The following is a 120,315-nucleotide window of genomic DNA, read 5'->3' as shown; positions in this document are numbered from 1 at the left end:
GAATGGTGATCTCTGAAGTTATAATAGAGAATGTACATGCTGATAGGAAAATTCCAGAACACTCACTTCATAGTAGCAGCAATCACATGTCCAAAAGGCCTCTTGGTACAGTTGAAGTAGGTACAGATAACATAGACTTTTTTTTTCTTGCCTAAGTATGAAGGAAATTTCATGCTGTGAAAAGGACTAAAGATAAAGTTTCCCTTACCTTCCTGTGAGGTTTCTTTCTCTCCTTGACTAAATTTAGGTACTTATACTGAACACTTGATTTTGTCCAGCCTCCATCTGCTCAGTCCTTGCAGAACTGTCCCAGCCACTGCTTACTACGTAAGCAAAAAATGAGCTCACTCTCAGTGAAAGCATGTTCAGTCAATACCCAGAGAAGTCAATATTTATGTAAGACATTCAGTCTTCAGCAAATTCAAATGGAATATAGTACAAGAAAATTAATTTTCTATTTTGGTTACATTTACTGAACATGGAATAATGAGCCCAATGCTTTTTGCCTGTTCAGAATTAGTTGTTTGAGTGCTTTTTCTCTGAGTGAACAAATAGAGTTTGTGTTTGTGCTCTTTAACTCTGTTATTTGTGTCCTGGCCAGGATGCTTCCCAGACCACTGCTTTATTTGAACAGCATTCAATGTCTAATGTATGAAGATTCTGTTCTGTGTCTTAAAGGGAGAGAAAGACATACCTCCAGAAGACAGAATGTGGTGTCTGGTTAGACCGGGTGGATATCGCAGCAGGACCTACTGGCACCAGTCACTGACTGTTTTCAAGTAGTACATGATAACCAGTACATGAACTGTGTGGTTCATAAACTGAATCGTTGCGTTACCTGACCTACAAGCAAATGCAGGATAACGCAAAAAAAAGTTAGAACATGCTTGCTGAAGTGATTTCTGTGAGTGACAAGGCCAGTATAACACAGGTGAATGTCTTAATTCTTTGCTCAATAAAGGTGTCAGTTAACAGCTGGAGTGGGGAATGTCCTTCCCCAAAAGCTCCCTCGCTGTTTCTGCGACTGCCCATCGGGGTTTGGCTCTGGGTTCTCTTCTGGAGCTGCACACGGTGAGAGTTCTCGGAAGAGCCCTGCCCACGTACGCCCCGACTTCAGCCAATGCTCAAAGCCTTCTGCCTTCGTGAGGAGTCGCGCTGCGAGGGCAGCTCCGCCCTACTGCGGCCGGGGGGAGCGCCCGGGCTCCGCGACGAGAGCGGGGCGGGTTCCCGAGCGGCCCGGGGGCACCGCCCGCTGCCGGGGCGTCGCCAGGAAGCGGAACGGCCGCCAGCGGAATCAGTTCCGGGTGCGAGTGGCTGTGGGAGCGGGCGGGAAGCGGCGCTGGGAGCGGGCCGGGCCGGGCGGGATCCGCCATGTGAGAGCCCCAGACAGCCCCAGGTGAGCGGCGCGCGAGGGGCGCTCGGCCCCGGGGCGGCGCGGCGCTCCCCATGGGACGGGCCGTGCTCAGGAGGGGTCCCGGCGCCTGACAGGCCCCGCGGGGGCGGCGACCGCGGCCCGGCGGGCCGTGGCTCGGTTCGGCTGCCTGGAGCGGCGGCAGCGGCTTCGTCGAGGCGGCCTTCGCCCGGCCGTGCCTCGGCAGGAGCTGTCGCGTAACCCGAGTCGGTGGTTCTGGTGCAGCTTTGGCGTGCGGGGAGGGAGGGCGGACGCGACTGTGTCGGGGTCCGCTGCTAACCCGAGCGGGGCGTAAAATCCCCGGCACGGCGGACTGGAGAGGAACGAACCTGGCCCCGTTCGGGGAGGTGTTCATTGCCAGGAGCTGGGGGACCTTTCAGCTGCTGCTATTCCATCAGAGAAGGTGGAAGTTCTAGTGAAACCCCAATCTCCGTAATGCAAAGGTCTTTCCAAATCCCGGCAGGCGTGCACAGCGCGTAGAGTTGGAATTGGCTTAGAGTAAATCAGAGTTGAGAGTTAGTTTGGAACAAGCCTGAACAGTCTCAGAAACGTTAACGTGAGTGAGCCTGGTTTCCAAGGGAAAACAAAGTGCGATAGGATTAGCTGCACTGCAGTTGTTACGTGTTGCAGAATACTCAACATCTGGATCAGAATGTGCTTGTGTTTCATTGCTGGTCCAGGGACAGCTCCAAACAGTTCCACCTGTCCCGAATAGCGTGCTAGGAAAATACCACGAAAATGTGTTCTTTGCAGCTTGTAAATCTACTGCAAAAAATGTTGCTGATAGCTAGAGAACATAGTCACTTCATTACTTAAAGAAACATCGGAGCCAAAAAGTCAACAATTTGATGAAGAATGGCTACTATTAAAAAACAAATAACAAAACCCCACCAAAAACAAAGAAGAAAGTGGACAGATTAAAATGCACAATAGTGATGAAGTATTATCTTGATAGTAAATAAAATTGTAATATCAGGAGGTTCAAGAGTTCTCTTCCCACTCTGTGAAAGTTCCAGCTGTGTATATATCCTCACTCTCAAAATACAGGCTGGAGTTCTTTTATAATGGAAGTGGCATCTCAAAGTTGTCAGGTATTTGGAAAATGTGGCTATTTAGCATTACATAATGGGGATATTGTGAAATTTGTGCACAAAATAAAAGCTTTTGATCATTTCTTGTAAGATCTTTTTGATTTGAAGTGTATGTATCATCAACATGCCCCTTTGTTTTATCTGGCAGAATATATTTGTTCATACTGGAATCATAGACACATAGAATAGTTTTATTTAGAAGGCGCCTTTTGATCCTGGCTTATCTCCAGTTTGCCTCCTGGTAACTTTTTTTTTGCCTTCAGAAATAGATGTGTGCCTGCGATTACTTTTGTGGCAATTTGATTTCTAGAGTCAATATTTAGAGATTATTTCTATTGAGGTTTCCAATTCTTAGGTGAAACTGTTTTTATGCATTGGTAGGTGTTTCATTTTTTCCTTTTCAATTACTTCCACACAGGCAAGCAGTTTGAGGGAGACAGTTAAGAGAATGAGGGATGAAAGTGTCACTTGGACTTCTTATCTGCTTTCTGTGGATACTGGCTCAAATAAAAGGGTCCTTTTTTCCTATAAAATCCTAACTATGCAGTTCCAACAATATCTCTGCTGCGCCATGCTGACCACTGAGAATGAGTTTGCAGTGTTGCTGGTACTGGCATATGTGTATGTATACATGTCCATGTATGTACATACATCTGAATAAATTGATTTTATTTTGATGCTAAAATCATCCACTCTTTGAAGTGATTTTCTGTACACATGTTGTGAATCTTGGTGAGGTAAAAAGAAATACTTTTAAATTTTTGTTACACAAATGTTTGAATTAATAAAGCTTTACTGAACTGAGTGTCAGGGGTTACTGCTTTGGTCCCCAGGCAGTTAGTGAGGTTGTGTCCCACAGCACTGCCAGAGACCTCACCTGCCAGGCAGGAGCTTTGCTTGTGGTTTCACTGCAGGTTTTCAGTACTTTGGTAGAACGTAGCCTGTCTGGCTGCAGAGAAGGCATAATGATTTTCACTGGATGTTCAGTTATCTATGGATACAAGAATGTAAGAGCTAAGTTTTCTAGTAACTGCAGTTCAGCCTGTATTAACTGGCTTGTGTTTCTGAGGAAGTGGGCATTTCCTGCATTTTTAGGAGGTAAAGTAATAAAGTTTTAAATTGTTGTGTAGTTGTCACCTAACAGATTTTGTATTGTAGTCCAAACCAGACATGAAGCAGACTGACTTTCAAGGCTGTTTTCCAATTAATAATATGCCTCATGCACCTTTTGTGTGTGCTTTCCTACAGATAATTTGGCCAAACTTCCTCTATCTTCGTTGGTTCCAATGGGCATTTTGGAGGAAGTGATGAATTAATGCAAAAACCAATTCTACATATTTGAGTAGTGCTGCTTGTATTATTAGAAATTTGTTGTACTTCACTTGTTGGGAGATTATGTAGGTTTCTTACCCTCCTTTAGTTGTGGAGTTTTTTACTGGCTGCAAAATTAAGCTGGTTTTTATCAGTGGGGTAGCTTACCCTACTTTGGGGATGGAGTTTCAGTACAGCAACAATGCTGTGTGGTATATTATTTAAAGGCCATCCAAGAGCACTGTATGTTGACTTTTAAGGGATAATTAGTATTTCACTGTTATTAGAAGTATAAACTGGTAGAATGTTCTATAATCAGTCACTCCCCTATTTTCAAAGATTATTTTAAGAGTGTCTTGGAGACCCCCCCTAGCCTGTGACATACTTGATGGCAGTTTTCCTTTGATACAGCTAGTATTAATTAGTGTGGCTGTTGTAAATCTGAAGAGTGATGCAAATGCATCACTGAAAAGGGTAAGAGTGATAAAGACTTTTGCCCAAAAACTTCCATGATCATAGCTGATAAGGTAACATTCCTAGGTTAAAAGTCTCTTGAATTATATTTGCAGCGATGTCCTGAGTTCTCACACAGATGGTGCAAATACTGTGTCCTACAAAATGCAAGGGAGGAGTGCACTGATTTATACAAATACCTGCTTATTTTCTTGCCCTTTCTCTGTATTCTGAGCATAATGTATGGAGGGAGTATCACAGAATTATTGAAGTTGAAAAGACCTCCAAGATCATCGAGTCCAATCTTTAACTGATCACCGCATTGTCAATCAAACCAGAGCAGTGAGTGCCACATCCAGTCATTTCTTTAACACCTCCAGGGATGGTGACTCCACCACCTCCCTGGGCAGCCTGTTCCAATGCTTAACAACCCTTTCAGTGAAGAAATTCTTCCCAGTTTCCAACCTGAATCTCCCTTGCTGCAGGTTGAGGCTGTTTCCTCTTGTCCTGCCACTTGTTGCTAGGTAGAGGCATTTTTGGTGTCATAGAGTACTTTGGTTTGGTTTTGTCTTCACTTTCATTATGACCCTCCTGGCTTTACTGTGCATTCCTGTTCTCAGATGTGCTACAACAGTAATGGTTTGTAATGTGGGTTTTTTTCTCAAGGATTCCTTGTTGCTGAGCTAATCTAAGAAAATGCCAGAGATCTTTTCTTACCTTAGTGTGAGTTGAAATGAGTATAATTTGTGTCATTCACCTGCCTGTGGGAACGGTGAATCATACTTCAGTGAGTGAAGGAAATGAAACAGGTGCAGACTTCGGAGCAGAAATTAATACTATGTTGGCAGACACACAGCTTCGTGTTATAGTTATATGATGCTTCTCCGCTGCTACTGTATGATGTCAGTAAAATTAAATACCTAATGTGGTTTGTCAACATCTATTCTTGTTTTTCAAATTAAATAAGCGTTTTCATAGAACATAATTTTTAAAGGAAATTTCTTTTGAAATGTAATAAGAAATGTTATCCTTCTGATGTTCAGAGGTACTTCAATGAACACTTTTCTTTGAAGACATAGGGCAGCAATCCACTACTACTAAAGCCATTTTATGGGCTATATTTGCTGTATAAAACCCTGATGAATAAATGCAGTGCAGATGCAAAGAGAATTTATGTGATTCTTTTGAGTGTGACTGCATCATCTGCTACAAAATAGACATGAGACTCAACACAGAGCCCTTCTAGGACTTAGTGAACCTGGTGTGCAGTTTTGACCTGTGCCTTCGGCCAGTTTCTTGGATACATAATAGCTATGAAAACCTTAAACACTTTGACCTACTTTTGAGGAGAGGTTAAGAGAGGACCTAATTGTAGACAGGTGCCAGACTCAAATTTTGCAGGGCTATGCCCTAACTTTACACTAACTCCCAGGCAGGGATGAAAGCTAGAGCAAGATAAAATGCATTACTTTTTAACAATGAGTGTACCTGACACTGCTGTGACTTTACAAAATCACAGAATATTCTCATTTGGAAGGGACCCAAAAGGATAATTGAATCCAGCTCAAGTTGTCTGAGTTGTCACTACCCCCCAAAATGCTCAAGTTTATATATTGCAAATAAAACTGGCATAATTCTGAGCTTTTGTTCTATATGACTGTACTGAGCCTAAATAACACAGGTTCCCTCTGCACGTGCTGAGATACTGTGGAAGGTACCGAATGGGACTTCTGACTGAGCATGATTTCTTTTTCTTCTTCACCTGTGCTAATTCTGTAAGGAATGTTATGTGTATAAGTTTCATTATGACTGTCTGGTTAACTGCAGACTTATTTTTTTTTCTTTAGAGTATACAGTGGATGTGTCCAAAGTTCTTTTGTATTTTAAAGTACCTTCTTGCTTCAGTTTAATCATATATGCCTGACCCTAAAAGAGAAGAGGTTAGGGAGATGTTTCAACATGAAGGAAGCTGTTAAAAAGCTTGGGGGGGGTTCTTATTAGCCTTTTCAAACTGTAGTGATCTTCCCAGATTCTTTCAGAAATGTTTCAGCCATAAATACTATTGTCTTGAAAGTGCTACTGCTCTGCCAGCACTGATGAATAATTGAGTATTGTTATGGTACAGTACCCTGCTGAACATTATTTTGGTTAATGTTACTAGAATTTTATCATGGAGCTGCTAAGTTGATCCTATATACAAATCAAATAAAACCTTCTTGTGTATGGGAATATAATCTATGGATTACTTTTGTTTTCTAGATAGTGACATTAGGGACTTTTGTGAATAAATAAGATCATTTTTCTTCTGGTTCTTATTCATCAATAAAACATGGCGAGTGATGCCTTCTTCTCTGATGTGTGTAATGCCTAGATTTCCCCCCCCCCCCCCCCCCAGGTCTTGCTTTCCCAAATTGATATGAGGAAGTTGGGATGCTCTGGTACTAACCCTGCCAAAATTACTACAGCCTCAATGCTGTCCCTGCTAGGGGGAGGGAGGCCTGCTCCAGAATGGGGTGTCCATTGGTAACTGGTCACTTCTCCTCTAGCTGGAGATTTAAGGTTGTGGCTGAAATTGGAAGAAGGGTTCCCTTCTGTCAACTGCTGCTGTATTTCAAAATTCTTGTCATTTAACCCCAGCTTTCCACAGATGATTTGAAGGTTACAGGAAGCATGTACCTGCAAAGGAAGGAACTAAGGTGGAAAAGTACTCAAAAGAGTATGCTGTAGCTTGCTCTGTTTTTTAAGAGCAGCTGGGTATAGAATCTTGTTGTGCACTGCCTTTTAGACAGTGTGTACTTGACCTGTTTGCTTGCTCTCAAAGCAACACTGTATGTTCCCTTAGTCCCTCTTGCCGGGCTTTTACTGCTTTTCTGCTACACTGATGAACAGACTTACAGACCTTTGGCTCCATCATCCTCCCCACTTGTGGCCAGAATGTGTTGTTTACTCCTAGAAACTTAAGGAAAATAAGCTTCTTTGTTTCCCAAAAGAAAGATGAAACAGCTCTGAGAACGAGGATTTAGAGTTACTTACAGATACATATATGCATATGGAGATAGTAGGGTGTTCTAACAGTCATGATAGGTTAGGATCACAGTGGATTCCTATCTCCTTGGTGTCTTTCTGGTTCTCATGCTTTCTCTGGTATGTGTTTGCAGTCCATTTTCAATGCATGGCTGCATCCCAGGGACCCTGAATTCATATAGAGATTCGATGATGAAAAGAAGATAATTTTTTTCCCTCTATCATAAGCCATAAAATGTCCATCTTCTTTTTTCTCAGGTGCCTATCCTTAATTCATTCCTTCTGTCTGAACCAGTGCCAGTGGTGACAATTTATATTTTAGTATTTTCTCCAGGAGTAAGTTATTCTCCATTTTGCTGGGTAAGAGCCCTTAGGGAAGTATAGGACAAGGAGGAACTCCACTGTCTATTTGTGACAGTGGAGTCACAAACTCCACTGTCACAAATACTTTCTGTACATGCTAGACTAGAATGCCAAATTATTGCTGCTGGAGGCTGGTCTTTTGGTTTTTACACAGTTCCTGACTCAGGTAACTTGTCTATTCATGTCACTTCTACTCAACACAAACTCTTCCTCAATTTAGCAGAGAAGCTTAATAAGGAATGGCTGATATTGCATCTGTGCATAGCTAATAAGCCCCACAAATTAAAGGTTCCCTATGTTGGGTTTCTAAGAAGCTTGCGCTGCCCTGTCAGGCACAAGTGAAGGTGACAGATTGTGATGGTGCATTTCCTCCTCCCTGGTGATTCCTTAAGTGACCTTAAAACACTTGTAACACAAACATGTATCCAACTGCTGAAACTCCTGTCTTCTGCGTGGGACTGGGATAGTTATTCTCTGTACAACAAGCAGGGATGCTCAGAAAAGCAAAGTTAATCTTGCCATGTAACTACCCCACAGCTGGGATAGGTTATGTGTTGTGCTGTTTGATTTTTTACTTATATCAGCTTATAACTCTAATTTGTTTTGTAGCTTTACTTGCTGAATAAAAGAACTGTCCTGCCAAAGCCATCTCTGAAGAGATTGCTACAGTCATATCACTTCTGGTAGCCATCTTGCAGTCCTATTTCCCACCTCAGATGTAAGAGCCTAGAAAATGTCTTTTTTCTCACTTATACATCTCAGCCAAAAAAACCTCAAAGTCCCATTTACCCATTTTAATGGGTAATGACACTGGTAAGTTAGAGAACATATTTAGCAAGTCTGATAACTTGATATTGAATGTTCTGTGAGAGTTTTTGCCAGTTTTCTAAGTCAAACATAATGTCAAGACAGGAAGCTGGCTTTCTTGTGTCTGCTGAAAAAAAGTTCTGTTTTTGAAGGTTGTGAATGTTAGTTTTAAGTGAGGGTCAGCTGCTAGAGCTCCAGTGCTTCCTTTTAGGCTTTTAATCTTATTTCTTCTTGTCAATTTTCTCTTTAGAAACCTGAATTTTCATAATTTGTTTTAAATTGTTCCTGTGTCCCATTACAGCATGTAACATAATAGAAAAAAAATCCACTAGTATATTGTGATACATTGGATATGCTTCCTGCATCTGAAGTCAATGGATGATGTTGAGATCTGTTTGTTCAATTGGAAAAGCAGGTATGGTGGCAATATTATGTCTTTAGACTTCTGCATTAATAAGAACTAGAATGGCAATAAAAGTCTGAGGGTTCTGGGGCGCTTGATTAGTGTCCAGTCTTGGAAATGTAGGGTAATGTTGCAGATCAACATTCTCAGGCTGATAGTGTGTGTGTATATGCTTTTTACAATAGTAATCTGTGAAAAGTCCTTTTCTTTAGCTTTTGTTTGGAGCTCTATACATCTCTTTAAGGCCTCTTTGAATGTCATTTTCCTGCTGTTTAAGTACCCATGGCTTTTAAGTTAGGTTAAAATTTGAATGTCAAATTATTCTAGCTTGGAAATCACTGCTGTGTTAGATGAGCTTCAAAGTTCACACCATGGTTTGTTAAAAAAAAAAAACAAAACTAAAAGAGAAATTGTTTTTTAAAAAATTTGAAATCCATGGGTGGCTCAAACATTTTTCTTTCAAATCTTTCAGATTAAGACTGTACTTTTTTATTATATGGAGTATTTATGCTAAATGTTTTGTTGTAATGCACCCTTAACAGATCAATGGGGTGATGTGACTTAAACATTTGCAGGCATTTATTTTTGAAATGGAGAACTCCGTATTCATTCTCTGTTTTAAATATTTTAATTTTTCTTTCAGATTACTCTTTACATCTGTAGAAATGGACAGCAGCAGTTTCATTCAGTTTGATGTGCCGGAGTACAGCAACACTGTTCTGAGCCAGTTAAACGAACTCCGCTTGCAAGGGAAACTCTGTGACATAATCGTGCACATCCAGGGTCAGCCGTTCCGTGCCCATAAAGCTGTCTTAGCTGCCAGTTCTCCGTATTTCCGCGACCATTCAGCATTAAGCACCATGAGTGGCCTATCCATATCAGTTATTAAAAACCCCAATGTTTTTGAACAGTTGCTTTCTTTTTGTTACACTGGAAGGATGTCCTTGCAACTGAAGGACGTTGTCAGTTTTCTGACTGCAGCTAGCTTCCTACAGATGCAGTGTGTCATTGACAAGTGCACACAGATACTGGAGAGTATTCATTCAAAGATCAATGTTGGTGATGTTGATTCTGTTACTGTTGGTGCCGAAGAAAATTCAGAGAATCGTAATGGCGTTAAAGACAGCAGCTACTTTGCCAACCCTATTGAGATATCTCCTCCCTATTGCTCTCAGGTGCGACAGTCAACAGCAGGCAGCGACCTTCGGATGGAAACTACTCCAGGCAAAACTCTTCGTAGTCGTCTGCAAGAAGAAGGGCATTCAGACCGAGGCAGCAGCGGGAGTATCTCTGAATATGAGATTCAGATTGAAGGTGATCATGACCAAGGAGACCTGATAGTAAGGGAAAGTCAGATTGCAGAGGTGAAAGTTAAAATGGAAAAGTCTGACAGACCAAGCTGCTCTGATAGCTCTTCCCTTGGTGATGATGGATATCACACTGAAATGGTGGATGGAGAGCAGGTGGTCGCAGTAAACGTTGGTTCCTATGGGTCTGTCTTACAACATGTTTATTCATTTACTCATGCCTCATCACAGGCGACAGGTGTGTCAGAAACCTTTGGAAGCATGAGCAATACAAGTCCTTCAAGGTCAATGCTGAGCTGTTTCAGAGGGGGTCGTGCACGCCAAAAACGAGTACCTACAGGTCACTTGCATAGTGATGTCCAGGGCTTGGTGCAAGGGGCTGACAGTGAATCAATGGTGAGTAATCCAGGATATGAAAATAGTCCACGGGAAAGAAATGCAAGAGGTCATTGGTATCCATACAATGAGAGGCTAATTTGTATTTACTGTGGCAAGTCTTTCAACCAGAAAGGGAGCCTTGATCGACACATGCGATTGCACATGGGAATAACTCCTTTTGTGTGCAAGTTTTGTGGAAAGAAATATACCCGTAAGGACCAACTTGAGTATCATATTCGTGGTCACACAGATGACAAACCCTTTCGCTGTGAGATTTGTGGAAAATGTTTTCCTTTCCAGGGTACACTAAACCAGCACTTGCGAAAAAATCACCCGGGGGTTACAGAAGTGAGAAACAGGGTTGAGTCTCCAGACAGAACAGAAGCGTTTGGGGAACAGAAAGTAGATAACGATGCTTCAGCTTCTGAAGCCATGGATTCTAGTATGGAAATTCATGCAATGTCTAACACATCTGATTAAAATCTTACATCTAAGTGAAACAGACAAGCACATTACTAATGTATTTTTAAAGTATTTTATTCTTTTAGTAATCTTCAGTACAAGTGTAACAGCCTTTTCATTTTCCCGACCTTCTGGAAATCAGTTAGAAATGGTTTCTGGAGAAGACTTCAGAAGTATTCTTTGTTTTTGAAAGAGGCTGAATTGTTTGGGGTTTGTTTTTTTTGTATTTGAAGACACTCAGAATATAAAGACAGTGTACTGGGGAAAGGCTAGGAAGAGTCTGGTCAAATGTCCCCGCTGATTGATCTGGTGAGACGCAAATGCCAGTGGAGAAAGATATTAGAATAAGATTGGCAGCTCTGCTGAATGTTCAAAGCAGCTGTAATTTCCTTTATTTCTTAAATCCTGTTGCTGGTAATGAGTTACACAGCAGTTGGGAGAGAGAATATTACAGCTTTGATTCCTCTCCTGTCACAGTGAAATCTGTTCACTCTTACTAACTGGCTTTGGTAGTGAGACTTTATATATATAAATTTGCTTTATATATATAAAATGCTTTCACTTTCCCTTTTCTGTGTCAAAGCTAATACCATATGCCACTTTATCAACCGTTAGGACTCCTCTCTGCTTAGGGTTTAGAACTTCGGACTTTGGTAGGATGGTTTTGATTTCAAACAAATGTTGTTTGGTTTTCATTTTATTAAACTATTACTTTGTGTGCAAAAGTGAGCAAAGTGAATTACTTTGTTTTAATAGCTTTGCTTTATAACATATGTAAACCAAATGCCATAAATCTATTAACTATGGTTAAATTGTTGAAAGGTTTTGTTAGTTGTCTAGAATGCAAGCTGGACAACCTGTGGTGCTGACCTTTTTATATATATAGAGATAGATATATCTATATATATATAGATATACACATATATATATATATCTATATATTAAAAAAAAATATTAGCAAACCTAAAAGTAGCATTGTGGTCTAAAATGTGTTTTTACTGGCCTCAGAATCTACCTTCATTTTGTACTGTAGAACCGTACCAGGTAATTAAACTTAACTTCATCACTCTTCATGGTTGGTTAAAACATGAGAGAGATGTAGTTTAAATCACAGTATTTCCGAGCAGTATTTTAATAGGTCTCTTCACAGAGAGCTGCTTTCAGGTGCACGTTGGCTTCCTACTTAAATTTCCGAGTGATATGCCAGCACTTGGAATTTGTACTTTTTTTGTATAGAAAAACAAATACTTTATGGGAATTTTGAGCAATATGTTATTTCATGTGTGAGTATTACGGAGTTGCTATGGCTTCTCTGTTTTTACAGTGGTTTTTTCTCTATAAAGAAGCTACCAACAACTTTAAAAATACTCTAAATCTTTTTTGTTTCACCAAATACGTGTTTTTAATATGGTGCTAACTTCATTATTTAGGTCAGTATAATATATAACATGTGAAACATAATGGTCAAGGGAAAAAAATCCCCAAAAACAGACAAACAAAAGCCCCCCTACACAAACCAACTTCCCAAGATCCCAACCAAACAGAAAAAAAAAAAAAGGAAAAAAAAGGAAAAAAAAAAGAAGAAAGAAAAAAAACCAATCACATACCACAAAAAACCAATGGCTTAAAAGACCTCAAAAGCATGGGCTGGCAAACACTACTGTTTAACATTCTACCTGATGAACAGAATTAATTATTAAACTAATCACATCATTCTTTAGAATACAGGTTTTATATTATTGGGTCCTATGTTTGTTTAGCTGATACTGAAAATCCGTTTGTGAATGTGCTGTTTAACTTACAAAAATTAGAGAATAAAAGTGCATTTCTAAATTATTGGAAAGAAAAAGGTAGGTTTGCTATCTTGTAAAACTTTTTGGCCTCTGTGAAGCTGGGACATATTTGTGCAGCGGCTTTATTAAATACACTAGTTCTTCATATTGTGACACTCTGCAATAAGAATTAATCTCTCAAACATGGATTTACAGTATAACCTCCAACTGCTGAATTGGAGCAGTTTCAGTCAAATTAAGTGCATCATTTGCCTCTTTGTCCTAAAGCTGCCTAAATAAAGAGGCTGGGGGTGGGGAGATGTTTCTCTCCTTGAAGCAACAACAGAAATTTTGTTTCCAGTGAGGGAAGGGATAGTCTGTGTCTAAAGGCAGGTAGTCTGTATGTTTACTCACCTGAAAACATGGTGTTTCTGATACAGTTTTTTCCTCGAGTGTTTGTTTTAAGTAATTAAATGCAAAAAGTGTGTTTTGGTAAATTAAGTTTGAGACATGCAAAATCCAAGAAATGTACAGTTATTCTTAACCCTTTATCTTGAACCTGTGCTGTGGTGCCTTTGGTGTGAATTTTTCCCTGGAAGGATGACTTGAGGATAGCAGGATATGGGTACAAATTTATATTTCTTGAATTTCTGTGTCACAATCTTAGCATTATTTAAATCTAGTTCTTTGTATTTGTAAATGTATGAAAATGGTTTGAGTTTACCAAAGAGTGACTTATCCAAAATTGTCTCAGACAAAAGCAAACAAGAATACAACATCATGTTGATTGTACAGGTTCAGGTTCAAAACATTGTAACAGACTGTTAAAGGGCAGGAAATGATCAATTTTTCTACAAGCCGTGGTTCAGCAGTGTGCAAGTCCCTCCCCGCGCGGGCAGCGTTCTTGCCTCCAAGCCATAGTCCAGCTCTGCGGTCCAGCAGCGCTCCGGGCTCTGCCGGACACCGCCGTCACCCCTGGCCGCAGCACTGCCACTGTGCCTTGTCACATAGCGGGGTGCCAGGATCAGCACTGGCACAGACACGAGGCGTGACCACCGGGCAAAGGGTGGAAGCACTGTACAGTGTCTCGTGTCTGTGCAGTTCTTAGCACAGGGCTGTTACACATTTCATTTACAATAAATGCAGAAGTCAATAGAATATGTGAAGAAAATAAGTAATGAAATTATACAGGCTGGTTCATAATTGAGTCTCTTCTTAATCTACCTTTTTAATTCTAGACAAATGTGAAAACAGTGACAGTGTCCTTTCCTCTAGATGCTTAACCTATTCTGACAAACTGTGAAAATAAAGGATTTTATACCTTTGCTAATGTTTCTGGTTTAAAACTATTATTTTAGTTTTCTTTATCAGTTATCTCCCATATTACTTCTTTTAAACTTGTAAATACGTTTAGAAAATAGCTTTGTAAATACTTACAAGTGTATTACAAGTTCAGTTTGGTCACTAAGGCGTCAAGATTGGCTCTGCTTTTTGAGTGTGAAATCTTTCTGTAGCATAAAGGATACTGTCAGTTCACTGTCAGCAGGGTAGACTGTAGGCCTAAATTTAGAGTTTTAATGCAGTCTTCTCCAGCATAAATACATGTTTTGTGCTGAAGTCTTTGGTTTACTTTAGACAAAACAATGAGGCCTCATAATGTTTAGGCTGAATTATGGGAAGAACGACAGGAATAAAATCAAGGGCTGGGAAAATATTGAATAAGCTTTACCTTTAAATATATATATATTATTTTAATTTTTGTATTAGTTTACTGTGATTCTTTTATTGTCATTTTTCTAAACAGGTTTTACATGAAACCATTGAAAGGGACTCAAATATGCAACACCTAGTCTATTTTCCAAGGGAACTTTACCCTTGAATGGTGCTTTTTGACTGGTCAGGGTTATTTATTAAATTTTATATTTGAAAGTATTTGGGGAATTATGTAAATTCTTTATATGAATCTCTTTATTTCATGAATTGTAAATTTCATAATACTCAGTGATCAAATTGGAAGTTTAGTAAAGTCATTCAAAATGTTCAAACTTTATAATCTGTGTGCATTTTACATATGTTTTATCAAGTGCCAGAATACTTGTATTTAATATTGTAGATTTAATACTACTTGCACATCCCTGTGGCAGCATTAACTTAAGTTATGCAAGTTTACATAAAAAAAAAAAAAAAACGAAACAAATAAGTAAGCCTGGGACATGTGTTCCTGTATTACTTCAGGGGATGTGAAGCCACGTATCACTGACTGAGCAGGTTTGCTTCCTGCTCCTGTAGCTCACTCCTGCTATGGCAGATACAGAACTGCTGAATCCCGTTCCCACAGGCCAGGGATTCAGCCTTTGAACTCAGCCTGAGAACCTCTGGTTGTAGATCTGGTTAGAGGTAGAGCTCTTGCACGATTTTAACAGTGTTTGTTTCTGACTGAAAATTTGTATTTTAAAATAAATTTTATTTGTATGGTTATTTTTCAAGATAAATAATTGAACAGTTTGAATGACTTGACTTGGTGTCATTATCTTGCAATATAAACCGGGAACCTCACACCTCCGCACTTCATCGCCACGTGAAGTAAATGAAGCTAGCTAAGCTGATGCTGTAAGAATTAGTAACTTGCCATTAAGGATTATTTTACAGCATGAACTTTAAAATATTTATTCAGATGATATTTTACTCTTGTATTCACTTTGTTTTTAGATTTGTGACATGAATATTTCTGTGCTGCTTTATTTTGTTCTGATGAATTTGTTTCTTGCTTGTAAATTGCCTTTTTTATGGTATAAAGTCAATTGGAATTGCTGTTTGTAAATTAAAATGCTTCTAGAGCAAATCTGTGGTGTCAGTGTCTAAATTTAGGTATTTAATTACTGAGGAGTTTGCATTTTGGATGCTATTACTGAACTGTTACAAGAAGCATTTTAATACTGATCTACCAACTAGAAATCAAGTCATTAGAAACAACTACTCTGTCTGTAGTTTCTCTGTTTTGCCAGCATCAATTGCTTCGTTCTGAACAGATGATCATTTGAGCTGTGTACTCCAAAACCTCATCCAGCTTTCAGAGCAAAACAAAAAATCCAGCCAGGTGGTGGCAGTCCATCCATGCCATTCCAAGGGCGGTCTGTTGAGGAGGACACCCTGCTTCGTTCCTTCAGCAGCATTTGCGTTTTATGTTCTGCTGCCAACATCAGTAGGGGTGATGCTGCTCCCAGCAAGTGTAGGTACGCTCCTTCTCACCCTCGACATTGAATTTAACAGGAGCATCCCCCCTACAGTGCAGCTGTAGGCCATGGTTATTTTGACTGGCAGTGGGATTTGGCGGGACTGGAGCTGCGTGGTCCCTGAGTCCCTGTTGGTATCAGAGTACCTATTCCAGCAAAACCTCCCTTCAAATCCGCTCCTTATAACGGTCTCAAATTTCAAGTAATGCAGAATGGGGTAAACAAGACCTGACTATTAGGAGTGGGATAAACATACTGTTGCACTGGTATCCTGGCCACTGAGATGATCAGGTGTCCGGAGCATCTCTGCTATGGAGCCAGGCTGGGAGAGCTGGGGGTGCTCATCTGGGGAAGAGAAGGGTCTGGGGAGACCTCAGAGCCCCTTCCAGCACCTAAAGGGGCTCCAGGAGAGCTGGAGAGGGACTTTTATCAAGGGCCTGGAGTGCTTCCTACTGCCAGAGGGCAGGGTTAGATGGGATATTGGGAAGGCATTGTTCCCTGGGAGGGTGGTGGGGCCCTGGCACAGGGTGCCCAGAGCAGCTGCGGCTGCCCCATCCCTCTAGTGACCAAGGCCAGGCTGGACTGGGCTTGGAGCAACCTGGTCCAGTGGAAGGTGTCTCTGCCCATGGCAGGGACGTGGAATGAGATGAGCTTTTAAATCCCTTCCCAAAATCATTCTGATTCTGTGAGTGTTCTGAAATACCTGAATTTCTCTCAACATAGCTGGCACATCTGAATTCAGCATCAAGGGAAAAACAGACCCAGAGATTGGATACTTGTTTAAAAAGTGCTACAAAATACCACTTTCAGCAAAGCAGAAAACAGAAGGCAAAGATTTTGTGAAAAAGTTTTGTTAAGATGGCTACATGAAAAACTTGGTTTAGGTTAAAAAGAACCAGTTCTGTTCACCTGATCTTTGTGTACATGCAGACGCAGGCCTCATTGCTTAACTTTTCATAATGCAGACTTCTTGAAAACAGGTTGAGGGAAAGGTAGAATAGCCAATGAATATGGCATATGGAATTTATACTCTTCCAGCAATAATCATGCAGAGAAAATTAATCCAAATCCCATGGATGTTACATTTCATGAGCTGTATGAAATAGCATAGTACATTTGTATTGTGCATGGGTTTAGGAAAAATTTAAATTTAATATTATGTCAAAAGTCAGTTGAATTATAAACAGAAACATTTCATTAAAATTTAGGGAAATTATATGGCTGATGCCATTGTCTAAAGTAGCATTCCTTGTCTATGCATTCTTTTCCACCAGAGGGTGCTGGCTTATTTTTAAAAATGTATTATGTAGGGGTCATTTAAGGCACTGTACATAGCAGAAGCCTAAAATAAGAACAAAAAAAGAAGTTTGCAGTCCTCATTATGACCCCTCAAAAGGAGCAGGTGCTGGGTGATTCCGTTGTTAGCAGAGCAGTGTTTATACCCAGGATTTCAGAGTCTGTCCTGCTGTGCTACATGAGACCTACCTGGGCAGCGGACACCACCATTTTACAGTACTTTAAGCGTCAGTTTGGTGACTGTCAGAATCTCATAATCATTTGGATAAGAACTTAACTGGTTTTCAGATAGTTTTTTTTCAAATTCCTGTAAAAATACTAGTAACTAATGTATATTTTCCAAAGTCTGTACCACATGGATTGCTGTTTTAATGTTCTGGCACAGTGATACAGGACAGAGAAGAAAATATTTTGCCAGACAGTTCTGTACTTTTGCTCTAGTGGGAACTGATTCTATACGTATTAAAGTGTGTTGCTTGGCAGTACACCAATAGGATAAACACAAATAAGAATTAAATGTTTGGAGATTCATATGAAATAATTTTCTTTAGCCTTTCTGAGAGGCAGGGAAGTGTAGAGAGAATACCTTCTGTGTAGTGCCTTTGGCTTTGATATAGTTATTGGTGTTGTGAGCATCAGGACTCATAACATCTCAAATCTATGTTTAAAGTTATTTTTACAATTTATTCTCGAATTTTTCTGCTTTGAAAAGCACACTCATAGACATTTAGTTGTGATATATGAAGATGTTTAAACTGCTCTGAGTTTGATAGGTAATGAAAACCTTTGGTAACCAGTAAAATTGGGAAGACACCTTATAAATGTATTCGGGGCATCATGCAGTATCTCAAAGCTTCCTCTGCATACCCTCACTAGGCTTTTGTTCTCTAACATGCAAACCTGCAGGCCAGTCCGATGGGCTGAGTGGAATCCTGCATGTACCTACCAGTCCACAGAGCCAATGTTTTCCTGTAGCTATGCCTACACACACTGAGCCTGAGCATTGCTTTTATAGAAGCTGTAAATCAGAGAAAGGTGCACCATCCTTTTGCCTCTTTGCTTCAAGTACCACTCTCAGTTACCAAGAAGCCCACAAAGCTCTATTTTATTGCCTTGGAAGAACACACAAGGTCACTGTGTGACCCGCAGCATCATCACCCGGACCTGAACCTGACCCCGGATTTAGTTTGGAGGTTCCGAGAGGTTCGTCGATGCACCGGGAAGGGAGAGGCACAGCCCATGCTGCGGCGAGGGGACGCGAACGACCGGCACTTCACTGACTCTTCTCCGGGAGCGGCCTGACCCGCTGCTCGGGGCCGGGCCGCGACCGGGAGGGACGCTCGGATTGTTCGGAAGCCCTGCCCGGACCCCCGGGTTCTCCCCGCGCCCGGACCCCCGGGTTCGCCCCTGCCCGGAGCCCCGGGTTCTCCCCGCGCCCGGACCCCCGGGTTCGCCCCTGCCCGGACCCCCGGGTTCGCCCCTGCCCGGAGCCCCGGGTTCTCCCCGCGCCCGGACCCCCGGGTTCGCCCCTGCCCGGAGCCCCGGGCTCGCCCCCTGTCCGCACCCCCGGGCTCCCGCTGCTCTCACGGAGCCGCCTGCGCAGCCGCTCTGAGACCGCCAGGGGGCGCGGGCGGGGCGGGCGCGGCCAAGGACGGCGCCGAAGCACCTGCGCTCGCGCGCTCCCGCCCCGCCCGGGCCCATTGGTGCGCGCTCCCGCGCGGGGAGCCGGTTGGCTGTCGCGCGCGTCAGTCCGCGCGCCCCCGCCCCGCCCCGCGGTCCCCAGCCGGGCCGGGCCTCGTCCCCGGCGGCGCTGAGGGTGCCTCCCTCTCACCGAGAGAGCTCGTGGGCGTTGCTGGGGGCATCAAGTCCCGAATAGGTGAGTTGCGGACAAGCTCCGTGTGCCCGGCAGAAAAGGTGGGACAGGCCGCGACAGCCCCTCGTCCCTCTGCTTTCTACCGGCCCCGCTCCGGGCGTGTGTTGCGGGCGGAGCTCTGCGGCGACAGGCCCAGACGGGCGCTCACCCTCCAGAGGCGCCGCTAGCGGGAGGCCGGCGGCTCCCGGCTCCCCGGGGGCGGCGCGGGGCGCTGCCGCATCGCGCCCACCGTGGCGGGTCCGGGCGCCTCCCGCGCGGGGCGCGGCAGGTGCGCGGGAGGCAGGGTGGGCGCTGGCGGCGCTTCCCCGCTCTGCGAGCGCCCGACCGGCCCCGCGGCCTCGCTCGGAAAGGGCCCCGGGCCCCTCCCCGCCCGGCGATGTCGCTCCGGCGCGGGGCTGGCGGTCCCCACGGCCCTGCCCGCCGGCGGGGCTCGGAGGCCGGCCCGGTGCGGTGAGGCGGGGCGGGCACGTGCAGTCGGTGCTGCGCGGCGCGAATCCGGGCGGACAGCGGGAGCAGCCTTGGTGCGGATGTGGGGTCTAGGGGGAACAGATGGAAACCACCTAGGGTTGGCTACGTCCTCTTGTGTCTTTAGGAATAAATTTGAAAACTATTGGCGTATCATGTGGATGAAACCGTGCGGATCTTGTTAAGAGCCTTTACTGCGATCTGTTTTCAATTCACTTCAGATAGTTTTTGGTCTAGCTTCTGCAGGCTTATGTCAGCCTGAGGCTTTGGCATGTAGTGGATGGAGCAATGGATGTTGAAATTTTTGGTTGTAGAAGTACATCATGCCTTTTGTCTGTGGTTTGTTGTTCTGAACCCAACTAAATGAAGCATATGTATTCTTGTCATACTAATTATTGAAAAAATTGAAATGCGTTGGTGTCTCTGAAATATAAAAGAATATTCCTTGCCTCAGAAACCTTATCTATGAATGTTGCAATTTGTCTTTTATGTATAGCTTTGATAGTCAGATATTTTTTCACTTGTTGAATATTCATGCCATGCCTGGTAGATATGCTTCATGTCTGAGAAGGACAGGAAGCTGTTGTAAAGGGCAGACCTACACACACTCATTTGTTCGTTTTCTGTATGTTGCCTATTCTGCATGATGGAGCACCAGTTTGAAGAAAAATGAGTACAAAACACTTTCAAACCAAGTTATTTTATTCGTTTTTCTGTTTATTTGCCTTATTTTGGTGAAGACACCTAGAAGTTCATGCCCATAGGAATTACAAGTTTTGCCCTTTATTAAAATGCCACGTGATGCAGGGCAGACAACAGGCGTCATGTCTGTAATTTCACTGAAATACTTAAATGGTTGCTAACCCATTTTTAACTTGTCATTTTGATTATTCTCTGAACTCGGATCATTTGCTCATGCAAGGAGTGCCTACTGGATGAGTTTTGGATGTGTCAAAAGAATACTGCTTTTCTAGCAAAAGATAGTTTGCTTTGATGCCAGTAGGAATTGTGTATAGTTATAGCAAGAAGAGAGACTTTAAGGGGGAGGTTCTCTTGTGATAGAACAAAAATAAAACCTGTAGTAGAGGCACAGTAGCACCAATTGACCTGCAGTTATTTTTGCCTTTATCAAAGCAACATGGGCTTTAATGAGATTTTCATGTCAGTCTATATAAAAGAAGCTGTCTTTGAGGTTATTTTCTTCTTATTTGATGTGTAATTTTATTAAACATTAGGTTTTAGAAAAGTTGGTATAAGGCAAAAGAGGAGAAAAGGGAAGGGCTATGCCTAAAGTAAATATCCCCAAAATGAGTTACCTAAGCAGTATTTTTCTCAGGTTTGTAGCTGATCATGTTTGTTGGAAGAGCTATGGCTTTATTTGCTGATACAGAGATAAAAGAATTACTGTATTTGGATTTGTGTCCGTTTTGCTTTGTTTAGTTAAGCCTTGAGGAAAATGATGTGAGGATGACTAGCATTTACAATTCATAAAGCACCTTGAAAGAAGTGAGTGAAACCAATAAATAATGTGTGTTGGCTTGGACCTTGTGTTGATTGACAGAGTGAGGGGGAGTTACAAGCACATATTTGGAGTATATTTAGCTATGAAACTTATAATACATTGCTCTTCTCTCTGTGATGTATATGTAGTTCTTTTAAGTTTGGGAATTGTCAAGTAGCAGTGAAACTAGAATGGGGAACCAACAATGGAAGTTGTGAGGGAGACGTAAGAATAAAAATACTAGAGCACATGTTTCAGGTGAGGAGTGCAGAGTTTGAGAATAATTGAGTTGTAAAATAAATCCTGTTTCCTGGCATTTACAGGAATGTTATGCTTTTAAACAAGAGATAAAACTGCTGAAAAACCAGAGCTAGACCCAGCAATGAACTAATGGAGATGTGCAGCAAAATGGGTTGAGAGCACGGCTGCCTTATTCCACTGTAAGTATGCAACTGTATTTAAAGTTACAGGTATTTCATATTTTCACCTATATTTGATAACCAGAGATTACAGAAGCATCTGTCAGTTCTCTTCTGTTTAGAGAACTTGAGTTTTAGTAGTATTTTACTATAATTTGCAGATATATGTTTCTTTTCCTGTAACTGAAGATTTTTTCCTTTCATGAAAATTCCCTTAAAGTAAAACTTCCCTAAACATATATCTTGGTCTTCTGAGATATTCAAGTTTGCAGACTTGCTTGAAGGGTAATGACTTTTGAAGGAGAACTTCTGCTGGAGAGAGCACTGCATTTCTGTCTTGATATAGAACCTTGATGTAAAGATTTCCAGACACAGTTAAATTCCAGTCTATGCAAAGTTCTCCAAATGGTTTCTAATAATTAGAAACCCATACTGTATTTCTTGTCTTAATTTGTTTAGGTAACCAGATGGAGATCTGTCTGCTATCTTTACTTAATAGAATTCACTTTATTGTACTTTTTTGGCTTATACAAGTAATTTTGATCATACTATTACTTTACTTCCTGATGCAGTAAGTAATGGTGCAGATAGAAGAATGGAGAGAAGAAAACACTTAAAAGTAAATTTGTAAATGTAATAAATGTTCTTTAGAATGAGCTCAGTAATCAGTGAATATAGTAAAGATGTGGGGCGTAATCACATCTTTATAGAATAGCATTGGACATTCAAGCCAGCATTGTCAGCTTCCTACTCTTTCATGGTTTTAGCAACTGAAGATTGTGTGAGATATTTCAAATAACTTTTGACAGCCTTTTGCTCTGAAATTTTGCGCACAGCTTTTAAACTAGAAAACTGAGACATAGCATTCGTTATAATTTTGAAAAATAAGACAACCTTATTTTTATTCCACTTGTAGAATGTTAGCTTACCTTTTTGGTGTAGTGACTGCCACATATGTCTTTGTATCCAGGTTGTCCTATGATAGTTAATTTGAAAAGCTGGAATTTTAATTGTTGGAGGGCAGCTTAGTGACAACAAAGGGACCAATGGCTGTCTAGTGTAACATGTGACAAATCAAATAAAGCATGTCATAAATGCATGACTTGCGCATTAGGTGTTGTTTTTAATGTACTGTTAGATATAATTCAGATCAGTTGTGTATTAAAAAAACTCAAGAGTTCAGGACTTGGATTCTCAAGTTGTTTCTTAAACTCATCACAGCAGCTGCTCCTCTGCTCACAGTCAAACTCGTTTGAGTACGTGCGCTGGAGGGGTGGAAGTAGGAGAGTTGATAGAATTTTAGAAAGGGCAATCAACTTTGAATATACTTTTTCCAGAATTAGACTTGATCCATTGGCAGCTATTGGGAAATGATGCAAAATTCAGGTTTTTTCAGCCTGTTTACTCAGGGACGATGCATGTTATTGAGGAATAGTTATTTACTTGAGTGATCTCAGTTTATGGTCAGCTGAATTAATCCACAGCCCCATTTTATTTCTGTTACATTTTCATTAGTCATCATTAAATACAGTCAGAAGTTTCTCAGAAAAGGATGTGCATGAAACTGCTAAATTGTTCATAGTGTATTTTATCTATAGGTGGTACTGTTGCCTAAAGCACAGTGAAATATATTAGGGTCTTCCTGGTGAAATGGATACTGAAAATACACAAGTGTTTGCTTTGGAAGATCTTTAAAAAGCTATCACATTTCTATGACTAATATTCTGTAGCCTAATTGCTTTGTTCTTAATAAACTGTTAGTAGGCAATTATTTAAATCCAGGCTTTCATATACTCTAGAATTTCTCATGTTGTCCAAATGTCCACCAAGATTTATTGTTTAATTACTTCAAAAGGACTTTTTGAAATTAAGATATTTTTCATATAAAGCATTATGGTTACTTCGTTGGTTCTAACTAAGTTTATCAGTGCCCAGGTAGGGCGCTAGTGCACTTTGATTGCTCTCACTGAACCAGTTGTCCAGCTAATTTAAGCTTAAGAAAGAATATTTAACTTTTGATAGAATGCTGAAGTATATTTTCTTAAAAGCATGTTGCAGCTCTCAGTTCTCGATTCAGTGTCATTAGGAAGACCATAATCAACTAATGAAAGTAGTAAGTAAACGGTTATTGAAATCAACTAAGCCAGTTGACTTGTGGAGTCTGAAATGGCTGAATTAGGGGTAGTAAAAGCATATGTAGCTCAGTATTTTTCCCTTCAGTTAAAAAAATCAATAAGAACAGTGGTCATCAGTGGTTGCTGACATGGTTACCTTTGTATTTGCTGAAAGCAATGTGAACAGTCAATGACTTCCTCAGATTGCTCTGCTAGCATTCAGAAATTAGAGCACTTTAGTGGACTTTGTTGTGAACAAAGTCCACAAATTAGTGGACTTTGTTGGCCAGAAGTGGTTTTCTGTGCTTAAGCGTCTCAGTGACTCTTGTGAGTTTGGTAATTAGTACTGCAACTGAACTTATGGGCACTTTGACTGCATTACGTGCATGTTACTAACAGCAATATAAAATTTGCATTTTGCTTTCAAAGAATGTTGCTTCTGTATCATAGATAACAAGATTTGACAAATGCTGGTAAAATAATGGCTCTAAGGTTTGCTTCTGTGCTTGGTTTTGATGGTGGTATTTTTGGGGTTTTTTCCAGTTGTTTTTGCAGTGTCTTCAGTTTTGCTTCTGAGAGTGCTCCGTATCTAAATGGGTTTGTCAAATTGGCAAAGAAGAGCAGACAAACTCCGGTGTCTGTTGCATCCTGATTTATCCACTTTGCTGCGGACAGCCTATGAAGGAGATCTACTGCAATGTGCCTGTGAACCTTCCGTGCAAACAGATAAGGTGTTTCCTTAGTTTTGATTTTTAGCACTGTTTGTGTAATGCATCATTTTAGTGATTAACCTGAGCAAGTTGAAAGAAATTGTATGAATCAAAAGCTGTGAAAAGAAGTTGTATGTCATTTAAGTGGCTTCTTACATTTTATTGCCAACATTTTGGGCCTCTGGTAATTTCTGGGATTTGAGAAATTTCTTTTTAATCTAGTTGGGGTGAAATATGGCAAGTACAGGGGAATATTATTTTTAACATCTTTATGTTGTTTGATAGCCTTTTCATACCATGGGCATAGTATTAGCTCCTCTGTTACTTTGTGTGCAAAGTTATGCATTCTGCAGGTGGGGAAACACTTCAAATGATCAAGTGGACTTGACTAAAAAGGATAATTGCTTCCTATGACTTTTGTAAAGGTAGCAAAACAAGTGTAGAGAGGCATTTTTTCATAGACGTGAATCTTGAAGAAGTCCTTGCACGTATGAAAAAACGGTGCATTTTAAATGCTTGTGTTATATTTGGAACATTTTGGGGGGAGGGGGTAAGGCGAGGGGAATCTGTTTTGATCATGTCTAGAATGAAAGTTTCTAGCCTTGCAAGATTTGTGTATGTGCTGAATGTTAAAAGGCAAAAGTATAGTGCTTTTGGGTTTAGGTATTAGAACATTTTTGTCTCACTTTGATATAATGAACATTGAAACTTGTGTAAAACTGAATTTGGGCATGATAAAAGTTCACATATGGGATTTTTCTTTCCCCTTTCACATTGTAATTGATTCCTCATGCCCTGGAGAACGTATTCAGAAAGGCAGGGATGGAGGCCACAGGAATATTTTTGTGGCCTTAATGTAAATGCCACATGTTAAAGAAATTACATCTACAGAATTACTTTCCACTTCAGGATTGTAAGGACTGTTAAGAAGAGCAACTCCAGACCTAGAAATACTTAGCAGCCTGTTAGTGCTCAAAATGAGTTAAACTTATCAGCAGAAAATATAAAGAAAATTGACTTTTGCCTTGTTTAGCAGAGAAGATGTTGGCATTATTTGAAGCAAAATTAGTGACTTGTTTCATGAAAGATCCTGGGGAGAATTGTTTGTCGTTGTAGGAATGAGAAGTGAAGACTTCATCTTTCGAAAGAGAGTAAAATAAGAGGATATTTTTATTCTTAGCTGTTTTCTTTTCTGAGGATTTTTCTGTTGGTGTGATCAGTGTTGTGGGAGGGAACGTGAGGACGCAGAGGGAGATGTGGCAGTTTCCCTTGCTGCACATATGAGCAACTACAGCTGTTGATGAAAGAGTCCATTTACAGGAGTCAGTGGCCGTGCCTGCCATGGGCTCATCCATGTGTGCTGTGGGGAGTGATGACACAACCATGCTGTTTGCTCAGTTAAACAGAATCAGAGCTTGAGCTGACTTGCTAGTTCTGTAAGCAGTTTGTGGTAGCCTGCAGTTTCTGAGACTTTGGCCTGCCTGGGAGGGACTTTTATATAAAACTTAATTCAACATGAATGACAAATAATACACTTTTTTCCCCCCTGCATTTCTGGAGTTGAGTGGAGGTAAGGGTAAGGACTTGGCATCGCTTTAGCAATATTCAGTTGTACTCCTTCGCTGATGGTACCTGGAAAAGAAAAGAGCATCTATCTCCTAAGATAAATCTTGTTTCCTAAGTCCTTTGCTCTGAGTAGGAAAATGAAATATCCTGTATTGCTGGGTTGTTTCCTGTGTGCATTTTGGGTTTTTTAATAAATTTGATTTATTCCACAAATAATTTGCTTTGCAGGAGTTTCTGTTTTCAACCAGTGCTGGCTGAGCTGAAACTTCCTGCACCGTGTGGAGAGCATGTATAAAAGGAATGACTTCATGGCCAGTGTGATGGTCACCTCTGCCACTCCAGAGGTACAGTTTGTTGGGTTTTATTAGCTCCTGTATCAAAATAGAAATTTTGGCTTGTTTCAGCTTTCACAGAAGCCCTTTCCACTACTAGTCATATACTACACCATTTGTAAGAAAAAGAACCAACATGGCAAGAGAGTAATTATAGAGCACTTCATGGTTTTTGGTGTTCACAGCCATGTTTTTTTATTGTTGTTGTTAATGATTATTCATTTTGTTTAGTTTTAAATGGCACTTTTGACCTGTTACTCTGTAACTTAGAGCAGCCATGAATTGTTGGTGAGTTCAGAGCAATGTAATATACCATCAAAATGGAGTCGGTTATTTTGAGATTAATTTAATCATTCTGCAGATAAATCTACTATTTTTTCTTTTTAGGGTAGTAGCAGCTCAGATTCCCTGGAAGGGCAAAGTTCAGATTATGCCAATAAAAGCTACGATGCAGTTGTATTTGATGTGTTGAAAGTAACTCCTGAGGAGTTTGCTGTAAGTATAAATGTTATTTTTGCATTTAAGCTTGTATAATACTCAGGGTTGCAGAGTACTAAAAAATATATGAAATATTTTTTCTTAAAAAAACCCAGCTTTTAAATAAACCTCCAGTGTTTTTGAAAACAAATTTCTGACTTTATCAACTTCAATAAAATAATCCTGTTTTGGGATTTAATCATGTAGTACTGACCTGACACAGCATATTTGTTTTACTTTGCATTTTTTAAGTCTTTAAGGGACCCTAGCATAGGCTAGTTCTGGTTAGTAAGAAATATGTGTATGGATTGTAGTTACTGAAGGGCAGATAGAAATACGTCATTGTTAGCTCTTCATATTACATGATGTAAAATTCTGTCTTCATTTCAGAGCCAGATAACATTGATGGATATGCCAGTATTTAAAGCTATACAGCCTGAGGTAGGTTTTCGTGAACCATCTTTGGAAATCAGTGCCTGAGAAAATGTGATGATTCAAAGAATGCTTTTTTGGTTCAAAAATGCTCACTTTCTTGCGCTGCACTAATGTTTTTCTAGGTATATTCCCTGTTAGTACTGTGAATCTGTAATCCAGCATGAGTTACTTTGGTTTGTCATCTGTTGCCAAAGGGGATAACTGTGCTTTTCTGGAAGTCTTCTTGTCTTGCTTTGAGTGGAGTGTTTCTTCAGGATAAGTTTATCAAGTGTAAAAATTCTCTGTTCTCCCTTCTGCTGCCGTTTTTCAATTCATATCTGATTTCAGACTTTTGACTCCTGCCTCTGACCATAATCTCAATTTTAGACTGCATCAACTGCTTTATAAGCTTCTTAATTTCAAGATTCGGAATAATAAATGCTGGAATTAAATTAGCCCAAACCCTTAAAAGTTACTCTTTTAAGATTTTAACCTTTTTAGAAAGACGCATAAGGGAACCTGAGGCCTGTTGAGGAAAAGCAGTCAAAGTTAACCAAGACGTTTGAAAATCAGTAGTAAGAGCTTGAGAAATGAAGAATAAAAGTAGTTGTCAGAATATGACAAATTTGCGTAAAATATGATAAATTTATTTACTGCAAAAGGTACGAGAATCACGTGACTCCTGCTTCAGATGTTTTGACTATAAGACCATGTGTCCATTGTGGCTTGTTGTCTTCTTGTTCTAAGGTTGGAATATCATGGTTTTATGAAGGGCAGCCTGAGCGCCCCCATAATGTCAGCAGAACTGAATTTCTGACAACATCAGTAGGGGCAGTCAAGTTTAGAAGGTTTTTAGTGGAAGGTCCAGCCACCTAATCAGGTCACTAACAAAACAAGTCATCATTTATTACAGTAGTTCAGAGAGATTAGCAGACTTCTATTTTGAGAAAATATAGGAAGGAAATAAAAAAGTTGTCTATCTGTTGTCTGTCCTTCCTGTCAGATAATTCCTTTTTTTCCCCCAAGAACACCAAGAGAGTTTTGTAGCTGAAAACGCTTTCATGCTTCTGCAATTACATGTGTGCTCCAGGCTGTTGGGGAGAATTTTCTTTCCTGTGGGAAAGAAAATGGCAAACAAATAATGCAATAAGAAATTATGCCCATAGAAAAATCTGCTAGCAAAAAATTTTCAATATGTACCAATTGATACATAGATACTTTTCTACGAGGAAGTTTTGTTTCTACAAATATCAGGACAAAACAGTTTGGTTTTTTTTTTTTATTCTAACTACCTTTGCCAAAAGCAGAGGTAGTGTCATACTCTGAGGAGATGAACGAACTGAAAAACAAAATACAAAACTATAGATGTTCATTGTTAAAGCAAATTTTGAATTTACTTTAGTTGCTATGAAACATGTGCCATAGAATTTTATAGCAAAAAATATCCCAAAACAATTGATTTGCTTTTCTTCTTTTCCTTTGTAATTGCTTCATTTTGCCTTTTGGAAATGAAATTCCCTAAAGTGCTTCTCTGGCAAGTAGATGTAACTCACTGAAGAGTGATCAGAAGGAAAACTATTGTATTTCCAGCTTCTGCTAGAATATAGATCTTTGATATGTAGCAGTTACCATGAACTATTAGTTGTTAATTGTGCTTTCTGATTTTCATCTTATTGGAATCATCAATATAGTTTGTTTGCCAAAAAGAAACAGCTGTTTCTATCCTGAAATTCTGCCAACTGTAGGACTATGTTTTAAAGCAAGAAATAGTCTGTGTATTTGTCATAAAACTCTCCCTTGCTATTAGATAAGTTATTAGACTAAGAAAGTTAACATTTTCTCGTTGAAATTTAAGGTTTTATTATTTTAACATGGCTTTATGCATGGATGGAAATACCTACAATTTTAGAGTTTTGGTTGAAAAGTCTTATCTCAAACATACAAACATCCTTTAAGTGTGGTATTTGCTGAGGCTTTTTCCTGCTCTTCAACAGCTATTACTAAGAAACACATCTGCATTTTACTCTGCAGAGTTTAGAAAAAGGATGTCTAGTTAACAATTCTTTGTTCTCCAGCAGAAATAATTATGCTTACATTTTAGATTTCTATGTGACTTCATTTAGATTTTTTCCATGTCCTGAAATTGCAATCTCCACCACAAATTTCAGGGTTTTGCACACTTGATGGGAATGTTTCCTGTGACTGTGCTCACTGAGAAAACTGCCAGCATCCCTCCATACAAAAAAAAAAGAAGACAAAGTGTAATTCTCAAACACACAGGGGCATTTTGAATCACTCTCTTTTATCAACCTTCCTATTTAGTCTGAATTTAAATCTAGTCAAATGATTTTGCCATACGCAGAATTTTCCCTCTTGCAATCGCTTAATATCCTTAGGTTACTGATCTCTTCCACTTTTCTAACAAAGGTAAGTTTTGCTGTCCCTTTTAGGATATCTGAGGTTTTTTTCCACATAAACATGTGATTTTTAGTATCATATGACCAGACATGGATTTTTGATGTGGAGAATCTGTGTCCTGACAGATGCAAATTGGCATTTTTATCTGCAGAAGTTTTAAGTGCTGGAGATGGGGATTCAAAATGTGTTTGGAGCTGGAAATGCTTTTCCTGCTGCTCACACAAGCATGTACAGATCTCTAGCGTGTGTTCCATTTATCAGCATTACAAAGTGCTTTTCAGAGGCAGAATTCTCTTTGGCTGACTCTGCCTTTTCATATGAAGGTGTCTAAAATTAGTAGTGTACATTTGGAAAGTTGAACAACATTTTGATTGAAATTGAGACTTGTGGTTCTAAAAAACAGAAGAGTCATTTAGAATTAGTGTTAAGGAGAACTCATTTCTGTTTTTAAGGCAATTTTTAAATGTGTTTCCTAGGAACTAGCCAGCTGTGGATGGAATAAGAAAGAAAAACACACCCTTGCTCCAAATATTGTTGCCTTTACTAGGAGATTTAACCAGGTATATAATTTGATTACTGTGATGAACAGGTACTGTTTGACAGTTGTCTTTGAGTATAAAGTTAAACAGAACTACTCATGTGAATTAAAACCTGTTTTTCCAAATGAGGATTAAGATTTTTAAATTACAACTCCTGTTTTCAATTGCTTTGTCCACATTTTCATGTTGTTCCTCTAGACCACTTGTTCCTAATTATTAGTTCCTGATTTGTTTTGCTGTGGTGCAACATTAGCAATATTTTTTCTTTTTTTCTGGGTCTCACTTGCGCATTCAGTTATCTTGGTGTTGTCTCACTTCTCTACCTATGCTGGTAATGCTTCAGGCAATTGCAGTGATACAGATGAGAATTCATGGGATCAGAAATCTTTTCTTTCCTTACCCTGTTTTCTTCCTGGAGCATTGTGAGAGTTTGCAAATATTTCATCAAATAGGCTAATAAAGTCCATTTTTTTGGTAATAAATTAAAGTTGTATGTGTTTACCTTATAGGTCAGTTTTTGGGTTGTACGAGAAATATTAACAGCACAGACCTTAAAAATAAGGGCCGAAATACTGAGCCACTTTGTGAAAATAGCTAAAGTAAGTGCAGATTTCTTACACTATCATTCAAAACCTTAATTCCTTCGTGTTTGTTTCTGCACTATGCCTGTGAGCCCTTGTTGGATTGCAGAGGGTAACAATTCTTCTTTTAGCACATCTGTTATGTTGTACTACATGATCAAGATGAAGGAAAGGAACAAGAACTGTTCTTTTCTACTTGGTTAGATGAACCTACCCAGTTTGGTGTGACTCCTCTTGTACCTCTACCTACCAAGTTTAAAAGTGATTTGAGTTGTTGGTGGCTAATTGTGTGTTGACAACATCAAATGTGGTTGTAAATGTTTCTGGTTTTTGTCTCGCACCGTTTTAAAACTTAACTTTTATGAAAAGAAATTCCTTGCTTCTAAAATAGCTATTGTGAGACTTGCATTCCTGCTTGCAATATGTAGTTGCTGGTATAAAGCACTGCTGTTAAAGCTCTGTTATTTTATTGAGTTTGAGCACTGCATTTTACACTTAGCTTTAAAACAAACAAATTTTAAAATATTTATCACTTTCACGACCTGCAGTCATTCTGTTTTATGTGACCCTGAGTGACACAGCACTTGGATCAAAGTCCCAAGTGTGAATTTTGTATGTGTGAAATTGCATATGTGTGTAGGTAATTAAAATAATATTTTCCATGTAGTAGAAAACAAATTTTCTATTGTGCATATTTCCAATCAATATACTTAGCAGTTTTCTACTTTTAGAAGAAAATTTATCTGAGTAAGTTACTGGAACAAAAAAATGGTCCAAGTAATAGGAGAATGTTCGACTTGGAGGTCCTCGGTTGTTCTTAGAAATAAGAGTTGTGTTGTTTGGGCTTTTTTTTAGCCTGCACGAGGGGGGACACTGCCCTCTTTCCTTCTCTTGCTTTTTTACTTTTCTTGCTTTTCCCTCCATAAAGTCCAGATCTTCCTTAAATGCTTCTGAACAGTGAGTAAATGGATCAGTCAGGGATGAATCCAGCCCCTTATTAAGCTTCACAAAGAAGCTACATGACACAGTTCTCATTTTTGTATTTTACATTTTTATGCTTGTTGTAGCAAGCATTATCATCTTGACAGTTTTATTCCAAAGTATTTTCTGCCTGAGATCAGTGTGTTTTGAGTCATTGTCAAAACACAGAGTAAATTCAAAATAGATTGAAGTGAGGTAAATTTTTCTTATGCAACAGATTACAAAGGTAAAAGTTGTGTTAATTCTGAGAGTGTTGTCAGCATCTTCATGTAATGTTTTTGCTTGATTAAATATTTGATTTCTAAAATTATGTTACTTTTTTCAAGAACAATGCATCAAATACTTTTTTCCTTTTTTCTGTTCCTGAAGAAATAGCCTTAGAAAATAACAAATAACTGAAATCAAGTACTGTTTGTATTCTCGAAACTGAAATGCCTATTATATTGATGGGTATACTTGTAAAATTAGCAACTCTTAAAGTGGTCTTAAGAATCTTGCACATGACAGCATTGGGATAATATTTTGTCTGCAGTCATAGATAATTGGTATTTTATTAATGAAAAAATAATGGTTTATTAATGCAACTTTTATATTAATTAATCCTGCTTCCCTTTCCAATATGCTAAAAGCTATTATTCCCTTTTTTCAGAAGCTTCTAGAACTGAACAATCTTCATTCTCTTATGTCTGTGGTGTCAGCACTGCAGAGTGCACCTATCTTCAGGCTGACCAAAACTTGGGCTGTAAGTGTTGCCTTGACCCTTGTCCCTTCTGTCCTGTTTGAATTCTGACGTTCTTTGGAATTTGTCATATTGTAAAATCTAGAGGAATATGCTTTTATGTTCTTGTTTTTGTGGTACTGTAGCAGAAGCAGTGGTCTGTTACATGTTTTGTGAAAAATGGTGTTTTGACTGCATTTATTTTCCTGTAAATTGCCAGTTTCCCTGTGTGTTCTAGAAGCCGCTGGTTGTATGCTCAAGAAAACTTCTGTTGATAAGTAATCTTAGAAAACCCTTGTACAGAACGTGTATCAGTGTCCCCTTATAAAACATAGCATATTATTTAATACATTACCTAAAAGAAAGGAAAAAGGCATGTTACATGTATACAAGCATTGATGTTGTGATTATTGTGTGATGCATTTCAGTTTTTATTTATGTTAGAAATTAAAAGCATTGATAATTCTATTTTCAGAAATTCCATCTCTGGAAGGTAGAATTTCTTAGCCAAACTTAGAGTAAATTTAAATATTTCTTTAAAGAGGAATACACAACTATAGGTTATTTCTACTCCATGTAATGTTTAACTATACAAAGGTTTGGGTAATTCTCATCCATTCCACACACGATGGATCACATTGACTGTTCAGACCTTATAAGTCTTACAGTTCAGACCTTAAGTCTTGGATAGGTTTATCAAGCTTTTAAAATGCTTGCAACTATTTTATGATTTAATTGCTCAGAATGAGGTTATAATCTAATAAAAAAGTAAATGTCTGATGTTTTGAGCAGCTCGATGAAGCTCAAAATAAATGGGGAGAATTGGAAATAAATAGGGAAGCTGGAAATAAATAGGGAGAATTGCTCATGTGTGAAATGAAGTATGTGACTAATTTGACTTAGACCTAAAGAGGTGCCAGGCTCTTTGTAGGCAGAGTAGTTCAGAAATACAATACATTGCAGGACCTCAAGCAATTCTCAGTGCTGCTAAAAAGAAAACAGCAAAATTATTTTGATATATTCATTTCTATCCTTTCTATGTTATTTTTTTATTAACTAGACTTAAAAGCTAGGCAGTACAAGAACTGGAATTTTCCAGAGGAAAAGGTGTATGAAAGAATGTGCTATGGAGCAGCTGTCTGTTGTCAGAAAGGACACATGCAGGAAGCTGGTGTACAGTGCCATAATTCTCCACTCACTCCTAACTCAACTGGCTTTTAAGACTGTTTTATAAATATTGCTGGGGTTTCTTAAAACAGCTGAAACAGAAAATGTGTTCTTATAGCTATAGTTGTATTTTGTTTGCTTTTCAGCCCCCTGTGACTAGGATTTTTGCATTCTTAAATGTTTTTTCTAGATTTGTGCAATAAGTCTTATAAATTGAAAACATGAATTTAATAGCACAATAATTTATTTTCCATATACTTTTTTTCTGAAAAGTTTTGTCATACTTTTATTAAGGTACTGTTGATATGGCACAGTTTGCATTTATTTAGAGGATTTTCCATTGCTCTTTGTACTCTTAAGTTTAGAGGATTTTTAGCATCTCTGCTAAATTATGAGAATGTTGGTGACTGTATTATAACATACTTTTTCCTGAGATTATTCAAAACTTACTTAGCGATATGAGAATCACTGACAAATTAGTCAGAAATAGTGGTCATGTTTTTTCATAGCTTAAGACCTACACTAATGGCCTTTTTTTAAAACAGGTAGCATGTTTTCAAACATTGTGCTGCTTTGGATGATGATGATAAATTTAATCTTAACTAGACTGTGTTCTCCTTTACTCTGGGCAATTCAACAAGTTACTGACTGTTGTTTTGTGTGGATTTGTCTTTGAAAATTTTATGATCTCTATTTTCTCTGTAGCTTTTGAATCGGAAAGACAAGACCACCTTTGAGAAGTTAGACTATTTACTGTCTAAGGAAGATAATTATAAAAGGACACGAGAGTACATCAGAAGCTTAAAAATGGTTCCTACAATTCCATATTTAGGTGAGTGTGAACAATTACCTTATTTATCTGTAGCTCATTGACAGACGAGTGCTAATGTACCATGTTGTGCACCTGAAGAACCCTGTATGTAGAAGAATGGTTCAATACATTTCATATTTGGGAAAATTAGATCAGTTTGAGATTTTTGGGCTATACATATGTTTACGTACTTTTGGAAGGAGTTTTTCTCTCAGGTGCTGAATAAATATACATGTAATTCAATGTGAAAATGTATTAAAAGGGAGACCTGCAATTAAAATGCTGTCCAGCCTTGATATTGTCTCGTTTTCTTCTGTGGCGTGCACAGAGTAGCCATTTGATGAATTGGTTTTTTGGTTGGTATTTCACCTAGAAATATTTTTGCAGAAAGGTTATTGTTAATGAAGTAGTACAATATAATGAGCTATTTTCTGGCTTTATTAGTGATTTAGTCAGATGCTAAACTGCAGCTAAAAAGAATAAATGTTTTTAAATTTATGACCCTGGGTAACAAGAGATCAAAAATTCTGCTTAGCCTTCCTGTGCCAGAATTGCTATCTGTATTGCTAACCCCTAATGCCTCAGTAGATTTATCTTCTGTGAACATTTGCACTCTTGCTTTAAGCACACATAAACTTGCATGTGCAACACCCAGCTGGCAGGATTTCTTCAACCCTGTCCAGTACCACATTCTTTAGCTTGAATTGAACATGGTAACTTTTACCTTCGGTAGATAAACCCTACCTTGTTCCTTACACAGCTTGAGACTACTCCTGACATTATGGACTTCAGTCATTATCTGTTGCCTTCACAGTAAATCTTCAATTACCTCTCTTCCAAAAGGAAGAGTCCTTGGATTACTTGATCATGTCTTGTACAGATGCCACTTGGCATCCTTGACAACTTGCCTGGGCAGCATTTCAGTCCTGTATCCTTTTTTTAGGGGAAGAGGGTGCACATGAAGTGTACTGCCTGCAAAATTTAAGATAGAAATGCAGGTTATATTTTATACAGTTAATTCAGGAAGCTTTTATTTAATAAAACTGACCACCACTCCTAATGGTCATACTTTTAAAACTGTGTTGGAAGCTTGGTATCAGTTACTGAAACTGCTTTGTAAATAATTTCAGATTTGAATGAATATTTAGCTTATCAAAAGAGAATATTCAATTGAGACTCGTTTCAGTGAATAAATGTCTTCGCAAGGAAAGACAGCATTACTTACAGAACAGCTTCTTTATTTTGTGTAAATGAACAAGTAGATCAATAGATGACTTTAGGAGTAACTACTGAATATAAAACAACTGAATTGAGAATTACCAGGAGTGAGGATTTGCAGAGTTCTTGGGAATCCTGTTTGATGCTGTAGAGCCTCTTCTCTCACTGCAAGAAATTTACATGGTTGTGAGAGAAAGGTTCTTATTTCATCTGTGGAAGCCTGAGATTGTTTGATATGAGCTAGAGGACGTACTGGGAAATTAAAATTGCCACTGAAGTTTTCCAGTTACTCTGGTTTATAGAATTAGCTCACAGTCGTGTGTAAGAATTGTTTTAATACTACCCAGGTATTACAAAATCATTCCAAGCCACTTTTATACAAGATTTAAAATATTTCTGAAATGAATATGTGTATTACAAGCCTAATAAAAGACTTGGGTAATGAAAGGAAAAAATCTGCATGTTTCCTTCCTAATCCAACTTGAATCTGAAATTCCTGCTGGTCTTTAGCCAATCTCCTTGAGACTTTGAATTCTCCTGCATATGTTGTATCTTGTTTCATACGAGACCCTCTTCCTGCTGATGGCAAAGACTAGGCAGTATTGCTCTTCTTGTAAAGTAAGGCTTTCCCTGCATTCTGAGAGGTGCAGCTGGACATTTTGTGTAACCAGATGAATACAGGAGACAACTGCTGTTTCGTTTCCAACCTCAGGCTATAATATGAGAGACTAGTATTTACTGTGTTTAAAAGTACCTGTTAAACATCCAACAGTTGTTTTGTTTTCAGACAGGTCTTTCAATTTTTAAAAGGGAGAGAGAAAGAAAGAAAAAAACAAATCATGAGATTGGCAAGGCTATGATGTGAGCTGTTGGAAGTGTTTAGCCACAGTGCGATTTAGGAAAAAATAGCACTCACATTGTTTTGAAAATTCATGGCTGTAATTGCTTGTTATAGTGTTTTCTTGTCTTCACTGCTGGTGATCTTTTAGATTGTCTTTGTATGTCACAGAACAAACAAAGTTGGGTATGATCTTATAATCTATAGATTTGTTGCACTGTTTGCTTCTTTTCCACTTGGAATGTAACAGTGGGGGTAATTATGATAACTTTGAATGATAATTGAACAGTTTCAGGAAAGAATTTTTTGGAAATGTGTATACAAAAGAATAACTAATTGTCTTCTCAGGTTACATCAATCTTGTGACAGCCTTTTGTCTAAATGCTATAGGTGGAGCCCCATTGTTTCATTCCTGATACATAGATAATGTATTAGTTTGACAGCATCTTCTTTACACTTCTGAAAAAGGTAGAGATATTTCAAAAATTCAGAAGAGCAATGTCAGTTTCCTATAGCACAGCTTGAAATAGAAATTTACAGGAGAATTGCAGTTGCTAGGGATCTTCTCTATAGGGCTGCAATTTCTCTCTTGCATAAAGTCACCAAATGGGCTTTTGCTAATGATAGGAAAGTGTATGGTATGGGATTTTTAGACTGCATGGTTGCCAAAGGTGTACATTTGGGGAGCAATGAAGTAATGTAATTGAAAACTTTGGAAATAATTAGGGAAATGGGAAAAACTAAGGCCTTTCACAGTTTGTAGTAATGTCATCTACTACAGTAGGTGGACCTAGTGCACCTGTTGTGTATGTTTTTTGGTTTTTTTTTTTAAATAAGCATAGTGAAATCTGTAGTTCTGCCAATGTACTTGCCAATAACTTCACAGTATAAGTTCCAAATCCCTAATGTTTAATTACTTTTGATGTGCCAGGCTCTGTGTTTAAAATGATTTTATGCAAATATACTAATTTTATGTAAAAAATTTATAAGTTCTTTTCTCACATATGGTATCTCTAGGTAATCATGGATTGCTGTGCATTATCTTTTTTAATTACATGGATGAGTATCTAGGTAAATGACACACCTTTTAGGTAAAAGGTTAAGAAATATTATTATTTTAACAAAAGACTGTCAGCTTGAATGTGGGTTTAAAGCCTATTTTGAGTGTATACTATGAAGATGCATTTCCAGCCATATCTCCAGCTACAGAAGAGCAACTGTAATAGCTTTTCTAGTGGATGCCTCATCTTGAGATCTGCACAGTGGATACCTGAACTTCTCTGTGTTCTTTCCTCAAGGCAAGCATGAAGTAGCCTTAATGCTAGTAATTGTAAGAGTATTGCAGCCAGGCTTTAGGGCTAGTAGGTGCATTTAATATTTCTAATCTAAAATACAAATCTTTTCCAGAATTGAGTAGATAACCCCATGGAAGATAAAGCTTGAATACTTTTTGGAAAATGTGAGTGTTTCATATAACCCTCAAAAAGTTGCTCCTCCTTGGGCTGTGTGGAAATTCTGTATTTTTTTCAGGTGAAAATTGTTCTGCTTTTTTATGTTACAATATTTCAACACTTCACACACATCAACAGTGGTTGCATACAGAGTTTGTTTGAATCAGAGGCAGACTATTGTGTAGTAGTCTGAACTACAACAAGATGAAATCTCAACATGTCAAAATAACATTTGGTACTTTATTAAGGGTTACAATATTACAGGGGTAATCTAATATATTAAAAACCCTACTTTGAGTTATATACAGCACATGCTACATCACACATCATACTGTGGTAAAGATGTGATGAGGTAATAAGGGAAAAGTATGCAAACACACACAAACACTCAGTGTCATACAGGTTGACCAAAAAATATGTTGAACTTCTAGAGGCTTTCACTCTGCCTCTTTTATGCATTCTTTAACTTGTATTTTTGTAGTAGTTTGTTTGTTTGTAATGGGTGTGTTGACAATGTGTTACAGAAACCTATCTCAGAAGAATATTAGAATTACTCCAGTCTGTATTTCATAAGTATGACTGACCTCTAAATATGAGTAAATCTGTTTAATAATTTGACAGTAATAATTGTGAAATATGTTTAAAATAACTTTTTTGCTATGGATAAGTTCTCTATATAATTTTTTATCTAAAGGCTAAGGTTATTAAATAGCTTATAAATTGGTATCCATCATTTGCCTGCAAAGTTGGATAGACCCTTTAATTTATATCCAGCCATTTCTGAATATAGAGGCTACACAGCAGGTAATCACTGAAGTCGGGTACAAAATACCGTAACAGTTGTGTAGTATAACTTGTTGGCTATAGAGCACAGAATACCTATTATAAATCTGGATTAATTTCCATATGTAAGTAGCTACTTCATTTTGGTAAGAAATACTTAATGCTTTTAATCTAAAATATTTGAATTAATGGTGAACTTTTGTAGGAGCAGATTATTTAAATGCACATAGGGAAGGGAAAAGGCCAGATTTATCAAGACAATAATGGTTTGAGTATCTGCTCTCAGAACTGAATTATGTAGTTCTAACTTTATTCATGGTAGTTAACAAAGATTACATAATCATTACACTAATGTACATATACCAGCTACCTAGTTCAAAGGATATGATTCCTGTGTCAAATGATTGCTTATAATAACAATAATAATAATAAAACTCTTACTGTACAGTTTGTAGTATTTCCTGTATTTGAGAATATTTATACATAACATACAAAAATACTTAAATGTGGTGACAATATTTTTATCATCCAAACTTAATTTACAGGGAATAAAAACCAGGAAGTTTATCTACAGTTTTTATCTAAACTGCAAGTTCCAATAGGACCAAGAGGTGTTCTGAATGTTATTACAGTTCCTTTTCTTCAGCTCTTTTTCTGGGGATGATTCTTGAAAATATAATATACAAGCCCTCATACCTTATCAATAAATGTACAGTATCTTACATTCCTCATTTCTGAAAAGATAATTTCAGGTAATAAAATCATAGCTTTATGTGATTTTTAGAACAACAAAGCAAACCAAGAGAAGAGTTATTTCAGTGAAATGTGTTAGGGTTAGGTCTTATCATCATAACAACTTTCTTTAGTGAATATGATCCTCCCCGGAATTCAGCCCAGTAAACACCATCCTGATATCGACTGCGGTAGTGTCCTCCACGATACCAGACTCCATTGAGATTTGAGTGAGCACATGCATTGTACCACCATCCTCCCTTCTGGTAATGAGCACAGTTACCTGCAAAAGAAAGCTCCAGTTCAGGCTGAGAAGTAAATGAAAACTCTTAAAGCAAGCAAGCAGAGTACCAGACTTCACTGTCTGGATGGTCGGCTGGTTGATCTTGGCTTTTTTTAGTATGTTTAACATGTAGGTATCCTGTGGTACAAAGTGAACTTGGGCTTCTTCATGAACCAGCTAAGTAGTTAGGTTCTACAGATAGAATCTTTTTTGTTACTTTCTCTTGCCTGAAAAATCAGCGGGTGTTACCGTGTCAAGTAACCATTCATAGTGTATTTTACAGACCCTTGTCTAGTGTAAAAACTTTTAATTTTGATGTTAGTATGTACAAGGGCTGACACATCAGTTTGTATTTCATAAGGTACTAATTGACAAATCCCTTTGTAAGTGCAATTTTTTTTTTTTTCTGTATTTATGACCATAAGTAATTTTCCTTTTTCAAAAGAGATAAAAGGGGGTGGCAGGGGACAGGGATGTAAAGGCAAAGATGGCAAGGCAGCTGAGAGGGACCTCCTACCTGTATATACGTCGTGGTCCCGGTCTAGCGTGGTGAACTGTTTGCCGTTGTGCCAAGTGAAAGAATCTCCCGCATTGCCGTTGTAGCGTCCCAGTCTCAGCTTGTAGTACTCACTCTCTGGCTCCAGTCTGAAGCTGGCATACTCAGCAAATACTTTTCGACCTGACCAGTCTTCCATTGTTATGAGCAGTTTGTAGTTGCCTTGATTTGTTAACCAATAAATGTTTTCTAATCCAAGCCAATATTCTCCATCTATATTACCAAATCCTTGCTGTAAAGGAAGCAAGAGAAGTAGGTTAATATTCTGCATCTGTGTTAGTGGTAAATCTGAGTGTATTCTTAAGTAGAAAACTGCACTAACTTATTTTATAGAGACTTCCTCTTCTGGAAGGGTAAACACACAAGTTCTTTTTCAAGTAGGCTCTTGGCCAGACTCTTAAACCACCCGTTTAAAGTAACTTTATCAGTAAGTTCTAGAGGGTGGAAAATACTAATTGGCTCTCTTGTCCTAACCTTGTATGTTTCCCAGTTCCTGAAAAAGTTGACAGAGCCGTCCAGCCGTCTCTGAATGACAGTCCAGCCACCGGGGTCATGCCGTTGGTCACACCAGACCTGCATAAGCTGGTTTGTGTTTTCTGGTTTTACAAGATAGATGGAGCTTGTGTCATGGCCGTCTTCTAATGCTTGTAGACAGTCTCTCCAGGGCCCTGTGTCAAAACAGAAAGGCTCTGCATCAAGCTGCCACTGAGCGTTTCTTTAAAGCAGGGCAGTATTTGAGTTGGTAGCTTTTTGTACTAGTTTGGTTTCACTGAATAGCATATTTGTTTTTCCTCTTATTAAAGGACGAGTATCCACCAAGTGTTTTCAAACCAATCCATTTATTGTAACATTATTTCTGGAACATTTCATAATGAGTTACTGGTAAAGGTAGATTTTGAAAAAGAAATACTTTTAAGGCAGCTGCACTGGTACTTTTGCCATCAATTATATATTCAAAGAAACTAAATAGGAATGACTGCATAGATAAGTAAGAATTTCCTTTAGCAAACAAAACAGTAAGTTTTGATTCTGTCTTTGAGAAATTGATTCTGTCTTTGAGAAATTGATTCTGTCTTTGAGAAATTCTTGATTCTGTCTGAGAAATTCAGCTTTTTTGATCCCCAAAAATGTCACTGGCACAGGCATTAACTGTGGAAGCAACAACATAAATTCAGGCTGTAGGTCTTACTGCTGCCACCTTAATAAATTACAAGGTAACATGGAAATTAAGATTTTTTTTTTTTCTTTTTAACATAGGGTGCTTGTGAGAGAAACTTTATATAAATGACAGGACTCAATATACTTTGAATTCACAGAAATTGCAGTTAACATAGTCTTGTTTTCAGTTCAAGAGAGTCTCTAAAGAGCTCATGCTTTTTGAAAGTATCTTATATTCCCATTTTTTTCAGTAAATTGTCTCCAGTGGTATAATAGATTGTGTTGATGATCCTGAGATATTCAGAAATATCACCTGCCTTGATTCCTCAGTGGAAGAGTAAAGTCAACAAGAATCATCAAGATTAGAGATTAGAGCCCCTGGATTGATACTCCCTGCCCACTGAAGGAGTAAGGCTTGTCAGATTGTCTGACTAGGAGCCTTACTGAAGCATACAATGCTATCAAGAGTAATTTCTATTTTAAATTATTTCAGTCCTACTGTTTTTCGTATTCATTGTCCAACACTACTAATGGTACTCAGCAAATGCGTTAGAAATAAATTAGTTTTATAGAAATAATCTCAGTGTTTTGGAGATTAAAGCACTGAGGTTTTGGTATTTTTAACTGTTTTAATCAGTAAGTCAGTGTACAGAGAGGAGTTCCAAGTCTTTGTTCTGTGGATGCTGTGTTCTTGTTGCCTCAGTCATAATCAGAGACTGTACCTGGAGCTGTGCTTACAAGACCCTTCTCCATTTCTTTTGGGGCTGTTTAGATTTCTGTCAGTTAGATATAGATGCCATGCTCTTGTCACACCATGGCATGGCTCTTTATGAGAGGTGGGGAAAAAATGTTAAACCAGAGCAATTTAAATTATTAGTGCTCATTATTTTATCACAATGTGTAGTGGCACTGACTAAAAACAAAAAAGTAAGTAATTATTGAAGAACTTCTAAACAGTCGAACAGCTTTGACCTTGTCTTTGTAAAAAAATATATAGCAGTACGCAATGTAGTATTTACGCTTTCTTTTATGGCACACAGCAGCAGTGCTCTACTCCACGTGAATCTTTTTTCTGAAAGTGATTTAAGATGAACTATTAGAAGTACATCAAAGTAGAATTTGCTACTACTTTTTAGTGACAAGTACTTTTTTGTCAGGTAGTAACCTTTTCAAAATTTTAGCTAGGGTATTTTCCCGTGAAAAAGTGAGAGCAACCTGACTTTCAAGGGAGGTAGTTTTGATAAAATTGTCTTTAGGGAGTTGTAGAATCACAGAAAGGCTTGGGCTGGAAGGGATCTTAAAGTTTGTTTCATTCCACCTCCTTTCCACAGGCATGGACATATTCCACCAGACCAGGTTGCTCCAAGCCCCATCCAGCCTGGTCTTTGACACTTTCAGAAATGAGGCATCTACCAAAAAAAACCAACAAAAAAACCACAACCAGAAAACAGTGTGAACAAAGTTAATAGTGAAGCTGCTTGAATGCGGGTTTTATTACTATTAAGACTGTAATAAGTGTGTGATAGAGAGAATACTGGTCTATTACTTTTTGTGAAGGGGAGACTTTCAACAGATTAATAGAAGATATTTACTATTTTTGTATTTCACTCCTGTTTTCATTGCACTGGTTGGCTGTGATCAGGTGCAGGCTTTTCTGCACTATCTTTGGCAATTCTGTGAAAATACTGCTTTGTAGCAAAATGATGTAGAAACTTATAGACTCAAGAGACTCAGTGCTTACTTGCTCAAGTTTCTTTCATTGTGAGTATTTCCATGGAGAAACAATACAGGGGTTGTTTGGTTTTGAACATGTGGCAGTTGCATTATTGGGTAGTCCTAAAAGTTTGTTGATGTCCTTTGGAATATTTTGCAAATAGCCATGAAATATATTGAGTGCAGTTCCCCTGCATTACTCTATTTCAGTTAGCTCTGAGTTCAGAGATCTGTGACTCCCTATCTTTTTTCTGAAGAAGGTATGTGTTGTCCACACAGGGAAGAGCACTGAACACATACCTGACTGGGTGTGTGTTCGGGTTTTTTGTTTCAAATGGCGGACCATAGTGAGTCCTTTGCCAGTTATTTTGTTATCACGTAGATCAGTTGATCTGTAATGTGATTTCACATCATCAAATCATGCTTGTGGCAGAACTCCTAAGACTCTTAATAAGGGCTGTATAATATCCTGTTATTATTCCACCACTTACTTCCTTTTGCTTCTGTCTACGCACAAGTGTTCCATATAAAGTAAGGAGATACTTACTCCTTTTTTAATTACACAAGGACATTATCAGATGCTATATCAAAAAACTTGTAATAATTTCATATGTTTACATAGTGTCAAACTCCTTCAGATGTCATGAATTGTAGCAGCTCAGTCTTGAGCAAAGTAAATAAGATTTAGATTACTTGAACTGTAAGATTTTTCTGAAAGTCCTTTATCTTATGCATGTAATATAAATGATGAGTTTGTCTTAGCAAAGTAACATGAGAAAAATATGTGGGGCTAGAGTGTCTTAGACATTCATAGGTTTTTTTTCTCTTTCTGTGTTTCTACTACAGCATGTATGTAAAATTCACTAGCTAAATAAATACTGACTACAATAAAAATGGTGTCCACTGCATATTAGCATAAAATAATGTAAATGTATCAATAATATTACTTACCAGATGGTTTATCAGTTGAAGTTGGAATACTAGTAACTGCAGGCATGGTTGGTAAGGTAGGTGGCAGAACCTTTAAGTTCTGATCACTCTGAATCTCATTAGTAGATATCTGGTTATTAATGCGATTGTAAGTAGGAGGCTGGTACACTTTAACTGGTGGTTGTGGAGTTTGTGGCAGTGGCTTTATGGAGGGCATTCTTTGACAATGTTCTTCCAGCTGGGCAATTATTATTGTCTGATTGTTGGCGATTGACATCAAATGTTGATACTTGTGCTCTAAGTCTTTGTATTTGTTTGCAAGCTGCAACATGTCTGCAGTTTGGTTCAAAATCTTATTTTCAAGTTGAGAAAGTTCTAAGGCGTTGTCACGTTTTCGGATAATTTCATGTAATAGCTGCATGTAGAGTTGTGTGACACGAGAATTCATATTTCTGCTCTCTTTTCTTAACAGTTTAACTTCATTAACAATTCCACCATCCACCTCTACCAGTTGCTGAAGAGTTTCTATTTGTCTCTTTTGTTTAAGAAGTTCATTGTTGAGTAACTGTAATTCTTGTTTATTTACCCTGTTTTCAAGCAGAACTTCAGGCTCCTTAGAATTAACACAAATGGCACCTGTCACTCTCTGCTGAGGTACAATAAAGGTGTAAGTGCATTTGTCCTGTGTGTCAGTGGAACGCTTATACCTATTCATATAAATGAATTCTTGAGCTTTTTCCTTGTCATTGCCTTCAAATTCCTGTGTTTCACTTGTAGTAACTCCCACAACAGTTACTAGTATTAAACAGATGAATCTTGTTGTCATCATGATCCTCTAGTTCCGGTCAAATATTCTTCTGCAAAGAATTTAGTAAAATCTGTTTTAAAATAAATGTAACAGTAATGAGTAGGAAATAAGTGTGAATTTACAATTTACAATTATTCTAAAACTTACAAAATAGTACATAGTAACTATTTGTACAAATGAGGTCCAGCATCAACTTGTGATGATTAAAGGGGGACATCATGAGGAGTAGTTGTATCTTTCTGTGGTCAGAACTGTAGTTACTAGTTGCTAGTTCATCTAAAGCCTGCCAAGAACCATAAGAAAGTAAGCAATAAATACAAGGATTTTAAGATTCCTTTCTTCCAGGCAAATACCACAAAAGTTTCCAGGATTGGCGTTTTCATTTAAATATTAATTACACTTTCCATTTTTTACAGTTATAAATACAACCTTTAAATGTAAACATAATGTAAGTTAATATATGTATTAATGCTGCTAAAAGTTCTAAAAATATCAAACTGTTAATTTGCAGTATTTTAGAACTGTATATACATTGCAAGACATACAGCTTAGGTGACATGTAACAATTTTACTTTATTCAGCAGTATTGAATCTCCATTGCTTTAAAAAAAAGGAAAAACTTCTTTTACATTGGTCCTTAATAACTGTAAGTTAAAAACTCTACTACTCAGATATAATAGGCAGTAAAATCTGTTATTTTTCTAGACTAGTAGAATTTATAACTGAAACATTTACTGTGACTCTCACTGGAGACGGTCTCTAAACTCAGCCTAGTCATCTCACTCCAGAGTCCCTTCTTGAAAGGAGAAAAGTAGCTGCATATGTGCATGGTGGACAGTGGCAATGCATGGTGATTTAAATCAGCTGGTAGTGTCTACTGGCATACTGCAACAGTTGCTCCTTGGTGAAATTGCCCTAACTTAATTCTCCATGCAGATTCATATTCAAGGTGGACAGCTGAGGCCCTCACAATCTCTCAAAAAATAAATCAATACCAGAACTTTGTGGGCAACAGTAGACTTGGAAATATGGGCTTAGCATTGTCACTGCTGCCAGAAATACCCTGTCACAAACCACTCTCTTATCAGCTACTTGATCAGCACTTTGATGTCATGTACTTCTAAAACTTTTTCATTGTTGATTTTTAATGCTCATGTGTATATGCAACCTAGTTTTCTTAAATAAAACGAATGAAAAATGCAGTGTTGGAGTTTTTTCAGTGCATAAAGTCAGATACTTTTAAACCAAGGTGTAGTGTTGCTGTAGCGTTATTTCTTTGCTTCTAAAATATTTCTCATGGAATAATCATTGAATATTTAAGTATCTATCACCTTACTGTTTGCTCATCTCTGGTACATTAGTTTTTTTAAATTGCATGAAATGGTGATAGTAACAGCTGTGAGAAACTGGAGTGAGTCCAGCTGGGTGTACTCAGTACTGAGTACACCCAGCATGGCTAGCTGGAGGCTGGCAGACATGATGAATGAATAGCAGCAGAAAGAGAGAGGTTTGTATAGCCTCCAGGTGAGAAGGTAAAGAAAGACACACATTCAGCTACTTAAAGGGTGTTTGTAAAGAAGATAAATTCCTTTTGGAAGTGCAGTGAAAGTATATGGCGGATACAAATTACCTCAGGAAAAAAATGGGTTTTATTTGAACTTCACTGTGAGGGTGACTGAGGACTGAAGCAGTCACCCAAATAGGTGGTAGAATCTCCATTCCTAAAAATATATGAAGTTTTGATTTAGGTAAGGCTATGAGCAGGCTGATCAAATGCTGAAACTGTGAAACTGGACTTGCTCTGTAAGACGAAGATAAGGTCCCATCCAGTCTAAACTGGTTTATGATTCTAGGCAGCTGCAGACTTTTAAGAGGGTTGTGGTGGTTTTTTTGTGTTTTTTTTTTTTTTTTTAATGTCAAGCTAGTGCTGGATATGCATCCTTTACTATTCTTACTGAGAAAAGTAATGGTTGTCATTTGTATTTTTCTGTTTTTATGAAATAAACAATAGATGTTTCTGCAAAAGATTCAAAGTGACTAGAACTTAATCCTTCTTAAAATTTTTTTTATATACTTTTGCCTCAATTTCTTATTTGGAATAAACTAATTTTAATTTTGCAAGTAGAAAGGAGTTGTGCTGTACAGGACTTTTCAAAAATCTTGAAAACATGTCAGATAAAAATCTGGAGTTTGACATGGTTTCTGCAAGTAAAGCATTGCTATTTGGAGTCTTGGAAAATAGGGAACATAAATTCACCCCAGACAACTTTAACTTACATAATCAGCATTTGCACAGCAGGTCACACTTGGAAAACCTGGAAGTTTTCCAGGCCTCGTGTTCCTGCACAGATGACTGGTTTCGCAAATGTTTCTTGCATATAGATATAAAATAGTTTTATTTTGCTGTTGGAGTTCTAATATCCTTCCCCCCCCCCCCCCAACCTGTACTTATGGTGACTACTGAAAAGAAGCTCTTTTTTTCCTCAGAGTTCACTTCTGTCTGTTGCAGCATCTCATATGAGCATCTCTCTGCTTTGAGTATGGCTTTGGGGTGCCCATACTTTTCTGAGCTGAAGAAAGAGCAACATGTAACAGATTTTTCTCCTGATTTTTTAAAGAACTGTGTAAGAAAGTAATGGGCCAGAGTTCATCAGCCTCATTATAACGTAGCATCTCAACGATCATCTAGTCCCACTGCCTGACCATGTGAGTGACCCCTCTCTAGGAAGCCTATTCTAGGGTTTGACCAGTGGTTGCAGATGGCAGGCCACCAGTGAATGACATCAGCATAATTAGACTGTCCTGAAATGTTTCTCTGTCATGATCTTTCCTGCATGTCACCTTTTCTAAGATGTTCTTCTTATAAGAAAAATCAGTGGAAGGAAAGTGACATTGGTTAGAGAATGCCCCAGTACAAACAGAAACAAGAATCATACTGTCATCTGCTGTCTTCCTTCCTGCAGTCTGTATATGATAACTTTGTAAGTCTCTCACTGTTTGTACTTGTTTGGTTAAAAAAAATGTGTTTAGTATCAGGCCTATTCGTTGCATATTGGGAACGACTACATGAATAAATGGCATTCCTTCCTTTCTGCAGTTGGATTAAAATGAAGTTCACAACATGGTCATTTGAGCAACTCTCAATGATTAATCTTTCATGGACAAAAAAGCTTTCTGGAATAGAGAAAGTAGGGAGGGAAGCCAGAGAAACCATTTTAAGAAAGGATTTAAGGCTTTTTTTAATACCTTCCTCTTTGAGTAGCAGAACATCAGATTCTTAGGATATTACAATTCCTTCCCAGGTGAGAGGAAGATCATATCTGACGTCTAGGACATTAACTTCCAGTTTTCTCCTGTGCCCTGTAATTGCTGACACTCCTTGTACTTGACTGCTGCCATTGCTTGCCGATCACGCAGCTCTTCTGTTTCTCTGGCTCCTTTCCCCTTGCCCTCTGCCAGTAGCTCTTCTGCAGGGGGGACTGAGTGGAAACTATATCACTAGGGCCATATTTGTTCCCAGTGCAGAATTCCACTTGGGCAGCTGTAGACTTTTCAATCTAAAAGCACATTTGCAGGTTTGAGGGAAATTTTCATTATTACTGGAGATACAGCATTGTTTGTCTCTTATCCTCAGGCATACTGACCAAACTTTAACACACAACCATACAGGTGAATGAAGCACATTTAAAAAGTAATTATTTTGGTTAAACAACAAGTTGAAGTAATTTCATTATTTTATTTCTAGATTCTGTTCAAGATGCATACTCATAAAAGCATTTTTCATAGCAACTGAGTTGGGGCAAACTTGCCCTAGTGCAGATGTACCTCAGTTTTTTGTATATCTACCCTACTTGGCAGTATATTTCACTTTTTATTGAGGCCAAATACTTTTTTTTTCTCCTGTTTGTCTTTTACCAGTATAACTGCATTTGTATGAAAATGTTTGGCAGCATTGTTGTGTGGCATATAACTGTAGCAGCTTTATACTCCTAGCCAGCACAAGTGCTTTAGTTAAAATTTTGGCTTGTATACCAGCTGTTTGCCTATATATGTATATAATTGGAAGTAGGTGGTTTGCTTATTCATTGTTTATCCAAGTAAGGATATTTCCATGATCTGGTGACAAAAGAGGAAATAAATTTTCTGAAAGGGATATTGGATGTTTCAGTACTTGATTGCTTTTTCTGTCCTTTAGAGAGAAAATGATAATAAAATCTTATTTTGGCTTTGCTTTGAAACATTTTTCTGTCCTGTATTCTGTCTTGTTTATATGCAGCTTTTCATTAGCCAAAATGTGTTGCCTTTTAATTTTTACAAATATCTTGAAATTTATGTACTTCAACAGGATTTCAGTATTTTACAATATTAAGTTGTAGAAAGGTTCATAATGTATTGTTTAATTGCTATTGTGACCCTAAAATTATAAAGGTAAAAATATTTCCACATGAAAAAATTACCATTTTGTAAATATTAATTTCTATTTTTAATTAGCTTGCCTTAAGAGGGAGCAGTAAAGGTATCAATGTCAGCACAATGGTCTTTTTGGGTTTCAGCTACTTAAAATTTGCATAATATTGGATAATCGAACCTGTATCTCTTTTTTCATTATTTGTTGGTTTTGATGCCATGCCTAGGAGGATCTCATTCGTACTAAAGAGACAGGCTAACTGTCTCAGGTTTTATGAAATATTTTGCCTGTGGGATTCTGTGTACAAGTGAAGATCTGTCTCCATGAGATGAAAAATATTACTTAAAATAATCATAGAATCATTAAGCTTATCTGAAAATGCTGCCAGTAGCTTTTCAATGCTATGGCTGGTTTTTGTTGAATGAAATTTGTTCATAAAAGAGACACTTGCCATATTACTCTGGAAAGAAATGTGTCTATGAAAGCCTGAGTGTATAGTATCAACATTCTCATCTCGATCTCAAGTGGTTTTGCAATGTTGAGTCTTTCAGCCATTAAGAGATTGGCATTTTGTGTCTAGGAGTTTATACTATGTCCTTTTTATATCTTTGCTTTTCAGTGTCCTGCGAAAAGTAAGAGCAGGAAGACTACTGGATGGTGGCTGAGCACTGAACTTTATTATGTGTTGCTTAACATTACAAGTCAGTTTAAGGAGGAAAGGTTTTGATACTTAAGACATTACCTGTACTATAGCATTTTGGAAAAGTACAAAAGCAAAATAACGATCTGTGTGAATCATGCGTGGAACACCTTAACTAAGACAAATATGAAAAATAATTACCTGGATGTCATACCAGAATAGAAATTTTGTATCTTAAATTGCATCATTATGGCTTATTTCTACAGATAAGGAACATAACAGATCCCAGTAGGTAAAAGTAACAGAATTGCTTCTTGCTGCTGCTCTTGTATTTCTATGTATAGTGAACTGCAACAAAGCCAGAGAAACATAGATGTGACATTGTGATGCAGTGATCCATGGACAGGCAGCTTTCAAACGTGATCCATGGCACTCTCGCTACCCTTGGACACTGCTTTACAGAGAAGGCAATTTTCTGTGCTAAAACTCAGATGTTACAATAAGAGCATTTCTGGGGACTTGAGTAGCTATTTGGATTGCAGTATAGTTGAGTTTGCTGCAAAGATAAAAAGCACTACCTGTTTCTTTTGTAGAAGTGATAGTGAGAACCTGGTATATGAAGAACACAGCAGCAAACTTTAACAAGTTAGAAAGATTTTTAGTGGCTTGTATGCTGCAGCTGAGGAACTAAGGATGCATTAATAGTTTACTGGGCTATGATAGTTATTGTAAACAAGGTGATGCAGTAGGTTTTCTACATTACTTACTCTTACACGGAACGCTCAGAAACTAAACTAAAGCAGAATTCTCCATTTAAGTCATTGCATCTTAGGGATAACAACTGTTGTTTTTACAATAATCATTGTCACTCAGCCTCCCTAAAAAGGCTCCCATAGTATTACATACCTTGGAAGTTAATTTCAGGATTGTGGGGTTAATTTCTTTTAATATTTCACTCCATTTTCTGTGTAGGGTTTTATTTTTGTGGTGTGAGTTGGGTTTTCTTTTGTAATAGGTGACTTCCATTTAATTAAACAGTGGATAAGCAAGGTCTGACACTCACCATTTATTTCCATCTCTACAAATTGCTCTGACTGAGGAAGGGCTTACAGTCTAGAGGTTGGATTGTTTAAGAGTTCATGTAGGTCCAGCATGCCAGAACTGAATGCACTATAATTAGTCTCACACATCAAAGCCTTTCAGAATACCCAGATAGGTGAAAAACACATACATAAAAAGGATAACACACACACACTTTTGCATAACACTCGTATTTTCTGAAATGGTTGCTTTGACTATGAAGAAAAAAACTATACCACACATACAAATGAGTTCATTCAGCTATGCTAAACCACTGTTAATCACTGTTTTTTGTGCTGGTCATATTTAATAAACAAGGCCAGGAGTCCTTTTGATGGGCTGTCTTTTCCTCTGTACCTCTGATATGCCATCTTCTGTGCAGAATCCTCAGGCACTGAGGCATATAAAGGAGGCATGTTCACAAAAGGCATAGTGTTAACTAAGACAGCATTTATTCTCTAGAAGATAAACTGCTGTACTTTATTGTGAATTCATACATAATTTGATAGCTGTGCATTCTAAAGAAGAAACATGAATAGCTAGCAACACATCTTCACTGTTTAATACTTTTGTCTTTGATAATGAAAGGTATTTTTATATTAGTGCAGTTTTACATTTTTATTGCATTATAAAAGCAAATGAAGCAAGGGTGTTGAAAATGTAAAATCCTGCTATGAAAAGATCAGAAGGCTTGGTTTTGCATTTTTTTAAAACACATCTTAGGTTTTTGCTTCTACAGAATCCTTTGATAGCCAGTGTTTGTGGACTTACAGTTAGCTGGCATGTTCCAGGCACCAAGCCAGTAATATGATCTGGATTTCACAACACCATTGTGATAAGACAGACAAGCATGAATTTTTTGAATCTGCATGCTTTCCTACTCCCTGTCCCTTGTCTTAGAGGTCATGCTCTGTTTTTCACTCCTTTACACGTTTTCTTCCATGGAATTATGTTAAATTATCCTGTGAATTTTTACCTCTCAAAGGTAATCTTAAAACTTAGTGTGAAATTTGCTCTTTTCTAAGAGGAGGGACGTCCACTGCTGCAGGGTTTCTTTTAGAATAAGCTCACGTCTTAGCTTTTCGATGAAAAGTATTGCTGTGAAAAATCTAGTGATTTTTTTTTGTTGTTTTTTTGTTTTGTTAAAGGAAACAGCAATTCACAGTGAAAACACAGCACAGTAATATGTAGACCGCATTTCTCCATGTATTGGAAAAAACCTTTAAAGCTGGGCTCTAAATTTTAAAGTAAATACATAAAAAAGGGCTGACACGTAGTAGCATGCAGTGCTAGTTTATGAAAACATGATACTGAACTGAATTGAAAAATTTAACTCCAAACTTAGGGGGGGAATCACTTTTGCAGTTTTACCACTAGTTCCTTCCAGTGGAAAAAGTGCCACACTGGCATTAACTAATTAATTCCTTTAAGACACTTGAGTTAGAATACATTCTCTTGTCAGATTTTCTGCCCACTTAAAACTGAAATTTTAGTTCAAGCACCAGTTCAGTTTTCTTAAAAGGTAATACTTTTTCTAATGAGGGGATTGGATGATTAAGCCGCACATCGGAACGAAAGTGTCTTCATGAGGTCTTGGAAAACTTTTGTTTTGAAATACTATCGGTTGCTGCAAGAAACTGCAGAAGTTTATGTATCTATTGTTGCCGTGTAACTTTCTTCAAGTTTTGGCAAAAACTTCAGTTACAAGAAGTACAAATATTCTTCTTGATTACCAAGAATTTTAGTTGTTTGTGGATTGTTCTTTGTGCTTTACTAAAGTTCTGTCATAGATGTGGAATGTAATTACTGAAAGAAAGCACTGCTTTTGTTGTTGCTTCCCTTAACAGTGGCCTCACCTTATTTTCACTTAATCCAATCACTACCAGAAAGTGCTCATACTGTGTGTGCTCATATGTGTGCATGCACATTGTCCGTAACAGCCTTTAAAGAGATTCATATTTTAATAAATGTGACTCATTTAACCCATGAAAAATAGCAGTTAGACCATGTAATACTTTGATGCCTACATGAATGTACTCATAAATGCTAGTTTCTTTTTAATTTTAAGTTTTTGTGAAATACTTCAAATATTTCCTTTATAGACTGTTTAAGTATCAGAAAGTTTTGTATCTCCCTAATCGGACATGAGTGTAAAAAAGACTGAATGGAGGTTTCAAAATCTTTAAGACAGATATTCCTTTAGAAAATAGTATGTCCTAGAAAAATTCTTGGATGGCAAGTTTAAGGTAGTGTGAAGATCAAAGAAAGGCGCAAAAATACGATTAAAAAAAAAAGTCGTACTCTTGAAAATAATACCAAGGCTTTCACTGCCTGGCACATAATGTCTCAGCTACATTTACAACTTTTATTTTAATATGTGACGGATTTTTGTTTAGGGTCGTGGGTATTTTTTTGTTCTTTTGAAGTGAATAAGCAGGCTTGCTGCTTTATCTTAGGGAGCAGTCCTACTCTGATAAGCTTGCATTGGCTCCCTCCGTGCAGCGGGAGCTGTGAGCCGCGCGTACGGAACCCGCCGCACCCGTCCGGCAGCCCCCGGCAGTGCCCGTCCTTACCGCGGCTGCTCGGCTTCCTCGCTGCGCTCCTCGGCCGCTCCCGTCAGCAGCTGCCGCCGCGGCCCGACCGCGGTGACATCGCCTCGGCGACCCGCAGTCCGCGTGCGCCGTGCTGGGACCAGACGGGACGTACTGGGGATTCTTTTCCTCTTCTGCAGTTCTTTTCCTCTTCTGCGTTTTTCTTGCTCAAGACCGTTCTGGGCTGCGTCCCGGTTCCGAAGCGGCACGTTCCCGCGGGGCGCTCGGCGCTCCCGGCCGTCCCTTCAGGCAGCCCGGAGCTGCCTCATTTGAACCCCTCCTCTTTGTGGCAGGCTTATCCTGGCCGGGAAAGGGGGAGAGAAGGCAAAGCAGCGGCGAGCTGCCGGGCGCTGGTTGGACGGGCGAGCTGCCTCCGCCCCCGGGCAGTGGGGCTGCCGGGAGGAGCTTCGTGCCTCGGCCACCCTGGCTGAGCCCTCCCCGCCCGGGCTGCGGGACCGGCCTCGGGGGAAGCCGAGTTTCAGCCGCGGAACAAGGCACATGCGGGGTTAAGGGGAAACTGGGGAGACCGCGAGCAACGCCCGTCCGCTTTGTTAGATCAAGGGCAGTGAGGGTGGGTAATTGCACGGGACTCAGCCCCAAAATGTCGGGGGCCGGGGGACACTTCCTGCCTTCGGATCTCGTCCCAGCGTGCTCAGGGATGCGGGGATGGATGTTCATCCCAGGCGCTCGGCGGGCGCCAGCGGAGCCAGCAGACTAGCTCTGTGTAGCGCTGAGGGGCTCCTTTCTTAGTACTTCCTAGGTCATCTTTGTCAGGCAACAGCTCCAAAGCAGAAATAGTGGACGGTAAATTTGTCCAAATTCAAGCAAGCTCTTTTAAAACATTCTAATGCAGATTGCGAATTCATTATTTGGCTGAACCTCCGTGCATTTTGAATGCTTCTTCATACTTGTCCTGGTAATCTAAAGCCTGTTTCTCATTTGAGTGATGGGAATTCCTGCAATTTTCCTAAAACCTCTAAAAATTTGCTGTTATGAAACTCTGCGTGTAGAACGGTTTTGGTTAGTAGCTATTAGCTGTGGGCTTAAAAAAAGGTTTGTCAAATGAATGAATGAATTTAGAATCTGCCTTTATAACTTGTTGGGAATCCTGAAAAGAAATTAGCAAATTAAAAGTGAAACTTTACAACATAAAAATGGCTTTTTTTATTACAGTTTAGGAAACCAAATGGTTGTTTCAGTCACTGTATATCATTGGCATTATAAGAAAGCTGTATTGTACTAATGGGGTGTATTGTAATAATGGGCTTATTTGCAATGTGTCAGTCAGTTTTGAAGATATTTGGGTTTTGTAGAATTGGAGGAAACCAATATGAGGGCCCTTGAGTTAACCAGAGGACAAATAGAGAGGTTTAAAGACACTGTATTAAAACCAGTTCTGTTCAAGTTAAAACATGAACAAGTAGTTGTTTCTGTAATGACAGATTATTTCCATCATAAAAGTGAATGTCAGAAAAACCCTCACATCTAACTGTATTACACTATCAATTCAATATGCCTTAGGCTTTCTAAGTTTTTTGTACCTTCCCTGTATGGCCTGTGATTCCTTCAACTTACTATTGTTATGTTAATTATTTTCTATTTTAACTCAGAAGCTTATTTCTTTCTATTCTAAAGAGAGAGGACTACTGACTGGAGTGCCATTTCAGTGCTAGTTAGGAGCATAGTCTGGACGCTTGGGATTAAAGCAGTCCAAAGCTTTTTCCGATTTTATTCCAGTTTTATACTGAAAAAGCTGGCTTAATAGAATCAGAAAGTGATAATTCTGTTAATTTTTGACCGATTTAGCAACATTCCCATTAAACTTTCTTTCAACGTGAGTATGATTCACACTCCTTTCTTCCCAAGGTGCTTTTTCAGCCTAGGAGAGCGCTGCTCAAGGGAGGGAAGTGGCAGCAGGAAGAGCAAAGGGAGTGGGTTGCCATGAGTGTTTGTCAGGATATTAGAGTGGTTGTTTCCTGTCGTCGTTTCCTGATCAGTTTCTCCAGTTCCTAAGTTGCTTGTAGAGATAGATAGGTGATTCTCTAGCTGGATTACTACTTGGGTGGAGTATTTAGTTTTCATTTTAAAATGGACAGTTTTAGATTCTTTGCTTTTATAGGAAAATGCAGGTTTCTAACTTGAAGTTATGCCCCACAGCACCAAGGTTCTTGAAAAAAACTATTTCCTGAGGAGGAGGTTGTTGATTTAGGCTCATATTTATAAAGTATCCATAACCACTTTTAAGCTCTTTAATGTATAGTTTAGGTCCATTGATTTTAGGGCACTTAAATAAATGCAGTTAAATGCCTAAAATTTTTACTCAGTGAAGGAGCCTAGAGACTTCTCTTGTGGTGGATTTTTAGTCATTAAGCGTTCTCTTACAGGTAATTATGTTATAAATAAAATATTTGAAAAATCAAAATTAGCCAAACTCTGTTTCTGTGACTGTCCTCTTTGCTGAACAAGAAGCATATTTTTACACAGATCAGCCTTTTGATTAAGTACTGAGTGCTTTTTAGTCTCTTAAAAGCTGTCTAAATAACCTGTAAGCTTTTGTGTATGGCTTGTTCTAAATAGTATATGACAAAGCTTATTTCTTCAACCTGTTGCAGTTTTGTCTACGGGGAAAAAGAGAAGTTGTGCCGACTTGATAGATGACAGGGAGCTTTTATTTGGATGTGCCAGGTGTTTGTAGCATAGCTGAATTGTTTGTATAACAATAGGTGTTTGCTCCTTGGGAAGGACTGAACAGAAAAAACAGGATTTGCCTTTGTGTGGGCATTCTGCTTGGACCAAATGGGCATATCTTTTCCTTGGATTTGTAATGCTGTGAAGTGCAGTTCACTGTTTTTTTTTAAGAAGCTTTACACTGAATGATGTGTTTTGCAAAAGATTTCATAGTTGATTTCTCCTTCATCCTGAGAATCTCAGCAGTCAGCTTGTATTAAAGTCTATGATTAGAGAATAAAACACCCTACTAGCAGAAAGGTACTAACATCCAGTTATTTCTGGCTGTGAAGTCTGACAGTTGTCTTCAGCAGGGTAATGCAGTTGGGAAGGAGTGGTTTGAAAGACTTGGCTTTGAGAATGATTGAAAATACTATGAAGCATCTGGCCATAGAAATTAACTTTGAGTCATCTGAGTGATCAGAAATTCAAGGTAAGCAGAAAGAGATAAGAATGTGCCAATCTTGAAAAGGTAAACTTTGAGAAATTAAACAGATTGTTTTTCCAGACAGGGTGCAGTTAAGTTGTCAGATTCATTTGCCACAAGATCTTTCAATCTCAAAAGTTAAAAAAGGGAAAGTGCTTTTGTAGGAATAGCAGGGAAAAGAAAAAATTGATGGATCCAGAGAAAAAACATTGTAAAGAAAAATTACCACCCAGACTTAAACCTGAAAGTGTTTATGTAAGATCTGTCTCAGGAAGTCTCTAACCACCACTTGCTGCTGACAGGAAGCAACATCTGGAAAACAGCTATTGTACCTTTGCCTTTTTCCTATAGTCTTTTTTGAAGTATTTTCTGCTTTCTGACATTGGATAGCATGTGTTTAAAAAGGTTAAAATGCATCACTCTTAAAGCATTTAATCTTCTGTAATGTATTTTTCCTAATTCATGGAAAATGTATTAGGAAATAGCTGGGCTTTGGGGGAAATGAAAAAAAATTGACAGTATTCTGGAGAAAATCTTATTTGTTTAGGGGGAAAGCTTTGGTAGAAAGGTCCAGACAGTTTCAGAATTATTTAGCCTGTTTCAGTGGATAACAAAATGATCTGCACCAGTCACGGTACAGCTTCTTGAATGTAATTCCAGTTGAGTTCCTGGTAACATTTTCTTTCACAAATTGGTATTTTAGTTTGAAAGTTCCTTGGGTTTTACTGCACTTATTGATCTGGTTTTCTGTATTAGGCTTCATTGCTGTGGTGACAAATGCGGGATGATTAATTCCCGGGGTTGAATAGGGTGAGATTACTCAGGAAAGACTGAATCAAAAGATTCAGTCCAATCAAAGATGGAATCAACATCAAATTTTAATTTTGTTAGTTGCTGTAGATGTTGCTGATTCAGAATGAGCCAAAATAAGGTGCCCTGTCTAGCTCTACACTTTTATAAGGTAAATTTTGCTTATATCACATGATAAAAGAGATTGCTTGAAGTACTCACTTTATTCACAGTTAAAATTAGGGTCCATTGTCTGCTTGTATGTGCAGAGCCTTCCTGCTGCAGCAAATTAGTCCATAAAACTGCTGTACTCCAAACTCCCCTTCAATAATAGATATGCAGGTATAGGCCAGCACATTTTTCAAGCTTGTCATAGAACAGTAGAGTTGTGGCTTGAAGAGATCCCTGGAGATTACCTTATCTACCTTCTGTGGAAAGCAGGGCCATAAATTAGGTTACCCAGTGTCCAGTCAAGCCATATCTTGAGTATTTCCAGCAAGGGAAATTGCTGTCCTCCTCTGGGAAACCTATTTCAATATTTAAGTGTATTCACAGAGAAGAAGTTTGCTTATATGCAGATAGAATGCTCTCCCATCACTTCTTGACCTGTTGCTATCACTCTGGAGAGAGTATTTCCATCTTCCCCGTGACTGCTCTTGTGTACTGGAAGAGCAGTTAGGTTCCCTTCCTGCCTCTTCACTTCCCTAAGCTGAACAAACTCAATTCCTTTAGCCTTTTTTCATATGGCAAGCTTTCCAAACCTGTAATCACCTTGACGGCTGTCCATGGGACCATGTCATAAATGTGTGAAGTCTCTCTTCAGACATTTTATGATGAATACATTTCTGTATGTTACAAATTACATGATGTTGCCTTAGCAAAGGTTTGTCTGCATTTTTTTTTAGAGTATTTAAATCCTACCAAGGTTAACCAGTATATACATTTGGTTTTGTAGAAAAATTTTCCAGTCCTTAATCCTTGGAAAATATCCAGTCTTCTTGAAACCAGCAATACCACAAAACAGTTGGCTTTTTTGCCTATGAGCTAATCTCCTAACAATGGTGTCTTTGGTTTTACAAACTGCTGACTGTAGTAGTTTGGACTTTCTACCACGTAGTTAATTGATAAGTTACTGTCCCTCTGTCCTCTGCTTTGTTTAGTGTGATACAACCACTCTACTGTATGTAGGAAAATGCTTTCATAAATATACTTGACTACAAATTGGAAATATATCCTTGTCTCTTCTGGTCCTCCTGTCAAACCAGTGTCATTATTCAATTCGTGAGGAGCAAAAATGGAAAATAATTACTTTCCACAGATTCTCTTACTTTATGTGTGCCAGTTACTGTGTGTCTTGCAGACTCTGCTTCCTGTGCTGAAGGAATGCTCTATGCCCAGACATCTGTGTTACACACCAGCATATGTGCATTCAGGGGCTGTGAATATTTAGAAGTGTACATGATTGTAAGTAGGGAACTAAACTGTTCATTAAAACATTTAAGGGGTTTTTTTACACCATGTGTTTGTTCACAGTAACAGTACAATTTACCAAATAACTGTGATATTTATTATAGTACATGATCAAAATGTTACCTAAGAATAATAAATTGAAGTCCCCAGGCTTGTGTGAAATACTTCTCTATCAGCTGATTATTTTTTGTTGCAAAGTAGGGAATGTCTGACTGACAAAAATATCATACATCAGCTGTTTCCTAGCTTACTTGCATTTGCAGAATTGCACAGACCCTTAACAGACCACTATGCATGAAAATATGCAGTGGTGGGGTGGTTTAACCACCTAATTTTTTGTTTGTTGGCCGTACTATTTTTCAGTATAGTTTTATAGTCATTATTAAAAAAGTTTAAAAAATTAAAAAGTAAAAAAGACGCAGTTGATAATGATGCAAGTTTTCAGTCTTTATCTGCGCAGATGTTTTTTATGATTGGTTTTGCAACAGTGTATATTTGTGAAACAATTTTAGGTGCTGCAAGTTTTGGATTACACCTCGTGCCTGCAAATTGTCATAAACCCCCCAAATTCTGAATTGTTAGGAATAAATGTTGCTGCTCAGGTAAAAGAAATCTGTGGCATAGCAGAAAGCTTGAACCCAGGCTTTCTAACTTGGAGGAATATGCCAAAAAAAAACCAGATTCCTCTTTGTTTCTGTTACTGCTATTTAAAGTAATACCTGCCCAGCTTTTCTCATTAGTATAAATTTGTACATTATTTACTTGACTGAAAGTGTTTTGTCTTTCATAGCATGCTATATCCATCTTTCTTAATGAGGGTCAAATTGCATACTGTAGTTGTTCATGAACATTTTAAAGCTTACATGCTCCAGTTCAGGTTCTTCAGAACTGAGTGAAGCTGAATAACCATTCGTTTTTTGAGGGCTTGGCAGTATTTTTCTGAAGACCTCTTTGTTAGTACCCATCAACTCCAAAGTATGCTTATTTATTATCTGTCCCAGTGCTACTTTCTCAGAAGCTTTGAGTATTGAATAAAGAAAATAATAGGAGAAGCTTAACTGTAAATCAAGACACAAGTATACAGACTTGGGTTTGCATCCTGGTGAACACTGCAGTTCTCCATAAATATTTTTTCAATAAAATCTAGCCTTGGAAATTGTTGTCTGGTGGGTGGAGGACTCAAAATGTGGCATTGACTGCTACATTTGAAGTTCACTTTTTTGCCATAATAATGTTTTCCTGTCTTTAAACTGTTACTAATATTACTTCTTTGTTTGAACTCTCCAGTAGAAGTTTAAAAGCTTGGTATCTCAGGTTTGGTTTTCTTTTACCAGCTTAAAAATAATTTGTCCCTGTTACACAAAGGGATTTTCATTAATAAATGTAGTCCTGGATTATTTGGCTTTGCTTTCCTTAGCATGTGTTGTTACTTCCATGGGACCATAAACTAATGAACACTGTTGTCTGCATACAATATCCAGCTGCAAAATTAGTTCTGGTGACAATGGAGAAAAGTGAGTATCACTGGAAAATGATACTTGCCTGTGGAAGAAGCTGCCCATGAGCTCACTCTCTGGAAAATATCCTGGTGGCCTCACATCCTAGCTTTTTTCAGTGCACAGTAGCACAAATGTGAGCCAAAGTTTGAAAAGTTAGTGCTGTGTGTTTGCTTTGGCATGGGGCAGCCCTGAGGCTTTCCTTTGAGAAACGAGTCTTGAAGTCTTTTGCTGAAGGGAATTATTTTGTCATTCCTCTGTGCAAAATGAACTGATTCTTATCTATGCCTACGATTGCATCAGATATATAGAAGAGTTTAAAATATCACTGCCAAGATTAAAAAAAAATCATAAAACTTGATTATCCTTCTTGCTTTAAAGGAAGAGAGGGAGAGGAGCAATATGGGAAAGGGGTGGCTTGGCGTGTAATTACAAAAAATGTGTTCTTTTATATTCTAGCATGTTACAATCAGTTTAATTTTTTTTTACATCTGTCAGTTTGGGTTTTTTCTTCCTGCACCCCACTACCTACCAAAAGCCCATTTCCTTACACTTTTATTTAGAATTTGCAGGGCCTAGGCTAACACCTTTCATCCTTTTTGGTGCTTGTATACCTTGTTGGTCCTCATCTGTATGTTGTCCTGGAAAATAGATTCTTTGTCCTGAAAAAATGCTTACAACCACTACTGCAGAGTGGAAATGTGTTTATATCTTTAATATCAATGAGAAGCTACAGACTTCCTCAAAATAGCTGGAAAGTGGCCTTGACCCAGGCTGCCATAAGGCATGTTGCAGTGGAGAGGCTATGAGCAAACAGAAACTTTACAGTCATAACTCTAACTACATTTTGATGTGCCACTGGACAGGAGAGGACAGTGAAGAGCTGCTGTATGGAACCTCAGTCTAGGTATGACCTCTAGGTCATTGCAAAACCTTGGGGACTCAGGATTTGCTCAATGCTTAACTGCTACAGAGCCACTCTAATATTAAGGAAATTGGAGTTCTTCCCTCATTCTGAGGTATAGGGTGCCTGGTCTGTGCTGGCCTTGTGGAGGTGTTAGGGTCTCTCGAGTGTGTGGGATGATGGCCGAAGCAGTTCCCAGTGTGGTTGAAACCCTTGTTCAGATAAAGTTCAGAAAAGGTGAAAATAATAATTGCGTTTGGTTTTCCCTCTTTTAAAGCTAAGTAAGACTGAGACGTGGAAACAAAGCAGGACAAAAGTGCTGTTTATATTTCTCTGGTATGATAAGTGAAATTTAGTATGAGATAAAATAAACTGGTATGATTAATAGCTTATCTTCACAAGAGTGGAAAAGGACAAACAAAGAGTAGGTATTGCTGCCCTTCACAAACTTGTACAAAATTGTCTTCTAATCACATAAAGTCATACTTTTTTCCTTTTTGCCTCTCTGCTTTTTGTATGTATTTTTATAATCTAGGAAAGCAAACCCCAATTACTCCCTCTTCCTTTAAACTCATCCTTTGGCTTGAAGAATTACTGTAGCTAAGAAGTAGAATCACATTGGCATACTTTATCAGTAGGTCTAAAACTACCAACTACTAATATAAATTACAAAAACAGAGGGGTTTTTGTTTTGTTTTGTTTTAAGAAAAGGAAGCAAATAAAACAATAATTCAAAACATTAATAACTTTTGATTATACATCATTCTGTCTTTCTAGAGGTAGAAATGTGTAGAGAGAGAAATGAAGATAAGTTGAGAACGGTTTTTAGAAGATACTGTTTGGGAGAAAGCAATAAATACTGCAGGTTACTGTTAAGATAAAACTGTTAAGGTAGTCAGAGTCATATGAACCTCTGGTTTATAAACTGTACTTATATTTATGAGATAGATAAAAATATATAAATATGATTATATATAAAACATACAAAATAATTATATAGCTATATAAATAAATATATTAAAAAAGAGATATATTTCTTCAAGAGAGGATTTTTAATATGGGATGAAAATTATCTGTGTCATTGCAGAAAGTTAAACTAGACTATAAAACTTGACCTGATTTCTAAGCATCTTTTTCTTTGTTTAAACTCCAGCATGACTGGAAATTCCCATGGTTTGTATGTTGTTCAGTTGTTAATCCAGCTCTCTTCCACTCATTTACAAGGTCTAAATGTCCCTTTTGGTTTTGGTGGGATTATTAAATTACCTTTGGTCTCTGGAGCACTCTCGTATTTATCATGTCAGTGGGTCTAATGGGCATATATGGTTCTTTCATAGTCCAAATTCACAGATTGCTGCGCACTTGAGAGACAGTTATGGCCTTATGCTTTCCAGGCAAAGCATTAAACAGTTCATAACAAACTGAATTTGTTCTGGCTTGTTGTCGCCTCTTTGTCTGTCTCTTCAGTTTTCAATAACAGGTCATGTGGTTTCTTCATTCATTCCTCCCTAAGCAGTGTAAGGCTTTTTCAGAATGCATGAATGAATAAGGTATAAACCTAAAGAAATTAGGTATTGCAACCTGGCTAATGCTGGACCTAACACAGTGTGATCCAATGAGCAACGTACGGTCAAGATGGTAGAGATCTGAGGAAACAGATGTGTGGCGAGCTCAGCTTGAGTGAGAAAAAGACTTGCAAAGGATTTCCAGAAAGTATTCCTAAGTCTCAGGGCAGAAAAGTTAATGGAGCTCTTCCCCACTGGTGGCAGACAAAGGAGGTATTGCAGTGGTCTCTGGTCATGGGAGCCAGCAGCACTGTGTCCCCCCACTGTCAGCACCACTGCCTGGGGCAGCTCTCATTCTTTTCTTAGTGTCCTTTTTATGGTCCTGCAAATTGCTCATAGTAGGCAGTAGCCTAAGTGCTAAAAAGCTTTTCTTTTTAAGGGAACTCATGGAACTCAAGCAGTAATTATGGAAATTTTCAAAATGCAAATCCCAAGATCTCCTTTGTTTAATGGGCCCAGAGCACAGGGGGGGTAAACAGCTTCTGGATGCTATGTTCATTAAAAATTATGCAACTGTTTCTGTTTGAAACACTAGATCAATTGGTTGATTGATTTGTTTGTTTCAGGAATTTATCTCTTGGATTTAATCTACATAGATTCTGCATATCCTGCTTCAGACAGCATAATGGAGAATGAACAAAGATCCAATCAAATGAACAATATTCTCCGAATAATAGCTGATCTGCAAGTATCCTGCAACTATGGTTGGTAAATATTGTTATGCCTATCAAGCCTTAACTAAAATTTCTTTAGTGTGAAATTGTGGAAGCAGATTCTGAGGGAATGCAAGAGGCTAATGTTGGTAGAGTTGAACACTAGTAAGTGATGTAGCTTCCACTTCTGTGTAGCTTCAGTCTTACCAGCAAATTGGGCAGATAAGCATGTATTCAAAATTGTAAGAGCTATAACAGAGGTTGTGTACAGTTCACTGTTACATGTGGGGTACAAATGACATACTTTCAAGTGCAGCTATTGCCTTTGGCTTATATACTGTTTCCACCAGGGCAATCAGAGAGATTATCTTAATATCTTCCCTTTACTTTGCAGTAGATACGATGTCTAGAGTGTGGAATGTGTTCATTTGGTTATCATTTTGTTGTTAGCATCCTGGTGATATATTTACAAAATGAAATACAAATATTTCAGTCTACACTTGGTTGTTCAATGTGCTAAGCTTTTGTGCGTGTGTTGCTACTGGATGAAGTCAGGAAAAGGAGGGGTTGTTTCTTTTTGTTAACAGAATTTTACTCTAAAAATAGTTTCTGCAGTTCTAGCCTGCTAGTGAAGCTGTATATCAATAAATGTGCTGATTTTGGTGTCTTAGTGAATACTCAGTGTACTCTTGGTGACTTAGCACGAATTTTCATTGGTTAAACTTGAAACAAGCTGAAAAGCCTTGAGTGCAGCTAAACAATAAAATTCAGAAAATTTAAAAGCTGAAGTTTTGGAGAGCTTAAAGAAAAAGGATTGTTACATTGTGAAAAAACAAGGTGAGATGTTAACTGTGTATGCTTAAGTATCCAGCCCTTTTTTGTCAACTTCGGTATTTCAAAGTATTTAAAGGTAGGAATTAGGCATGATTACGTATGATTCTGAACAGCTAGATCATTCAGGTACCATTTTCTTATTGTGAGTTTCATATTGTCTCTGAAAATTTTGGATGACAAAGAAACCTCCTTATTTCATTGACCCTTTCCGTTTTACAATTTTGGTAGCTTGCTGCAGTGCTTTGCATTACCTTTGAGTCCTTTGTTAAAATTAAGATGAAAATTAAAATACGGCCTTGAAACAATATTCTGGCATAATGGATGCCTTTAAAACAGTTACCTTTACAAGACCGCAAAACTTTAGTTATGTACTACAAGGCATGTTCCTGTCCATGCACCATGTGTCAAGAGGTTTTTCTGTCATTCTGAACTTAGTGTCTTTCATTCTCCTCAGTTCATGAACATATGGGAACCACTAATACCTATGGCTAAAGGCTTTGATTTTCCCTAGAACAATGAACAAAAAATTCAAGCAGTTTTGCAGCAGAAAATTTTTTTCCACCAGTGAGATAACATCTAATGAAATCCACCAGCTTTCATGATGATGAAATGCATCTGTATTTTCTTTAACAACTGAGAGCATCACTTTTGCTCAGTCAAGTCTTAAACACCTTTTTAGGGTCAAAGTATTAGTTCTGCCCAATTTACTTTTTAGGGATGTTCAAATTCTGTTTCCATGAAGGTATCATAAGATCAAGAAAAAGAAATCACCTGAAAAAATTATAATTCTGAATGACAGAAATGTTAATGGTTTTTGTTTGTTTGAACATCCCACAGATTATCTCACAACACTTCCCCATGTGCAAAAGTATTTGAAGTCTGTCCGTTACATTGAGGAACTTCAGAAGTTTGTAGAAGATGACAATTACAAGTAAGTACTGTTCTTTTCTTCAGGCATTGAGAAATGTAACAGACAGATTACTTAGTCATTAGTTTTATTAAGAACTGAGCAAAAAGCCCTTGGCTGAACATGTTTTAAGGTGTTTCTGCTAAGTAAAATCCAGAGTTACTGTCTTTCTTTATGACTATAAGCAAATTTACAAAGTGAAATGTACTAGTGCAAAGTAACAGTTTAGAGTAGATGAAAATCTAGTCTTTATTCTATTAATTGATGATTGTGTTCTGGGAATTTTGTTCAGTAATACTAAAGTTATCTCCAAGATGTCCAGCATTGACTCTATAGTATTATGAATAATACATTGAGGACATCTACCAATGTCAAGTTATTGTTTTTAGTAAGTTAATACTAAGTTTTGGGGGTTTAAACATATTAAAACAATGTTTACAAAGGACCCAGAGAAGAGTTAACCCACACAGAGGTTTGAAGCAGGTGCCAGAGAGGTCATTGGTCAATATGTGAACATGCTCTAGTTAAAAGTGATAATCCCTGGCCAGTAATTCTGAGAGAACTAGAAAGTTGTCATAGACTAAGGAACTGAGGTTTTAAATAGCTCGATGCAATGCTATACAATTAGCTGTTGACAAATAGAGTAACTATTTAAGCAGAATTTGAAGTATTCAAAGCAAACATATGTTCAGTCATACAATGGTAGTATAAAATATTTTAGCATATGTTTTAGAGAGCAGGGTGGTAATGAACTTCCTTAAAACCGGTCTTGTTACCAGTTTTGTTAAATACTTCAGTTAAGAATTTTGTCTCAGAATTTATGTGTACTTAGACCATATGCTAATAATACAGTGATGGAAGGGTTCATTGAAATAGAATGTGGTTTGGATACCACAAAGAAACAATCTGATGGCTAAAATAATAGTGCCACAAACCCTGGAATGTTATATAATTATTCTAACACTAGTTTATAGGTGTTGATCAGTAGATAGCTGTCACAAGTGAGATACAGCACTTGACTAATTCATCCCTACTGCCTATCAAATATAGTGTTTCTATGAAAAAATAGAGTTGTTTATACTGCTTCAGAAGAAGCTGGTGAGAGCTTACATGGAGCATTGTATGCAGTTCTGGCCATCCATGAGGGTCTAAGTAAATGATGGTGCAAAGGAATGTGTAAATTCCTTTACTCAGTCCCATGACATTGTATATGTTTCACTCACAGACACATTGTGCAAGAGATGCACACTGACCATGAGCAGTGCGCAGAGTCTTTGAAAAGGTCAAGAGGTCCAAGACTTTTATTAAGGGTAGTCTGAGATTTAAACCTCAGTGTTGAAATTTAACAAATGGTCTTTCTTTACTAATGTTGCACACGCTTCTGTGCTTCATTCAAGTTGTGAAGACAGAGAAAAATTAAACTAAGCAGTCATTGGCAAAGGTGAAGAACTGTAGTTAGTAGAGGCTTTACAACCCCTGGATTGGATTAAAGAAACTGTTCATATTGTTAAATTTGATTTTTAGATGGAGTTTCCTGATGATGCATCAGTGTTAACCCCATGTATGCAACATCTTTCATGAACTGTACTATTTCCGAAAGAATGAATTAAACAAGTGTTTTCCATAAACATATGACACCATAATATAATATTTGTAAAAACTAGAAGTAATTCTATTTTAAATTTGAATATTAATGTAAATTTAGTAGCAAGTTTGCTAATAATGCTTGAAGGCATTTGATATATCTTAAAGATCATGTAATCCTTAATTTTTAAAATTTAGTTATTTGTGAGATTAATACAATCAAGTTTAGTGGTTTTCTTTCCAGGCTTCACTGTGGCAAGGAAAAACTGGAGTAAAGTCACAAAAGGTATTAAAAAGAGGGAAAGATTTGATTCTTACCACAGGAAAGTTGCTACAGCTTATATACATTGGAGAACTTTGATCTTTCTCTACCATGTTTGTTTCATCAGAATAAAACTAATTAATTAATATAACTAATTAAATATAACTAATTAATAAAATTAATTTAATTAATTCATCAAAGCACATCACTTCTACCCTTAAAGAAAACTCTCATTCCTCTTCCATTTTACACTAGGTAAGAAGTTTTTGGATTTTGTTTTAAGTATTTGATTTCACATTTTCCTCTCAGTCAGTTTCCCTTTAGTTTCATAGCATTTTCTGGTCCCATGCCAGAAGAAAATGTAAGCTTTAAAAATGCAGAGAGTACTAAGCTTTTAGAGTGGGTAAGAATCTCTTCTGTTTTTTCTTTGCAGTGACTGCTCTTTTTGAGCCAGGGACAGCATTAGGGCTCTAATGCAGAGAAATGTGTGTCACCTTTGGCATGAAGAGCAGAACTATCTCAGTACCAGGCTGTCAGGAAGAGACACTTAGACAGTTGTCCTAAAACATATTGGCAGAATCTCAACATGTGTTTTGCCAAATGAAAACCTCAATTACACTGGCAAGGAAAATATGGCAGCCACTTTATATAAACAAAGCTTTTCGCTACAATTTTTTTGTGCCAGTCCAATTGCTTCCTTTAGGTTTGTGCTTGTCAGCAAGTAGGAATGCTCCCGAAAACCCCTGACAATGATGTCATATCCTAAAAATAACAGATCTTTCTTGGTCAGCCCATATACTGTTTTCTGCAGAAGCTGCTCAGTTTTAGCAGTATGTAGCATTGTGGCGCAATGCCTTATCCTCTCCTAACCAGACATACCTTGCAGCCATTCCTATAAATTTTTTTTTCTGACCTTTTGGCATTGTTAGGTCAGGCCTTGTATTCTCACAGTTGTTTCTTGAGTGAAACCAGTTTGAAGACTGTTATTTGTGTTTCAGTATTATCTGTCGGGACAGGACAGGACCATCAGGCTGCTACCTATGCCTATAACTTGGTTCTTCAGAGCATATTAGGCAATAGAGTAATAAGATGACTTACAGAAAAATCAGTTCAAATTTAGGTTCAGATAAGGCAAGATGCTGTGGGAAAACATTCAAGAGAAATTGATTGGCAGTTAAAAGGCTATACTGACTCCTAGCAATGCTGGTGCTATAGAAGTCCTAGCTGTACCGTGTTAGTTCCAGTCCTATGGGAGCAGGTATTAAATGGCAGATGCTTAGTACTTCAAGGGAGTAGTAGTACTTAAATTAGTACTTGCAGCAGTGAACCTTGGTTGCAGTTCGTCTTCAATAAGCCTCCCAGGCAGCTGTATTCCCTGGATCTTTTCCACCAAGAGTTGTGGTGAAAGGCGGGGTGGAAAAAAACCTTCATTGTTAGTCTGAGATTCATAGTGATCCAGTGGCCATATGGTTCAGTAGCTGTAATTGTGGCTTGACTGCCTCTTCCACAGGACACAAAAATAGAATCATAGAAGCATGGAATCACTAAGGTTGGAAAAGACCTCCAAGATCATCAAGTTCAACCTTTGACCGATCACCACCTTGTCAACTAGACTAGGTAAACTGAGTGCCACATCCAATTGTTTCTTGAACAGCTCCAGGGATGATGATTTCACTACCTCCCTGGTCAGCCCTTTCCCAATGCCTGACAACCCTCTGTGTGACAAAATTCTCCCTGATGTCCAACCTGAACCTCCCCTGGCACAGGTTGTGATTGTTCCCCCTAGGCCTGTTGCTGGTTGCTCCCCAGCTGGCTATACCCTCCAGTCAGAGAATTGCAGAGTCTGCAGAATCTTTTGGGTCCTTTTCCAGCTTTGTTGCCCTTCTGTGGTCATGCTCCAGTACATCAATGTCTTTCCTGTGGTAAGGCTCCCGGAACTGAATCCAGGATTCAAGTTTTGGCCTCACCAGTACAGAGGGAGAATCACTTCCCTAGTCCTGCTGGCCGCAGTACCTTTGATACAGGCCAGGATGCCACTGGCCTTCTTGCCCACCTGGGCATACGCGAGCTTATGCTCAGCTGTTGTTGACCAGCACCCCTAGGTCCCTTTCTCCTGGACCACTCTCCAGCCACTCTTTCCCATCCTGTAGCAATGCATGGGGTTGTTGTAACTGAATTGCAGGAACCAGGACTTTGTCTTGTTGAACCTCACATCACTGATCTCAGCCCATGAATCCAGCCTGTCCAGATCCTTCTGCAGAGCATTCCTACCCTCCAGCACATCAACACTCTCACCCAGCTTACTGATCTTACCAAGAGTGCACTCGATCTTCTTGTCCAGATCATCAACAATGATATTAAATAGGACTGTGCGCAAGACTGAGCCGTGGGGAACCGCCATTAGGGACTGGCCCCAACTGGATGTGGCACCATTCCCTACCACTCTCTGGGTCCAAGTCATCCAACTTCACATCCCAGTGAAGAGTGCACCTGTCCAAGCCTTGGGCTGCAGCCTCTCCAGCAGCAGGAGAATATTGGGGGATACTGGGGGACAGTATCCTTCCAGCAGAAGGTCCCAGGAACCTACTGTTGCTTGACCTACTGTCATAGGACCTACTGTTTAAATGCTAGACAGGCAGCCCAGAATGTTCCAGATATGCCAGACCCGTCTTGTTTGGTATGCAAATAATGGTCAGAAGTGCCTTAAGGGACAGCTTTGAGGACTGGAGTGCTTTGATGCAACTAATATCATCCTTGTTTCAACAAAGATTATTAAGTTTTGTTCAGCCTCCTCATGGAGCAGCTAAACTTCTGTGAAAGACTATTCTTTGTCTTAATTTACTTGCTTGATACAAGAAAAATTGAGTAACAGTGGCTGTACTGTCCTAGCAATAGTTCCGTCCTGTACTGGAGAGTATGAACTATGTTCAAGACTGACTCTCTATTTCATTTTCTGCATTATGTTAGTTTCCTCTTTTCCTGCTTGCTAGGAAGGTTACTCTAAAATGAGCTGTATGGCCCAGTAGCAGAGGGTTATTTAAAACTAGGTTGAAATAGAGGTCCATCCATCTTACTTTCCAGAGCATACCTGCCCTAACATGTTCCAGAAAATATTTTGAGTATCAGGCTTAAAAAAACCAAAAATTGTTCAGTCATCTTTCTACAATCCAAGAACAAATCCTTCACATACTCTTCTGCACCTGTTCCTGTAGAAGCTTTGTCTTAATTTCCAATGGTAGATTGGTAGATTGGTATTTGTTAATTCAGCAAATCTCTATGCTGTTTTTTTTCCTAGAGATTTTACTTTCAATTTTTGTTTGACCTAAGATTATTAATACTAACTCCTCAGTTTTGAAGTTTAGGTTTTTGTGGGCAGTTTCTAAGGCTGATATCTAGGATTTATCCTGATGTGTCTCTTAGCTGAACTCTTGCAGTATAATTTTGGAATGTTGAAATTTTGTATGTCAGCATTTAGACCATGCACTAAAACTAGGCTTCCTTACCATGGTAAATCAAAGATTTGTTTTTTGAAAAGGATTCCTGAAACAAACAAAAAAAATCCTAATACTACTGTGATATTGGATGAATATCACAGAATAGTGACTTCTGAGATGAATTTCTGATGTTACACAGGGGCCAACACAAAACAGAGTGTCTTTATGCCTTATGAGTGGTTTATTAGGCACGCTGGAACCAAGGTAGTTTTTTATTTAAAGTAATGCTAGTGATTGACATTGAACAGTCATCTGTGAGAGTGTCGTTAGGTGTTTGTGGATATGGATGATGCATGTTGGCGGTAAGCACATCAGGTCTCAAAGTATGCACTGATCTATTGAAAGTATCACACTAAGCCTCTCAGGGGCCACACCAGATTCTGGCTCCAGGGTCCTCTTTGGGATACGCTGAGCATGTGTGTGCATGTGTGGAACTTGTGCTGCTCCATGGAAAATGGAGTGTCAGAGGAATTGCAAAATTGAATTTAGGTGGTGGCAAACAAGCCAGGACTGATTGAAACTGTACTGACTGTCAGTATCTCTTCTTGGAAATAAAGAATGTTTTTGATTGCTTCCAGCCTTGTGGAGGAGAGGGGGAATAGAGGAGAAGGTGACTCAGGAATGACATCTCGTTGTCAGAGTATATTCCCTTTTCTCAACAGTTTATTTTAAATATAACATGTCAGCATGAGTATTTTATATTTACCAAAATACATTTAGGCTTGCATTTATTTGTTCTTCTTTTAATACATCTGTATTTTCATAAGTTGAAAACAGATAAATTGCATTCTAGTTTTTCTGGAAACATTGCAGAATTCTGGCATCATGGAAGTTAATGTCCAAACTGTCAGAGACTTAGAAAGAGCTGATTCAGAGTGCAGTTTAACATAACCAAACAGATAACCAACATTATCTAGCTTCCCATATTCTGGGGAGATGACCAGCGGAGAGTGATGTAATCTTATTTGATAGCACTGGAGACTCATTTGTTGCTCTGTTGGTGAATTCCAACACAGAAGTGCAGCACAAAACACACATGCTTTCTAAATGGTGTAATCATAGCATAGCTCTTCCTAAAACCTTGTTAAAAACATAAAGGTGTCAGGTTTTTCTTCCTGCTGTTATGTTCCTCTTTTCTTCCTCACAAGAATAATTTTAGGCAGAAAGAGAGAGAAATAATGTAGTGCAAGTAGTTGCATGGAAGTTGATCTCACTTTTGTCACTAAAGAAGGTGTAAGAATGCACTTGCCTTAAGTCTTCATTAAGGACTTCATTAAGTTCTTTTGTCTTTTTTCCATACTGAAAGAAATTCCCATGTGATCAACATTTGAATCTTGCACTGACTTGTATTATTGTAACTTTCTAGGAGAGTTATGTTTACTGATTCCTGGTCACAGAAATCAAGTGGACAGAAAGAAAAGTAGTCTGGAAAGGAATGATTCATTACCTACTTGAAATACATTACTTTGGGTAGTTAAAAGAATCTAGTACTGTCAGAAGAATAAAAATTCAAAAACATGAAAAGGACTGTAGCTTTGTTACCTGACTTCACACTAAAACATAGTTGACAATGTTGGAATATTGTAGAGAAGGAACTGAAAGGTATTCCCAATAAAGAGTAGTAAGGAAAGTGATGGCTGAGCCATACATGATATTTTGAAATGCTGCCATAGGTTTCTCCCTCCACCACTTTGCATGTTTTTAATGAAGTCAGAAAGCCTTTCCTTGGGGTGCACAGCAAGGTGCTGAAGCTTTCCAGCTTTCGTGTGTGTTCACTGCTGGGCAATGACAGCAGTTATTTTCTTTGGATTTATGCCTAGTCCATTAAAGTTTACTTAACATTGTAGTCCTTCATACCTTTTTGTCAGACTGGTACAGAGCAAAGGACTCATGAATATCTAGTTAAGACTGCCTAAACTTGAGAAATGGCAGAAGTGATGTGCATTGGGAGATTGAGATTTGTTGGAATGCTGAGAGCACAAGAGTGAGTACATAATAAAACACATGGAGTGAGGCAGCGTGGCATATAATACTTTCTTCTAATCACTTTCTTTTACTATAAGGTGTTGGTCACTTTGCTCTATTAAGCTTCTTTTCTGTAATTCACAGTAACAAAATAGATATTTCTGTGTGCACATTTCGACATGGTAACAGGAAATTTGCTTTCATGTTTAGAGGGAATAAAATGTTAGGTTTGTATACAAATTACTAACTTTTTGAGGTTTTTTTTCCCAAGGCAAAAGACTGGATGAACTTATGTTTTTGAACTGAGAGGGAGGATTAAATAATGATTTCTCCTTCTGCTTTCATAGACTTTCCTCAGAGTTTCTTTCTTGTTCTTACACGTAGTGATTTACTTTAAAAAAAAATTGTTTTGTTACATCACAGAATAAATAACTACACTTCCAAGACAGTAAAATGCTAGTTAGCACTGCCGAAATAATTACGTCTTCAATTTCTTTCAACTTTTATTGAGAATTTTTTTTTTTGTTAATTTCTCTAAAAACTTGTTTTTCCAGATTATCTTTAAGAATTGAGCCAGGTAACAGCTCTCCTCGACTGGTTTCCTCCAAAGAAGATCTTGCAGGTATAAAACATCATTTGAAAATTTGAGTAAGGAAATAATTTTAATTACAGAAATCTTCTACTGAAGTATATAGGAAAACCCAAAGGTTCATCAGTAGCATGAGTCAACAAGAAAGATTGCTGACTTGTATGAAAGCAGTTCCAGTTTAAGGGATGTCACAGAGTGTTTGCTAGTGTTGGAACAGGTGTCAGAATATGGGATTTTTTTACAAATGCTTGTGTTTTCATCATTATTTAATAAGTGAAGAAAAAAGAGCCCTCTTGCAATGAAAAAAAAAAAAAACAGTGCAGTGAATAACACAGGAAATTCTTTCCTCAGGTTTCTGTGTGATCACATACATTTGAGACAATTTCACTGTGGACAGCAGGAGGACAAAAGATTTGTAGCAACAATAGCTTCTAGAAATATCTGGAAAACTGGAGTACTATCCATAAGTTGACAAAAGCTAATCTGCTGTTTATTGCTATGACCAGACTAAACTAACATCAGGCTATGTGAAATGTACTTCCTGCTATATGAGCTATTAACTCAAAAGCTGTTCTGTTTTAATCTCTTGAACCTGAATAGCCAATTTTCTGTTTCATTATGTAAAAAAACCTGTGTGAATGTAAAAACCCCAAGGAGTCCAGACCACAGCTGACATGCATTTATTTAATTGGCATTCAAAATGTCTTTTCTTCTCACCAATGAAAGGCAAAGTAAATGAGAGAAAGAAAAAGGAAGACGCTAAATATAAAATAAGGAAAAGGCCCACGTGTTTTTCCTCTGCCTCCCAGCTCTTCATGTTGGCTGCTGTCAAATGACCAGTTGTTTATAGGGAACCTCTTGTTGGTCCTAGTATTGTGATTGCTATTCCCAGAGTTAGATAAACATTTGGCCTGGTCTTCAGTTTCTTTAAGAAGGTGCTTTTCCTTTCCCTGCTTAATGCTCAGTATTATTAATTGCTGCATAAAGGAATAGTTCACAGGATATTTTGGGTTTTTATTAGATGAGTTCAAAAGTAGTTCGTAATGAACACTTTCTTCATACAGAAATGCATTTGGAAGTTAACTTCCGCACAGGAGCCATCACAGTGTTGTTCTCGGTGTCTGTGTCTGGAAAGGTGTTGATAAGTTACCAGGCTTCTGCTAAGCAGTGCCCACTGCATCAAGGCTATCTCTCCAAACCCAACGCCCTGCCAAAAAGGCCAGTGGGCTGGGAATGGGCAAGAAGTTGGGAGGGTATAGCCAGGACAGCTGATTAAAGCTGCCAAAAGAGATATTCTATACCATATGACACACTCATCAATAAAAGCTAAGAGAAAGGGGGGAGTGAGGTATTTATTATTAAGGTGTTTATCTTCCTAAGCACGTGCTACAATGCTTGGGTTAGGCTGTGGCTTCTTATTGCCCTCTGATGGGAAGTAGATGATAAATTTTTCTTGTGATTTCTTTTTCTTCTGCACACAGTGCTTTTAAAAATTAATTTGCCTTTATCTCAGCCTACAAAGGTTTCGTATCTTATTTTTTTCACCTTGTCCTGTGAAGGCTGGGCAGTACTGACAGCCCATGAAAGTCAACCCACCACATCATGGCACATTTTCTTTTGCTTTTGTGAGGATTTGATTTTTCATACTAGAGACTTGAAACAAAGTCATTGCCTCTCATTTGATTACATCTTTCTTACATTTATAAAGCAGACAAATAAACTCTTTTTGTTCTCTGACTTTTGCTTTGTAGTACTCACGTCTGCATGCTCAACTCTTGAACTTTGATGTTAACACTTCATTTGTATGATTATGGAATATAATTTCAGTCCTAGCAGCATGGCATGTGATCATCACCAGTACTCTGTAAGTCTTAATCAAGGGCTGAGACCTTATTAGAACTCTAATGGAAGGCAATTAAAAATACAGTTCCAAAGTTGGAAACAAGAATTTTGAACTTGTCTGATCTAGGTAAGGAATACTGCATGATACTGCAGTGAGCTCAGCTGGAGTCCACAAAAATTGATTGGGACAATGTTCAGCAGTACCTACTTCATTGAATATGGGATCCTATAGTATCTGGTAGTATTAGGAGAGGGTGAATTCTCCCTTCTGAATCTGCAGTGCCCTTAAGTGCTTCTAAGGTTGTTTTACTCAGAGTGAGAATTAATGTGATGACTAGAAACCAAGTGCTGAGTCATTCCTATTGCTCCATTCTTCTGTTAGTATTTCCTTCGAAAGCTTGACCTTTTTGTGGACTACTGTATTTATTTCTTGCTCAGCTAGAGAGTTCTCACTTACTGCCAGTTAGACAATGAATGCCATCGGCATTTTGTAATACCCACAGGAATTTTTCAGTGAGCTGCACCTGTGTGACTGGAGAAATGCTACTAAATGGAATCGAGTACATTTTACTGAAAATATATTTTACTGAAAGGAGAAGGTTTATTAAGTAAGTTAGCATGAATTAAAATTGAAATCTAACTAACCATGAAGGCATTAATTTATTGTTTATTTCACAACATTATTAAATAGGAGTATTGCCATATGTTCGTTTTGAGTAATTCTGAACAAAAATACTCAAATATTAGTAATGCAATATTTGAACATGGAGAATTAAAAATAGCACATTTACAGGTATTGCTGTCAATTTTATTTGGATTCAAATTATACCTTGAAATTAATTTCACTTTGGACATTGTATGCCATAAGTAAGTCCTTTGCAGGTGGCAGGCTACAATGATAATAGATGATCTCAAAATACTTTGGGCAGTAGTTTAATGTTCCAGTTAATGGTTTAAGGCGTGGGAGTTTGATAATAGTGGTTTAAAGTTGAAGGTTCTTAGCCCATAAGGCCAGTAATCAGTTCAGCTGCCTCGATAGTACAAAGGTTAATACATTACTAATAGCAATAGGCTAGTTGAGTTTTGCCTGTGACATGCTGCCTCCTTAGAGATCAGCATGTGTTTCCAGAGACAGAAAAAAAGTTCAATATCATTGGTAATAATTCCAAAGCCTATGATCGGATTAAGTGCAGGGAATAGTGTCATCTTTGTGTTCTAAAATATAATTGCATGTGTTGATGATGGAAATTGATTTTACTTGCCAGCACTCCAAATTTATCTTCCACCCAGTTTTCTCTCTTTCAAAAAAATATTAACAGTTTACTGTAGCCAGAGACATTGTGGGTTTCTTTTTTTCAGTTAAGTCCTGCAGCATTCCTATTTACAAAGTGCTGGAGAAAACCATGTGTCCATTTTCCACTTCTTTTGCCAACTAGTTTTCCAGTAAATTCAAACAGGAGGCAGGCATCTGATTAAAGTGACTGTCTCACAACAAGCTATGTTTTGTATATTAGTGGCTAAAAGGGCCACATTTAATTATCAAATGCATATATAATTGTGAATAGTGCTTTCAACGGAAGATTTAATGTCTTCCATAATGCTGCAGATTCTTGTCCCTCACAAGTATCATTTAAGAAAGAGCTTTAAGCAGTTAAGTTGAATGCTTTCGGGAACCATGTGATTCACACAACTTCCTTGGCAGCAGCTTAAGTCTGTTCATTCTGCCTTGCTGTGGTTTGAGAGAGAGAGAGAGAATGTAGCTGGAGAGCTTATAGTATGCTAACTGTTCACAGTTTCTAGTTGAATTAGCTGTAAAAGACATCTCTGTTCCTGCAGTGTTAGCTGAAAGGTGCTTGTCATTTATGGTATGGCTGTTAGGTTGTTTTGGAAGGTATAAATCAATAGAATTTCCCAGAACAAAGGAAAAGATTTAATGCAATATATGGTAAATGTAAGCCTTCTAAGCAACTGAAATTCCTCAGAATTTGCACACCAAGTGTAGCTCAGTAGAGAAATGTTCTGTTATGCATACTCTTTTTCATCATGTTATTTGGAAAAGTTCAGGGTGCAGTGCTAAGCAGAACATACAAAGTGGTTCACTCATTCTCTGAAATAGAGCATATTTACTCTATCTTGAAAAACAATATAAAAAGTTCAAATAATGGTAAAATAATTACCATATCCAGAAAATTTCATCTAATACTAAGTGACTCAAAGACTGGTCATAACAATTCTGTGATTTTTAATGAACCCCTTCATTAAAATTAACACCTGGCATTCAATTTTAGCAACAGCCAGGCCTCTGCTGTGGGTAGCCCTTATTTTGGGGCATTTATTATCATTTGTTATGCAGTAGTCAGGGAGGGACCCTTACCCCCCCTTTTTTTTTTCCTTTTTGTTTTTTTCCCCCAAGTAGGTCTTGGTGTAATTCTTGAGGGGAAAATAATTAGACCAGAGGTTTTCTGTTACCATCATACAAAGAATGTGGAATAATTAAACTGAAACAGGTATAATCTCTTCTTTGTTACTCGGGTAAAATTCAGCCCATATTGCCAAGTTCATTTAGCTTTGAGAGCTAGCTCATAACAAACTTTTAGAGTATATATTTTAATTAATTAGAAGAGGCCAATTATTGGATGTAGAGTATGTGATATATAGGAGTTGAAAATCTAGAAACAAAAGGAAGACAGACTGGGGATGTTTGCACATTTGTAACCCTCTGAACTAACTATACTACATTAGTGATATCTCTACAGCAGTTACAGCATTTCATAATGAAAAACCCCCACACCATCATTTTCCATGTAAACACTGAGTTTGACATTTAGTTTTGCCATTTGTTTTACTGGTTGCTTTGGCAACTAATAAATAGTTTGTGTTAAGTGCTTTAGCAGCCAGTCATTCTGTGGAAATGAGGATTGTCTAATCCTTGTGCAAGTTCTTGGTCATTTGCTTCATGTGCACCATGTCTGCTTTTCTTACACAGAACTTAGGGTAGAAATAGAAGAACTAAGTTTTCTTCACATAAATTTACGGACTGTGTAGAAAACTTTACTCTTTGGTTTACATTCTCTTCCTCTGTGATACTTTCATGAGAAACTTTTACAACTCACTGGAGTATTTTTGAAACAAATCAATACCAGACAAATCAGTGGATTCACATGTTATCAACTACTAAATCCAGCTGGAATTTGTGTACTGTGGGTTTTTTCTTAACATACCAAAGCTTCACAAAAATTGTAGAAGAACATTCTGTCAAAACAAATATGAATTTTCCATGGAGGCAATGATTGGGCTCAGTTTTTAACTTCCTCACTTTCTATTACTTTCTGTGCCTCCTTACCAAACCAGTCTAATGTCCTAGTTCATTGATGCTTATTTTAACTACCAAGCTATTATCCTGAGGAATGTTACAAATATAGACCAGCCAGAGGACAGAGGGCTTTTCTGCCTTGTTTTTTGGAGGTTTAGTTGGTTTTGGTCTTTTGGTTTTGACTCTTTATTCACAGCAGTCACCTGAAATAGTTTCTGTAAAAAGTTGGGGTTGTTTTGTTTTTTTTTTTTTTTTTTTTTTTTTGATTGATCGGTTAATGTATTTGGTTGAACCCAAACTTTAGTTTCCCTGCAGCTATGCTCTCACAATGGCTATGTCTTCATTGCCAATCTTGATGTCACCCAAGCCCATATACTGCCTTGTAGATCCAACTGCTCAAACTTCAGTGTTTTTGCTGAAGTGTAAGTCCGGGGTTTGCACATTCCACTGGTACAGAATATGTAACACAAATGCTGACAATTAGTGATTCCATAAAAGTGTCACTTAAAATTAAAAATACCACTTCTATACAGGAAGCATTTGAAGGAAATATACTCAAGTGTTCTTCCTGTGCAGTCAGAAGTACGTGTGTGTGTGAGTGTGTGTGTGTGTGACAGCTTTTGGGGAGCTTGGAGGAGCTAGGGGAAGTTCAGTCAAGAACTCAGATTCTTGTTTTTAGTTTGTTCTTGTCTGAGAAGCAGCCATAACAACATTACATGTTTTATGCATTAGTAGTCTTTTGTTGAATTGTAAAGCAATACTCTGAAAATTAAAACTGCTCTTTTACAATAGCCATCATTCTAGGTGTATTTTTTTTTCTGTCATTCTTGATTCTGTGCAGAAAATTAATCTAAAGTTATTGATTGTGTATTTTGTGAGTAGGTATTTCTCTTTGCAAGTTTTAATTATCACATACTGATTAAAATGGAAACAGAGCAGTAAAAATTTACAGTGAATATTTAACTAGAGATTCTGTAGATTGGAATGTCTTTGTTTTTTAGAAACAGAGCTAGTAAGTTTTACTTCTGAACTGCTCAGCAAAAAATAGTGAATAGTTGAGACTGTTCTACTTTCCTGAAAAATCACTCAATTCTTCATCATATAATATACAACTCATTTTCAGATTTTAGTTTGCATATCTAGTACTTGTTTATTGATAGCTTTTTGGTGGAGAAAAATTGTGAACTGTAACTCCCTTACCCTACTGCTTTTTTTAAAAGCTCTGGAGACTGTAAATGTTCACATGTTTTACTGAAGGATTGCAAAAGTAACATTCATTTATAACATTTGAAGGATTATTCATGGAAAAATTATGCAAAGGAAAAAACAGTGAGATCCTTTGGGATATGTGTAAACTTTTCCAAATGTTCTTGCCACAGATCTCTGAACAGCATTTGACTTGCTCTGATGAAGTTGTCTCACGTTCCCTAATGCAAACACATTTTTAATAACATTTTAATATTTTTATACATCATTCCTGTGCATGTCAGCATAATCTTGAAAATGATGCTGAGAAATAATGAAAACCAAACTAACCCTTGTTCATGCCAGCTGACTGGAAAATCCTGCTAAGAGTGCTTTGTCTCCATGAAAGGCAAAATAACAGAGTAGCAATCATGGTAACAGTATGCACTAGGAGTGGAGCCAGAAGAGTAAAGACAAGAGTTAGCAGTAGCAGATGACTTCACTTATTGGAAAAAAGGGGCAAAATAACTCAATCCCAAATGAATTTAAGTATTGGAATTTTGTTATCAGCAGTATCAGGCATAACTTCCCCAGCTAATTGCTCAGCAGTCTGGTATGTCCATATCCGTCCCTTGGTCTGTGCGGTTGTCATCAGTATCTCACTGCTTACCCTCTTTGGCATCCTTCGTGACATGGGCTCTCTTTGTCTCTTACTCCTTTACAGAAATGAGGTCATCTGCTCTATGCCCTATAACTCATGCTGACACTCACTGCACCCCACATTTCTTGCTGAACTAAGTGTAGCAAGCTGAAGAGAACTCTATAAACTTCACCATTCTTCTTCATAGACATTTGGCAGCAGAGCAGCAAAGACTATGTAAAGATGTTTCAATTCAGATTCTTATTACCTTAGCACAGGGCTAACAGAGCTAAACTGTATGGATTTCCTTCTCTTGCCTTGGAAAAAAGGAGGATGCAGAACTACATTGAAAATGGTCAGTCCAGCCATAGTAATACCAGCACAGATGATATTTCTGTTTTCATCTGGTCCCACAAAGCATTCTGTTTTCTGCCATCAGGAACTTCACTGAAGACACCTGACTGGGCATTTGAATAAGTCACAGAGTCACAGCATAGCTGGAAGAGACCACAGTGGGTCATCTAGTCCAAGCTCCCTGTTCAAGTAGGGTCATCCTACAGCACATGGCACAGGACTGTGTCAGATGGCTCTGGAATGCCTCCAATGAAGGAAGCTCCACAAGCTCTCTCTAGGCAGTGTGTTCCAGTGGTCTGTCAATCTGGGTCCATTTCCTTCTTTGACAGGACTGATGCAAGCAATTGTGATTGCCATATGTAATAGCATGGAAGCCAAGCTGGACTGTTGTCTTGAATTCTAAGACTCTTACACCTATTTCCACAAACTCTGTCACCCTTGACGTGTCACACCTTAAGCCTGGCAATATTTTCTGTGAGCTGAAATTTTAGTCCCTAATATAATTTTTATATTATTCATAATATTCCCTAGTATTATATTATAATCTGAGATGTGCAGTCCTTTCAGACATGCTACGTAATTTGTTTCAGGGGGAGTGTGGCAGTTTATCAAACTTTTTCTGTTAAAAGCTGTCCAGGTCATAAAAGCTCTTACTTAAATCAAGCAATTATCATCTTTATAATGATCAATCTTTAGATAGTTTAATGTTGCAATAGTATTAGAGTAAATTTCAGTCCATGCTCCCTAAAGAGAGGGAGAAAAAAAGAGAGTGTAGAGTGAAAAGTCTCAAACTATTATTTCTTGCTAGATAATATCTCTTACTCTTTGTAGGTTTTGATAGTAACATTTGAAGCTACCTGGAGTCAAATCCAGCCAGCTTTGATTTTTTAATAACTTGATTGTGTCAGCACTGCACTTCTTATTGTGATGTTCTTTCTGATAAAGTAATTTTGAAGGAGTCTCATGCTTTTGTTTTGTTGCATATCAATGTTTGGAACAAAATTAATCAAACTGCTTTCAGGTCTCTGATTCTCCACTGTGAGAAACTTAAACTTTAAACTATTATGTGTTACAAAATTTAACAGTTATTTCTACATGTGGCGCAATGTCTGTGTGAAGAAGGGCTGCACTGTACTGATAATCCTCTAGGGCCAGGCTTTAAGATTGCTACTATTTCACAGGCTGTGGTTTCAGTAACTTGTTAAAAATAATACTTCAGTAGCATTCAGTGAACTTAAAAGAACTTAATGTCATTGACTTGAAAAAAACTTAATGTAAATCAAGATTGAGAAGTGGCATCAGAAACACCTGAATGACACAGGGGGAAGCAATATAAAAATGAACAAATCCTGCAACCAAATTAAGGGACAAGCCTCAGAGTGGGCATATTAACGCTGAAGTTTATGCTGAGTTTCAGATTAAACTCTTACTGATAAATGCTCATAATTTTCAGGGAAATTCTCTTTTAGCTGCCACTGTCTTTTTCCTGGGTTTCAGTTCCAATATATTTTAGGCTTCTCAGCAGGTAATAAATACCTCAATAGTCCTAAGTATTTTCCTGTTCACAAGTTGAAAAGTATCTGATGGATAGGCACTACAAAGAAAGCATGTAGAGCAAACTCCTTTTCTGGGAACCTAGTCCATCAGAAGAACTGGAGGGTTTCAAACTAAAGAACTTGTAATAATTTCTGAAACTTCTGAAGGCATTTGTCTTGTCTCTGCATAAATTTTAATTTGTAATGAAAATCCATGGTAAAAGACTTCAGTGAAGTGTATATTCTTGTTACTAATGCAGCAGATAAGATTTTTCAGACCTAATGGTGAATTATGAATCCATAGAGTTTTTACATTAAACTAGGCAACACATAAATGCATTCATAATCATACTTCTTCTTGTCCTAATTTGTGCTTCGCCTCCATGGCAGAAATGGAAGATGAACTGCTTTGGTTTTAGGGAAGAAGCTTCCAGTGTTGTGTTACAGCCCAAATGCATCAAAATTTTAGTTGTATGTGCAGCAAGAACATTGTACTGTGCCTTCTCCAACATCCCAGATGTGCGTCTTTAGGTGAATCTCTGGATGGATTTTTGTAGTTCATTGTTAAAATGACTGAAAGTTATTTTTTAAAACTGCACATGGCCATTAGGTATAAGACCTTCTCTGAAGCTGCATATGCCAGTGATTGATGCTGTGACTGTTGTGTTTCACAAATTTACAGTTGTGTGATGGTAGCAAAGATGGGCAGGCAAAAATGCTGTCCTGATGGTATATATGAATGAGGCAGAAAACATGCTAAAAAACTGCTTTATCTTTGTTGTCCTACTAAATTGATGGTCTGATGAAGAATACTATTAAAGGTTCCTCTAACAAACTTGTCCCTCCTCTCTGTATTGCTAAAAGAAGTTGTGTCTTTTTTGCTTGTCTTGGGGCTCCCTTCATTATTAATTAAGCAGCATAATGAACTGTTTGCTCAAATGTGCAGAATATTGTGGATTAAATCTTTCCCCTTACTGCTAGGGAAAACCCTTTGCAATTTTTCCTAGTTACAATCCAGTTCGCAGTGAAATTCCAGAGTCTGGGCTATGGTGAAATAAAAAGACAAATAATTTTGAATTAATGTCTTTGTTTCCTACAACTTGACATAAGTCTATATTGCAGAGTGAGTATGGGCAGGAAAGCATCTTGCATTTATTTGTTGGGGTTTTTTTGCCTCTTACTGGGACAAACTCATTACTGGTTCTCCTGTTCTTGTGTCTCATGAAACCTCAGTTCAAGACAGAAGATGATACCTTCCTTCAGGGTGTTTCAGGGTAGAGAGAGCAGCCTGTATAATAAATAAAAACAGAATGTCTCAAGTAAGGAGAGACTTCTAAGGATCATGGAGTCCAACTTCCTGCTCCTTGCAGGGCTCCGTAAAACTAAATTATATCACTAAGAGTGTTGTGATATAACCAGACTCACCTTGTACTCTGACAGTTTTGGTGCCATGACCACTTCCCTGGGAAGTTTTGTCTCAGAACCATTTCTGTTAAAAGTTCATGTTCATCCTGTTGTCAAACTGTGCTGTGGAATCTTGGTGCTTTGGATTGGTTTTGAGGTGTTTTAGTTTTTTTTCTGTTTTAGTTTATTACTTATTTGATGCCAGACACTTTTGTAAATATTCTGATGATGATTGTACATGGCTTTTCACATCACAAAGTTTCTTCTTGTGTCAACCTCTTAATGAGTGGTTTTGGTAAGAGTCCAGAAGCTGACTAAGCTGAGGTTGCTGGAACCTCCGAGAAGGGATTTTTGTACTTAGAGGAAAGTCTGTTCTGCTAGTACCTGGACTGTCCCAAGGAGAAAGACATGGGGCAGATGGCGACTTTGATGACAACTGTTCCCACTTTGATCACAAGCACCAATGCCATAAGTGTTTAAAAGTAAAATCTCAGCTGTTTGCTGTGAAGCCAAGAAGAGCCTGGCATTTACTGAGGATGATGATAGTCTGTGTTTTCCACTGTATTGCAAAGGTCACTGCCTGCCTTTTGTGAACAGCATCGAGGAGCTGGAACAAAACCGTGTTTTCTGTGAGGCTTCATAAAATCTGTAAATTGAGAGGAAAAATGATCACAGTGAGACATCTCTAGAGCTCATAGATCTTTGAGAAGTGATGCATCTGTCCATCCTTTAGGTATATGAAGAGCCCTTGGTTTTTCTTACATGCTCAAGCTGTGAGTCAGTATGAGCAGATTGTTTACAGTTTATTCACAACGTGAAGTTGTGAACAAAATTCAAAACACATGTGAATGTTCCTGTTCACACCTGAAGTACAAACCGACTTTATGGCTCTGCATATTACACTTTGGCACATCCAGCTGTTGTAAGGATGCCGAGAGTTTTTGTAGTTCATTGTTAAAAGTATGAGCAAAACTCTTTTTAAAATTACTCCAGGGAGTTCAAGATTATGGAGATGAATTTATAACAGAAATGGATGGTGTAACCCTAATGGGCAAGAAACAGTGCTTCAGAAATGGTGCCATTTGGTTATCTGTAAAAATTAATTTTAATCAGTTCCTAAACATGCCGTTGAAATTTTTGGGATTTGCATCAGTCCAGTGTTAAATAATCTCTGTCTTTTAGGTCCATCTGACATGTCAGCAGTTATGAAATTCAGCAGGAGACCCACATGTCCTGATGCCTCAGTTGCAGCAAGTCTACCTACACCTCCTGTACCAAGGCACCGGAAGAGTCACAGCCTAGGAAACAAGTGTGTAATCCCAGCTGTCTCATGCTCAGGCACTTACATGCATGTGTCACAAAAATTTAAGATAGTAGCAGAGAACATGCTAGTATTTGTCCTTTCCATTTCTTGTATTGCAAAAGTGTTTCAGGCTCTAGTACGTATTCCCCAGGTTTTCTCTTGACTCTTTTGTCATTTTGGCTCTGTTCTCTGCTAGCGCCAGGCACTGGCAATACTTGAAAGCTCCTTATCCACTTTGGTCTGTGGATTCCTGGTGTGTCTCCTTTTTCTAGGTTTCTGCTTTTGCTGCCACCAAAGATGTTCACGTTTTGTACGGAGAAGTCAAAACATTTACAACTTCCCAGCTACAGAAATTTAATAATTGTTACTGACAAAGAGAAGTAAAATCTGAAATGCATTTTGATAGTAAAGGAGCATATGCACAGTACGTGGTAGCGTATAATTGCCTGCTCCTTAATAACCTGCTGATGAGGCAGAGGCTTAGTGGAAATAATGTGAGCCAAGGGTTGCTGTTAGATGACATAAGAGGGGTTTCACGTTTTTCTCTTCTTCCATGTTCCAGTATGATGTGTCAGTTGAGCGTCGTGGAGAGCAAAAGCGCCACCTTCCCGACGGAGCGGCCACGGCACCTGCTGGACGACAGTGTCCTGGAGTGTCACAGCCCAGCGCGCGGCCACGCGCCCAGCACGCGCCTTGCCAACGGCCTCTCCGTAGGTATGTCCGGGGAGTGACACCCCTGCTCCTGTCCCCGGGGCGCTGCAGACTCACAGATGCCCGAAAGCAGAGAATTAGGGAGATCATTAGTTCCCTTGCAAAGACTGATTGTTTTCATGGATGGAAGTAGATCAGAACTGCTACCTGGTCAATGTAACATCAGCTTTCCTTGATTATCCACTGATGCTTTTGGTAAAAGCGGCATGAAAGAAGATTGGTTTTGTAGATGCTCGGTGTGTGACACAAAGTGTTTATCAGCTTTTACCAGGGGGAAAGTGGATATGTATTTTAAAAGCTACCTTTACACAAATAAAGCTTTAATTTTAACTGTATGTTTTAGAAGATGGGGGATTTGTTTGGTAGTACTGTCTAAGACTTATAAAGAAACGTAAAATGAACACATTATAGTATTATCATTAATAAAGAAATTATTATAATATCAAAAAAGTGATCACAAAGCTGTGTTCTAAGCAAGAGAAAGCTACCTTACAAGAGACTCAGGCAATTTCTAGAATAAGAAATTGATTGTGAAAGATAGCACTTACTTGACCAAGAACTGGACACTGAGATGATCTTTTCACTTCTGAAAATACAGGAACAGCTCAGTGTGTTAAAACTGAGCATTAGAAGATCAGTACTGGGCAAATTAAAACTGTGAGCTAAATATCTGTGCCAGAAAAGGAGGGACAAATGGGTGATGGGCTCGAAGGAGAGATAGGAACTTTATTTATGAATACCATCATATATGTATATATTTTAATAATTCCTAGCAGCAGCAAACAGCTGACATATCCTCTATTAGAGGTGTGTTTGCTTCTTGAAAATAAAACATGATACCATATCTAATAACTTCAGTTGACTTATGAATATTGTGCTAGAAATATTGTCTTACAAAGGAGCTGGATTTTATGTACCTGAAGTTCTCAGGTTCTTAAGTAGAGGCATGATGAAAATAAAAGTAATGGTATTAAAACACAGCAATAACATGAGTTAAGAGTCAGATACTATAAATGGAGAGGCTCATGTAAGCCTCTTCCAACTAAAGATTTTACCATGAACTCTAAACACTTCTTCAAAACATGATTTGAGTAAGCGGTGTCCACAGTACTATACAAAAGAGTATTCTGGTTATCCACATACATTGGCTTTGTATTTTCCCATGGGTGGTTTTCTCACTCCTTCTCTGTACTACTCTCTTTCTAGATAGCAGTGAAAGCTCAGAATTTAGTGAGGAGCTGCCGTCAGGGCTTGAAAGGTGAGTGAGTCTTCATGTACACTCACTGAGCACTCTACAGACTTAGCTAAGAAATTCACAAATGATCCCTAACACAGATAAGCCCTAAATCAATAGTTATTTTTATCAAATTATTGATTAGTTAGGAAAAAACGGCAAACATTTTGAAATAAAGCACTGTAAAGGTATTGGACCTGAAAAGATTAGGAGCTATCTCTGTCATATTTACCAAACCCTAAAGAACACCCCTCATCAGATATTTGCATTCACAAACAGGGGTCGTTTATATGCCACGCTGGGTCCTAACTGGAGGGTACCACTCAGGAATTCTCCTCGGAGTCGAAGCTGTGTCTACAGGTACAGTTTAGGGTCTGCCTCTTTAATTGTATGGTGCTAAACTTCAATTTGGGTCTTTACGCTTTCCTAGTAATGTATTTTGGGTCCAAATATCCTTATATGACCATGACAATTTACGAAGTCTCCCCCTCCTGCTTGTAAGAACTCCTGTTAATGGCAAAGCAGGGTTACGGCTCATTCAGATGAAATTCAGTTTAGCTGTTGATTTAACTAATGTTGTCTGGCTTCCATTTTGCAGAAAACTAGGCTTTACTTAGAGTTTTATGAAACCTCTGTGGAAGCAGGTTTGTCATCAAGGCCATCTTTGACTCCTATTACAAGCGATGATGTTAGAAGGATACCTTCCTGACCCTTTCCAACAGTCTATTTCCTGATTTACCAGACAGCTACCCATAGTATCTGTGTCTGTGTGGTCTGTTGATTTTGTTCAGTAAAAGGGTATGACCTTGGACCTCCAGTAAGAGAGGGAACATCCACAAGCCATATCTAGCAGGTGCTTACAATGTTGCTAGTCACTAAGAAGTGCTTCTAGAAGCAGGCAGTCCATTTACAGATCTAAGACAGGTGACACTGAAAATTTTATATAGTTTGAGGGGTAAAAATCATTCCTTGCATGTATACCTGACCTGAACTTGGTAAATTCTGTGATGCTGGCAAATGAAGACATATGTTCGAACAATTAAGAAAGTAGGGCCCTGAATCAGTATTCTGCAAACACTGGGATTTAGTTGCATTTTAAATCCAGTCAGATTTTATTTTGTTTAAATTAGTTTGCTTTAGCCATTGTAGAAGTAAGTTATCGATATAATGTATAAATTACAGCTGCCGTACTAAATTATATTGCTTACTTATCATCTTTATTCTGCTGAAATACGTAGAGGAATGCTTTGTCTCTCCAGCCCAACAGGTGCATGCAGCTGCACAGCAGGTGGTCCCACAGGAGTCATTACCATGGAAGGGCCTTTAAGAAGAAAAACACTGCTCAAAGAAGGCAAGAAACCTACTGTAAGTAATTATAATTATTCCTATGGTCCTAATTCATTAGTGGCTGGTTTAATTTTCAGAATTATGTTAAACCTGCAGCTTGATACCACACAAAATAATGGTTTTATCAATTGTAATTTTCTGATCAAAGTTACAACCAGGTTGTAACAAAGTTGTAACCTTTGTGTGTCATTTGATATACATCAGTTTGCAAGTCATGTTTCTAGCTGTGACAGCAGAGCAGGAATGAAGCAATTGTGTAACTAGCAAGCAGTGTCGTGAGGGCAGAAATAAATCTTGTGGCACTGCCAGGTGACTCAGAGCATCCTGATACTTTCCAGCTAAATAAGCCTGACAAAGGCAGATATTGCAAGATGGACAATGTCTGCATTACATTTCTGTGACAGGAAGTAGATTAATATATATTAATGAGCTTCTAGATTACAGAACTTGCAGTGACACTCATAAAAGACTGAAGAGGGAGATCTTCAGTATGGAATTTTCAAGGGATGGTACAAATTCAATTGAATATATTTCTGCAATATATTTTGGTGCTTTTGAGACACGGCATTAAGATGGAAAGGCTGCAGGGCAGCCCCCTTAGCATCAAAGTCATGGCAATTCATAGTTAACCTGAATTCAAGGGTTTCACATGGTTCTAGTCCTATGCATTTGATAATGTATTTGCTTTCTGTAGGGTTGATTGATGTATTTCACATGCAACCCAGTTCAGTTCAGAGCGAAAAGATTTGAAGAACTGAATTGCAGAGTCAACTCAATAATTTTTTTTAATCAAAAGTCTAAGATCTGTACAGCAGAAGGCTGCACACTATTCTTCTCTAAACAATCATTACTGATATTTTCATGAGATACCCAACAAAGAAGGCTTGTATTCACAGCCAGCCATTAAGCTTTAGGTAGCTGAGCTGATTTACACCAGGAGACACTCTTTATCTCCATTCCCTGCTTCTAGAATTAACTTTGGTAGCACTTGGACTTGCCTGTGAATAAATTTCTGAAATGTCAGCGATATGCAGAGGTTTTCCTAATTTTTTTCCTTTTTCATTCAGCTCTCCTCATGGACTAGATACTGGGTCATGCTTTCAGGATCAACTCTTCTGTACTTTGGAGCAAAAGCTTTAAGAGGCACTGAAAGAAAACATGTAAGCTTTAAATTTATTCTAAAACCAAAAATTGAATACTCATAAGTAGATCTGGAAGGGCATCCAAAGTGTACTTTCTGTTCCAGGCTAAGCCATATTTCTGCACAACTTCTACAGTCAAAAGTTAATCTCTGCTACAGTCTCAGCTATGACCGATTTGTCTGTCTTTTCCAGTATAAATCTACACCTGGGAAAAAAGTCTCCATTGCAGGCTGGATGGTGGCACTGCCTGATGACCCAGAGCATCCTGATATTTTCCAGCTAAATAACCCTGACAAAGGTAGATATTGCAAGATGGACAATGTCTGCATTACATTTCTGTGACAGGAAGTAGATTAATATCTATTAATGAGTTTGTAGATTACAGAACTTGCAGTGGCACTCATAAAAGACTGAAGAGGGAGACCTTCAATACAGAATTTTCCCGGGAAGGTACAAATTAAATGGAACGTACTTCTAAAATATGCCGTGGTTCTCCTGTGCTGCCTGCAGAGATTCATTTCTTTTGACAGTTACTATAAATTTCACAGAAATTCCTCAGCTAATATGAGATTGCAGCCCATCCATGTATCGCCATACATTGATCTACAAGTCTCTGAATAGCTTCCTTAAAATCAGTCAATATAAAATCTTGACTTACACTGAGGTCAATTAAAATATCAAACCATTTACCAAAATAAGTCTGCTAAGTAATTATTACTTTTTAATAATTTATTTTGCAGTGCCATAACTAATTTCCCTTCATTAAACTTCAAAAAATAAGAAAACTCCTGGAGTTATTTTGCACTTTGAGTGGCTGCTTATAGGTTCTTGAGGCTTTCTTCAGTTTCCACGTTGTCAGCTTTGCTGCTGGATATGGAGTCCCATCTACCTGGGACTCCATATCCAGCACCAAAATATGAAGTGCATCATCTGGGAGTTAACTAAAATGCACAAAGTATTTGATTGCAGGAAACAGTTTGCAGTAGGACATTGAAGAAAACTAAGTTTACAGAAGCCTTGATGAGAAGAAAGCCAGGATTAAATTAGATCTGACCTGCAGCGTATGAATGATGCACAGTCCCCATTTGTGGTATAACCAGAAACACTTATTAAAAGTGTATATAGCTTTATAATATTTTCAGTATCAAATTAGAATATCATGTTTCTGGATAGCCAATACGGTAACTGTTGACGCGTCTGTTAACCAACAATATAAGGGATTGCATTCCTAGTATACACGTCAGCCTTTTTCCTTTAAATCAAGTGCTTGTATAACAGTTTTTTCTGATAACTGCTGAGGTTCTGCTCCCTGTTACATTTTAGAAACTTTGTTACATCTCTCCTGCCTTGACTGAATAGTTCTTGTTCTTCTTAACCGAGCGGGCTTTGTTCTCTTATTACTAAGTGTTCTTTGTTTTCTTGCCGCACACCGACCTACATGGTCTTTTCTGTGGCTGTAATTCAGCCTTTCTGCCTATGAGACCACATATGTTCTCATACTTGCTTCACCCAAGAATTGCTGGGTAACATGGCTCACATGGTCTCTCTTATATTAGCAGCATCATGTTTGAGCATTTGAGGTGCAAATTAATTTAAGAGTTTAATTCAGGACTTTGGCTTCTGCACAGAAATCAGAGTCCTTTGAAACTATATGTCTGTCTGTCAGTTCTGAGTCTTTCATTTTCTTATATTTGTAGGCAATGTTTACAAGTTTCAGACTGGCTCAAGGTTTCATGCAATACTATGGCATAAACATCTGGATGACGCGTGCAAAAGCAACAAGCCTCAGGTAAGGTATTTCTACCCACTTTTTCCTATTTTCCAGAAAATCCTTACTAGAAAAGCTCTTTCAATCTGTGTGCACACACCTTCCTGTGGGGACAGACATAATTCCTCATTCTGTATGCTGATCAATTTTTTTTCAGTGGGAGAAAGAAAGATTATTTAAAATTAGAGAATTCCCATCAAATCAGGTTTTGTGCAGGTCTAGCTATTGGTTTGGTCACCTTAGGAGCATATAACCTCTACTCTCAGTTGCTTCAAGCAAGATAACCTCATCTATTCTTTAGAAGGGACTGTCTCATGGAAAAGGAAAGCAACCATACTGGGATGGACTCAATGATCTTAGAGATCTTTCGCAAATGTAATGATTCAATTTACAATCTCTTCTAGGTACCTGCTAATCTAATGTCATTCGAATAATTTCCTCTCCTACCTGGTGTGACTTCAAGTGCCAAACCGAAGAAACAGGTTATTGTTCTCTAAGGAGGAAGAGGAGAATGGTTTTTCTGACATGAGCCAGCCACAGATATTTCAGCACTTTCCCATGTAACTTGAAAGTGATTCTGACACAGCTTTTAAAAGCAGAAAGTGAATGTTATCCCTAGGACCAGATAAAGTCTCATGCACTGAGTGAAAGCAGACAAGTTAGACGGACAGAAGATTAATCCGCACTCCTGCAGGATTCTAGAGCCCTCAACTATTTGTGGTCAGAGACTGCATGAACTGATATTTGGCCGCAAACTGAGCATTATATCTTCTGCCTGTTCTTTTTCAAATGGTTCTTTTTATTGTTAAGCTGCTTTGTGTGACTGAAGAATATTTGGCCCATGTTGGGTTTCAGTTCTTTCTAATGCACAGAATGATTGACAGTGTTAACTTGCTCCAAAGTGTCAATTAGAATAGAAAATTGTGGAACAACATTTTTATAACCTAAGTGCACTGAGTTGCTTGGCAATGTGGCTGCCTCAAATTTTCTATCAAATCTCTGGACAATATGCTGTTCATATTTGAGCTATTTGGGAAAAATGTATTTTGGCACAGGACAGTTGGATTTCTTTTTCATTCAGTTATTTTGCTCAGGAATACACTGGTAGTAGATTTAAGGCTGTTTAAATTTATGTTGTGCTGAAGTTTGTCTTTCATTCTTTTACCAATGCATAGTTGCTCATAAATTTGGTGTTTTGGTTCAGTCTGAACACTGTTCATTTCAAATCCCTTAGCATAGGGAAGCAGGTAATCAGGTGTTTTATATCACGTGGTCCTGGCTCCTCAGAATGACTCCATATCATTGTTTCTGTTCTGTCCTTCTGTGGACGACTTGGCTCCATTCAATTCCAGTATGTGTTGTGACTTCAGGACATTAGTACTGGTATATGGTACTGCTATTATAAAATCATGGTGGCAGTGAAAGACTGTCCAGCAGTGGAGCAAGTACAAAGAAGTCTCCACATCAATATCCAGAGAATAAATGAACAACAAAAGAAGTGTAACTGGACCTTCTTCTCCGAAGGAACGCTCTCTGTGCTGTATTCCTGCTGTACCCTGGCACTCCTGCAGTCAGAATCGTTTTCTGTTCATATGTTAAATTCATCACTTTTTCAAACTCTTTTGCTATGTAGCATCATTATTTCGACTTCATCAATCACCAGAAAACCTCTTCTGACTTTCCTAAGATTGTGTAGAGGAGAAATTTGCAAGTCAGCCTCTAACTTACAAACCAGGAACACCATGAAAGTCAGTTTAAGTGAACAGAACCTCTACTAGAACAAGCTCCCTGGCATTAGCAGTATGTATTCTGTGGACTTCATGATTTTCTACATTTTAATTTTGAAACTTCTCTAACAACAAGGAGAAAAAGCCAACTCTTTTTTAAATGAAGGTCAAAAGTAAATTTATTGTTCTTTTAAGAGTTCATGTTACAATCCTGAAAGCCTTAGATTATACCAGGTTTTCAAGAAAAACAGTTCCTGATAACAACTGCATTTAGATCCTGGGACATGGGAAAGCATATGTAAAGTTGACAAAATTTATTTGATAACTATGAAAAGAGTGGTAATTAAAAATATATTTGTATTGTTTTTCTCTTTCTTTGCTAACTTAAGACAACTTTGAACTAGGAAATACATGGTTATCTGCAAGGGCAGAGTATCGAACGCCATTAGAGATGGTATAGAAGCTTTTGAATGTGGTAACATCCTGTCAGCAGTAAATTACTTCAGACTGTTAGGCTATGATATAGTCTGAATTACTCTACACATGTGGATTTTTGTGATTAGTCATCAATATGAGATTTACAGTCTTTTCCGCATAGCACAATTGTGAAATTGCTGCAGAGTATTGAGAAATTCAGATTGATGGCAGTGAAAGAATATTAGTAAAACATCTTACACCAATTTTGAATAAGTAATAAACAGTTTGTAGCTGCTGATTAGAGGTGTTATGATACCATTTGGTACCATTTGCTATTACCAGGTACTGCTATGGTTAATTGAAGGCTGCTATTGTAAAACAAAAGGTTGCCTATCGCCACTGATTGTTACTGCATTTCCACCAAAAAAAATCACAAACCATACAAGTTCTCCTCCATCAAAGAGAACAACAACTACAATAGTTCTGTAAAAGTAAACATTATAACAGAATTGCCATTTTCAGAATTGTGAAGATGAAATAACTATAGGTAATATTATTCGTTTATTTAATGTATTAATTTATTTAATTGATTTTTCTTTTTATTATTTAATTATTATTTATTTATTTAATTATTTAATTTTAATGTAATTTAGTGCCAAAATGCATATTTTTCCAAATAGCACTAAAATGAGGCAAAGAAACTAGTTTTCAAAGTGAGACTGACTTGTCACACTATAATGTGAATCAATTTCAACATTTTGGTTTGTTTTGTGTGGAAGCTGTTGCACTATTTTTGGCTGTATTTTCCAGCAGTCCACTGCATGCCATTTGTGTAAAGGATTCTTTCTAAAATTCTTGTGAACTGTCTCACCTGTAAGAACTCTGGTGTTGGAATCTAGGTTTTTGGCAAAGTATTTTGTTACCTCAGTCTTGTATCGAGTTGCTGCATTTTTCAGTTTGTTACATTGATAATAATGATTGTTTTGCTAATTAAATACTTTAATGTAAAAAACGTTTGTTTACTACAACAGTAATAACATTTGGTTGTAAGTTTAAAAATGTGCAGGGTATGTATGCTGTTGACAATAAAATATTCTGAAAAAGGGGAGGTACAGAAGGAATGTTTTAGCTCAAAAGCAGCATGCATGTTTTATTTGTGAACGAATGGTAATATACTTGAACAGACTTTATAGAGCAGAGAGTCTAGCCATTTAGTAGTATAAATACAACAGAATCAACATTTCTAGGATAAAATTGAAAAAGCCTCCAAATTTGCAGCTTTTTCAAGTGAGATTTTGAAAGTCCAAAGAAGTAGAGACAAATTTAAATTTCTTTGCACTTCAAATTTAACTCAGCAGGTTTGCAGATGACGCCAGAGTGATGCAGTGGCCACACCTGAAGACTGGGGCCTGGACAAGCTTGATGAGAGGCTCGGGCTGACATAATTCTAATGAAAAGATCAAGAGAAACTCTGCTGAGAAGGACTTGGGGGTGCTGGTGTATGAGAGGCTGGACATGTTCTGGCCATGCGTGCTGGTGGCTCAGAAGCCGTCCTGGGCTGCATCAAAAGCAGTGTGGACAGCAGGGGACAGAGGTCATTCTGCCCCTCCACTCAGCTCTTGTGAGACCTCACGTGGAGTGCTTCATCCAGCTCTCAAGTTCGTGGTATAGGAAAGATGTGAACCTGTTGCAGTGGGTCCAGAGAAGAGCCACAAGAATAATCAGAGGGCTGGATCACCTCAGCTAAAAGGAAAGGCTGAGACAGATGGAATTGTTTAGCCCAGAGAAGATGTGCCAAGGAGATGTTATTGCCACCTCTCAGTACTTGAAGGGGACTTACAAGAAAGATAGGGACAGATTTTTTAAGTGACGCCTGATTGGAGAACAGATTATAGTTTAAAACTAAAAGAAGGTTGATTCAGACTAGATATAGAGAAGAATTTTTTTGCAGTGAGGGTAATGCATTTGTTTTGTGAACTGGATCAGTGGATCTAGGAAAGACACTTTCAAATGGGAAAAAAATATTTGGTCCACACAGGGTGGTTGAGGCCTCAGTCTACTATTTTTTCAGGTATTTGCACATGGTTGGGAAGCGCCTAATAGCACTGTTTACATGTCTTTGCAGGAAACTGGTGTGACATACCTCTTAACAAGGATACATCCCTTTGGAGATACACAGCTTTGGCTCTGAAAGAGAACTGTATTGGGTATGCTACAATTTTAAATGTAAGAATTACATTTTAAAGCATTTCATTGTAATAAGCATTTTACTCTGTGTTCTCCCCAGAAATAAAGACACTCTCTGTGGAAGATCTCTATAACTGGAACAAAGGTCCATAACTTACGGCCTTTGGCAGTAGAAAAGAAAATCCCACCACAGAATTCCTACGAATTCCAACCTTGTATTTTATAGTAGAAATGATTCAGCTATCATGTCTATCTCTAAAAGTAGACAGGACTCCATTTTTGGAGTTTTTATCATTGTGTAATTATCAATTTCCCTGTACTTTTTTGAAATTGACTTGCATTTTGAAAATATAACGGCCAGTTTGTGTTTCTCCATTTTACACAAGTTAATTTGACAGTTAGGCATCGGGGACGAATCCGGAGACCTCCTCGAGAACAGTGCACCACTGCTGATGTCCTTCTTTTGCACTTGTGCCATCTATGCCGTTCATTTCCAGGATGTGGCGTGTGGGAGCTTTCCCCCCGGCGCACAGCATGTGCACCTGGGTAATCAGCGCTCCGGAGCCGTTGGCGTCCGGATCTGCGGCCGGATAGGCAGGTTCTGCTCCCCAAAATGCGCCGCCGGCACGGACCGGCGACCCTGCCGCTGACGCGCGTTAGCGTCCCGCGGCGGCCGGGTTGCCCCGTTCGCGGTCTTACATGGGGCCTCCGTCACCGATGCCTCGGGGAACCTGGGAAAATGGCGGGAGAGGCCAGAGGCGTGGCGGGCAAGGCCGCGGCCCGCCCCGGGGGGTCTCCGGCCGAGGCCAATTCCCCGTCGCTCGCCGAACGAGACCTTTGGAGCCGCGCTCCGGTGGGGCCGCTCGCCGACCGTCGGTGCCGATGCCGTGCACCGCAAGCCGCGCAGAGGCACCACCACGGTTCGAAGCGACGAGCAGCCGCCCCAAGAGCGAGCGGCCCCATCTGGACCACGCCGGGCGGGGGCTCGACCTGAAATACGGCCGGGGCGGGGGTTCGCGGGGTCTCCATGGCCATAGCCGCCGCCGCGGCCGCCGCCTTCCCGGGCGGGAGGTGAGGGGACGGAGCGCTCCCGCCAGCCCCGGGCCCTAGAAGCGTGTTGCGGTTGCTTCTGTCGGTACCGCAGAGGGAGCCAGGTACGAGACGCGAGGGTTCCAGTAGCGCCGACCCAGCTCCGCGCGGCTTTCGCGGCGGTGCTCGCACGGGACTCGGGCGGCGGCGGGGCGCTGCGCACCCAGCGCGGGGAAGGGCGGGTCCCGCGGGACGGGAAGCCGGGCGCGCTCAACCTGCCCGCACCGTAGTGGAGCTCAGGCAGCGGCACCTGCTCGGGGTCCTGTGACTGGCAGCGCTCGCGGGAGAGGAGCGACAGATTCGGGATTTTATTTCCACTCAAGAAATAGTAGGATGGTGATCAGCTGTGGCATTATTTTTCACTAGTGGGGTTAACCGCTTAAAGGTAAGTTAAAGGTACCTATTAATTGTCCAAACCAGGTTTTCTGAGTTTCTGTCTGAATTGGTACTAAGGGTGGAGATTAACTTTAGATTTGAAGAATGCAAAACTCCTCCAAAGCATAGTTCCAGTGTATGTTGTGAGTTAATCGGAGTAGGCAGCTCAAGCCTCACCCTTCTTCTTGCACTGGGATGGGGGTAGAATCAGAAGGGTGAACGTGGCAAATCCTGTGGGTTTTCCCAGAAATAAAGACAGTTTAAAAGGTAAAGCAAAGCAGAATGCAAAACGGAATGTGTCATCTATCCATTATGTCCCCTTAGCAGGCACGTTTCTAGCCATTTCCAGGAAAGCAGGACGTGGTCAGGTTTAGCGCTGACTTGGGAAACCATATGCTGTCATGTTGCGTGTTTCCCCCTTTCTACTTCTTCACCCAGTTTAGATGGTTGAGCATAGCATCATATGGTGTGGAATAGGCCTTTGGTTGGTTTGGTTCAGAAGTCCCAGCTGTGTTCCATGCAAACTTTTTGTGCCATCCACCTCCTGGGATAGAAGCCAAAGGAGAAACAGAAATTGCTTTGACTCTGTGTGAGTACTGTTCAGTGATAGCTAAACATCAGTTTGTTTGAAGCACTTTCTTTGGTCACAAAACACAGCACCCTGCTAGCTATTAGGAAGAAAATTATCTCAGTCCCAGCTAAAAAAGTACAGTGTGAAAGAAAAATTTGAAATAACAGTCTTTTAAATGTCATGCAGTTTTTGTTTTGCCCAATCTGTTTGATTTTCAAAGGGCACAAAGTTTAACTGTTTACAATAGGAGGAGTTTGGCTTAGGGATGTACAGCAGATTATAATGGAGAAGTTTCTGAGTGTGTACCCGGAAGTGTGGGGTTTGTCCGTTCTAATGGCACAAAATAAGTACAGCAAGTGTATATTGTTGTACAACAACTGTATGAGAGCACTGTATTTTGTTCTGGCTTACTGTCCTTATATTTAGAATAGAAATAGACACTTTTAATTTTTTTAGAGTAGTATTTTATTACTGGAAAAATACTGTCTTCAATTTAATCCTTCAAACAATATGCTTTGGATCTTACAAAAGAGGAAGGACATCTGGTGTGTCAAAGAACCTTTCTGAAAAAAGTAAGCTATCAAAAGATTAACAACAGCCAATTGAGATAAAGATGGTAAGTTATTGTTCATATTTGTTAATATTAACACTGTGTTAATAACATAGTGATCTGTGGTTTTGCCTTTGATAAAAATCAAACTAAAGGATAGAGAATAATATTTTTCAAAAATGGTAATTTTTTTTAAGGCTGTTTTTCTAGTGGAGGTCTAGTTAGACCCTGAATAAACAAGGATTAGGTTGTTTATTGTTCTTATACTGCTGAAGCTAATACTTCATGTTAGCAACTCAAACTCTGCAGTCACCTCTTGTCCTTTGCCCTCTATCCTTACCCTAGACTGGGAGATAAAGTAATAAGATGAGAGTTATGAAAAACTTAATACAAGGTATTCATTGTCAAGATACTGAAATGAGCAGCATAAATAGTTGTCAGCTGTCTGCATGTGAACAAAACAAATTACAAAGGAAGGCCACAATGCATAGAGGATGTGAGGGAGATTAATTATTACTCAGGAATGACTCTTGAACTAAATTAGCAATTGGTACCAGCTTTTAGTTAGGACGGTGCTAGTTGTGGAGGGTTTTAGAAAGATGTTGGAAAAGACGGTCTGAAAATAGAAGTTGGACAGCAAAGGTAAACATAATATCCAATTTGAAGGCAATGCAAAAAAAAAAGTAATTTCAAAATTCTAAAAAGACAAGATATTGAAAGAACCTGTAATGGGAGATTAATAAATGTGTTTGTGAGCATAGCGGTACAGTGTGGCTAAAGCATGAGTGATTCCTTGGTTTAGGATGGGGAAAAAAAGATTATTTAAATATATGAAAGTTTGTAAGTGTACTCTTGATCCTGTGCAAGGTTTTAGAGTAAATTTTAGCAAGACTGTGACCACTGAAATAAGGAGAGACATGATTAATTTGAGCAGCTCAATCTAGTGAAAGATGTCTCACCTACAGCAAGGGGATTGGGACTAGATATTTTAAAGTCCTGTCCAACCCAAGCCATTCCATGATTCTAACCGTGACAAGAGCTCTTTATTATGACCTTGCTGCGGAAGAAAACATTGTGTAACTGCACTTGCCTGACTGACTGGGCAGATATGTCAATTGTAGGCTGATGACAAGCTCAGATGTATTGATGCAATATGTTGCATCTCCAAAAAATGAAATCCTAGCACACATTAAGAAAGAAAATTTCCAACAATGATGAGGGCATGTTAACTTGCCACATACAAATGGATAAGGTACAGGCATTTCCGGTCTCTTGTACTAGAGAGTAATGGAAACTGGGCCAGCTGCAGAGAAACACTGGGCGAAGGAAAACTGTTTGTTATGATATGGTTTTACCTTTCATTCAACTCTTTTGTTGAATGAAAAGGTAATGAAAATGAAGATGAGGAGGTGATATCACTACAGTCTGTCAGGGTGGTGGAGAGTAAGAAAGTCTGTTTACCGTTAAGTGGAATACTGCAAAGAAGCCATTGATACCATTAGCTAAATTTAGTATTAAAGCAAATCTGCATCATTTGTGACATGCTTACTTGCATATTAATTGGAATTTAAAAATGCAAAATCAAAATGAATTGTCACTATAAAAGAAGAGTATTTAAATATGCTGAAAGCATACCTTTGAAGTTAAAATTTGCCATTTCACCCTTTTTATAGTGAGGAAGTATAAATGTAGTGTTCTTAATTATACTGACATAATGTGTTTTATGACTACATATTTGTGCTGTTTATTTCAGGAGAGCAAAATTAATGAGTTATGTTGCGGAAACCATGAATTTCACTCATCAAATTGTACGTATTTCTTTTCTTTAAGATTCAGTGTTCTGATGTGTCTTTGACCTCTTGATTTTGCTCTTTTTCTTAGCTTCTAGAACTCGCTGTTGTTTCAGCACTCTCTCACAGTTCCTAACCAGAATTTGTATCTACATGTTCTAACTAGGCCTTATAGTACGTCATGAAAAAAATGTTTGTCCAAGAAATGCAAGTATATATAGTGTATTTTTCTAGTTCTTTTCTTCTTAAGTATGTGTGTGAACTGGGTTTATATCAACATGCAAGATTAATTTTGAGAAGAAAACTTAAGTAGCCTTAAAAAATCCATGCAAAATGTTTGATTTTCTTCAGCAACTCCGTACTCACTTGTAATTTAAATTAAGTTCTTGCAACACAGCTGTGTGCTTTGCTCAAGAGAAGGAAAACTTGTTTTTCTGGTAGGTGTGGCTGCTGTTACTGACATTAGAAGAGCAACAGCTATGGGAAATAAAATGTGCCAGGAAGTATCTTAGGTATTGTACCAGTGTTTCTCCTCACAGTATTGTTCTGTATTGAACAATTATTACCATTTACCTTAAAAGTATTTATCTGTTTAAAATAAACAATTAGTAGATTACTTTAGCAAAAAATGAATGGAGGACTGAACAGAACCTCACTCTGCTATCTACTTTAAAAGGTACTTTTTCCTTTCCGCTGTTTGCTGTTCAAAATGCAATTGAAAAGACATATTTTTTTCTTGTTAGTTATTTATTGCTAGAAAAAGTAGAAGAAAGAACAGGTACAGGTAATAAATTTATTTTGTTATTTACTGTTGATGTGTTTTGATATTTCTTTAATTAAAAAAATATTTATTCTATAAGATAGATCAATATTTTAAGTCATAAATAGATAAAAACAAGGGGGAAAATGTTAAATGTGACCATCTCTTTGTAAGAATGCTAAAATATATAACATCCTTGGAATAAGAAGGCTTGGGGGAAACCTGTACTTTAGAACGTATCATAAAAAGACTTAAAAAGTTTGAGTTGTTTTCAGTCACAAATCTCCAGCTAGAAGTCATACAGCAATGGCAGATTCTTGCTATGTATTTGCTGTTCTGTTCTCATTTTAAGGACTTATGGGGATACTATCTTCATTTCAGAGATAGAAGAGTCAGTGCTTTCTGCTGCTTCTTTTCTGCTTTGTGCCTAGTGATGCAGTGAGATTTTTGGTGCCCCTATAACTATTCTCTTCTGCAGAGAAACACTTGGTTTCTTTGCAGAAGAGAGATTTCTTGGTAGCTAGCAAAGTCTGCTGTAAATCACATCAGCCTTGGCATATGGGACATTTTCAGGGGTGTGTTGTGACTGTGGTTCTCCCTAATTCACTTTTTCATGAAATAGCAATTGTTAAAATACAGTACATTATTTTGAGGGCACAGACAATTATTTTTCGCCTGCTAGAAACATTTTTGTCATCTTTTGCAATAGCATCAGTTCATTCCATCCTGTCATTTTACTCCACACTTCCTGCTGGCAATTGGGGAAACTCTCTTCTACCAATGCAATTTTCTAATCTGACATGAATTTAATTAATCTGGGACACTTTTTTTCCCCAAGAATCTCTGTGGTACAAGCAGGCCTTTTAGGAGACTTGCTGTCACTTTTCTATTTATGGATCATATTTGAATACCTAAAGGTGAATTTGTAGAAAACACTTTCCTCTAGGCTCCACTTGCAGAAATTAGTGCTTTGAGAGTGCCATAAACTCCCATTCAGGCATTAACACTTGCTAGCACAAATGCTGCTAAAGACTTTGGTCATCCAGTCACTCAGGACTGCCTACCTGTACCTGCAGCAGCAAGAGTTTTAAGCCCGAACCCCCAAATCATGCCAGGAGCTAAGACAGCATTGATCCATTGTAAAGAGGCCCAGATCTCTAGTAAGCATTAATATGAGATGGCCTTTCCTGCAACTCCTGCCTCGTACAGGGTTACGTGGGGTAGAGTGGCAAACTGAGTTTTATACCTGCATTGATTTCACCTGCTTTTGTTGCATTGTATGAATTGACTTTCCTCTGTGTGTATGGTTTCTTCTCTAGTGATCTGCAAGTTAGGGAATCCATACATTAGGGCTTATATCTGGACCGTCATGTGTAATCCCCAATTAGCATATTTATTATGAACTTGATTAATTCTATATACATTTAATTTATCTGCCTCTAGCTTGTCTGTGAGAAGTCTGGTTGAGTTTGGTTTTTTAAAACGTAATTTACATACACACTGCCTCAGTGGAAAAAAAAAGTTTTGCTTTGCTTTAAGAATTACTGCCTAGTTATTAAATTGGATATTCTAAAATTTGGATTCTTGAAAAAAAAAATTCTCCTTGTATTGCTGTATATAGACCTGTTATATTCTGCAGAACCCTCCATGTAGAGAAACTTCTCCACACATCTGACAAATAGAGGCATTCAGAGTGTCACGTATCATACATATCATTAAATGCATGTTCTGTAACTAGATTTTCATAAAAGCACAGTAGCTGGGTCTCTGAGTAAGTCAGTGCACCATGACAGAGACTTACCCTCATCCTGTTTGTGAAATTCTTGAGCAATGATTGTGAGTATTATCTCATACTGCCTTTTCTTTTCTGCAGATAAGGCAGCATAAATTACAAGGATAAAGAAATTTGCATGGACATTTAGATCCGTTCAAAATGATGTGTGCTGGGAAAAAACTTTACTTTGCTGCTGCTGTGTGCATTATGACTGTAACTTCAATGCTTGCAGTTTCTTATCTGAAGTTACAGAGACTTTCTCATCAGCCAAAAGTAATTCAAGAAGGTGGAAGATGTAGAGGGAAAATTGCCATTAGCACAATAACAGCATTAGAAGGTAACAAAACTTTTATTATATCCCCATACTTTGATGACAGAGAAAGCAAAGTCACTCGTCTGATTGGGATAGTTCACCATGAAGATGTAAAACAACTGTACTGCTGGTTCTGCTGTCAGGCCAATGGAAAGATATATGTATCAAAAGCAAAAATTGATGTTCACTCAGATAGATTTGGATTCCCTTATGGTGCAACAGATATAGTTTGTTTAGAACCTAAAAATTGTGATCCAACACATGTATCAATTCATCAGTCTCCATATGGAAATATTGACCAGCTGCTGAGGTTTGAAATTAAAAATCGCAAGCCTGAGACCTCTTCTGTTGACTTCACCGTGTGCATTTCTGCCATGTTTGGAAACTACAACAATGTCTTGCAGTTTATACAGAGTATGGAAATGTATAAGATTCTTGGAGTACAGAAAGTGGTGATCTATAAGAACAACTGCAGCCATCTGATGGAGAAAGTCTTGAAGTTTTATGTAGAAGAAGGAACTGTTGAGGTAATTCCCTGGCCAATAAACTCACACCTCAGGGTTTCTTCTGCATGGCGCTTCATGCAAGACGGGACACACATTGGCTACTATGGACAAATCACAGCTCTAAATGACTGTATATACCATAACATGGAAAGGAGCAAGTTTGTGGTCCTTAATGATGCTGATGAAATAATTCTTCCCCTTAAACACCCAGACTGGAAAACAATGATGAACAGTCTTCAGGAAGAAAACCCAGGGGCTAGTGTTTTCCTCTTTGAGAACCATATCTTCCCAGAAGCCGTATCTTCTCACACGTTCAACATTTCATCTTGGAATACTGTGCCAGGAGTTAACATACTACAGCATGTATACAGAGAGCCTGACAGGAAAAATGTAATGAATCCCAGGAAAATGATAGTTGATCCACGAAAGGTGATCCAGACTTCAGTCCATTCTGTCCTACGTGCTTATGGGAAGAGCGTGTATGTTCCCATGGATGTTGCCCTCATTTATCACTGTCGGAAGGGCCTTCAAGGAAACCTTCCCAGAGAATCTCTCATCAGGGATACAACACTGTGGAGATATAACTCATCATTAATCATGAATGTTAACAAGGTTCTATCTCAAACCATGCTGCAAACTCAAAATTGAAACCTCAGTTATAAAGAGTGAAAGTGGAGGGCTACCTGTATTGTGGGAAGACAGAGAATATAATTTAAAAATCACATTACATTGATTTTCACATGGAGTCTACATTTTTCTGCAATTATTTAGGGAATATATAGCAAAGCCATGAATCACTTAATGATGATATTAAGGGTCAATGCAGATTGTAGCATCTCTTCTGGGAAATGTACAATTTGTTTTCAGTTAATAATAAAAATCAGTATTTGTCAACTGATTCAAATAATGCAAAATAGTTTTCAACCTATGTACAAAAAGTTCAAATACAATCATTAGTATAAAGGTAGCATTGCTTAATTATTGCAGTTTGTATGTCACTGGGTACTAAATTTGTATGGATCAATATGAGTAAAAGACAAGTAATTGAGTACAATCTTCCTTTCAGTTGTAAAAAATTACCCCTTACTGAAAGGGAAATAGTTCTTGGAAATAGTATATGTTAAAGATGTGATGGATTGTAACACTAAACACAGCCATTGGAGTTTTGCTGATAAAGAATGTCTTGTTCAACTGGGCTTTGGAGACATGTAAGTTTGAGAAGAGTCATTGCACGTATTCCTGAATTACTAAAGTGCTAAATGCTGAGTTGTGTCAACAAGCTTTAATAGAGGCAAGGGAGAGAGATTCATCTTAATGAAAAAGATACTTTTGTGAACCAAAAAGAACCTATTTCAAGGAGGAAAAAATAGATGGCCAAACAACTTTTATGAAATGTAATATTTTGTTGGGGTTTTTTCTGGCACCTTGAAGCCTCGTAGGAAAATATTTTGTGAAATTTAGACACAAGTTGGATTTTAGTCCTTTATGTGATGGGTAAGTTGAATTACATTGCTTCCTTGGTAGGTGTAAGGGTACAGAAGCTGCATTTTTTCTTAACTCTATCTGGAAATAGTGCTAAGTAGTGACTTGCTGATGGGCCAGATGGAAACCAAAGCAAACAGAAAAACCATTTGCTCATTTTTGTTTCACAGTTTCAGTTTCACAGTTTCAGTTTCTGTTTGATAAAACCCCAGAACTACATGCATTGCATATGTTGTCACATTATACTACAGCCTTCCTACTGAAGGCACATCTGAAGGCAGCGATAGCCTGACAGTGGTGTCTGACAGACGGAAGTGTGTGTGAGAGCAAGTATGATTTTTAAAATTTCTGCATTAGTGTCATGCTTTCATTCCTTTATCTATTTGGTAGTGGTACATATCTGTGCCCTTAAAGAGCTCTGTCATTAGTGGAATAGTATCATTAGCAATGTCCAAAGGGAACTTCTACTTCGATTCACAGTGATTGCAGCATCTCCCAGACTGTATCATAAACAAACTTGCAGCTGTATTAGGATCTGAAATGCCTGCTCCTGTCAGTCATACAATCTTGTACGGCAACAGGTCCATTAAGAATTTCAGACTTGCCATTTAGAAAGGGCATCTGAAAGTCCAGCTCCCTGCTTATAGCATGGTGTGCTCAGGGCTTTGTCTAGGAAGGCTGGGCAACCTGTTTCAGTCTTAAACTAGACTCACTGTGGAGAATTCCTCTCATCACAAGAACCATTAACTATTGTCTTGCTGCAAGATGCCAAAATGAGTCTGACACAGTTTTCTTTATAGCTCACTAGTTAGCTGGAGACAGTAGCAGTGCCTCCGCATCCCATGCCCACCACACCTTCCCGTCTGGAGGGCTTGGCCTGGGTGTGTTTCTCAGCCATCTTGTGCTCCACCTCTCTGTGGACTCTGTATAGTCAAGGTCACTAAAAGAAGTAGTTAACCAAGATTTCCTGCTTTGCTGATTTGGAAACAAGGACATTTCTGGCAGGCCTCTGTTTAATCTTTCAAACTTAATGCAGTGCTGTATAGGTGGTTCCTTTAGAAGCACACATCTTAATGATACTGTTATGTTACTCCCACATTAGGAATGCTGAGAACTGGGTTTCAAGACAAGTTACTGAAGTTATTGAAAACATTCTTCTTCATGGAAGCTTTCTTCACTTGGGAGTGAGACAACAAAAGCTCACCTTTGTGAGCTCATCATTTATGTCCCCACACAGTGCAGTTTGAATTGAGAGTTGTGAATTTGGCTTCTGGTTAATAAAATCCTTGAGTACAGACAACATTTTTCAAAGTAAATTGATGTGACTAAAGGTGAAAAAACTGAATGCTTAAAAGTCTGGCTCTGTATTTTAGAGACTGCTCCTCTGTGACTTTAAGCTACTCCTACGGCATCCTCAAATACTGATTCTTGCATATGAAAACTCCCCTTCATTGTTGTAACTCATACCACATACCTTTGGGAATAGTGGCCTTCATTTAGTATTAAGTATGAAATCAGGTCTCCTTGAATAGTGGGAAGAAAAAATCACACTAGTAATGCTGGACAGTTTTGTCCTCTGAAGGGCACGAGCACAAGCTTCATGAAAACTCACCTTTTCAAGTTGTGTGAAAAAAAATGACATTAAGGCGGGAGGGAGGGAGGGAAGGCAGGAAGGAAGGTAGATCAACCTCAAGCATTTCTAAAGCATGTGATGTAGATGCAGCTTTAAAGTACATGTCAAATAGCACAAAAATATGTGGACAAATACTTGTTAAAGGACTCATTTGATTCTTCTGGTTCAAAGGCTCAGTATTTAAAGCTGTCATATGGAAAAACATTTTGAAGAGAAAGATTCTGGAGAGAGAGAGGGTTTGCTGTTTTCTCATTTTTGCTAAGCAGCCATGCACTGCAACCAGTATTTGCTATTAGATGTACAAAAGCCTATGGTTCTAAAACAGTAGCTTCAGCTTCCATTTCAATAAAAAAAAAAAAAGATCAGAAGTCAGGTCAAGCACAACTTGATTTCAGACTTGGTAGCAGATTTGAACGGTTTAAACATTACAAGCTATACTTCAGAGTCCAAACAGGTATATTTAAACATGAATATAGACAAAATTTTGTGGTGGATACTGTTAGCATGCTGCATTGCATTATTTCCAAAACAACCCATTCCCAAATGCCCAAATAAAAGTAAATGATTGTGCATTGCATGATGATACCATTGGATGTGCAACTTTGGTTCATGCAAAGTCTCATTTTATGGACACACTGCTGATAGGCCATAAATTCCTGAAGATTCTGTATGTGTGAGCTTTTCAGCCATGTTCTTTCCATAACACCAAATGGATACTATGGTCTGGCATACTGGTGGCAAAAACCAAGCCTGTATCATTTTGGCCATTTAGTCCATTTAACCAAGACATTTCACCAGCCAAGAAACTTGAACCTCTCTTTGACTTTCTATATTCTGGTAAAGGCCAGCGGCTTATCAGTTTTTCTGTCCTCAAGTCCATTATGTACAGGTATCTGTTGTCAAACAGTAGAGCAAATATCTCTCCAAAGCCCAGCAACGATACATTTGAGAAGTCTGGAAGTTTGATAACCCTAGAAGACAAGGAAACAGTGTTAGAATCTCCCTTACAATGTTGTCATGAGCTTGAATTACTAAAGGGAATCCTGTATGTCTATAGAAAATGTGTCTAAAGTCATCATTCTGAAGTAATTTAGAAAGAACTGGATGCAAATCTTTCAAATTAAGCAACTGAACACTTTAGCTACAGTCAGGCCTATGGTTTCACTTCTGACTTTATATATTCAGGACAGACCCATCTGAACATAAGTGAAGGCTAAGGTTTGAAAGGGATTATTCTGCAGAGCACAAGAGAAAAAAAAGAGCCATTTCTACATACAAATGAAAGAGCAAATGTACTTGTGTTTTACAGTAAATTTCCATATGGATTTCAAGCCTCAATATCTTTACACTAAGAGGTAAAAGCTGCCATTATTCTTTTGATTACTACTCTAAAAGGCAGAAGTAAAACAGAGACATGCCTTCTTTTGATAACCAGGTTCAATAAGTCATCCAAGACTAGTCCTTAGAATGCTGTTTTACTGATGTTTTATGTTAAATTAACCATGGGAAGAAATAAAAGTATTGTTTAGTTCCCCAACACCTTGATGGTGGCTTCCCTTAATAAATAAAAATGGAACAGAAACTGAAGAGTTGAGTCTTCCACAACTGCCTGCATGTTTGATCATAGCATTACATAAAGCAAAGAACTGAGGCACAAAAATATGTGGGGATGAAAATCTGCTCTCAGCAGTAAGAGTCCATCTTTCTGTTTTGAAAGATGGGAGAGTAAACTAAGAGGTGAAATTACTCAGTTATTCTTACTCATAAGAAGCACTTCGGGAGATCTTTCAAATATCCACAATTATTCAGGGTATTTGTATTAAGGAGTCTGCTAGCAGTTCTAAAATGCATTTTTTTTCTTTAGTAAGTTACTATCTTTGATGCCACCATTTCCAACTCATACAGCTTGATTCTTTATGTGGAAATGGAATGCCATCATGTTCAGTCCCTCACTGCAGTCTGACAGATTTCACTGTCATTCCACAACATTAGAAGGAGTGACAGATCAGTGGTGCTATAAGGAAAAAGACTTTTTAATTTCTTGTCCCAGCAAAGGACCCCCAGAAATTCCTGCTTGGTTCTCTGTATAGCAGTCTCCATGGTAACATTAGCTTTGCATCACTACATTTCCACATTCACAACTACAGCACTGCAGTCTGGTTTAAGTCTATACTGAACCACTTCAGCTTACAGAATGAAAATATGGAAGAGAATTAGCATGTGGCCAGAAACAAAAACAGCAATGAAACGATTCATATTATCAGATGACAAAATTAGAATTAAACTGCTCGATATGTGTAAAGCAAGATGTTTCCAGGATTTTATTCAACATTCTTTTGGTCCACATTTAAGGTAAGTTAGTAAAACTGGTTAACTACTTCTTATTTATTTAATGAAGACTGAATCCTAAACTGAATGGTTTACCTGAGAATATCATAGCTGGCAAAGTCCCACTGGTATAATCCTAGTGCTGAACTGCACACTATGTATTTACCATCAAAGTGCAGCCTAGGCTGTAGGGAGATGCTGCGGTCTTCAGAAACAGACAATGTTCTTAAGCATTTGCAGTTTATTTCCCTTCCAATAGGCCAAATCTATAATTAGAAAACAGTTAAAGACCATAAAAAATACACATTATAAACTGTTACATAAATAGAGCAAGCCTCACAGTCTCTTTTCAAGCATCAGATAAACGTGTGCATGAGTTTTTTCCAGAAATATTTATCTTTTTCAGGTAGAAACATCAATTTTTTCAAGTGACTTGTCTTACAGTGCAGCACATGTTGTTTCTAGCCTAAGAAATTGCCAGTGTAAATAGGTACTTTAAAGAATGGGGGGAAAAACCAATCAACCATCCAACTGGGACAGAAATGTAACTGTTTCAGTTATGAAACTGTTCTATAGACACAAACTTACAGCACTCTCCAACCCCAAAGTCCCCAACAGTAACAGTATTTGCATTTACCTGTTTCACTGTCACAACTTGGAAGCACCAATTCTTTGCATTACCACTGTTGTAGAGCTATCGTTTAAAACTAAATGCTAAGGCAAGCATTGAAAAATTAGCTTCCAAAGAGTTTCATGTTCTGCACGCAGCCTCCAAAGCAGGAAATGTGGGGAAAAACTAAATCCAATTGTTTGTAAACAAATCCTATTGTTTGTAAACTTCAGCAAACTACTCAAGCTTTTTGCTTCCCAATGTACCGAAATAATATATGCATGATATATGGTACATACCTTGATTTCATACTTATCTGCACTTAGGAGAATATAATCCCCAGGACTATGCATAAGAGATTTGACTTTGCATTTCTGCAAAACGACCTGTAATTGAAGGATGGTAATGATTTATATTGATGCTGTTAAATAAATAAATTTTCATTTACATTTTTCATTTCACTGACCACCTGCATAGTGTACCCATGAATATAGGCAGTACAAATACTTTTTAGCAACTGAAGGAAAACTACAGTTTACACTCTTTTGTTCCTACTAGTGACAATTTACTGTACTAATAAGCAAACATACATACTTCATCCCTCATCTTTCAAGTTCTGAAATAACCAGAGGAAAAATATTGTTTCATGATGAGATTTTTGTTATCAAGATCATTATATTTTTACATAAGTTTTAAAGCTATCTTTTTTCAGAACCAGTTTTTATTCAGTCTTTGAATCAAAACACTGTTTCCTAGTATTAGCCCAGCTGCTTTGGAATTGAAATATCTTCAATAGTCTGAAAGGTTTAATTACATCTTAAATATTTTTTCTCTTGAAATGTTATTTTGTAGTATTTCCAGATGTTCTTCAGATTCTAAACCTACCTGCAGGATTAGGATTAGGAAATAAAAATTTAGAACGTGTTACAAATTTAGTGCAAATAAATGTGTGAGATTAATTATATATCAATATTCCCACCTTAGTGACCCATTCTGTGTGTCCAGTAAGGGTATTCAGGCACGTTCCTGTTGATAAGGCCCACACTTTCACAGTGAAGTCTGCAGAGCCACTGACCAGAATATCAAGTTCATCATTGTAATCCACACTAAAAACTTCAAGCAAAGAGGGAACTAAATAAGGAATACCAGTCTCTATGAATGCATTTTTCTGTGAGACACTAGTAGCATCTGTATGAATTTAGCAGCTTCTAAATTCATATGCTACTACATCCCTAATTGTTCTTGAACTGTATAAATGAATTGTTGCTCTGGATGCCTAAGTTTACATTGCAAAATTACTGGGGTTTTTTGCCCAAATTAAGAGCATGTATATCAGTGGTTCCTTTAAGGCTGGATTGTGGCAGAGTGTAACTTAAGCTAGTTCATATTTCCAGAGTTTTAGTAAGATAATTCCACAGGATTAGTATATTTTATAAATACAAAGAAAAAAACTACTAGCTGAGCTGAGGGTATTTCTAAGTACATGACAAAGAATTGAATTATGAGGGCAATGCAAATATCTATTCCCAGCTCCCATTTTGCTCTTTGCTTTAAGCTCATGTCCAATATGGGAATAGAAAAAATGGCCATGGCCATGTATGCCCTGCTACCTAAGATCTGCACCTCTTTGAGACTTGAAGCTACTGAATAACCGTGGCATTTATTGTTACTTCCATGCAATTGGAAAATGCTACATGGGTAAGCTTTGGCATATTCAGGGACAAGTGTCTATCTGTTCTGGTCACTTTCCCTGTTGAGGGAAACTGAGGGGACTCAGATGACAGAGAACAGAGGCTGAACAAACCGATGAAGCTAGTGTGCAAAAAGCTAAATTTAATTATATTTTGTTTGATGATGATGTACATTACTGCACTGGTGAAATTACAATTTTAAAATTTCAACATACCTGCACCAGTATGTCCTCTGAAATGCTGTGTCTTTGCCCCAGAGCTCCATTCCCAACAGGCTACTGTGTTATCGAAAGATCCTGTTACAAGCTTTTGTTCATCAAACTTCACTGCAGCACAAGTGTGTGTCTGGATACCATATATGCACTGACCTGTGCTTACATCCCACAGTTTTGCAGACAAGTCATCTGATCCTAGAATATAAAACAACAGGATAAATGCAAGATTGGTAGATTCTGGCATTATGTCTGTGATAGTGTCTACTGAAACAGATGAACGGAAATTTCAAGTGACACATCACTCAGGTTTTGACTGTACTGCAAGCCTCAGTTTCTTTCAGGAAGGAAAGGGTTCCAGCAAACTTTGAAATATAGATGAATACCAGGCCTCATATTCTGCCACTTTCTTTTCTCTACCTGAAGCTCCTCTTTTTTCAACTGCTAGCTTTGGAGAGGAAAATAAAGCTCTGGACTCCTTACATCTGCTTCTCCTGGAGGTTTCAGTACAAAAGTTGTCAGAAAGTTTTGACAATGCTGTTTGCTGTGTGTAACATTCACTACTGAGTAGGTAAGTGAAAGACTGGCTAGAATCTAGTTGTTGGCTTCTAGTTAGCATCCTACTGTACCAACAAATGACCGACTGAAGGAAGTATTCCCAACTTAGTGTATAACATTATCATTCCAAATTACTGGAAAATCCTTGAATATGCTCTGACAGCGATTCATTGTAATGGTTATTATTCTTTCATACTAAGGCTTCATATATGTTCTGTCTGTAACTTAAGTTCAAACTGAAATACTGCAGTCTCTACTCTTCAGGGAGGAAGCTGAAATTATGTGCAAGTCAGACTAGTAGCAAGGTTAAATCTAGTTTTACAGCACTTCATAAAGCACTTATGTTAGGAACTGAAAGTGCTTACAGCCTTGTTTCAAAGAAGATAGGATTTTTCTTCCACGCTCTGGGAGACTGAAATTCTCTCACAGCCCAAAGTCCTTTTAATTGAAAGCTATCTCTAAGAGGATAGGTAACATATCTGTACTTTCCAAATGGGCTTACTCATAGTACCAGCATGATCAAAATCACAATCTGGATTGGAAGGGCCCTTAAAAATCATTTAGTTCCAACCATGGTGCCATTGGCAGGGACAATGATACCTACTGTTACTATTTCTTTATCAAACAAAGACATTGGTCTCCTTGTGTTCTTAGTAAAGTGACTAATGAGTTTATTAGTACACCAGGTGTTTAAAAAATTGAAAAAATAAGTAATTTTGAATTATCATCTGTATTCACACTATGACAATAATTTGTCTGGTAAAAGAAAAGCAAATTGTCATTAATCTTATGAGGGGGAAGAGAAAACAAAGAATTTTAAGACTCCCAAGTTGTCTCTCCTTCCTACCTGTACACAGAAGTCCATCTTTATAATAAAGTGCATATACTCTGGCACTGTGTCCAATTAATGAGGATGTCTCAAAGGCTTCATGGTCCTTCAGTTGCTTCATCCTTAAAATAGCTTTTAGGTAAACCTTCTTCCAATGTAGAGGATCCTGAACAGAGTCATCTATCTGCCAACCCAAATTCTTACAGGCAGTCTGCCACACCTCTGTACAGGCACTTATAACCTTGTTCCACTGCTTAGAGACGAGGCAACACGTGAGTAAGGTCTGCGGATCAAGCCATTTTAATAGATAAAAACTAAGTTCCAATGGAAGAAGTTTGAGGAAGTCCCTCTTGAGTAGAATCTCTAGATTATTGGAGAGGTGCCTGAGCTGGACTGCTCCACTCAAGCTAATCAGGTGATCCAGAGTTTCATTTTTCTGCAAGTCCGTCAGAGAAAGAAATGCAATAGAAATGTTATCAAGCCATGCTTCAAAGTCCTTTTTCTCCATAAGGTTATGGAAAAATTTACCTGTGATACATCAAAATACTGTATTAGTTCCGTTCAGAAAATAAGGCATGAATTACATCTTTATTACGGGTACATAAGTATTCCAAATGGCATGTTAACACACAGATTGAAGAGACCAAATGCATTTTAAAATATTCTTTAGGTTAGGACTAAGCATTTGCATGCGCCCTGAACTATAATTTGTCCCACAGCAGACTTACAAGTAAACTGAATCTAGCTAGTGAATGTCAGCATTCATTATGAATGTTAACATACTTCTTGGTTTAGATTAACACTTTCAAACTCTGAGTCCAATAAGGTAGGGGTTAGTTTAGGTTTTACACCTATTGCAGCAAATAAACACCGTCTTAGAGTTTACTCATGGATTATTCTGATAAAAGGAAAAAAAACAAAACACATAACCAGAGTGATAAGCTAGTTACTAACATAATGTACTCATACCTTCCTCCTGAACTATTTTAAATACAAAGCAGATAACTAGTTACGTTTTCAAAAAAGTATACAAAGATGTCTGACAAATTGTGCTGGGGGATACGTTAGTCTTTCTAATTTTTCTATTTGGCCCATGTAAAGGCCTGAGCTTGTGCTCGTCTAGCATCAGTTTTGATGTGTCTGTACCACTTTGACCTAAATGCATTTTAAAAATCCTTTTGTTGTATTTTTTTTTCCTATTTCCTCAGTTTATTTCCACTGAGACTTAACTGTGAAATTGAATACCACCCCCTGAACGCACTTATACTATCCTGTGACATCTCAAATTCCTTCAGCGACCTGAGACCATTGATTAAGAAGATAAACATCCGGGAAGCAATTAAAAAATAACATACATTTATTTTCTCTGGAAGGTCTAATTCATTAAATAACTGTCTGAATTTCACAGCACTCCCAAACTGAAAGAACTGAGGTATCTGAGTGGGACTCAATAGCATGTTTATTTCTATACACACATTTTACCATCATAGAATTAGATCTTAGAGCACACCTCTTAACAGGGCATAGGAGTACAGAAAATTACAGTCATCTCTATAAAAGGCTGCACATGGCATGCAATTGTTGGTAAAACAGACAAGAAGGTTCTGGATGTCGAATCCAAGGAACCAGCTGCTCCTTTTAATCACAAGTTCATTACAGTAACTTTTACTGCAGACAGCACTTACCAGCTTTCCTCAACACATATGGCAGTGAATACAGTTGCTGTTCAAACAGGCACGTGTTAAAGTAAAAAATTCTAATAGGCCGGCTACGAATAAAAACTCCGTGAGCCCCAAGGCGTTCGTTGTATTCAATACGTGAAGATATTACTGAAATTCAGGGCTTCTGTGAGGCCGCTGAAACCAGTGCTCGAGCCTCTTTTCCAGGTGTTACGCAGCCAGCCCTATCCGCTCCCCCCGACCGCTCCCAATATACCTCCACACGCAAAAAGCACGGCGAGGAATGCAGACTCAGCGCCGCTGCTGCCGATAGCTCCGCGTCGCTCACCTCAGGTAGCAGCCCGGTGCGGGGTGTCCGTCGGCGGGCAGTCGCCACGGCTTGCGCGGACTCCCGGAGTCCAGCACGGCCGGGTGCTTCCCTGGGGCCATCGCTCCCACGGCAGGACCGGCTCTCAGCACTTCCGCAGCCCACGCCACAATCTGCAGGCACCCACGGCAGAAGGGTCACCCCCAAGAGGAGACCAGGGCCTCACGACCGCCCGACGCTGAAGGGAGGGGAGGCTGGGCCAAGCCCGCTCTGGGCGAACCGCCGGCACCGGAGAGAAGGCGCTCCCTGACCCGTCGCTCTCACGAACAGGCGGCTTCCGGCGCATCCCAACGTCATCGTTCCCCGCCGCCGCGCCCAGCCGCTTCCACCCGGCCCGCTCCTGCTGTCCGGCGCGCTCGTAGCGGCGTCCCGGCGAGAGGCGACCGGGGACGGACGCGTCGACGCTTCCCCACAGGCGACACATGGCTGAGGAATTTGGCTTCCGACTCGTACCCGAGGTTTTGGCAAGTTCTGTTTGTTAAGAATATTCCTGTAATTATTATGATGAAAAATACGCTAGTGTTTATCATACTGACTTACAGTCACGTATTCTCTCTCCTTCTGGTAGAGGTACGGTGTCGGTGGAACCATGCATAACGTGAAAACTGCATCCCCCTTACTTGATTAATTTCGACATAATTTACTTTTTCCTACTTAACCTGCATTTATTTTCTTCACTTTTTAATTGCAGGTTTTGCCTTTGCCTGGGTCCAGCTCCATGGTTGCTGATATCTGAAATCTTCCTGCTTAAAGCAAGAGGCGTATCTAGCGCTGCTTGTGTGTTAACCAGCGGGGTTATGGCCGCCTGAGTAACCCAAAGAATTTCGGCATTGTATAGTAAGCATTTTATAGTAAGCAAATTACACTTATTTCTTCAGTTCCTGTGTTCTTTTAACCTGGTGTACTGACTGTAATGGCCATGTGAGAATATTAAGTAAGAATATAAGGGGCCAATATATTTTTTTTTTCCTAAGATGTAAAATAAAATCTAATTTTATAAATAAATGAAATTTCCTTCCTTAACTCTACCTTTTCCTTAGGCTGCATGTTACAGTGTAGAAGTGCACAACATAGCCTGGCTAATGTTAGTTTCAGACTGCAGTACTTGATGTTTGTGTGGCTGTTATTTCTGTTAATTCTGACCACAGAATTAAGTCTTAATCCCAAATGAAGATGAATTCTTGGCTTTCGTGGACTTAAGGCTTTTTTCTTATTGTTGTCAAGGTGGCTAGGAATGCATTTAAAAATGCATTTAAATTTAAAGGGTTGTAGCTCTTAAGAGAATGTCTTTGCTACTTCGGGAAAGTGATTTTTCAAAAGGAATTGCAAGGTCTTGGAGACAGTAAGAGTACACACTTAGCCAGAAAGGGAGAAAAACTAGTTTGCAGTGTTAGTTTACAGAGTAAAGATCCCCAACTGAAGCAGGTCTCCAAAAGTCTAAAAGATGGCTGGAAACATAAACCAAACCTAGATTATGGCTTTTATCAAAGACGGGTAAAGCTTAAGACAGAAACAGCAATCTCATAGGTATGATACAGCACTTCAGAAAACTCAAATGGGAAAAGCAGTGCTGTGTGTTACATCCTTTTTCATTTCTCGTCTTTTTACTTAGCAGATTTGAAAGTCATTAGTCCTGTGTGTGTGAAACAGGTGAAAGAAACAGGTGGGGTCAAATTTCTTGTTTATTACAGATGAAGAAATAAATCTTGTTTCTTCATCACAAAGGTGATAAATAGTACTTAAAACACTTTCAGATGTGATAGGACCGTCTCTATTTGGATGTCGTATCTAAAATTCAAACCATACATGCTATCAATATGACATTAAAAAAATGGTAATACATCAGCATTTAAGACGAATGGTAAAGAGTCTTTGATCACAAATGTAGCAACAGTCTTAACAGTATGCCATTATTAAATTACAAAGCAGTCTGCTACCATTCAAAGACAATTAAACTGACATTCTAGATTGATAACGCTCTGCATAAATCCTTACATAGCATTTTCCATTCAACCAGGTAAATATGCAGAAAAATATCTCCATTTTCTCTTCAAGTCAGATGCTAGTACCACAATTTCCAGTAGCAAAGAGGAGTCAGTCAGTTACAGGTCAGCAACAAAGTGAAGCAGCTAAGCAGTACACAGGCAGGCTGGTGAAGTTGCTGTGCTCAAGTAATAAGAGTAAAAATATTTTGTAACCTGCATGCAAGTACAGATGTTTGCTGCACAATCTCTTGAGCCTTCCCATATTGTTAATATTAGGTTTCCAGTGTATAATTTAGTCCTTCACAAAAACAGATTGAGCCTATCAGAGAAAATAGTGCTTTAACAGAATAAGCAAGCACTGTGCATATGAACCATGACATCGAATTTTTAAGAATGAAAATAGCGTGATACCCATTTTCACACACAGATGGCAACATAAATTATTCTGAAATACCTTATCACTTGCTGATGGGATTTTCTCTTCCCCTGCCTTTTATGACCCCGTTACTTTAATTTCCTATATATGTAACTTAGGATTTTTAATCCCTGAAAATTTACAAATATATATACCTATATATGTATATATATTGAAAACCAAATCCAAATGAAAAGGGTTATATATTTCAAATGCAGACTAAGCCAACAGCTCTGGAAAAGCCACTGCATCTGCAAGGAGTGTTACAGACCCACACCTTTGGAAAAACATGTTCAAGCTAGCCGTTACTGGTCAAATATACTTAGAACAGCAGAAAATATATGTCAGGAGTAGCAACCTTAACCATATGTAACTCGTTAGGCAATAATGCTACCCATTCCCTGCCCTCTTAAGTACTGTTTAAGTATTTATTCAGTTGACTGTCAAGTACAAAAAAAATTCAATCTGAATCTATCAAGTACAAATACATGCACATTTATAGAAATAATCATATGAAAGCAGAGAACAAACCTGCTGTTCATTCCAGGTGCATACTTGCATGTATGTTATGCATTGAAAAACAATGGCAAACCAACTAAAAAAAAAAACCCAAACAAACAAAACAACAACAACAAAAACAAACAAACAAAAAAAAAACCCAAAAAAACAAACCAAAACCAACCAACCAAAAAACCCCTCAACCCAGCCAACCAAACCCCCCCTCCAAAACCTGAAAAAAAAATCGCATCCAACAAAGTAACAAAAAACCGGCCCGCACCACTAGCCTTCAGAAACCACACAAACCAAAACAAAGAAAAATCCCCGCTGCACCCCCAAACTAGTAAAGGACTATAACTAGAACAGGCCTTACTTTGCAAACCAGGAAACCGAATGTATGCATGCATTCACTGAACCTAGAGAGCAGTTCTCTTGCTACCATGAATAGCCATAGCCCTTTCAAATTTCACGTGGGTTTTTGTTTCGTATTAGAAGGAAGGGTTTCGTTACTTTCAAACACTTATAAAATATTTATGTGTACTGCATTGCCACTAGAATAAGGAACTGGACAAAAATGACTCTGTACTGGTTTCTAAAGCCCAGTCTGGTCTTTAGGGACCTTACGAAGAAGCTCATCAAAGCCTTAAGGGCTCCATATTGTGTGTGTGTATGTGTGAATTAACTTAGGTCATGTGTCTGGGGGTTCTTAAGTCCTAGTAACACTTCAAAGTTATGGTGATGGTCTATATGCATGCTGCAATTGAAATGCAGGACAAAGATGACAAGTAGCCCAAAATCTTGCATATCCATTTTGAACAGATTTTTGAATGGTGGTGCACAGGTGTATGTACTGGACTAGATGATAACACAGTGGTCCTTTCTACCCTCAACTATTTTGTGATTCCACGCATCATTAACCATGCTGGTGAGAACACACAAGTACATTCTAAATTAACTACCTGTACAATCTAATGCTTACACCAATGTAAATGACATTCCTATAATTTAGTCAGACTAAGGCACAGGGATGAAGCGGTGACCAACACCATTTAGCCAGGAGTTTAGAGCCCTGCTGCTGCCTACAAATCCAGCACATTGGGATAGAAAGTATTTCTTGCAGAAACTTAGCCAAGGGTCCAGAAAGGGCCTAAACTTAGCCTGATAGCAAGTGTTCAATCTGGTAACAATTCTTCCTTCATGGAAAAAATTCCTTCCTCCCATCCATCTTTAGCAACATTTTTCAGTTTTCCTATCAGAACAATACCCATCTTACATAGCAGAGTCAATTCTTGATGCTGGCTGACCATCTCATGGTTAGGAGAAAAGATAATCTCCTAACCATGAGATGGTCAGCCAGCATCAAGAATGCAGCCTACAGGCAGCTTTAACGCCCAGTGTGAATGGAGAAAGGGTTATGTTTACAGTGGACATGGCTACAATTTGTGCCCAAGACTACTTTTTAAGTTTTAGAGAGTATATGCATGCACAGGCTGGAAAAACAGAGGGCAAACAACATGGCTCCAACACTGGAGTGAATGACACTATAGCCATCCCAGCAGCCTTTCAACAAGCCTTGTCATCTTACGCCAGTCTTAAGAAGGAGAGGTTCTGCAAGTGTGTAAGAACTTTGCCCTTTATAAATGATGCACAAGAGCTTTGGTATCAATCCCACCAACTGCCTCTAGATTTCCATTAGCAGTCTACATAATAAGGATGATGTTTTGAGAGAAACAATGGCTAGAAGCTAGTTCTCCTCACATGAAGAGACACAGAAATCATAGTGGTCTGTTCAGACTACTAAAAACGTCAAAGAAGCCGCATCCTTGTACAAGGTTGTGTATACCAGCAATTTCATGATTGTGTCAGTTATTGGTTTTTTTGATACAGTAAATGTGATAAAGACCTTCACAGAATTTGGTTCCTGTGCCTTGTGTCAAATAAAATTGGAATATTATTTCTATGTTCTCTGCCTCCTACCTATGTTCTGGGCTGCTCTCCTACAATAAGTATGTAGTAAACTACAGATACATGGCTCTAAAGCCTCAGCTACCAACTCCAGGTGTCATCTAACCCAAACAAAATGTTGTTTCACTCTCTACTTCTTTAATTAGATGTTATCCCTCTATGGCACTCTAAGTACAAAAGCAAAAACTTAACAAGGCATTTACTGGATACATTAAGAATGAAGACATTATTTTTTTTCCCCAGGATTCAGCTCCTTCCTGTCCTACATGAGCAATGATCTGTTAAGGTCTGGTAGTTCCTAGTGTGACTTGCTTAGCAGCTTGTACCAGACCCATTAAGTCAAGCTACAGCATAAAAACAGGTAGGTGGTGAGCAGGGATGCAGTTGCTGCTGGGCTTCCCTCTTCAAATGATACCAATATCCTGTTCCAGGTGTGTACCATGAAGCCAGTATGATCTAGTTTTGTGCTTCAGTAATCCTGTATCTGTCCTCCTTACAGTTCATTTGCTAGATGTCATCAATACTATAATTACAGGCAAACCTTCAAAGGGTCTTTTTCTCTCTCTCTCTCTCACACACACACACACACACACACACACACACACACACACATTCCCACCCACCCACCACCCACTCCCTTAATTAACAGTAATACTTTACAGCCACTACTGCACTTCTGGTTCAAGAAAATAACTCTTGCTTTATAGCCTTTTCTTCCATAATCATGTTTAGGATATACTGCAAATGCTGTGTCTATATGCATTCTGACTACCGTCACAGCCAGTATTCAAGCTTTCTGTCATGACCTTCTCATTCTTCTTATTCTCCCTAGTGCGCCATCTCTAAGGCTATACCTAAGGATGTGTTTGCTCAGGTTCTTCAAAACAAGTTTACAAATCTCCATATATTGCTTCAACTGCTATCAAACAATGGTTAATCATTTTAAATCATGCTGTGATGGCACAGGTGAACAT

At 38.4% G+C, this 120,315-nt stretch overlaps 5 protein-coding genes across 14 annotated transcripts; 3 read left to right on the top strand and 2 right to left on the bottom strand.

Annotated features, from left to right (window-relative positions):
- The first annotated feature begins 1,322 nt into the window (after nt 1–1,322).
- On the top strand, nt 1,323–15,603 carry ZBTB34 (zinc finger and BTB domain containing 34). 2 transcript variants are annotated; one of them, XM_064727852.1, is made up of 3 exons: nt 1,323–1,396; nt 8,762–8,875; nt 9,507–15,603. In XM_064727852.1, exons 2-3 carry the CDS (start codon nt 8,835–8,837, stop codon nt 11,026–11,028), a joined length of 1,563 nt encoding a protein of 520 aa, XP_064583922.1. In that variant the 5' UTR covers nt 1,323–1,396; nt 8,762–8,834; the 3' UTR covers nt 11,029–15,603. The 2 variants fall into 2 exon arrangements, with proteins under 2 accessions (XP_064583922.1, XP_064583923.1); XM_064727853.1 differs by lacking the exon at nt 8,762–8,875 and having other exon boundaries at nt 1,326–1,396.
- A 3,451-nt stretch (nt 15,604–19,054) lies between these two features.
- On the top strand, nt 19,055–95,484 carry RALGPS1 (Ral GEF with PH domain and SH3 binding motif 1). 2 transcript variants are annotated; one of them, XM_064727395.1, is made up of 22 exons: nt 19,055–19,187; nt 21,474–21,590; nt 24,227–24,414; nt 26,188–26,303; nt 26,679–26,786; nt 27,159–27,209; nt 30,077–30,160; nt 30,649–30,738; nt 32,351–32,443; nt 34,292–34,418; nt 63,531–63,668; nt 65,289–65,382; nt 73,218–73,285; nt 84,708–84,834; nt 85,391–85,542; nt 86,746–86,797; nt 87,053–87,133; nt 88,033–88,138; nt 89,188–89,280; nt 89,455–89,560; nt 90,960–91,051; nt 95,300–95,484. In XM_064727395.1, the coding sequence occupies exons 4-22, from the start codon at nt 26,247–26,249 to the stop codon at nt 95,363–95,365; spliced, it is 1,785 nt and encodes a 594-aa protein (XP_064583465.1). In that variant the 5' UTR covers nt 19,055–19,187; nt 21,474–21,590; nt 24,227–24,414; nt 26,188–26,246; the 3' UTR covers nt 95,366–95,484. The 2 variants fall into 2 exon arrangements, with proteins under 2 accessions (XP_064583465.1, XP_064583464.1); XM_064727394.1 differs by lacking the exon at nt 95,300–95,484 and adding an exon at nt 91,435–94,363.
- ANGPTL2 (angiopoietin like 2) lies at nt 38,131–53,913 on the bottom strand. 3 transcript variants are annotated; one of them, XM_064727396.1, is made up of 5 exons: nt 53,569–53,913; nt 44,081–44,937; nt 40,733–40,926; nt 40,220–40,490; nt 38,131–39,702 (listed from the first exon to the last, which is right to left on the bottom strand). In XM_064727396.1, exons 2-5 carry the CDS (start codon nt 44,886–44,888, stop codon nt 39,503–39,505), a joined length of 1,473 nt encoding a protein of 490 aa, XP_064583466.1. In that variant the 5' UTR covers nt 44,889–44,937; nt 53,569–53,913; the 3' UTR covers nt 38,131–39,502. The 3 variants fall into 3 exon arrangements, with proteins under 3 accessions (XP_064583466.1, XP_064583467.1, XP_064583468.1); XM_064727397.1 differs by having other exon boundaries at nt 44,081–44,916; XM_064727398.1 differs by lacking the exon at nt 53,569–53,913 and adding an exon at nt 45,015–45,168 and having other exon boundaries at nt 44,081–44,916.
- On the top strand, nt 95,359–106,095 carry LOC135454854 (uncharacterized). 5 transcript variants are annotated; one of them, XM_064727403.1, is made up of 4 exons: nt 96,377–96,515; nt 99,700–99,754; nt 100,178–100,248; nt 102,370–106,095. In XM_064727403.1, the coding sequence occupies exon 4, from the start codon at nt 102,430–102,432 to the stop codon at nt 103,735–103,737; it is 1,308 nt and encodes a 435-aa protein (XP_064583473.1). In that variant the 5' UTR covers nt 96,377–96,515; nt 99,700–99,754; nt 100,178–100,248; nt 102,370–102,429; the 3' UTR covers nt 103,738–106,095. The 5 variants fall into 5 exon arrangements, with proteins under 5 accessions (XP_064583475.1, XP_064583473.1, XP_064583471.1 ...); XM_064727405.1 differs by lacking the exons at nt 96,377–96,515; nt 100,178–100,248 and adding an exon at nt 95,359–95,400; XM_064727401.1 differs by lacking the exon at nt 100,178–100,248.
- Nucleotides 106,096–106,134: 39 nt separating this feature from the next.
- Nucleotides 106,135–114,576, bottom strand: FBXW2 (F-box and WD repeat domain containing 2). Of its 2 annotated transcripts, none has more exons than XM_064727399.1 (7): nt 114,440–114,576; nt 112,451–112,960; nt 111,049–111,243; nt 110,122–110,255; nt 109,442–109,528; nt 108,629–108,798; nt 106,135–107,175 (listed from the first exon to the last, which is right to left on the bottom strand). In XM_064727399.1, the coding sequence occupies exons 2-7, from the start codon at nt 112,938–112,940 to the stop codon at nt 106,887–106,889; spliced, it is 1,365 nt and encodes a 454-aa protein (XP_064583469.1). In that variant the 5' UTR covers nt 112,941–112,960; nt 114,440–114,576; the 3' UTR covers nt 106,135–106,886. The 2 variants fall into 2 exon arrangements, with proteins under 2 accessions (XP_064583469.1, XP_064583470.1); XM_064727400.1 differs by having other exon boundaries at nt 112,451–112,868; nt 114,440–114,559.
- Between the last annotated feature and the right edge of the window lie 5,739 nt (nt 114,577–120,315).

This window comes from Zonotrichia leucophrys, chromosome 17 (genome assembly GCF_028769735.1).
Source record: "Zonotrichia leucophrys gambelii isolate GWCS_2022_RI chromosome 17, RI_Zleu_2.0, whole genome shotgun sequence".
Classification (NCBI taxonomy): Eukaryota; Metazoa; Chordata; class Aves; order Passeriformes; family Passerellidae; genus Zonotrichia; species Zonotrichia leucophrys.
This window is presented reverse-complemented; position numbering and strand designations above follow the sequence as displayed.

What these genes read in the sequence shown, in the direction of transcription:
- ZBTB34 (XM_064727852.1), top strand. Translation starts at nt 8,835, where the DNA reads ATGGATGATGTTGAGATCTGTTTGTTCAATTGGAAAAGCAG. An exon ending in TTGTTCAATTGGAAAAGCAG is followed by an intron (nt 8,876 to 9,506) that starts GTATGGTGGCAA and finishes TTTTTCTTTCAG; the next exon opens with ATTACTCTTTACATCTGTAG.
- RALGPS1 (XM_064727395.1), top strand. Translation starts at nt 26,247, where the DNA reads ATGTATAAAAGGAATGACTTCATGGCCAGTGTGATGGTCACCTCTGCC. An exon ending in TCCTACAATTCCATATTTAG is followed by an intron (nt 34,419 to 63,530) that starts GTGAGTGTGAAC and finishes TGTTTGTTTCAG; the next exon opens with GAATTTATCTCTTGGATTTA. An exon ending in GTAGAAGATGACAATTACAA is followed by an intron (nt 65,383 to 73,217) that starts GTAAGTACTGTT and finishes TTGTTTTTCCAG; the next exon opens with ATTATCTTTAAGAATTGAGC.
- ANGPTL2 (XM_064727396.1), bottom strand. Translation starts at nt 44,888, where the DNA reads ATGATGACAACAAGATTCATCTGTTTAATACTAGTAACTGTTGTGGGA. An exon ending in GGAACTGGGAAACATACAAG is followed by an intron (nt 40,491 to 40,732) that starts GTTAGGACAAGA and finishes CTTCCTTTACAG; the next exon opens with CAAGGATTTGGTAATATAGA. An exon ending in GGACCACGACGTATATACAG is followed by an intron (nt 39,703 to 40,219) that starts GTAGGAGGTCCC and finishes TTTCTTTTGCAG; the next exon opens with GTAACTGTGCTCATTACCAG.
- LOC135454854 (XM_064727405.1), top strand. Translation starts at nt 102,430, where the DNA reads ATGATGTGTGCTGGGAAAAAACTTTACTTTGCTGCTGCTGTGTGCATT.
- FBXW2 (XM_064727399.1), bottom strand. Translation starts at nt 112,940, where the DNA reads ATGGAGAAAAAGGACTTTGAAGCATGGCTTGATAACATTTCTATTGCA. An exon ending in CAGAGGACATACTGGTGCAG is followed by an intron (nt 110,256 to 111,048) that starts GTATGTTGAAAT and finishes CTTTGCTTGAAG; the next exon opens with TTTTTAGTGTGGATTACAAT. An exon ending in CAGATAAGTATGAAATCAAG is followed by an intron (nt 108,799 to 109,441) that starts GTATGTACCATA and finishes TTCTAATTATAG; the next exon opens with ATTTGGCCTATTGGAAGGGA.